At 44.0% G+C, this 144,179-nt stretch overlaps 5 protein-coding genes and 1 long non-coding RNA gene across 8 annotated transcripts; 4 read left to right on the forward strand and 2 right to left on the reverse strand.

The window, feature by feature from the left end:
• The first annotated feature begins 5,740 nt into the window (after positions 1–5,740).
• LOC139385703 (signal-induced proliferation-associated 1-like protein 3) lies at positions 5,741–47,414 on the forward strand. Of its 2 annotated transcripts, none has more exons than XM_071130979.1 (21): positions 5,741–7,314; positions 8,825–8,955; positions 12,555–12,743; positions 12,926–13,100; positions 13,536–13,639; positions 18,859–19,016; positions 19,112–19,694; positions 20,077–20,175; positions 20,266–20,441; positions 23,446–23,691; positions 30,392–30,568; positions 37,640–37,764; positions 40,517–40,629; positions 40,732–41,183; positions 43,637–43,870; positions 43,982–44,144; positions 44,236–44,419; positions 44,738–44,887; positions 45,168–45,294; positions 45,839–45,920; positions 46,467–47,414. In XM_071130979.1, the coding sequence occupies exons 1-21, from the start codon at positions 5,856–5,858 to the stop codon at positions 46,608–46,610; spliced, it is 5,271 nt and encodes a 1,756-aa protein (XP_070987080.1). In that variant the 5' UTR covers positions 5,741–5,855; the 3' UTR covers positions 46,611–47,414. The 2 variants fall into 2 exon arrangements, with proteins under 2 accessions (XP_070987080.1, XP_070987079.1); XM_071130978.1 differs by having other exon boundaries at positions 44,738–44,893; positions 46,467–46,831.
• A 9,469-nt stretch (positions 47,415–56,883) lies between these two features.
• Positions 56,884–62,390, forward strand: LOC139385975 (glutaminyl-peptide cyclotransferase-like a). Of its 2 annotated transcripts, none has more exons than XM_071131292.1 (7): positions 56,884–57,788; positions 57,980–58,126; positions 58,288–58,581; positions 59,273–59,434; positions 59,500–59,599; positions 59,692–59,808; positions 61,204–62,390. In XM_071131292.1, the coding sequence occupies exons 1-7, from the start codon at positions 57,576–57,578 to the stop codon at positions 61,347–61,349; spliced, it is 1,179 nt and encodes a 392-aa protein (XP_070987393.1). In that variant the 5' UTR covers positions 56,884–57,575; the 3' UTR covers positions 61,350–62,390. The 2 variants fall into 2 exon arrangements, with proteins under 2 accessions (XP_070987393.1, XP_070987394.1); XM_071131293.1 differs by having other exon boundaries at positions 56,922–57,788; positions 60,091–62,388.
• Positions 62,391–62,557: 167 nt separating this feature from the next.
• LOC139385976 (homeobox protein six1a-like) lies at positions 62,558–63,932 on the reverse strand. Its single transcript, XM_071131294.1, has 3 exons — positions 63,528–63,932; positions 62,930–63,093; positions 62,558–62,729 (listed from the first exon to the last, which is right to left on the reverse strand). The coding sequence occupies exons 1-3, from the start codon at positions 63,930–63,932 to the stop codon at positions 62,558–62,560; spliced, it is 741 nt and encodes a 246-aa protein (XP_070987395.1).
• Positions 63,933–64,374: 442 nt separating this feature from the next.
• On the reverse strand, positions 64,375–74,822 carry LOC139385957 (homeobox protein SIX5-like). Its single transcript, XM_071131272.1, has 3 exons — positions 74,113–74,822; positions 71,316–72,772; positions 64,375–69,075 (listed from the first exon to the last, which is right to left on the reverse strand). The coding sequence occupies exons 1-3, from the start codon at positions 74,802–74,804 to the stop codon at positions 68,384–68,386; spliced, it is 2,841 nt and encodes a 946-aa protein (XP_070987373.1). The 5' UTR covers positions 74,805–74,822; the 3' UTR covers positions 64,375–68,383.
• A 4,885-nt stretch (positions 74,823–79,707) lies between these two features.
• On the forward strand, positions 79,708–84,762 carry LOC139385958 (uncharacterized). Its single transcript, XR_011628994.1, has 4 exons — positions 79,708–80,213; positions 80,354–80,500; positions 82,636–82,709; positions 82,888–84,762. It is a non-coding gene; the product is annotated as an uncharacterized lncRNA (long non-coding RNA).
• Positions 84,763–85,498: 736 nt separating this feature from the next.
• Positions 85,499–103,059, forward strand: LOC139385466 (putative lipid scramblase CLPTM1). Its single transcript, XM_071130523.1, has 15 exons — positions 85,499–85,642; positions 91,575–91,702; positions 92,867–92,987; positions 93,291–93,449; positions 93,518–93,635; positions 93,725–93,810; positions 93,914–94,034; positions 94,220–94,464; positions 94,638–94,731; positions 94,876–95,003; positions 95,150–95,212; positions 95,296–95,391; positions 95,495–95,630; positions 96,002–96,169; positions 102,061–103,059. The coding sequence occupies exons 1-15, from the start codon at positions 85,499–85,501 to the stop codon at positions 102,294–102,296; spliced, it is 2,043 nt and encodes a 680-aa protein (XP_070986624.1). The 3' UTR covers positions 102,297–103,059.
• The last annotated feature ends 41,120 nt before the right edge of the window (positions 103,060–144,179 follow it).

Raw genomic sequence — 144,179 nt, forward strand, 5'->3', positions numbered from 1 at the left:
CATAGTTGTGTGGCTGTGTTAGTCCGTCTGTCCTCCCTCCAGCTTTTGCGTGGTAGTTTTGGCCCAGTTCTACTGTGTCTGTCGGCCTTGACTCTGTGTTTTGGACACCCAGAGACATGACAGAACTCCCACTCGCTCCTGATGGCCGTCCAGCTGAATAAAGGGCCTTTTCTCAGGGTGCTGCAGCTGGAGCCTATCTGGGATTGGGACTGATAGCGTATCGCGGCCGCCGCGCCGAATAAGGAAAGACTTTGTGCCGTAGCAGCGGGATCAGAACAGGACCCTTGGAATCGCCTGTATTTCCCCAAAACATAAGACATTATACATTTGTGAGGTCATCTGGTTCTCAGCTGATTTAAAAAAAAATATATCAATATAAAAAAAAAATCTCGCTGTGAATGAGTTTTGTACATGGTGTGTGTATATGTGTGTACTACGGTCGTATGCCAAAAGTGAATCACAGAGGATTGTGCTGAGCGTACACAAGTGTCATTCACTCTCTGCCTTGTGAGATCGCTCAACGTTATAATAGAATGATGAATAGAAACTCTGTGGAAAGGATTTACGATCCTCACAAAACATCCCTTTCCGCGTACCAGTAGCTAACATCATTAAACGATGTCAGACTGAGAAATGGCCTGGATCATACGTTTACTGGAGACAGATGTCGGGGATGGGAATGAGAACAGGGATTGACGGATCATAAGCCTGAGTGGAGAGAGACAGAAACCGATAGGGATGGAGCGATGAAAGAGAGGAGAGCGCGTTTGAGCGGGAGAAGAGACGGAATAAAACGGAGATGGATTAGCCTAGGTAGAGGGACACATATAAAAAGAGAGCGAGTTAAAACATTAGAGCGAGAGTTTGAGCGGAGAAGAGAAGACCCTGAATAAAGTAGTGGTAGATTAGGAGTCTAGGGAGGCTTTTTATAGCGCCGATGTGGTGGTGAAGCCTGATTCTTTGTGACTGTCACATTAAGGCGAGTCCTTGTGGTTCAGGGAACACGTTCCTGCTCTCTTCCTCCCAGTCTCAACTCCTCGCTCTCTCCCACTTTACGTCCTCTCCCCCTCTCTCCTCAATTTTCTTTTCACCCTTCTCTTCCTTAGCTGAGTATGAAGTAGCCTAGTTGTGTGCATCCTCGTCTGTTTCTCTCTGAAGACGACATGGCGAGGGAAGGTGAGAATGGACAGAAGGAGGGGGTAGAGTAGGGTTGGGCGATGTTACGATAGTATCTGATATCGAAGATGATTGAGAGCCATCGTCGATGGTGACGACGACATGGTGTGACAGACTACGTATAGGCTATTTCAACTTGACTGTTACCGGGCAGTAAAGAGCTGACCGGGTAACCCACAGCAGGGCCATGCCAAGTGGCCTATTCCTTTGCTATAGCCTGCATAACATATTATCAATAAATGTGTTGTAAACACATTTACAGAATGCAGGAGAACAATGCAGAGAGTTGAGATTTTCACCAAAGCAGCGCAAAATGTCCAGAGAAATATTTTTCTCTCTCTCAATTTAGGATGATCTATTCTAAGCCATTTAGCCCAAGCCTATTTTATTTTTTATAGCAGACACTCCGGGGTCTTAATTATTTTAAGACACTTTTTTTTCTTCTCTCCATTTGATATAAATATGACTTTAGTTTTTATGCATTTTCTCCTGCCAATCTAACCTAACCACTGCTTGGTATGGCAACTGCACCGCCCTCGATCGCATGGCGCTGCAAATTTTTATTTAATTTAATTTTTTTAACCTTTATTTAACCAGGCAAGTCAGTTAAGAACAAAGTCTTATTTTCAATTAAGGCCTAGGGACACTGGGTTAACTGCCTGTTCAGGGGCAGAACGACAGATTTGTACCTTGTCAGCTCGGGGGTTTGAACTTGCAACCTTCCGGTTACTAGTCCAACGCTCTAACCACTAGGCTACCCTGCCGCAATGACCCTTCTATTTTATTGTTGCACTGTTAATTCACACTCACTCTATGTACACTCTACACACTCACCCACAAGCACTCACTCACACTGACACGCCAACACACATGCTCACACACTCAAAGCACACACATTCATACTGATTCTACACACACGCACACACATATACAATTATTATATATGCTGCTGCTACTCTGTTTATCATATATCCATCCTGACGCATAGTCACTTTACCCCTACAAATATCTAAACCTACCACTCCAGTATCCCTGCATTTTGTAAATATGGTATTGGCACTGACCCTGGAACTGAATGTATTCATACCCCGTGACTTATTCAACATTCTGTTACGGCTTGGATTACATATTTGTTTCTCACCCATCTACACACCCCATAATGACAAAGTGAAAACCTGTTTTTTGAAATGTTTGCACATTTATTGACAAAGAAATACAGACATCTAATTTACGTAAGTATTCACACCACTGAGTCAATACTTTTGTAGAAGTACTTTTGGCAGCGATTACAGCTGTGAGTCTTTCTGGGTAAGTCTCTAAGAGTTTTCCACATCTGGATTGTGCAACATTTGCCCATTATTCTTCTCAAAATTCTTAAAAATCTGTCAAGTTTGTTTTTGATCCTTGCTAGACAACCATTTTCAGGTCTTGCCATAGATTGTCAAGTAAATTTAACTCGACGGTAACTCGGCCACTCAGGAACATTCACCGTCTTCATGGTAAGCAACTCAAGTGTAGATTCGGATTGTGTTTTAGGTTATTGTCCTGCTGAAAGGTGAATTCATAGGGCTGGGCTGTTATTGTGGCCGTATTACTGCCACACCGGCAGTCCAATTCCAAGTGGCCTCTCATCCATGCAAATGTTTTCGGAAATCATACACTTCGAGAGCCCATGAACTCGTGTTGCAATTGAGTGAGAACAGAGTTTTGATGGCCTCTATTAAAAATAGGAGGATACCATCAGTGTTCTATAGGCTAGGCCTACTATATTTAACAACTTTTCTAATATTAAGCACATTGCTTCAGTTTACAACAGGCGTATAGCCTACCTGGCTGGCATGAAAATGGACCACGGGAAAAGCGTCCTCCATTCACTATATAACTGTATAGATGACATGTATTTTTTCCCCCTATGCCCCTGTTTCAATACAGGTGCATGATAATGGTCCATTCAGCAACCATCAGTCATGTGTTCCAGGTGCATGTTGTGTTAGCTAATCCAAGTTTATCATTTTAAAAGGCTAATTGATCATTAGAAAACCCTTTTGCAATTATGTTAGCACAGCTGAAAACTGTTCTGATTTAAGAAGCAATAAAACTGGCCTTCTTTAGACTAGTTGGGTGTCTGGAGCATCATCATTTGTGGGTTCGATTACAGGCTCAAATTGGCCTGAAACAAAGTACTTTCTTCTGAAACGCGTCTGTCTATTCTTGTTCTGAGAAATGAAGGCTATTTAGAAATTATTTAGAAATTATTTAGAAATTTAGAAATTATTATTTATATAGAAATTGCCAAGAAACTGAAGATCTCGTACAACGCTGTGCACTACTCACTTTACAGAACAGTGCAAACTGGCTCTAGCCAGAATAGAAAGAGGAGCGGGAGGCCCCAGTGCACAACTGACCGCGTTTGCGGTCACTTGAACCCTACTTAGCTGAGATGCCTGTGACGGGCATTGGCTAATAATAATTATTTGAGAGAGCCATGTGAGTGAGAGGTGCTTCCGAGCACGGCAGCTCGGCAGGGAGAAGGGAATTATAATTATTTTATTCAGCCCAAGGGCACAAGGCCACTTTGGCTGCAAAAAGGCATGGATTTTTGTAGGTGGCATTACGGCCACGCAAGGGGGATGCTGTTGGGAAATTCGAGGCCTGGTGAGAATATTATCAAGTGCTTGTTAAATTGTGAAGGAGAGACTGATGAAGTGTGTGCAGCCTGCACAAGAGAAAACAAAGCAACTTTTTTCAAATCATCATTATTCGCATAATGAAGCCTTAGAATGTATTAATAATCAAAAGATATAGCCCAATGTTTGTATCACAACTAAAGTTGCATAAATAACTCACATAGCATATAGGTGGACCTGTTTCTTTGTTAACTGCTCAACACAGAATAGCTGCATGTGCGCACTCCCTTGGAAATTGTTTGGAGAAAATATCCTTTCTATTTTATTCAGCTATGTTCAATTGTATTCTTCAAACTCTAAAATAATTTTGCTACGGAATTCTAAGCTAATCTTGTCTGCTAAATGAACTAGTGTAGCCCACAGCCATATGGCATAGCCATATCAGGGCCTAACATAAAGACAACTCTGAGTATGATATTCTGTTCTTTGGAGAAAGACTACTTTTTCTTCATATCATGTTTCTTTAGACCTGTCTAAAATGGATAATGGAATTATTGTCCTGGTGTAGGGTATATTAAATTGATTTATTACATTTTTAATATGTATATTTACCAAAGTTCTGCATCAGTGGCTTGTAGGCTATGCGTGGAAGCCTAGAGAACATGTTTGTTAATTAACGGTCAATTACCATGAGACCGGCAGTTATTCGCTGGACAATCACCGGCCGACAAAATGTCATGGCCGCCACAGCCCTAGGAAGGACCCCTGTATCTTTGTAGCGACTGGGTGTACTGATACCCCCATCCAAAGTGTAATGAATCATTTCACTATGCTCAAAGGGACATTCAATGTCTGACCTTCTTTGGGAGGCATTGGAAAACCTCCCTGGTCTTTGTAGTGGAATCTGCGTTTGAAATTCACTGCTCGACTGAGGGACCTTACAGATAATTGTATGTGTGGAGTCCATGTTAAGCATTATTACTGCACACAGCGAGTCCATGCAACTTATTATGTGACTTCTTTACTCTAGGCTTGCCATAACAAAGGGTTTGAGTACTTATTGACACAAGATTTTTCGGCTTTTCATTTTTATTAATTTGTAAAAATGTTAACATAATTCCACTTTGACGTTATGGGTTATTGTGTGTGTGTGTAGGCCAGTGACAACAAAATTAAATTGTAATCCATTTTAAATTCAGGCAGTAATACAACAAAATGTGGGAAAAGTCAAGGGGTGTGAATACTTTCTGAAGGCAGTGTAAATGTATCATCCCCCCCGGACAAAGTACCAGCTGATAGAAGGAGCAAAGTGAGGAAACATACTGCTGTCAGTTATATTAGCTGAATGATTACACTGCAGCAGCAACCTGTGTGTGTGAACATCCAGTCAGATTATATATGTTCTTTATGATCAACAAGTGCTGTTTAGCTAGGATTTTAAATGGCCTAGTGCTTTCAGCATGGCTTTATGATGCAGGAGTTTGATTTGGTGTTAAGGGAATTGATAGTGCGTGTGTATTTCTGCTGAATAGGACACTAGTATGATGATAAACCAGGCATTCTGAAGATCGGTCTCAACAGGAGAAATCCTCTGTCAAACCCCCTCGCCTCTCTTTCTTAATCTCTCTCTCTCTCACATTCTAGTACAGATGAGTTGCTGTAGTCATCGTTTTCGTGGTGTCATTTCATTGAGTAGGAGGGGTGAATCTTGGCCAGTGTATGTTAGTGTTTGGGCGTGCATGTTCAAAAACAGTGTATGCCATGTGTGCATGTTGTTTTATTGTGGTCGTCAGCATATCAATGTGTGTTTTGTCTTCTCCCCAGATCTGCCCAGAGCCTGAGAGAAGAGAGACGGCCTACTGTGTAACTGGGCCTATGACCAGCAGTGTCCCACCCTCCCATTGAAAGCGATGTGTGTGGGAGGTGGAGGCCGCAGCATCAGCAGAGTGTGTGTGGGGCTCCTCTCCCTCTCCCCTACTCCCCACTCTGGCCTGGGATGCCAGCTCCCTGCCCCCCTGCCTGCTGTCCTGCCCTGAGCTCTCCTGGGGCGCCATGAACACCTACAGAGATCGAGGGGTCACCTGCACCTCCTCAGACCTGCTGGAGAGGGGCGGAGGGGGAGGGCCTGGGTCCCTCCTCACACAACATCCCGCCTTCCACCTCACCCCCAACGGCCACCCTGCCCCCTCCTCTGACCCAGCCACCCAATCACGTGTCTCCGTTCCCAAGATGGGCGTCCGCGCCCGTATTGCTGAGTGGCCGCCGCGCCATGCGCAATCGAGGGAGTCGCTCCTGGAGAACGGGCAAGGCGGTAATCACCATGTAGACGACCCCTTCACGACGACCACATCTTTCCCCATCTCGGAGGTCGGGCTGGTGAGGGGAGGAGTGGCTCGTTTACCAAGGCGACGCACGAAGGACGTGGAGTTCCGTGGTGGGTACGGAGGTGAAAGAGAGTCTCCCTCAGGCCTGCGTGCCTTCCCCCCATTACGGCAGCGGTCCAACAGCGAGGTGACTCTGAGCGAGCAGGATGAGAACGAGGTGGAAGGTCGTGGAGGTGCTAATCTGTTCCGGGAGTACGGCAGCACCTCCTCCATCGACGTGCAGGGCATCCCCGAGCAGAGCTTCTTTGACATGCTCAGCCAGTTCCACCAGGAGAGGCCCGACCAGCGCAGCACTGCCCCCGGACGCCTGGGGGAGCTACTGTACACCAACTCACCTCCCTCGGCACCCCTCCCCACGGGCCACTCCCCCACGCCCACATCCCGGGGGGAGGATGGAGGGATGGGGCGGTCAGAGAACAGGGTGAGGAAGAAGAGCGGGGGGACAGAGTCGTCTCTGGGGACGTCCTCTCTGTTCCGGAAGCTCCGCAGCTCCAGCAGAGGGGAGCTGGACAGAGGGGAGGCGTGGGAGGAAGGGGGAGGCCGTAACTCTACAGATACACCCTACAAACCCTGGGTGTGCCCCAAGAGCTTTGTCCACTACGACGCCCAGAGCATCCTGTTTGACCTCAATGAGGCGGCTGCTCAGCGCGCCTACGTAGCCAAGCGGAGGAACACTGCCACCGGTGCATCGGCGGCCTCAGTCTCCCTGGCTGTGTCACGGTCCTCAACTCTGAGTGGGTTGGACGCTACCTACTCCAGCGTTGAGGACCTGACGCTAGACCTCGACCCCAGCGCGCCCACACCCTCCCTGGGCATGGACCCTCTGGACGCCCCCCCCGGTGGCCCCAACTCCAGTCCGCTCCTCCTCAGTTGCCCCCACTTCCACAACGAGACTGGGGGCCACGGGGAGCGCAACGTCAGCTTTCTGAGCTCCTCGGCCGAGCGGGGAGGGGAGGGGGGCGCTGGTGACCTGGCGAGGGGCAGCCTTCGGCGTAGCAACGCCAGTGTGTCGGTGGTGGAGGTACCCATAGAGCAGCAAGTCACCAGAATGGACAGGCTGAAACTCTGTAGCATCGAGCACGTGGACTTGGGGGCACGCTACTACCGAGACTACTTCCACGGGAAAGGTAACAACTCATCTGATCTTGCCTACCAATCCTGCCTAACTACTTTTACTATAACTATTCACAAAAGTCTAGCGTATCACTAGTGTTTCCACTGGCGGTAGGTACTCTCTCCTCCTCCATCCAGCTGTCCCTGTACGGGCAGCCAACCTGGCAGCGATCCCAGAGGATAACATGTCTCTTGTCTGTTGGCAAACTGAGTTTGTAGCTCAGAGAAGAATTAGCTTAATCCCTCACACACGTTTTCCTTTCTGCCCCTGCACATTAATCCTGACACTGGTCCCCCCATCCTACAGAATGTGTGTGTGTGTGTGTGTGTGTGTGTGTGTGTGTGTGTGTGTGTGTGTGTGTGTGTGTGCACGCTCCCAGAATTCCCTCTCTAGACCCTGGAAAAATAGATAGCTACCCCAAGGACTAAATCATCTGGTAAGAGCCTAATTAGAGACAGATGTTGTCAGGGTTTGTGACGCTTGCAACCACCGAGATGAAGGTTACCGCTCCAAAAATACTACTGCCTGTCCCCCTGAACGCTGCGTGGAACGTGAGACTGCTCCAGAGCAGTAACTGCGATGCCCTGCGTGCATGTCAAAAAGCCTCACCCAGAAAGCTGACATTTTAGACTGCAAGACCAAGCTGGAATGCTAAACAGTGCTGAGCCTCTTCAATTATGCATGGACGAAACAAGTTTGAAAACGTACAGTTCTTTCACTAGTTTCTTCCTCCTCCACTCACAAGTAGGAGAAGTCGCTCACAGTTTGTGGAGTAAGCTGTTACTGTATCATGTGGAAATTGTTTACAGACTTTTTAGTCCAGGAATGCGTCTTATCAGAGATTTCCACTTATTCATCAAACTTTAGATAAGCAGATAGGCTACTCAGTCTTCAGTCTGTCACACACTTATAATAAAATGTAATAAAATGTCCTGTGGAATGTTCTGTTTATGGAACTAACCTTTCTGGCCACGATAGGCCTATACCACTCAAAGCAATAAGGCTAGTATGTCAAAGCAAGCGATTGTATCGCCGTGGCTTAAATAACAAATATAATTGAGTTTAGTCATTTTGTAGATTCCTATTGTGTTCTCTACCTCTGAAGGTTACTCAAGCACGTGACTTCCCCTGGAAGAGTAGAATCTGTACCGAGCAAAGCCGTGCTCGCCGCGCCACAGGCTCGGCTGTGCAATCTTTGTCTGTCATTTGAAGCGCTAATCGATGTCCTCGGGTTCCTTGATGAGCTGATTAATTCAACGTACAATTGAAAATGTATTGAAACCACATGCATACAAGCAGTGCTGTTATCGCACTCTTCAGCGGAGCATATCTCTTCTCTTTCCCTCCTCCGCTCTTGAGCCTGTTCTCTCACTCTCTCCTTTCACTCTCAACCCCCTACTTTCCCTCCTCCATTTTTCCATGTCCAAAGGCTGTTATTACAATGATCAATACACGTGTTCAACAGTACCAAAGGCATGTTCAGACATGTTGTGAACGCACTCTGTCCCTGTGTGTCACTGCAGAGCACTCAAACTACTTTGGCACGGACGACAAGCTGGGTCCGGTGGCTGTGAGTATCCGCAGGGAGAAACTGGACGACACTAAAGACCTGAAGGACCAGTACCAGTACCGCGTCATCGCCAGAACCAGTGAGGTACTAACACCCAACCCACCTCCCACTGCCTGCCTACGCACAGCTAGAGGGAACACTGAGTAGGGTGAATACTGATGATGCCATGATATGTTTGTTTGAATAGGCAGAGTGTGTGTGTGTGGGAGTTTTGCCGATTTTTTTGTACGCTGTTATTTATGCCTGGACTGGACCTCAGTGAGTCCCCGCGGCCCATGTTGGCTCCACATACACTACCTTCTCGCTCCACACCTTCCCCTCGCTCCATTTACCTTCCCTTCTCCCTCCAATCTCTCCATTCTCTACCAGTGGAACTTTCCACCTGACTAGGCCCTGCTTAGAACAGCCAAGCCAAACAATGCCCTGGTCCGCTGGTAGGCCTCCCTCCACTAATACCCCAGCTAGTTATACAGTGGGGCAAAAAAGTATTTAGTCAGCCACCAATTGTGCAAGTTCTCCCACTTAAAAAGATGAGAGAGGCCTGTAATTTTCATCATAGGTACACTTCAACTATGACTGACAAAATGAGAAGAAAAAATCCAGAAAATCACATTGTAGGATTTTTAATGAATTTATTTGCAAATTATGGTGGAAAATAAGTATTTGGTCAATAACAAAAGTTTATCTCAATACTTTGTTATATACCCTTTGTTGGCAATGACAGAGGTCAAACGTTTTCTGTAAGTCTTCACAAGGTTTTCACACACTGTTGCTGGTATTTTGGCCCATTCCTCCATGTAGATCTCCTCTAGAGCAGTGATGTTTTGGGGCTGTTGCTGGGCAACACGGACTTTCAACTCCCTCCAAAGATTTTCTATGGGGTTGAGATCTGGAGACTGGCTAGGCCACTCCAGGACCTTGAAATGCTTCTTACGAAGCCACTCCTTCGTTGCCCGGGCGGTGTGTTTGGGATCATTGTCATGCTGAAAGACCCAGCCACGTTTCATCTTCAATGCCCTTGCTGATGGAAGGAGGTTTTCACTCAAAATCTCACAATACATGGCCCCATTCATTATTTTCTTAACATGGATCAGTCGTCCTGGTCCCTTTGCAGAAAAACAGCCCCAAAGCATGATGTTTCCACCCCCATGCTTCACAGTAGGTATGGTGTTCTTTTGATGCAACTCAGCATTCTTTGTCCTCCAAACACGACGAGTTGAGTTTTTACCAAAAAGTTCTATTTTGGTTTCATCTGACCATATGACATTCTCCCAATCTTCTTCTGGATCATCCAAATGCTCTCTAGCAAACTTCAGACGGGCCTGGACATGTACTGGCTTAAGCAGGGGGACACGTCAGGCACTGCAGGATTTGAGTCCCTGGCGGCGTAGTGTGTTACTGATGGTAGGCTTTGTTACTTTGGTCCCAGCTCTCTGCAGGTCATTCACTAGGTCCCCCCGTGTGGTTCTGGGATTTTTGCTAAACATTCTTGTGATCATTTTGACCCCACGGGGTGAGATATTGCGTGGAGCCCCAGATCGAGGGAGATTATCAGTGGTTTTGTATGTCTTCCATTTCCTAATAATTGCTCCCACAGTTGATTTCTTCAAACCAAGCTGCTTACCTATTGCAGATTCAGTCTTTGTAGGTGACCAAATAATTATTTTCCACCTTAATTTGCAAATAAATTCATAAAAAATCCTACAATGTGATTTTCTGGATTTTTTCTCTCATTTTGTCTGTCATAGTTGAAGTGTGTCTATGATGAAAATGACAGGCCTCTCATCTTTTTAAGTGGGAGAACTTGCACAATTGGTGGCTGAATAAATACTTTTTTGTCCCACTGTATGTCAAACCTCCTCATTCAAGCAAAGATGTAGCCTGACGACTCAAACTGAATTATTCCGTTGCTCTGTTGTTCGCTACATACTTTTAGTCTGAGACTGCCGTCGTTTGAAGTAGTTTGTGGTGAAGAGGGACGTTGTACAAAACAAAGTAATCAGCGATTTGGATCGTCTCTAACCAATCAAGAGTATCAAAGCCAATGACACCTTTTCAAACCTCCGCTGTACCCATGGCTGTTCTGGCTCTGGCCCAACCCATCGGTTTTTGGACCAATCATACACGCCCTGAATGTGTTCCCATTCGGCGAAGGGTCGTGGAGGTACTCCGATCCAGACTCATTGTGGAGAAGAAACAAACGTTCGTTGGAGTGTCGTAGTGTTTGGCCGGAGAGAGGAGTCTGGGTAGCCAGGCAAGCAAAGATGTGCTCTGATTGGATCATCACCCCTCCAGCCCTGGGACAGGGCATTCTCTATGATTGGCCCAATCACCCGTCTAGCTTTTCCGAAGTCCTCTTTAGTAGGTTATAAACAGAAGTGGGCACTTTCTCCTTGGGCAGAGTTTTTGCGCTCCCATTAATGTACTAGGGCACCACCAGAAGCACTGAAATATTTACGTGGAAAACCCCATAAGCAATCCAGGCCACGATTTCTTTAGGGCACTCAAGGGTCCACATATACCTGGCACTACCTTTCCTGCACACACAGGTTCTCTCGTACTCTGCGACTGATTTGAAAGATTGACTTCCACTGCACAAATAGCGAGCCTAACAGACTTGGGTGTACATAGAGTTTCTGCTTGCACCCTGTCTAATACATGTGCTTCCCAATAGTGACCGGTGAGTCCTGTGGCCGTGCCCCTCTGGTTGGCTGCTGCCCTCCCTCGTGTTGTTTTTAGCTGGATTACATGGCTGCCTGGCCTCATCACCTTAGCCCCTATGGAACAATGGGCCGCTCCGCCGCCTGTGTCTACAGTGCTCAGCTCACACAGACACTCAACTCAGGCCTGCCCTTGGTTCCCACAGAGAGAGAGCGAGAGAATGCTCACTACCCCTCCCTCCCTTCTCCCATACTCTCTAATTGAAGTCTGAACGATGCTGACACAGCATGCTGTAACCACACGATACACACTCAGTCACACACACACACACACACACACACACACACACACACACACACACACATTCTTACACATAAGCCACAAATGCCCCAGATTGGCGCAGTCAGTCACTGCTGGACGCCAACATAGGGTTTCCCACCCTGCCTCTCAGGGGGAGAGATGGATTGGAGGTACTTGTTAGAGGTCACCGGGGGAAACACGGTATGAATAGTTAGACTGCAAGTTATTGGCAACTATTGTCTCTGCATCTGATAAAATGACTTATGGAGTCCATTGACAAGAGGAGCTCTATATTGTGCCGGAAGGCAATCTGAATAGCTGGAATTTAACCTGCACTGTCTAGGGGTTTCTTTTCCGCCACGCCAAACCCTTGATTTCGTTAAGGTGAAGCACTCTCTCGCCCCGTCTAGTTCCTCAGCACTGTGTTGCAGTTTTAATGAAGCACGGTGCCGCGGTCTCTGAGTACCTTGAATAACGTATAGCTCTCTCAGCGCCTGAGATTATTATAGCCCCGCTGTCTGGAAACACCCCGAGTACAGATTGCAGATATCTGTCCTATTTCTCAATGTCTCAAAAAAAACCAAAAAACATTTAAACTCCCCGGCGACATAGATGTGAGAATGTTCTCTTCAAGTTATTGGACAATAAAGTACATTTCATCTCCTTTGTGTGTTTTTATTTTTTTTTACATCTCTAATGAGTTCAATGTCCTCTGTGTGTAGCTGGTGACGCTGCGGGGGTCCATCCTGGAGGATGCTGTGACCTCCACGGGCAGGCACGGCACGGTGCGGGGTCTCCCCCTGAAGGAGGTGCTGGAGCAGGTGGTCCCGGAGCTCAGTGTGTCCTGTCTGCGCCTGGCTCTCAGCACAACCAAGGTCACCGAGCAGCTCCTCAAACTGGACGAACAGGGGGTGAGTCTAGCGGGGTCACGGTCTCGAGTTCTATGATATCTCCGTGCATCTGTCTCTGTCTTACATCACCTCTGATATCACCACCTACAGTCATAAACACCAGATGGGAATGTCTCTGTTTGAGCCAGGGGCTGGCGTCCGCGTGTGAATGCGGCCTAATATTTGTTTCTTCTCCGGTGTAGCTGAGTCAGAAGCACAAGGTGGGAGTGCTGCTGTGTCGGGCAGGGCAGAGCACCGAAGAGGAGATGTATAACAACGAAGAGGCCACGCCCGCCTTCTCGGCCTTCATGGACCTGCTAGGGGAGCAGGTGTGCCTCCGAGGCTTCACCAACTACGCCGCCCAGCTGGACACCAAGAGTACGTGTCCGCGTGTGTCGGTGTGTGAGGGGGGTGCGTAGTAGGGCGCTGGTTCGCCTGTGACTGCGCGTGCCTAATGTCAGAACAGAGTTTTCTGCATGCCTTCCTGACCTTGCAGTCATAGAATGATCGACTGAAGGGTGTGAACACTGAGGGAAATGAGTGATTCCTGTCAAATGGTGCATGAATATAAAAACAGTGTTGCTACATAACTGCCTAATGAAGCAAAAACCTTTAGAAAAAAAGAGTTATGTGGTTTCCTAAAATACTATTGTAATTCTCTACGGACTACGGCTTTTGATGTGGCGCTCTCTTTCCATTGTGTTCCTTCACTTGTGGAGTTCATGTCTTGGTGCTGAACTGGGACTGGATAACGGAATATTAACCCTGTGTTTGCTTGTGCGTGTGTTTGTTTCTCTCTCGGTTTCCCCCCAGCTGACTCGACGGGCACCCACTCCCTGTACACCACCTACCAGGGCTATGAGGTCATGTTCCACGTGTCCACCATGCTGCCCTACATGCCCAACAACCCCCAGCAGGTGAGACCAACACACACACAGCACGGTCTACCACAGCCCACCCCAGACACCTTCATGCCTACAAGATAGGATTCATCCTGCCTCTTCAACTACCCTTCTATCTAGTAGTTTTGTCTGGTCAATCCCACAGGTGTAGTTACAAAGGCTCAGGCACTCTTCCAGACTCCTAAAGGGTACTCTGCCTCTAGTGTGGCCATTGTCACGGTCTCACTAATCCTTTGGACGTCCGTCCGAGTGTCACCATCGAGCATCATGCATCTCAGATTCAGAAGACACATGGCGGACGAAGGGTTAAATATTTTGTGTAATGTGGTTTGTTGTAGCGCTGTTCTATAGTTTGTCTGGCTCGGACATGGACAATTGCAGCTGCTCATGAAATGGAACTTCTCTCTTGCCCCGCTCCCTCGCTTCTCTTTTAGAGTGTTGTTCCTCTTCCATTCTGTGTGTCTGCAGTATTTTTATGGAGCCTTTGTTCTCTTTGAATGGGCTTTTCAGTCCTCTCTCTCATAACTGGTTCAAAGCTGGGTGGGGCTCAGTCTCTAGGTTTTGAAAGACTATTTTTCCTTTTCTGCTTTTAAATAACTCTGCCTTCCTACATATCCCTCAGGGCGTTGTGGTAACGGTGTGTCTGGGTGAACTGTGTCAGTTGTTAAGCTCGGCATTTTTGTGTGTGCGCGCGTGTGTGTTTAAATCGTTGGCTCAAGTGTTTGCATGAGAACTTAATGTGGGTGAATGCACAAGGTCATATAAACCCCACGAGTGTACTTATGTTGGTAATGTGCTGCTAAAAGTATTTATGTTCCTTGAATACATGCCAACTGTACAGTCACTGATGCTAGCACATACTTTTGGTCATGTAGTGTATGTGGACACCTACTCGTCGACCATCTCATTCCAAAATAATGGGCATTAATATGGAATTGGTCCCCCCCTTTGCTGCTGTAATAGCCTCCACACTTCTGGGAAGGTTTTCCAATATACAGTGCCTTGCGAAAGTATTCGGCCCCCTTGAAATTTGCGACCTTTTGCCACATTTCAGGCTTCAAACATAAAGATATAAAACTGTATTTTTTTGTGAAGAATCAACAACAAGTGGGACACAATCATGAAGTGGAACGACATTTATTGAATATTTCAAACTTTTTTAACAAATCAAAAACTGAAAAATTGGGCGTGCAAAATTATTCAGCCCCCTTAAGTTAATACTTTGTAGCGCCACCTTTTGCTGCGATTACAGCTGTAAGTCGCTTGGGGTATATCTATCAGTTTTGCACATCGAGAGACTGACATTTTTTCCCATTCCTCCTTGCAAAACAGCTCGAGCTCAGTGAGGTTGGATGGAGAGCTGTGAACAGCAGTTTTCAGTTCTTTCCACAGATTCTCGATTGGATTCAGGTCTGGACTTTGACTTGGCCATTCTAACACCTGGATATGTTTATTTTTGAACCATTCCATTGTAGATTTTGCTTTCTGTTTTGGATCATTGTCTTGTTGGAAGACAAATCTCCGTCCCAGTCTCAGGTCTTTTGCAGACTCCATCAGGTTTTCTTCCAGAATGGTCCTGTATTTGGCTCCATCCATCTTCCCATCAATTTTAACCATCTTCCCTGTCCCTGCTGAAGAAAAGCAGGCCCAAACCATGATGCTGCCACCACCATGTTTGACAGTGGGGATGGTGTGTTCAGCTGTGTTGCTTTTACGCCAAACATAACGTTTTGCATTGTTGCCAAAAAGTTCAATTTTGGTTTCATCTGACCAGAGCACCTTCTTCCACATGTTTGGTGTGTCTCCCAGGTGGCTTGTGGCAAACTTTAAACAACACTTTTTATGGATATCTTTAAGAAATGGCTTTCTTCTTGCCACTCTTCCATAAAGGCCAGATTTGTGCAATATATGACTGATTGTTGTCCTATGGACAGAGTCTCCCACCTCAGCTGTAGATCTCTGCAGTTCATCCAGTGATCATGGGCCTCTTGGCTGCATCTCTGATCAGTCTTCTCCTTGTATGAGCTGAAAGTTTAGAGGGACGGCCAGGTCTTGGTAGATTTGCAGTGGTCTGATACTCCTTCCATTTCAATATTATCGCTTGCACAGTGCTCCTTGGGATGTTTAAAGCTTGGGAAATCTTTTTGTATCCAAATACGGCTTTAAACTTCTTCACAACAGTATCTCGGACCTGCCTGGTGTGTTCCTTGTTCTTCATGATGCTCTCTGCGCTTTTGACGGACCTCTGAGACTATCACAGTGCAGGTGCATTTATTCGGAGACTTGATTACACACAGGTGGATTGTATTTATCATCATTAGTCATTTAGGTCAACATTGGATCATTCAGAGATCCTCACTGAACTTCTGGAGAGTTTGCTGCACTGAAAGTAAAGGGGCTGAATCATTTTGCACGCCCAATTTTTCAGTTTTTGATTTGTTAAAAAAGTTTTAAATATCCAATAAATGTCGTTCCACTTCATGATTGTGTCCCACTTGTTGTTGATTCTTCACAAAAAAATACAGTTTTATATCTTTATGTTTGAAGCCTGAAATGTGGCAAAAGGTCGCAAAGTTCAAGGGGGCCGAATACTTTCGCAAGGCACTGTATGTTGTAACATTGCTGCAGGGACTTGCTTCCATTCAGCCACGAGCATTAGTGAGGTCACTGATGTTGTGCGATTAGGCCTGGCTCGCAGTCGGCGTTCCAATTCATCCCAAAGGTGTTCGGTGGGGTTGAGGTCAGGGCTCTGTGCAGGACCAGTCAAGTCCTTCCACACCGATCTCCACAAACCATTTCTGTATGGACCTCGCTTTGTGCATGGGGGCATTGTCATGCTGAAACAGGAAAGGGCCTTCCCCAAACTGTTGCCACAACGTTGGAAGCACAGAATTGTCTAGAATGACATTGTATGCTGTAGCATTAAGATTTCCCTCCACTGGAACTTAGGGGCCTATACCGAACCATGAAAAACAGCCCCACACTATTATTCCTCCTCCACCAAACTTTACAGTTGGCACTATGCATTGAGGCAGGTAGGGTTCTCATGGCATCCGCCAAACCCAAATTAGTCCGTCGGACTGCCAGATGGTGAAGCGTGATTCGTCCCTCCAGAGAATGGCGGCGAGCTTTACACCACTCCAGCCGACTCTTGGCATTGCGCATGGTATTGTTGCATAGGCTTGTGTGCGGCTGCTCAGCCATGGAAACCCATTTCATGAAGCTCCCGACGAACAGTTATTGTGCTGACGTTGCTTCCAGAGGCAGCTTGGAACTCGGTAGTGAGTGTTGCAACCGAGGACAGACTATTTTTTTATGCGCTTTGCGCTTCAGCACTCGGTGGTCCTGTTCTGTGAGCTTGTCTGGCCTACCACTTCGCGGCTGAGCCGTTGCTGCTCCTTGACGTTTCCCACTTCTCTATAACAGCACTTGACTGGGGCAGCTCTAGCAGGGCAGACATTTGACCAACTGACTTGTTGGAAAGCTGGCATCCTATGACGATGCCACGTTGAAAGCCACTGAGCTCTTCGGTAAGGCCATTCTACTGCCAGTGTTTGTCTATGGAGATAGCATGGCTTAGTGCTCGGTTTTATACACCTGTCAGCAACGGGTGTGGCTGAAATAGCCAAATTCACAAATTTGAAGGGGTGTTCCACAAACTTTTGTGTATATATAGTGTAAGCTTGCTAATGCATACAACTGTTGCTAAAAGTATGCAAACAGCAGCCTATGTATGTGAATGGGTAGGTTATGAAAACTCTGTTTAAGCTATAGCAACAGAGATTCCAAGGCTATCACTGTTAATGAAAATTGGTTCTCAGTTGACCAACCTGGTTAATTAAATAACAAGTTCGATGAATAAAATATGAACTGTGTGTGAATGGGTTACGCCAAAGACGGTTTCAGTGTGAAGATGGGCAGAAACTGCTTCTACAATCGAAAACCCCGGTCACACTTGAAGGCAACGTCATGGCGACATTAGCTAGCGTAGCTCATGCGCAAAAAAACGCCATCGGGTCGGACAGTCATGTCGTGCCGAACTGCGCATGTGCAGACATTCAAACGAAAGCCACTCCTTCGATATAAAGTTTAGTTTTTTGATATATATTTTTTTATGTGCGTGTCAGTTTGTCACTTTCACGAGGTTGTAGTAATGACAGGTTCAGCAACTTAAGACATTGGCTCAAATCTAGGTTTTGCCTTAAGGACACATTTTTCACTTCTCTGTCTGCCAAACCCCCTGTCTGGTGTGTCAAGTCTGCTTCCAGATGCATTCCCAGAAGTATCGCGACGTTGGGCCTCTGGGTTTGAAAACTCTGTGGTTACGCTATATGTGTGCGTGTCCCTGACTTTGAACTACTTTTATGTGAGTGTGTAAACGGCACAAAGGGAGAGAGTAGATGAATATTCAGCACACTGACTCCATCCAGAGGCTCAAAGGCGACAGCGCCAACATTTTTACTTCTGCCACGCAACCTCTAGGTGTCAGTGTTGATCACCAGTAAACCCTCACTCTGAGGGAGGGAAAGGAGAGAGGGAGATCTGCTAAGGCAGTCGATTATAGAGTAATGTTATGTGCCAGAGAAAGGAGGAGAGTCAAAAAGAGAGAGCCGAAGAGGTGACTGTGACTAAGAGAGGACATGGAGAGGAGAGCAGGCCCTCCGGTACATCCGGACCGCAGGGGCCTCTGTCAGTTGTCCAGCCCCAGGCAGAACTGGTGTCTCAGGCATACAGAGCTCCAGCAGCACCTTGTAGGGTGTGTTTAGGCTCTATGCTGTCTTGTGTAATTGACACTTTCACACTGCTGCAGAGAGAGAGGGTGGGCAAGCACCGGAATGGACACGGTATGTATTCTGTCACTGTGTGACTGACATTCACACATACTCAATCGAATGTAGCATTACATGAAGATCTGCTTGTTGGCCTCAGCAGTTCTCTCACTGCTCACTGCCTATATCTGTATCCCAATCTCAGACCTACATCCGCGTAGACTGGGACCAATCTGTCTCTCTCCCGCTCGCTCTCTCCCGTGTGCCAATTCTGGCTCACTCATGTTAATTTGTGCTCGGTGTCTCCCCCGCTCACTCTCCTCCCCTCCCTCTGCTTCTGTTTGTCTCTCCCCCTGCCAACTCTGTGTCCTTACCTCCACCCTCGCTCGCACTCCTTTCTGTCTCCCTCTTTCACACGTTCCTTTTTGCTCTCTCTCACCCCCCCCTCTCCTTTTTCTCCCTCAGCTCCTGAGGAAGAGGCACATAGGGAACGACATCGTCACAGTAATCTTCCAGGAGCCGGGAGCGCTGCCCTTCACCCCTCAGAACGTCCGCTCCCATTTCCAGCACGTGTTCGTCATCGTCCGCGTGCACAACCCCTGCTCCGACGACACCTGCTACAGGTAGGGGGGAGAGGGCACCAACTCTCACCATGGTATCCATTATGCTGTTGTTATTGGTCGGTTGTTGATGGTTGTTTTTTCTCCTCTCTCTTCAGTGTGGCTGTGACGCGTATGAATGACGTACCTTCCTTCGGCCCGCCCATCCCCAGCGGGGTGACGTTCCGCGGCCCTGAAGCCTTCCGCAACTTCCTCTTGGCCAAGGTCATCAATGCAGAGAGCGCCGCGCACAAGTCTGAGAAGTTCCACACCATGGCCACGCGCACGCGACAGGAGTACCTCAGAGACTTAGCCGAGAACTGTGTGAGCAGTACGCCGCTCGACTCCGCGGGCAAACTCAACAACCTCATCTCGCTGGCGTCGAAGAAGAGAGAGCGGGCGCGGGCGAGAGAGGGGGCAGAGTTGGGAGCGGCCGGGGCGGTGGCGTGGAGGGTGCTGGCCCAGGACTTCAGTGGCGGCGGGACGGAGATCTCCTGCGCTCTGGGCGTGTCGGCAGAGTACATCCTCCTGGCAGACTGCAACACCAAGGAAGTGGTGTTCAACTGCTTCTGCGCCGACGTGATCGGCTGGACGCCGGAGAGGCTGGCGCTGAAGATCTTCTACGGGAGAGGAGACCACATCGCCGTCCGAGTCCCCGAGGGCTTTGCTCAGGACATCAGGGAGGTGGTGCAGAGGTTAAAGGTGAGCGGGCAGAGGTCACAGAGCTGGGGAAGTTAACCAGGGGTATGGTGGCAGAGAAGAATATGAGGCAGGGAAGAGTTTAACTGGATTTTTTTGTGTGGAAGAAATAGCCTGGGTACCACCTCTCTACCTTGTTGCGTAAGACAATTAAAAGTTTTGCTGAAACCCACAGGCACCCAGGCTAAGATGACTGTGATTCTTGTCAAGAGGAGGTTCAACACTCATACTGAAACTAAACATCTATGAAAATAGCATGTTTGGCTGTTGTTGTGTGGCAGTATAATTATGTATTTAATGATGCATTTAAAACCACCAGCCTTTTGAAGCCCTTTTATTTGCTGAAAGCCCCTAAGCTCTTCCCCCTCCCTCCCTCTATCCCCAGGCGCTGACGGTGGGCTGTGAGACGGCGGATATGACTCTGAGGAGGAACGGGCTGGGACAGCTGGGGTTCCACGTCAGTCTGGACGGCACCGTGGCTGAGGTACTTTCCCCATACTTTCTAAAACACGTTTTTCAGTAAACGCATGTAAAAATCCGACGTAAAATTGTATTGAAAGTACGATTATTTTAGGTGGAGGAGTACGGCTTCGCCTGGCAGGCAGGGCTGAGGCAGGGCAGCCGGCTGGTGGAAATCTGCAAGGTTGCCGCGGTAACCCTGACACACGAGCAGATGATCGACCTACTGAGGACGTCTGTCACCGTTAAAGTGGTGATCATCCCGCCCTACGAGGAGGGAGGGCCCCGCAGGTCAGTGTGTGCGCGTTTGTGTGTGTGTATGTGAAAATGAATGCGCTTGTGTGTTTGCTGTCAAAGCATCATCCTGCCTCTAAGGATGTGTTGTAGAGAGAGAAGACGCACACACAGCAACACACACACAGCTGAGAGATGCTGGCCAGACGTCTCTGTTCTGAGGAGAGTTTTGAGTGGGTGTGTGTGAAAGGGAGAGAGGCGAGAGGCACATGGTGTGGGCTTGGTGAAAGAGGAGAGGGAAAGAGAGAGAGACGGATAGAAAGAGGCAACAATAGAATGAATCGTGTCCTTTCAAGCTTTCTTATTCCCCGTCTCTCGTTCTGTCCGTCAAGGCCTGTGTTTTTCCCTCAGCCTCTCTCTCTCTCTCTCGCTATCTCCCCTTCACCCATCTCCGTTCCTCTCAACCTTTCATCTGAGTGTGGGCCTTGAGTACAGTGGGATAATGAGGCTCTATTAAATACTGTGGGTTTGAATGTTACTGAGATGAATACGCACTGACTACACACAGTGTGACTAGTCTCTACTCGATTTCTAGCCCAGCTTGGCGGTGTCCCAAATGGCACTCTTTTCCCTATTTAGTGCGCTGCTTTTGAACAGGGCCCCCCCCCCCCCCCCCCCCCGAGTGTGCTGCTCCGTAGTCGGTCACAAGTAGCAGGATGTCTGTTCTTGATTGAGTTGGGGGATGCTAAATACAGTAATTGTGCTGCCGGGGCTGTGTGATTGCACCGTCGTTGGATTTCTTTAATGTGTAAGGCAGTTTAATTGCATGACTTAAACCCCTTTGATACACACACACACATGCTTACTCCTCCACACACACTACGTAATTAGTCTTGTATTTCACTCTTTCTGTTCCGCCCTCTCTCTTTCACCCCCCCCCCCCCCCCTCTCGATCACACTCGTTTGCTATAGTGATCCGGGACAACAGATTGCATGAGATTAAGGCCCGGAATCTGCAGAAAGAGGGCAAATAAATAAATAAAGAGGCGATAAATTAAAAATGTGTGCTCCATGCTAATGAAAAGGGTAGAAAAGGAGGGAGAGCGGTAGTGTGTGTACAGTAGGCTAGCCGGCATTGAATGGGAAGACGTGTCTGAACACCTCTCAGGTGGGAGAAGCCAAGTGGGAGGGAGAGAAGGAACTGGCTTCACGTTCTCCTCTTTCTCTCCCCCTCCCTGTGTGTGTGTGTGTGTGTGAGAGAGAGCTCCCCAGCTGTCAGGCCGGCCATTGCGATGGAGCCGTCTCTGGAAGTGGGCACTGGTGTTCTCTCTCTCTCGAAGGTTGGTACTCTGGTATGTGTGCATCGCGCGTGTTCTTATCCAGTGTCTGTGTGTGTGTGAGGGTTGTTTTCGTGGCTTGACATTGGCAGTCGTATTCGTGCGTTTGTGTGGGATCTAGGTTTTTCCTTCCAAGGTTGGTTAGTACACTCACTGGTATATGTATGAGTGTGATAGTGAGACCATCATTCTACTCATGCAATGTCTCCTGGTATCTTTCATACCGACAGTGCATGTGATGTTGCGTGGTCCCCTCTGTGTGTGTGTGTGTGTGTGCTCTGTTTACCTTAGCCTGCAGTGGTAGTAGTGGTGTGTTTGTTTTCTAAAGCAGTCTTGGGCTTAGTGTGGCCAGGCCAGTGTGATTGAGCTTAATCCAGGTCAAATAGTACGGGACAGATCACACGGACACATACAGACACACACTGGACAATCTGCCCAGCTATCCTTTGATTCTTTGTTCCTGCACTCCTCTTCTTGTCCGTTACCTAGGCTATATTCAGATGTTCTGTCACTTTCTCCACTTCTCATCTCTTTTCCTTGTCCTCTAATTTATTCATTTTTCATTTTCTTCCCTTTACCTCCCCCTTTCTTTCTCCTCTCTTCTGTCTCTCCTCTCCTCGTCTCGATCTTCCCTCTCTTCCTTTCACTAGTCTGTCCCTCTCCTCCTCTCTCCTCTCCCGCACACGGTCTGGTGTCTGAGGCAGCCTTTGCTGTGGCGCTGCGTGGTGCCTCTTCAACCTCCAATAATAGACTTTACCATGAAATAGTGATGAAGGACGAAAGATGCATGTGCCGTTTCTGCTCAAGGCTTCAGTGAGGATGTTGAGAGGGTGAGTCTGTCGCGCAGGTGCCCTGGTTAAAAAAGGGATATATTGCTATTGAGCCCCCCCCCCCACTGAAACTGATGTTGGTCATTATTGTCTCATTATTGCGTCATTGTGTTCCTTTTGGGTTTGCTCGAGGTTTTCAATGTGCACCTCATTGTATGTGGTAGTGCAGTGACTACTCGAAAGGTCCAGGTCATGACTGTTATCGGGGGGAAGTTGAAGAAAAGCCTGATATCTCCACGGGATCTCATGAAAGTATTTAACTAGAGCGGACTCGGCTTAGGCGGCCATTTCCACATGCCTTGCGTGTATAAAGTCAATGCAAGTTGACACATCTGGGCTCCGTACACGCGAATAAAAGGCTGACGGAGAGAATCGTTATGATATTAGGGGTTTATCTTATTGTGTTCCTGCCCAAATGAAAACTTGAGCAACATCTGGGTGACTAAAAAGGTCAGGGCTTGGATTCTATCTGTACGCGTGCTCATAGACACACTCATACACTTGACCGATGCCTCACAGTAGGGGATAAGTCGTCCCCCCCACCCCTTTCCCATCCTGAGCTATCAAGGGAGCTCATTAGTTCTTGTGTGTGAGCTGTTGGAGGGGGATGCTGAAGGGAATATGCTGAGGGAGAGTATGGAGGAGTTCAGGGTTTTCACCTGCTCAGTTTAAGTTCAGCTTGAGTTCGACTGCAGCTCCTGTGAGCGAGGTGGACCTCTTATCTGAGTGCTGTAGTTGTGTGTGTGTGTGTGTGTGCGCGCACAAGTCCGTGCGTAGCCACTGCTATTTTGTAAGCAGCTATGACATCTTTCCAGTCGTTGTCTGGTGTTAGTGTGTCGTCTTGCAATCCAACTGCAGTAGTACTGACTCGCCATTCCCCCTCTCTGTCTATAGGGGCTGTACAGAGGAGTATGAGATGAAGACCATGGAGCAGAAGCCAGAGTCTGAGCCCGTGGCAGCAGGCTACCGGCCCTCCCCTCGCACCCCTGTCTTGCGCTGGGACAGCCCCGCCGGCCTGCACAGTGCCCCCACCCCTCAGCGTTGGACCCCTATGGGCCCCCCACCACCCCAACCCCGCTCACACAAAGCCATGGTCATGCCCATCCCATACAGGGAGGCCCAGCATCTCTCCAACAAGAGGTGAGACACTGGCGTGTGTTTGTGTGTGTGATTGTTTGCCTTGGGCTTAGACACTGGTGTAGTTGTCCTTGTTTGCTTCAGCTTCTTGAGTGGGTGATCCTCTGCTAATGACCTGCTGTCATTCTCATAAATGCTTCGACAATGAGGTTATTCTTATAAAAATGTAAAGCAGGACGAAACAGCATGATTTGGAAATGTAACCCATACAATGGTCCTTTTTGGAGGAAGGATTGTTTATGTATTTTACATTTATCTAAAAGCATATTTGAAAAATAATTAATCAAAGATGGCATTTTTATGACATTTTGGGCTGCCCAGGCCTCTTAAGACTCCACAAATGTTTTCATCTGTAGGTGCTACAAAGCAAAAATGTGTGTTATGAAGCTTTACAGCTTGCTCTTTAACATGAGTAGTATTTTAATTTCTACATAAAAAAAAATAGATATACAGTTGAGGTCGGAAGTTTACACCTTAGCCAAAAACTTGACATTTAATCCGAGTAAAAATTCCTCGTCTTTGGTCAGTTAGGATCACCACTTTATTTTAAGAATGTGAAAATGTCAGAGAATTATTTATTTCAGCTTTTATTTCTTTCATCACATTCCCAGTGGGTCAGAAGTTTACATACACTCAATTAGTATTTGGTAGCATTGCCTTTAAATTGTTTAACTTGGGTCAAACGTTTCAGGTAGCCTTCCACAAGCTTCCCACAATAAATTGGGTGAATTTTGGCCTATTCCTCCTGACAGAGCTGGTATAACTGAGTCAGGTTTGTAGGCCTCCTTGCTTGTCACACACTCTTTTTCAGTTTTGCCCACAAATTTTATATGGGATTGAGGTCAGGGCTTTGTGGTGGCCTCTCCAATACCTTGACTTTGTTGTCCTTAAGCCATTTGCCACAACTTTGGAAGTATGCTTGGGGTCATTGTCCATTTGGAAGACCCATTTGCGACCAAGCTTTAACTTCCTGACTGATGTCTTGAGATGTTGCTTCAATATATCCACACATTTTCCTCCCTCATGATGCCATCTATTTTGTGAAGTGCACCAGTCCCTCCTGCAGTAAAGCACCCCACAACATGATGCTGCCTCCCCTGTGCCTTGCGATTGGAATGGTGTTCTTCGGCTTGCAAGCCTCCCCCTTTTTCCTCCAAACATACCGATGGTCATTATGGCCAAACAGTTCTATTTTTGTTTCATCAGACCAGAGGACTTTTCTCCAAAAAGTACGATCTTTGTCCCCATGTGCAGTTGCAAACTATTGTCAGGCATTTTTATGGCGGTTTTGGAGCAGTGGCTTCTTCCTTGCTGAGTTGTCTTACAGGTTATATGACTCGTTTTACTGTGAATATAGATATTTTTGTGCCTGTTTCCTCCAGGATCTTCACAAGGTCCTTTGCTGTTGTTCTGGGATTGATTTGCACTTTTCGCACCAAAGTACGTTCATCTCTAGGAGGCAGAACGCGTCTCCTTCCTGAACGGCATGACGGCTGTGTGGTCCCATGGTGTTTATACTTGCGTACTATTGTTTGTACAGATGAACGTGGTACCTTCAGGCGTTTGGAAATTGCTCCCAAGGATGAACAAGTCTTGTGGAGGTCTACATTTTATTTTCTGAGGTCTTGGCTGATTTCTTTCACAGTAAAGTTCTGACCCACTGGAATTTTGTTACAGTGAAATAATCTGTCTGTAAAGAATTGTTGGGAAAATGACTGGTGTCGTGAAGAAAGTAGATGTCCTAACCGACTTGCCAAAACTATAGTTTGTTAACAAGAAATTTGTGGAGTGCTTGAAAAACAAGTTTTAATGACTTTAACCTAAGTGTATGTAAACTTCCGACTTCAACTGTATATACAGTACTAGCCAGATGTTTGGACACAGCTACTCATTCAAGTGTTTTTCTTTATTTTTACTATTTTCTACTTTGTAGAATAATTGTGAAGACATCAAAACTAGGAAATAACACATATGGAATCCTGTAAACAGAAAAGTGTTTGAGATTCTTCAAAGTAGCCACCCTTTGCCTTGATGACAGCTTTGCACAATCTTGGCATTCTCTCAACCAGTTTCATGAGGTTGTCACCTGGAATGCATTTCAATTAACAGGTGTGCCTTGTTAATAGTTAATTTGTGGAATTTCCTTCTTAATGCATTTGAGCCAATCAGTTGTGTTGTGATAAGGTAAGGGTGGTATACAGATTTTTTTTTAAATTAATTTTAAAAAGACCAAGTCCGTATTATGGTAAGAACAGCCCATTACTTTAGAGAACAACAAGAACAGCCCATTACATTCTACCATTACTTTAAGACGTGAAGTTGAGTCAATCTGGAAAATGTCAAGAACCTCACATTTTTTCAAGTGCAGTCGCAAAAACCATCATGCGCTATGATGAATCTGGCTCTAATGAGGACCGCCACAGGAAAGGAAGACCCAGAGCTACCTCTGCTGCAGAGGATAAGTTCATTAGTTACCAGCCTCAGAAATTGCAGCCCAAATAAATGCTTCATAGAGTTCAAGTAACAGACACATCTCAACATCAACTGTTCAGAGGAGAATGAATCAGGCCTTCATAGTCAAATTGCTGCAAGGAAACTACTAAAGGAGACCAATAAAAATAAGACTTGCTTGGGCCAAGAAACACGAGCAATGGACATTAGACCGGTGGAATATGTCCTTTGGTCTGATGAGTCCAAATTGGAGACTTTTGGTTCCAACCGCTGTGTCTTGGTGAGATGCGGTGTGGGTGAATGGATGATCTCCGCATGTGTATTTCCCACCGTAAAGCATGGAGGAGGAGGTGTTAAGGTGTGGGGGTGCTTTGCTGGTGACACTGTCTGTGATTTATTTAGAAATCAAGGCACACTTAACCAGCATGGCTACCATAGCATTCTGCAGCAATACACCATTCCATCTGGTTTGAGCTTAGTGGGACTATCATTTGTTTTCCTACAAAACAATGACCCAACACACCTCCAGGCTGTCTAAGAGCTATTTTACCAAGAAGGAGAGTGATGTAGTGCTGCATCAGGTGACCTGGCCTCCACAATCGCCTGACCTCAACCAAATTGAGATGGTTTGGGTTGAGTCGAACCACAGAGTGAAGGAAAAGCAGCCAACAAGTGCTCAGCATATGTGGGAACTCCTTCAAGACTGTTGGAAAAGCATTCCAGGTGAAGCTGGTTGAGAGAATGCCAAGAGTGTGCAAAGGGTGGCTATTTGAAGAATCCCGACGATTAAATGTGTTTTGATGTAACAATTGTTTGGTTACTGCATGATTCCATATGTGTTATTTCATAGTTTTGATGTCTTATGTCTATTATTATTCTACAAAGAAAAACCCTTGAATGAGAAGGTGTTCTAAAACCTTTGACCGGTAGTGTATATACACAAATATTTTGTGGATTTGGCAAATGTTTCAATATGTTGTTGAACATGATATACTCTATGGGCATGTCAAAGTTTCAGAGTGGGATCTCTGCTAGTTTGAAAGTTATGGCCTGTTTTATAGGCAATGTAACCAATAACAGCCCTTTTACTTGTGTCATCGCACATCCTGCAAATCACCAGCAGAGGGCGACCATTTTGAATCCATTTTCACGTTCGCCGTGTTGCTAATGCTTACAGATAGGATCATAACTCTGAAAGTAACAGAGATCCCAGTCTGGAACTTTGATATGCCCATAAACCAGGGCTCTTAAAGTGAGAACAGTTTGCTGTGTGACTGGGAGTTATATTTTGGGAGCACTGTGGAACTATGTAAAAAAAAATCTCCCAGATAATAATTGTTGTAATGATAAGGCTTCGAAGTATCGTTGTTTCCAAGTTCCCTAGAGAAATCATTGAGTGCCGATTCGTTAGTGTCATGGTTGCGCCATTACTACAGCGAAAACAGCTTGCCTCGACTAGCCCAACCAGGTCAAGAGCTCTTACCCATATTACCGTCACAGCATTTTTATCTTCCTATATAGAGGATTGCCGCATTTTACATTCATAAAGTGTGTCTTGGGCCATTCTAAAACAACTTGCTCATGGACATTCTTAAACTATCCCAAATTCAATGGAATTGCAACCCTCTGCATGCACAGTGCATTCTTCCATCACATGTACAGCTGATTCTCAAAATCTTTCACACTAATGAGATAATATTGAGCCCACACTACACTGTCTGAGCCAAGGACTACATGCTTTCTGGTAAGTTTTGTTTACAATACTGGGTGGGGTGAATATATTTTATGACATACATGATTTGTTGTTAACTAGTAAATAGTAGCCTACAGCAAAGTGTGTTTAAATCATTTCTAACTTAACAATTTCTGCAAGTTTGGCTACCATGTGGGTTTTAGCTTGCTTGAGCCTGCTAACTAAAGAGTGTTAATTCACTTGTTTCCATAAACAGTTATCTTACAAAGGAGTTGTTTAATCTAACTGCTTAACTATTTATCTGTACATGGAATTGTATTTTAAATTTTTGTACTAATTTGTTTTCAATCTTTACAGGAAAATGCCATGGGCACTATCTGATGTGTGGAGACATTGCACTGCAGCTAATGTAGAAGGAAAAGCTGCAAATACTGTGTATTTGTGTAGAATATGTGAAGAATGCAACAAAGATGCAGAATCATCTGGCCAAGTGCATAAAGTTCCCTCAGCACTCACAACAAGCAACCTCTGACAAAGATCCCTCTACTTCTATTTGAGGTGAAGAGGATGAATCAGGCACCTTATCAATAGCAACAGCTCATGGTCCTCCTGGAATCAGAAGTTTTTTTTGACTCAAGAGGAGGAACGAGAGAGAAATGCTGATGAATGTCTTGCTTGAGATGTGTATGCAACTGGTTCACCTCTAATGCTCACAGGCAATGTGTATTGTAAGAGATTTCTGAATGTTCTTCGCCCAGCATACACCACTCCAACCAGACATGCTTTATCTACTCATTTGCTGGATGCAGAGTTCAACTGAGTTCAAGTGAAGGTCAAGCAAATCATTGAGAAAGCAGACTGTATTTCAGTCATCTCTGATGGGTGGTTGAATGTTTGTGGGCAAGGAATAATTAACTACATCATCTCCACCCCTCAACCAGTATTCTACAAGAGCACAGACACAAGAGACAACAGACACACCGGTCTCTACATTGAAGATGAGCTGAAGGCAGTCATCAATGACCTTGGACCACAGAAGGTATTTGCACTGGTGACAGACAATATTGCGAACATGAATGCTGCTTGGTCTACACCCATTGGCTGTGCTGCTCAAGCATTGAATCAGCTCCTCAAGGACATCATGGCACTGAAGACAATGGATACACTCTACAAGAGAGCCAAGGAAATGGTTAGGTATGTGAAGGGTCATCAAGTTATAGCAGCAATCTACCTCACCAAGCAAAGTGAGAAGAATAAGAGCACCGCATTGAAGCTGCCCAGCAACACCCTTTGGGGTGGTGTCATCATGTTTGACAGTCTTCTGGAGGGGAAGGAGTCTCTCCAAGAAATGGCCATATCACAGTCTGCCGATATGGATAGCCCCATCAAGAGGATCCTCCTGGATGATGTATTTTGGGAGAGACTGGTAAGCAGCCTGAAACTCCTGAAACCTATAGCAGTAGCCATTGCACGAATTGAAGGAGACAATGCCATCCTGTCTGATGTTCAGACTCTGCTTGCAGATGTAAGAGAATAAATCCGTACTGCCCTGCCCACTTCACTGTTGCTCCAAACAGAGGAAACTGTAGTTCTGAAATACATCAAAAACCGTGAAGACTTCTGCCTGAAGCCCATTGGACCCCAAGAGCATCCTGTCTGGTGCAGAGATCAACAAGGCCTATGGTGTCATCACTACCGTGTCTCGCCACCTTGGCCTGGATGAGGGCAAGGTTCTTGGCAGTCTGACGAAGTACACTTCCAAGCAAGGGCTTTGGGATGGAGATGCAATATGGCAGTTATGCCAACATATCTCATCAGCCACCTGGTGGAAGGGACTTTGTGGGTCTGAGGCGCTTTCCCCTGTTGCCTCCATCACCCTCCAAATCCCACCAACATCAGCTGCCTCAGAGCGCAACTGGTCCTTGTTTGGGAACACACAGACCAAAGCACGCAACAGGCTGACCAATACAAGGGTTAAAAAATTGGTGGCCATCCCCAGTCAAATTTGAGTTTTTTTGAGCCTGACAACGGGTTATCCTCAACAAGGTTGGAAAGTGACAGTGAAGATAAGCCTGCAGTCTGATGTTCAAGAGGTGGACATTGAGGAGGTCCAGGGAGAAAACATGGAAGCCTGAGAGAAAGACAACCACAGCTTTAGTTTCTAGACTATCATTTTACAGATGTATGTTGATAACATTTTTGGGAGATTCGATGGATCATTGGGGATCATTCCCTTTTTGTTGTTCAGTGAAATCACCCCATGTGAAGTCAACTCATTTAATTAAAGTTCAATTCGTAACTAAATTGTTTTTTACATTTCTTTTGGAAGGATTTAATCATTTGCAATTATGTCTAACTTATGATAAGGTAAAAGTTTTCTGTCTCCATATGAAATGGTAAATATATCCAATTCAAAAAACATCTACATTTAAATGGTATTAATATTAATTCCCATATATTCCCGTTAATTCCCACGGAAAGTTTCCACCTCTGAATATACCCCAAAATGTGCAACCCTACTTGTGATTAATCTTTGCTGTCCCGCTGTGCTCCCTGCAGGCCGGTGAGCTTTCCTGAGAACCACTACAGCCTGTCCCCAGCGGGGGGCGACAGAGTGCTGCCCTACAGGAACCCCTCAGCCAGCTTCTCCTCCCCCTCTGGCTTGGGGGGCATGGCGGCCCTGGGGGGACCCATACTCAGCGGGCCCTTCGTACGCTACAAACCTTCACCTGACAGGTCAGTCAGCGGAAGTGTTAGTGTCTTTGTGTGGTGAGGTGGGTTAGTGTCTTTGTGTGGTGAGGTGGGTTAGTGTCTTTGTGTGGCGAGGTGGGTTAGTGTCTTTGTGTGGCGAGGTGGGTTAGTGTCTTTGTGTGGCGAGGTGGGTTGGTGTCTTTGTGTGGCGAGGTGGGTTGGTGTCTTTGTGTGGCGAGGTGGGTTGGTGTCTTTGTGTGGCGAGGTGGGTTGGTGTCTTTGTGTGGCGAGGTGGGTTGGTGTCTTTGTGTGGCGAAGTGGGTTGGTGTCTTTGTGTGGCGAGGTGGGTTGGTGTCTTTGTGTGGCGAGGTGGGTTGGTGTCTTTGTGTGGCGAGGTGGGTTGGTGTCTTTGTGTGGCAAGGTGGGTTGGTGTCTTTGTGTGGTGGGTGTATCTCTATGTTTGTATGCATTGACGTATCATTGAGGTTTTCATTTGTTTGTATTGGAGGAGAATGTCACTCCTCCCTGTTCCCTGGCATTTCCTTTGTATGATACTTGACAGGCTTTTTGCGCTTGTTGCTTGGATTGGTAGCTAACTTGCTGCAGACCTGTGACTGATTTAGTTTAATGCTTTGAGAAGCTGACTGTCGATTTGTAAGTAACTGAGACATTTATGAACACACTTGGATTATGACTTGATATTGTGTGGTTTTGTGTGTGTGGTGATTTAGTTCCTCTGGTTTGGTAGGATGTAACATGTTTGAAATAAGCTCCACCGGGGAGCATAGCAACAACAGAAACTGTGAAATGTTCTTAAACGTATTTGTGTGTGTGTGTGTGTTAGGGCTGTCCCGACAAAAAAACAAACATTTTGGTCAACAGAGAGTCATCTGTTCTTTTGACCAATCGATGGGTTAAACATTTTAAACGTATAATTTCCCGTATATAGACACCCTGTGCGTTTGAATAAAATATTTGCACTGAGCTTGTCTGATGCTTTAAGCACACTGGTTGATTAAGTAATTACGACAGACAAATGACTCGAGGGAGCACGATGGCCATGCTGTGTAAAAAAAATAAATGTTTTTTTTTAATGATAGCGATTGCCTGTGTTTGACGGGTGCACGTTGTCTCTCTCTCCTCCCTGCTGCAGCGAAAACGCACCACAGCTCAGCAAGTGTTTATTGCGCTGTCCATGCTGGAGCTGCAACATCATGTCCAGCCATTTAGTTTCTTACAGTGTAAACGACACAAAATAAATGCTAAGTAATACCATTGTCTGTTCTGAGTTATTTTTTAATGCCTTTATTACAGTGTAGGTAAGATTTAAAATCAGACAAATTTGTGAAATTGCTTTATCCAACATTTTGCGGTTGTGTGGGGCTTGGTGCTCATGGAATCAGTTGGCTACTTAACAGGCAATAGAAGCAGGATCGGTCTTATTTCTGTAGATGTATACTGTGCCTTCGGAAAGTATTCAGACCCCTTGACTGTTTCCACATTTTGCTACATTACAGCCTTATATTAAAATGGAATAAATAAATAAATCCTCAATCTACACACAATACCCCATAATGACAAAGCGAAAACAAGTTTATACATTTTTGCAAATTTATACAAATTAAGAAACATACCTTATTTACATAAGTATTTAGACCCTTTGCTATGAGACACGAAATTGAGCTCAGGTGCATACTGTTTCCATTGATCATCCTTGGGATGTTTCTACAACTTGATTGGAGTCCAACTGTAAATTCTATAGATTGGACATGAATTGGAAAGGCACGCACCTGTCTATATAAGGTCCCACAGTTGACAGTGCATGCCGGAGAAAAAAACAAGTCACGAGGTCAAAGGAATTGTGCATAGAGCTCCGAGACAGGATCGTGTCAAGGCACAGATCTGGGGAAGGGTACCAAAAAATGTCTACGGCATTGAAGGTCCCTAAGAACACAGTGGCCTCCATCATTCTTAAATTGAAGAAGTTTGGAACCACCAAGACTTTTCTTAGAGCTGGCCGCCCGTCCAAACTGAGCAATTGGGGGAGAAGGGTCTTCGTCAGGGAGGTGACCCAAGAACCCGATGGTCATTCTGACATGGCTCCAGAGTTCCTCTGTGGAGATGAGAACCTTTCAGAAGGACAACCATCTCTACAGCACCCCACCAATCTGGCCTTTATGGACAGACAGAAGCCAGTCCTCATTAAAAGGCACATGACCTCCCGCTTGGAGTTTGCCAAAAGGCACCTAAAGACTCTCAGGCCATGAGAAACAAGATTCTCTGGTCTGATGAAACCAAGATTCAACTCTTTGGCCTGAATGTCAAGCGTCATATCTGGAGGAAACCTGGCACCATCCCTACGGTGAAGCATGGTGGTAGCAGCATCACCAGGGACTGGGAGACTAGTCAGGATCGAGGCAAAATGAACGGAGCAAAGTACAGCAAGATCCTTGACGAAAACCTGCTCCAGAGTGCTCAGGACCTCAGACTGCAGCAAGGTTCACCTTCCAACAGGACAACAACCCTAAGCACAGAGCCAAGACAACGCAGGAGTGGCTTCGGGACAAGTCTCTGAATGTCCTTGAGTGGCCCAGCCAGAGCCCGGACTTGATCCCGATCGAACACCTCTGGAGAGACCTGAAAATAGCTGTTCAGCAACGCTCCCCATCCAACCTGACAGAGCATGACAAGATCTGCACGAAAGGATGGGAGAAACTCCCCAAATATAGGTGTGCCAAGCTTGTATTGTCATACCCAAGAAGACTCAAGGCTGTAATTGCTGCCAAAGGTGCTTCAACAAAGTCCCGAGTAAAGGGTCTGAATTCTTATGTAAATGTGAATGTAAATGTTTTAAAAAATGTTTATACATTTGCCCCCAAAAAATCTAAACCTGTTTTTACCTTGTCATTCCAGGGTATTGTGTGGATTGATGAGGGGGGGGGGGAACAATTGATTTAATTTAAGAATAAGGCTGTAAAATAACAATGTGGAAAATGTTAAGTGGTCTGAATACTTATCGAATGCACTGTATGTATCATTTATAAAGCCAGCCACATTTAACAGTGAGGCTATTGATTATAGACCGAATTAAGTTGGTTTCCTCTCTCCTCAAGTTTCTTAGACAATAAAGGCAAGGGCTGTTTCCTCGTCTTCTCACTCCACTGCTGCCTCCGCCTCATTACTCTCAACACCTAGTTGCTGGTTAACTTTGCTATTATGCACATCTCAACATGGGGAAAGGTGGCAATTAAATGGTGCACTGAAGATTGTTTCAGAACCGCGGACTGGAACCACTATCCAACGCGAGAGAAAGCGCATTTGTTATAAAATTATATTACACTTAATAGTATTACACCATTTTTTTTTTGCATAATATAACCATATACAAATTCAGTATCACGTCTTAGAGCAGTGGTCGTCGACTGGTCGATCTTCAAGGCATTCGTAGTCGAAAACCAAACATTTCTGTAGAAAAGCCAATGATAAATTTGATTTTGTGTTGCGCTGTTGGTGGTAGGTGCACTTGATTCAGAAGACCTGCACACTGGGTAAACAAAGTGGTCCAATTTTGAACTACACTGCTCAAAAAAATAAAGGGAACACTTAAACAACACAATGTAACTCCAAGTCAATCACACTTCTGTGAAATCAAACTGTCCACTTAGGAAGCAACACTGATTGACAATACATTTCACATGCTGCTGTGCAAATGGAATAGACAACAGGTGGAAATTATAGGCAATTAGCAAGACACCCCCAATAAAGGAGTGGTTCTGCAGGTGGTGACCACAGACCACTTCTCAGTTCCTATGCTTCCTGGCTGATGTTTTGGTCACTTTTTAATGCTGGCGGTGCTTTCACTCTAGTGGTAGCATGAGACGGAGTCTACAACCCACACAAGTGGCTCAGGTAGTGCAGCTCATCCAGGATGGCACATCAATGCGAGCTGTGGCAAGAAGGTTTGCTGTGTCTGTCAGCGTAGTGTCCAGAGCATGGAGGCGCTACCAGGAGACAGGCCAGGACATCAGGAGACGTGAAGGAGGCCGTAGGAGGGCAACAACCCAGCAGCAGGACCGCTACCTCCGCCTTTGTGCAAGGAGGAGCACTGCCAGAGCCCTGCAAAATGACCTCCAGCAGGCCACAAATGTGCATGTGTCTGCTCAAACGGTCAGAAACAGACTCCATGAGGGTGGTATGAGGGCCCAACGTCCACAGGTGGGGGTTGTGCTTACAGCCCAACACCGTGCAGGACGTTTGGCATTTGCCAGAGAACACCAAGATTGGCAAATTTGCCACTGGCGCCCTGTGCTCTTCACAGATGAAAGCAGGTTCACACTGAGCTCGTGACAGAGTCTGGATATGCCGTGGAGAACGTTCTGCTGCCTGCAACATCCTCCAGCATGACCGGTTTGGTGGTGGGTCAGTCATGGTGTGGGGTGGCATTTCTTTGAGGGGCCGCACAGCCCTCCATGTGCTCGCCAGAGGTAGCCTGACTGCCATTAGGTACCGAGATGAGATCCTCAGACTCCTTGTGAGACCATATGCTGGTACGGTTGGCCCTGGATTCCTCCTAATGCAAGACGATGCTAGACCTCATGTGGCTGGAGTGTGTCAGCAGTTCCTGCAAGAGGAAGGCATTGATGCTATGGACTGGCCCGCCCGTTCCCCAGACCTGAATCCAATTGAGCACATCTGGGACATCATGTCTCGCTCCATCCACCAACAGACTGTCCAGGAGTTGGCGGATGCTTTAGTCCATGTCTGGGAGGAGACCACCTCATCAGGAGCATGCCCAGGCATTGTAGGGAGGTCATACAGGCACGTGGAGGCCACACACACTACTGAGCCTCATTTTGACTTGTTTTAAGGACATTTCATCAAAGTTGGATCAGCCTGTAGTGTGGTTTTCCACTCTAATTTTGAGTTTTACTCCAAATCCAGACCTCCGTGGGTTGATAAATTTGATTTCCATTGATAATTTTTGTGTGATTTTGTTGTCAGCACATTTAACTTTGTAAAGAAAAAAGTATATATTAAGAATATTTCATTCATTCAGATCTAGGATGTGTTATTTTAGTGTTCCCTTCATTTATTTGAGCAGTGTATTTCACTTGTCTGAAAAGACAAACTCCCCCTATCTGGCGGACTGGGAGATCTGTGGCTAAATCGAGTGCGCCTACTGCACTTGCCTACAGAGCATCCACGACCCCGGCCACAGCAAAGTTTGATACTAGCCTACGTAAGATTTAATAACTTTTAAAACCATAACCACAGAGAGACTGTCAAAGAATACAGGAGAAATCTGCTGTTTTTATGAGTGAGTTAATGTTCAAGTTTTTATTCAGCCCTGTCAACTGTTTATATTCAACACTATTAGAAAACATAAAACGCTCTTCTGTGTTTCCATTCGCGCTGCCGCAGCAATGAAAAGAGTAGAGGTGTATCGATAGCCCTGCGTTTTTATTATTATTATTATTAGCAGCAGCTCGTCGTATATATTTTTGGAGGAATATTTCACTTTCGCTGGTCATAGGAATGCGGTGCGACTCGAGTTTAGCCATCAGACGGAAGACAGTGTCTCCTGCGCTGAGACTAATGCCATGTTCAAAACAACTGGGAACTCAGAAAAGCTCCGACTTCAGTGCATTCAAAACAACTGGGAGCTTGGGGAAAAATCATTTTGAGCGGTCATCCAACTTTGATGTCTTTGAAGATCACTAACGTCATGATTTGACCTAGTTCCCAATTGTCTGGAATGCACCATGACCATCATGTGCAAGTACCATCAGTCCAGTAAAATAAAAATAAAAGGCTAAATATTTAAATGTATGCGCTGCATGGCCTTGCAAGTGCTACACCAACTGCTATATTTTGTTATCAAGCTTGAGTTTTGAAATATAATATGGTCTGAGAATAACAGTATTGGAAGGCCAGGCATATAGCCAATATGCTGTGATCATGTATTAGGCCTACTGCACAAACCTCATTCCTACAGAACAGTTTTTATTAGGTTATTGTAACATTTTTTAAGTCATGTTTTAAAAAATGATCTGAGCGGTAGCTCTCCACTTGCTTTTTGACTGCAAAAGTGAACTTGACGGAGAAAAGGTTGGTGACCACGGTCTTAGTGATGGACTGTGCCATCCCTGTGGCCTCACCAATGGATTAGTCCACTGAGACAGGCGTGTATCACACAGATGTCTTGTGCTCCTCAAATAAAAAAACGATCAATCAGTCGACTAAATGGGTTCAGCCCTAGTGTGTGTGTGTGCTGTACACTTTTTTGTCCACCTGTATGTTCATCCTAGTCTGTGTGTAACCTTGCGTGCGTGAGTTAGGCCTGGGCGGTTTGGCCAAAATATCATATCCCAATATTTGTACATTTTTGGACCAGACTTGGGCAGTATACCGTATATACAGGTGTGTTTTGAAGTACAGAGGGGGATTTTCTATTTTCATTTTATTCAACAACAGAAAATGTAATTGAGCCATTCATATGGTAACTTTGTTTACAAAGAGCATGTGGAGAAAACGTGTCGATAAACTGTTGAAAAGCACAAGAGAAGTGAACAAATTATACTTAAAATTCACTACAAATGTTTGCCAGACAAATATCTTATAAGTTAACTATTTAAGATGTGCCAAATATATTGTCTCCAGCTATGGATTTGGTTAGCTTACTTGGTAGCTATAACGTTCGGTTGCAATATCAAGCTTCTTGGTTACAGCAAAGACGATCAATCCCCTTCTGGATCAAGTGGGAGTAGCCTTTTGAGATAGTTCTATAAATTCCATGACCTTGGTTGTCTGTCCTTGCTTATGCCTTGTTTGTATTTAGCTAGCGTCCACTATGGGAATTCGCTAGGACTCTGTTAACCTTTTTTTTTTTTACATAAAAACATTATTTGCAGGAGGAGACGGAGAGATGACTCAAGTAGAAAACAGAGTAAACTATAAAACCAGAAACCCGCTGTAGTGGCGTCTTCCATTTAACAAACCAAACATTGAAATAACGCTGTAAAAGGCTAAGTACAAACCCAAACCAGCCCGTGCATCAATAACGGTGTATAGTAAAATATCGTTTGTGTCAAATTTCTGTTCCTCTTATCTGTGTAGGTACGGTTCAGCCCAGCGTCCCCTGCTGGCCTACGAACCTCATCTCAGTCTGGACATCACCTCTAGTGGAGAGTCCTCCTCGGGCTTCACAAGCCAGGAAAGCACTATGGAGCGCTGCAAGACAGGTACACAAACACACACATGTATGTAGACAAACATACAGGACACACACACACACATACACTGCTCAAAAAAATAAAGGGAACACTAAAATAACACATCCTAGATCTGAATGAATGAAATATTCTTATTAAATAGTTTTTTCTTTACATAGTTGAATGTGCTGACAACAAAATCACACAAAAATGATCAATGGTAATCAAATGTATCAACCCATGGAGGTCTGGATTTGGAGTGACACTCAAAATTAAAGTGGAAAACCACACTACAGGCTGATCCAACTTTGTTGTAATGTCCTTAAAACAAGTCAAAATTAGGCTCAGTAGTGTGTGTGGCCTCCACGTGCCTGTATAATCTCCCTACAATGCCTGGGCATGCTCCTGATGAGGTGTCGGATGGTCTCCTCCCAGACATGGACTAAAGCATCCGCCAACTCCTGGACAGTCTGTGGTGCAACGTGGCGTTGGTGGATGGAGCGAGACATGATGTCCCAGATGTGCTCAATTGGATTCAGGTCTGGGGAACGGGCGGGCCAGTCCATAGCATCAATGCCTTTCTCTTGCAGGAACTGCTGACACACTCCAGCCACATGAGGTCTAGCATTGTCTGGCATTAGGTGGAACCCAGGGCCAACCGCACCAGCATATGGTCTCGCAAGGGGTCTGAGGATCTCATCTCGGTACCTAATGGCAGTCAGGCTACCTCTGGCGAGCAAATGGAGGGCTGTGCGGCCCCCCAAAGAAATGCCACCCCACACCATGACTGACCCACCGCCAAACCGGTCATGCTGGAGGATGTTGCAGGCAGCAGAACGTTCTCCACTGCGTCTTCAGACTGTCACGTCTGTCACATGTGCTCAGTGTGAACCTTCTTTCATCTGTGAAGAGCACAGGGTGCCAGTGGCAAATTTTCCAATCTTGGTGTTCTCTGGCAAATGCCAAACGTCCTGCACGGTGTTGGGCTGTAAGCACAACCCCCACCTGTGGACGTCGGGCCTTCATACCACCCTCATGGAGTCTGTTTCTGACCGTTTGAGCAGACACATGCGCATTTGTGGCCTGCTGGAGGTAATTTTGCAGGGCTCTGGCAGTGCTCCTTCTGCTCCTCCTTGCACAAAGGCAGAGGTAGCGGTCCTGCTGCTGGGTTGTTGCCCTCCTCCACGTCTCCTGATGTACTGGCCTGTCTCCTGGTAGCACCTCCATGCTCTGGACACGCTGACAGACACAGCAAACCTTCTTGCCACAGCTCGCATTGATGTGCCATCCTGGATGAGCTGCACTACCTGAGCCACTTGTGTGGGTTGTAGACTCCGTCTCATGCTACCACTAGAGTGAAAGCACTTCCAGCATTCAAAAGTGACCAAAACATCAGCCAGGAAGCATAGGAACTGAGAAGTGGTCTGTGGTCATCACCTGCAGAACCACTCCTTTATTGAGGGTGTCTTGCTAATTGCCTATAATTTCCACCTGTTGTCTATTCCATTTGCATAACAGCATGCGAAATGTATTGTCAATCAGTGTTGCTTCCTAAGTGGACAGTTTGATTTCACAGAAGTGTGATTGACTTGGAGTTACATTGTGTTGTTTAAGTGTTCCCTTTATTTTTTTGAGCAGTATATATATACACTCCTCTATATGTGTGTGTGTGTTTATACACTGCTCAACAAAAAAAAAACGCCATAAAAAAGCCAGACTGCAGTTTGCAACTGCACATGGGGACAAAGATCGTACTTTTTGGAAAAATGTCCTCTGGTCTGATGAAACAAAAATAGAACTGTTTTGCCATAATGACCATCGTTATGTTTGAAGGAAAAAGGAGGAGGATTGCAAGCCGAAGAACACCATCCCAACTGTGAAGCACAGGGGTGGCAGCATTATGTTGTGGGGTGCCTTGCTGCAGGAGGGCCTGGTGCACTTCACAAAATAGATGGCATCATGGGGAAGGAAAATTACGTGGATATATTGAAGCAACATCTCGAGATCAATTAGGAAGTTGAAGCTTGGTTGCCAATGGGTCTTCCAAATGGACAATGACCCCAAGCATACTTCCAAAGTTGTGGCAAAATGGCTTAAGGACAACATAAAGCCCTGACCTCAATCCTATAGAAGATTTGTGGGCAGAACTGAAAAAGCGTGTGCGAGCAAGGAGGCTTACAAACCTGACTCAGTTACACCAGCTCTGTCAGGAGGAATGGGCCACAATTCACCCAACTTATTGTGGGAAGCTTGTGGAAGGCTACCCGAAATGTTTGACCCAAGTTAAACAATTTAAAGGCAATGGTACCAAATACTAATTGAGTGTATGTAAACTTTTGACCCACTGGGAATGTGATGAAATAAATAAAAGCTGAAATAAATAATTCTCTCTACCATTATTCTGACATTTCACATTCTTAAAATAAAGTGGTGATCCTAACTGACCTAAGACAGGGAATTTTTACTAGGATTAAAATGTCAGGAATTGTGAAAAAACGGAGTTTAAATGTATGTGTATGTAAACTTCCGACTTAAACTGTACATATGCGTACACACAGAAATAAAGAGTCCGGATTAAAGACAGTCAATTGGAGTGTCTCCAAATCGAACTGAGTTCTCCATCCATCACCAGAAAAGGGTCTTGAATTCTGACTACCTCAATACACTGTGTATTACCTGTGACCAGACACACAGTATATGGCCTACATACCACACCTGTCACTACATTAGGCCTGTGATGAGTAATGTGTAATGGTTTGTGTGTGTGTGTTTTTCTGCCCAGAGCCCCTATGGCATGTCCCAACTTCATCATCTCGGGGTCCAGGAAGAGGGGGGCAGAGGAAACCCACCCGACAGGACGTCCCAGGGAAAGACTCCCCCAACAGACACTCAAAGGTCAGATATAACTGTCATCTTTTATTTAGAGAGATTTTCTGCCTGTTGCTTTTCTGTGTATCTACTGTCTCTTTCTCTCTCACCTCATCCCGCTCTCTGTAGGGTGAGACCCAGTACTCCAGCCACTCCAGCAGTAACACTCTCTCCAGTAACGCGTCCAGCAGCCACAGTGACGAGCGCTGGTTCGACGGGGCCGGGGGGGAGAGAGGAGGCCCGGGGGGGTCCCGGGGTTACCTAGGTGAACGGGCCGAACCTGACCCCGACCCCCTCAGTAAGGGCGGCTCCAGTGACAGCGGCATCGACGCCCCCACCCTCTACAACACCAAGCCTGGCGCACGCCACGGAAACCAGTCCAGCCAATCACAGAAGCCCCTGCACTGTTCAGCAACCTATAATAGCGGGCTGCAGGAGCTCTCTGAGGCGAGGGGCAACGTCGTTGAGGGGCGGAGACTGCAGTCATCGCCTGTATTACCTGCCAATCAGAACAAAGGATACCGCACACGCACCTTCCCTCCTGGATCCAACGTGGAGAAGCCAGACTCATTAAAACCCAGGTAGGAGAGACACAAAAACACACACACTGCGCATAGCGCTTATACACTCAAACTCAGGTTGGCTTTTAGTAGTGGAAAGAGAGTGGAAAGGGGAGGAGAAAGAACTGTATGCTTTCTCCACACAGGCATCCCACCCCTCATGCTGAACATGCCAAAACACACAATGGTTTAATCCCTATGGGGGGCATGTATGGGTCAGATGTATCACCCCTGCCCTACATATATGTGGACACATATTTAGAGAGTCCAGCTACTCCTATAGGGGATTAAAGGATTGGGGGTTTAAACCCCCCAGTCTATCCCCAGTCACTCAGGGAACAGGACAGGACACTGGCATTCTGACACACAGAGGCACCCAACACGTAACATACAAGGTATGTAGTCTAAACTGTGGTACAGGAGCTTAGGAAATGGGGACAGAGACGTGTGAGTGGTGAGATGGATGGGTGGAGGTATGGCGAGATTGTGGGTTGGAGGGACATTTTGTTGATGGTGGGTTGGAGGGACATTTTGTTGATGGTGGGTTGGAGGGACATTTTGTTGATGGTGGGTTGGAGGGACATTTTGTTGATGGTGGGTTGGAGGGACATTTTGTTGATGGTGGGTTGGAGGGACATTTTGTTGATGGTGGGTTGGAGGGACATTTTGTTGATGGTGGGTTGGAGGGACATTTTGTAGATGGTGGGTTGGAGGGACATTTTGTTGATGGTGGGTTGGAGGGACATTTTGTTGATGGTGGGTTGGAGGGACATTTTGTTGATGGTGGGTTGGAGGGACATTTTGTTGATGGTGGGTTGGAGGGACATTTTGTTGATGGTGGGTTGGAGGGACATTTTGTTGATGGTGGGTTGGAGGGACATTTTGTTGATGGTGGGTTGGAGGGACATTTTGTTGATGGTGGGTTGGAGGGACATTTTGTTGATGGTGGGTTGGAGGGACATTTTGTTGATGGTGGGTTGGAGGGACATTTTGTTGATGGTGGGTTGGAGGGACATTTTGTTGATGGTGGGTTGGAGGGACATTTTGTTGATGGTGGGTTGGAGGGACATTTTGTTGATGGTGGGTTGGAGGGACATTTTGTTGATGGTGGGTTGGAGGGACATTTTGTTGATGGTGGGTTGGAGGGACATTTTGTAGATTGTGGGTTGGTTGGAGGGACATTTTGTAGATTGTGGGTTGGTTGGATGGACATTTTGTAGATTGTGGGTGGGTTGGATGGACATTTTGTAGATTGTGGGTGGGTTGGAGGGACATTTTGTAGATTGTGGGTTGGTTGGATGGACATTTTGTAGATTGTGGGTTGGTTGGATGGACATTTTGTAGATTGTGGGTTGGTTGGAGGGACATTTTGTAGATTGTGGGTTGGTTGGAGGGACATTTTGTAGATTGTGGGTTGGAGGGACATTTTGTAGATTGTGGGTTGGTTGGAGGGACATTTTGTAGATTGTGGGTTGGTTGGAGGGACATTTTGTAGATTGGGTTGGTTGGATGGACATTTTGTAGATTGTGGGTTGGTTGGAGGGACATTTTGTAGATTGTGGGTTGGAGGGACATTTTGTAGATTGTGGGTTGGTTGGAGGGACATTTTGTAGATTGTGGGTTGGTTGGAGGGACATTTTGTAGATTGTGGGTTGGTTGGAGGGACATTTTGTAGATTGTGGGTTGGTTGGATGGACATTTTGTAGATTGTGGGTTGGTTGGAGGGACATTTTGTAGATTGTGGGTTGGTTGGAGGGACATTTTGTAGATTGTGGGTTGGAGGGACATTTTGTAGATTGTGGGTGGGTTGGATGGACATTTTGTAGATTGTGGGTTGGAGGGACATTTTGTAGATTGTGGGTTGGTTGGAGGGACATTTTGTAGATTGTGGGTTGGTTGGAGGGACATTTTGTAGATTGTGGGTTGGTTGGAGGGACATTTTGTAGATTGTGGGTTGGATGGACATTTTGTAGATTGTGGGTTGGTTGGAGGGACATTTTGTAGATTGTGGGTTGGTTGGAGGGACATTTTGTAGATTGTGGGTTGGTTGGATGGACATTTTGTAGATTGTGGGTGGGTTGGATGGACATTTTGTAGATTGTGGGTTGGTTGGATGGACATTTTGTAGATGGTTGGTTTGCTCGAGTGATTGGGTGGATGGTGTGCATGGATGGCTGTGATGGCTGGTCAGGGATAATCACTGATTATGCTGTGGGTTGAGGTGCCTTTTTTTGTTGTTGGTGGAATTTAGTTGGGAGACAAAGGGGATTTGAGAGGTGAATTCCACCAGCAGCTGTTCTGCATGACGTGTGGCTTGTTGTCTGTTATGGATCTCACCCTGAATCGATCCGTCAATTCAAGCATGTGTGTATCTCCTAAACCTATGCACCATTGATATTGACTTTGTTATGCATGTAAATAGATGGAGATCGATTTATGGATTGGAGCGTGTGTCTGTTTGTGTGTCGTCACAGGGCCTGCTACACACCCCAGGGTTACAAGACCCCTGCAGCAGAGAAATCGCGACCGGTCCGAGCCGCCACGGTCACGCCCAACTCTGCTCTACTCAGCTCCACCCCTCTCTCTAGCTCCGCCCCCAAGGCCTTATGCAGCAAGAACAGGCTGGGCCCCTGGCAACCAGATGACAACGCCCCCTCCCCTTCAAACATACCCACTACCTACTGCTCTGACAGCAACAGCAGCAAGAAGTAAGTGTGTGTGCACCACCAGCACAAAAGTCAAGCATCACGCCACTGTGTTAAGCCATGTGATAAGTTGTTGCTGTATTTAACCTATATTCCTGCTCTGTGTGTGTTCAGGCAGGTGGACGTGAATTCTAAGAACGTGTTCGGACAGCCCCGTCTCAGAGCGTCGCTAAGGGACCTGCGGTCTCCACGGAGATCCCACAAGAGCACCGTCGAGGACGACCTGAAGAAACTCATCATCATGGACAGCCCTGGCGAGATACCACAAAGAGACATGGTGAAGGACACACACAGTACAAACACACAGTACATGTACACACACACAAACATACTACCCCACAACTAACCTCCCTCCCTTCTCTTTTCAGTCTCCTCGGCGCACTCTTCAGCGCACGTTCTCAGACGAGTCTCTGTGCAGCGGGCGCAGGGATGCCAGCTATGCCAGCACTGCCCCCCTGTTTGACCAGGGCACTCCCAGCGACCTGCTGTTCACCTCCACCCTGCCCACCCGGCGCCACGCACACTCTGCCAGCCACATGCCCAACAAAAAGGGTGAGTGGGGCCACAGCTTGATGTCGTTACCTTCTCACTTCCCTGTATCCGTACCTAATTATGGTATGTCAAGAACGCACAGAGCTCAGTTATAGTTATACAAGGAATCATTTATGTGCTACTTTTAAAGGAGTAGTCCACTCAAAAATGATATTTTGGCGTTTCTTTAACCAGTCCACTGTTCACACTGTCCCAAAATGTTTTGCATGTCAGCTGTCAAGTTTTAAAGATGCAAAGTATCATGCGACGTCGTCATGAATGCTAATCTGCTAAGTCTTTAGTTAATTTGACCTCCTTGCTCTCCTCCCGGCTGGCCAGTCCCTATGTCTGCGTCGGAGCTGTCATTGAAAGAGGTGAGGGATAAGGTTCCCCCCCTGAGGAGGCTGGACCCGGGGCTCATACCCCTGCCTGACACTGCCTGTGGCCTGGAGTGGGCCAGCCTGGTCAACGCTGCCAAGGCCTACGAGGGTGAGTGTGAGTATTCTGTGTGTGTGTGTTCAGATATCTGGTCCCCTGCCACCACAAACCCTCTCACAGCAGCTCCAGCGGGCAGGGACCAACTAAGACATGATCCTGGGCCTCAGTTATAGCCCCTAGCCCAGCTGGGCTGCTCCTTGACGGGCTTGACTGGGTGAAATCTCCCTGGAGACCTTGCGAAGATGGGGGATTGGGGGGGACAGCCTTTGTTGTTTGGTAGCTGACTGCGAAGGGGGAAATGCAGTCTTGTAACTGTGTGTGTGTGTTACAGTGCAAAGGGCAGTGTCTCTATTCTCGCTCACCGAGCCTCAAGTTGGGGTTCCAGACATGCGGCCGATCATCAGTCCAGTCCAGTTCCAAACACCTCAGACTCCACGCACTACCCCCACCTTCAGCGGGTAAGTCTCCGATTCACACACCAGCTCAAACAATCGCGGTCTGTAGCCGCCACAATCATGGCGGTTACAGCAGATGGGAATCGTTTTGGTCTATTTGACACCGATACTCCAGATCCTAAACACAGTATTTGAGTGTATAAAAGCACTGGCTACACTTGGACTTCCCATTTTTCCTTTTGTCAGGTCAACCTCACCGGTCACATGTAGAGAGCTGTACTGGCAGTGCCATCCTGTGGTTAGATGTGGTAATTACACATGGATCAAACATGTTACCAAGGATCTCTGAACACCTGCTGTAGGGAACAAACAGTGGAGTGTTTGAGTTAAAGCAGTCTGGGCCTGTTCAGCTTGTGTTGTCTCAGGGCATGACTACAACCAGCCTGTCACTGAAACTGCCTCTTGTTTACCAAACTAACACGCTGCGTTGTACGGTCCTTATAAACTCTGTTGTTCTGTTGAACACACCTTGTTAAACCCGTCTGCCCTGCCTGCTACTTATTAACCCGTTAGACAGTGTGAGTTAAATGTCTTTGTGTTTTTTCAGGGATGAGGTACCCAACGACCTCTCGGGACGGCTGTACAGCCTAGAGGTGATGCTGAAGCGGCTCAACACTGACCTGGAGAAGGTACCGTTTACACCAGAGAGACATTTAGACTATATGCTCATTTAAATGGCTGTACCACTGACACAGCAAGAATTTAATCTGGTAATAAATAAACAGCCTCCCGAGTGGCACAGCGGTCTAAGGCAGTGCTAGAGGCGTTACTACAGACCCGGGTTAATTCCCGGGCTGTGCCTCAACCAGCCGTGGCCTGGAGTCCCATAGGACGGCGCACAATTGGACCAGCGTCGTCCTAGTTAGGGGAGGGTTTGGCCGGGGTGGCTTTACTTGGCTCATCGAACTCTAGCGACTCCTTGTGGCGGGCTGGGTTGGTGCACATTGGTGCGGGTGTCAAGGAGCGCGATTAGGTGGGTCATGTTTTCAGAGGACACATGACTCCACCTTTGCCTCTCCCGAGCCCGAGCCCGTTGGGGAGTTGCAGCGATGAGACAAGATCGAAAATGGGGAGAAAAGAAAATACCAATACAAAAGAAAGATCAAGATAATTAACACTTTCTTCCCTTTCTCTTTCTGTCTCTCCCCCACATTCCCTCCCTCTCTGTCTCTCAGGAGAAGAAGGACAAAGTGCACCTGTTGGCTGAGATGGCTAACCTGCGGCAGAATAACCAGCGGCTCCAGGAAGAGAGCCACTCGGCCAGTGAGCAACTCCGCAAGTTCAGCCTGCTCTTCACCGACCCCCCGCAGAGGAAGTGAGCTCACACGAACACAGGAAGTGACCTCGGAGCGAGAGTGCGAGAGCATCCGCAGAGAGAACTTGTGACCTAAGCCAGAGAATGATGGAGAGGAGGGAAGAGGTTAGGGTAAAGGTGATTTTAGTGGAACAACAGTCACAGTGAGTTTCATGCTGTTGGGATTGAGTGGGGAATGGATTTGTTAGTGGGTCTGGTTAGGCACTGTGGAATACATGGGCAATAGAAAATAGAAGTTAGTGTGTGAAATGATGTACAAGAAAATAAGAGAGGGAAGGAACACCCCCCCCCTACATTCTCACGTTCTTTCCCTCGCCTGCTGCTTCTGTCACATTCCAACCACACCATCTCCCTCCTGCCTCTCCTAGAGGGGTAGGATGGTAGGGGAGAAGAGGAGCACTACTTCTCCACCACTGACCTGCTCTGGGGAGAGAGACCTGTCGTTATGCCGCCACAGAGAGACCAGAAACCATGCCTCGCTCTGGGCTGGATGGACATAGGGACTGCAGAGAACCAATGGATCCCCGTTGGCTCATCTGAAACCAAATTGCCTAGACAGAAGAGCCTGCAAGTAGACACGCCTATTATTATTTTTTACTCTAAAAGAGTCCCAACACAGCACAAGCTGACTCTCCCTTAGCCTGTGCACCCAGAGTGAATCCCTCTGTCCCTGCTTGTAGGTTTTTATTTTTGTACACTCCTGCGTCAGAGAAAAGCCAATAAAGAGGAGAGATGTTATGAACCTTAGAACACTAGATCACCCAGAGAGGCCTAATACTGTTCCTGAAGCGAATCAGCCAAAAACAAACACGAGCTCTGGCTCAAAAAAGAGAGAGAGAGACTACAACTCCCAGAATGCTCTGGGATACGTGTGTTTATAAAAGATGTGGTACTGTAGTTTTGCCCGTGTGGTTCAACATATAGTTTGAACACATGCATATTGTACTGATACACTTTGTTGAGTGTGTGTGTGTGTGTGTGAGGTTGGCACGGGGCATTTCAGTCATGAGCACGCTGTGTTATGACCGCTACGCTAGTGAGATGAGACATCTTGTTCGTTCAGAGACAGAATATAGTGTCATAAACTCAATGATAGTATCTCATCTCAGTTTTTTTGGGTTAACGGTCAATGTTTTTTTAGAATTATCATATTTTGTGGTTTATGTTTTGTTTACCAACTGCTAGTACACACATCTGTATGCATTTAGAAAATACATAGAAATGATCTCTTAAACACTGTAGCACCTGTGTCGTGGTACAATAGCTGTGTGTGTTTGCTAGAATGAAGGGGTATTATACATACTGTTTTGCTAACAGTCCTCGTGTCTGCAGAGTCAAACTGAACAATTTATACACAACTGTGAGACCTAGCTAAATAACTTAAGTAACTTATCCTGTGGTGATGGGTCTGTGAAACGTGTGGCCATTTCGAAAACAAACAAACAATGTCCATACGACAGGAATACACTAAACTAAATCGACACCTACGCTTGGTTATATTCTGTATAGAAACTATTTTTCTTACCGATGTGTGTCCATTGTTTGTGATGAATGTGGGATAAATGGAGGGCAGCATGGAGCTGGCAGAACCAACGGTGTGGGTTCCAATTCTCGTTTGGACCACATCCATTTACTAAAATTCTGAAAATGTCTGCTGAAGGACCATACGACTATTTTGGTTCCGTTAAATGTAACCCCCGAGCACAGTTAAGTCGTCGTAGACCCCCTTTTCAGGAACCTCCCCTGCCCTGCCTCAACTGGAATCCTGTCTTCCCTTCACTACTCTCAGGACCCTTCACAGACATCCCCTTTTACAGACTGTACTATTTATTTGTATTTATTGTTTTGTGTGTGGACATGTACCTATATGGTGTAAACCCTTTGTGGCTGGATCGGTGGACATTCACATGCATATGGCACAAAACATACAAAACAAACTACACAACCCTGCCCTCACTCTTTCAGAAACATCTGTACATTTACGAGAGACATGACGTTGAGATAAGAGCAACATGTACAGTACATTCGGAAAGTATTCAAACCTCTTTACTTTTTCCAGATTTTGTTATGTTCCAGCCTTGCTCTAAAATGTATTTTAATTATTTTTTTCCCACTCATCAATCTACACACAATACCCCATAATGACAGAGCGAAAACAGGTTTTTAGAAATTGTTGCAAATTTATTTACTTAAGTATTCAGACCCTTTTCTTTGAGACTTAATTGAGCTCAGGTGCATCCTGTTTCCATTGATCATCCTTGAGATGTTTCTACAACTTGATTGGAGTCCACCTGTGGTAAATTCAATTGTTTGGACATGATTTGGAAAGGCACACACCTGTCGATATAAGGTCCCACAGTTGACAGTGCATGTTAGAGCAAAAACCAAGCCATGAGATCGAAGGAATTGTCCGTAGAGCTCCGAGACAGGATTGTGTCGAGGCACAGCTCTGGGGAAGGGTACCAAAAAATGTCAGCAGTATTGAAGGTCCCCTAGAACACAGTGGCCTACCTTCTTAAATGGAAGAAGTTTGGAACCACCAAGACTTCCTAGAGCTGGCCGCAAAGCCAAACTGAGCAATCGGGGGAGAAGGGCCTTGCTCAGGGAGGTGACCAAGAACCCGATGGTCATTCTGACATGGCTCCAGAGTTCCTGTGTGGAGATGGGAGAATCTTCCAGAAGGACAACCATCTCTGCAGCACTCCACCAATCAGGCCTTTATGGTAGAGTGGCCAGACGGAAGCCACTCCTCAGTAAAAGCCACATGACAGCCTGGCACCATCCCTACGGTGAAGCATGGTGGTGGCAGCATCATGCTGTGGATATGTTTTTCAACAGCAGGGAGACTCGTCAGGATAGAGAGAGAGAGATGAATGGAGCAAAGAACAGCGAGATCTTTAAAAGCCATCTCCAGAGCCAGGACTTTGAACCCCGCTCAAACATTGCGAGTGACCTGAAAATAGCTGTGCAGCGACGCTCCCCATCCAACCTGACAGAGTTTGAGACCATCTGCAGAGAAGAATGGGAGTAACTCCTCAAATACAGGTGTGCCAAGCTTGTAGCGTCATTCCCAAGAAGACTTGAGGTAATAATCGCTGCCAAAGGTGCTTCAACAAAGTACTGAGTAAAGGGTCTGAATACGTATGCAAATGTGATATTTTTTATAAATGTGAAAATTGTGGGGGTATTGTGTGTAGAGTCATGAGGAGAGAAAACAATTGACTCCATCTTAGAATAAGGCTGTAACGTAACAAAGTGGAAAAAGTCAAGGGGTCTGAATACTTTCCGAATGCACTGTACAGACATCTGTCCTCATTTCTCTGTGTACTGTAAGCTGCCTCATCCTCCTCCAGCCAGTTATATCATCTTGGACATACCAAGAGCAACTCAAACATAACCCTACACACTCATGTTATCACTGAAGCTCAGCAAATGTGCTGTGATGTTGATATCTGCAATGTCTTAATCTTTATTTTGTTTATTTGTGTGTGGAGGGGTATGGGTGTTTTTAAGGATTTAGTTTGGCTGTATTTGATTTCAAGAAAACTGTAGTTAAATACAGTACCAGTCAAAAGTTTGGACAGACCTACTAATTCAAGTGTTTTTATTTTTGCTATTTTCTACATTGTAGAATAAATAGTGAAGACATCAAAACTATGAAATGACACATGGAATCATGTAGTAACCAAAAAAAGTGTTAGCCATATCAAATATATTTGAGATTCTTCAAAGTAGCCACCCTTTGCCTTGATGACAGCTTTGTATCCATCAACCAGCTTCATGAGGTAGTTACCTGGAATGATTTTCCTTCACTCTGCAGTCCAACTCATCCCAAACCATCTCAATTGGGTTGAGGTCGGGTTATTGTGGAGGCCAGGTCATCTGATGCAGCACTCCATCACTCTCCTTCTTGGTCAAATAGCCCTTACACAGCCTGGAGGTGTGCTGGGTAATTGTCCTGTTGAAAAACAAATGATAGTCAGATGTAAACCAGATGGCATGGCGTATCGCTACAGAATGCAGTTTTGGATTTATCAGACCAAAGGACAGATTTCTCGTGTTTTTTGGCCCAAGCAAGTCTCTTATTATTCGTGTCCTTTAGTAGTGGTTTCTTTGCAGCAATTTGACCATGAAGGCATGATTCACGCAGTCTCCTCGAACCGTTGATGTTGAGATGTGTTTGTACCTCACAGATTTCAAGTAACAATCTGAGGTGCAGTTAATTGACGATTTATGAGGTGCAGTTAGAGGTGCAACTTATCTGTGGCGGTCCTCATGAGAGCCAGTTTCATCATAGCGCTTGATGGTTCTTGAGACTCCACTTGAAGAAACTTTAGAAGTTCTTGAAATGTTCTGAATTGACTGACCTTCATGTCTTAAAGTCATGATGGACTGTCGTTTCTCTTTGCTTATTTGAGCTGTTCTTGCCATAACATGGATTTGGTCTTTTACCACATAGGGCTATCTTCTGTGTACCCCCTTACCTTGTCACAACACAACTGATTGTCTGAAATGCATTAAGAAGGAAATAAATTCCACATATGAACTTTTAACAAGGCACACCTGTTAATTGAAATGCATTCCAGGAGATTATTTCATTGTTTTGTTGTCTCCACTATTATTCTACAATGTAGAAAATAGTAAAAAAAATATAAAGAAAACCCTTGAATGAGTAGGTGTGTCCAAACTTGTACTGTACATGTTGAACATAGCTCGGTGCATCAATGTTGCATGTGCACAAATCACAAATGGTAACATCGAAACTTGGTAAATGGATCAATTGTATGATTTTTTTTTTAAATTTTTTAGATGTTTAATATTTGTCTAATTTATTTTTGGAACATATTGGCCACTTTTGCGAAATAAAATACAAAATAGTGGAATTAAGAGGGTACTTTGTTTTTATTTCTGTATATGCTGTTAGATTTTAAATCTTTGTATAGAGCTGATTTGTATGATTTACATAGTTTTTCTTACTTTGTTGGTGCATTCTGCATGAGGCAGGAGTGCTTTATGCATTGACGAAAACTTACGGTTGAACATTGTTTTTCTTGGGGATGTTGTATCAATGACTGTACATTTTAAAAGTGTAAATTGTTTTCATTATTTTATAAGAACATATATTAAAAATATTTCATAATGATAGAATCTGTATTTTTTTATTATTTTTGGCCATGGTATTTTAACTAGGCAAGTCAGTTAAGAACATTCTTATTTACAATGACGGCCTACCAAAAGGCCTCCTACAGGGACTGGGATGAAAAAATATAGGACAAAACACACATCGACAAGAGACACCATAACACTACATAAAGACAGACCTAAGACGACAACATAGCATGGCAGCAACACATGAAAACACAGCATGGTAGCAAGACAACATAGTACAAACATTATTGCGCACAGACAACAAAAAGGGCAAGAAGGTAAAGACAACAATACATCACGTGAAGCAGCCACAACTGTTAGTAAGAGTGTCCATGATTGAGTCTTTGACGTAAGAGATTGAGATAAAACTGTCCAGTTTGAGTGTTTGCAGCTCATTCCAGTCGCTAGCTGCAGCAAACTGAAAAGAGGAGCGACCCAGGGATGTGTGCGCTTTGGTGACCTTTAACAGAACGTAACTGGTAGAACGGGTGTTGTATGTGGAAGATGAGGGCTGCAGTAGATATCTCAGATAGGGGGGAGTGAGGCCTAAGAGGGTTTTATAAATAAGCATCAACCAGTGGGTCTTTTGACAGGTATACAGAGATGACCAGTTTACAGAGTAGTATAGAGTGCAGTGATGTGCCCTATAAGGAGCATTGGTGGCAAATCTGATGGCCGAATGGTAAAGAACATCTAGCTGCTCGAGGGCACCCTTACCGGTCAATCTATAAATTGTCTCCGTAGTCTAGCATGGGTATGATGGTCATCTGAATCAGTGTTAGTTTGACAGCTGGTGTGAAAGAGGAGAGATTACGATAGAAGAAACCAAGTCTAGATTTAACCTTAGCCTGCAGCTGTGATATGTGCTGAGAGAAGGACAGTGTACCATCTAGCCATACTCCCAAGTACTTGTATGAGGTACCTCAAGCTCTAAACCCTCAGAGGTAGTAATCGCATCTGTGTGGAAAGGGGCATTCTTCTTACCAAACTACATGACCTCTGTTTTGGAGGTGATCAGAACAAGGTTAAGGGCAGAGAAAGCTTGTTGGACACTAAGAAACCTTTGTTGTAGAGTGTTTAACACCAACGTAGTATAAGACTATCATCTGCATATAAATGGATGAAAGAGCTTCCTACTGCTTGAGCTATGTTGTAAATTGAGAAGAGCGTGGGACCTAGGAATGAGCCTTGGGGTACTCCTTTGGTGACAGGCAGTGACTGAGACAGTAGATGTTCTGACTTTATACACTGCTCTCTTTGAGAGAGGTAGTTAGCACACCTGGCCAAAGACCCCTCAGAGACATCAATACTCATAAGCCGGTCCACAAGAATGGAATGGTCTACCGTATCAAAAGCACAACACTGCTTAGAATCAAGGGAATTTGTGATGTCATTTAGGACCTTTTAAGGTTGCAGTGACAGATTCATAACCTGAGCGGAAACCAGATTGCCAAGAAAGTCAGTCAGTTGATTATTGACAAGTTTTTCAAACACTTTTGATAAACAGGGCAAAATAGAAATTAGCCTACAATAGTTAGGATCAGCCTGATCCTTTAAATAAAGGATGCTCTGTGGCTGCCCTCCAAGCAATGGGAACCTCCCCAGAGAGGTTAAAAAGGTCAGAGATAGGGCCTCCCGGGTGGCACAGTGGTCTAGGGCACTGCATTGCAGCGCTAGCTGTGCCACCAGAGACTCTGTTCGCGCCCAGGCTCTGTCGAAAAAAAACAAAACAAGCATCTATAGATTGGTGATGATCGGGGCAGCAACCTTAAAGAAGAAACATTGGGGTCAAGTTTAAAGAGCTCCTTTAGCACCTCGGACTCAGTGACCGCCTGCAGGGAGAAACTTTGTAGTGGGGCAGAGGAAAAAGAGGGAGGGGCATCGGGGATAGTGGCATTAGAAGGGGTGGGAGATGAGGAAATGTTGAACGGGCAAGGAGGTATGGCGGAGTCAAATAGGAATCCTGACAATGCAGTGGTGATTAAAGAGTTCAGCCATGTGCTCCTTGTCAGTAACAACCGCATCATCAATATTAAGGGACATGGGTAGCTGTGAGGAGGAGGGTTTATTCCAGGTCTTTAACCATTTCCAGAACTTTTTGGGGTTAGACCCACAGAGAGAACTGCTCCTTAAAGTAACTAACTTTGGCCTTCCGGATAGCCTGAGTGCACTTATTGCTCATTTGCCTGAACCAGAGCCAGTCAGCCTGAGTATGCGCGTGCCGAGCCTTTCGCCAAATGATATTCTTGAGGTGGAGTAAGTCTGCCAGATCACGGTCCAACCAGGGGCTAAATCTGTTTTTAATTATCCTTTTCTTTATGGGGGCGTATTTGTTAACAATACCAATGAAAATATTAAAAAAGAAGGTCCAAGCTTCTTCGACAGAGGGAATCAAGCTGATTATATACCAATTTACAGAGGCCAGGTCATGAAGGAAGGCTTGCTCAGAGTTTTTTAGCAAGCATCTATGACAAATCAGGACAGGATGTTTCACTGAGGAGCCATTATGAACACGGGCTGTAAAACAGTCATCACTTAGGTCATTATAGAAAACAACAGACTGATACCTGTCAGGATTATTTGTAAGGATAACATCAAGGAGAGTAGCCTTTTCTTGGGGTTTGGAGTCATATCTTGAGGGATTGGTAATAATCTGAGAAAGATTTAGGGAGTCCCATTGCTTTAGGACTTGGTCAGGTGGTTTAAGCATGTCCCAGTTTAGGTCACCTGGCAGGACAAATTCAGACTTAGTGTAAGGGGCCAGGAGAGAGCTTAGGGCATTTAGGGTAAAGGCCGGTGCTGATAGTGGCCGATAACACCCAGCAACAGTCAACAAAGAGTTATTTGAAAGTTTAATGCGTAAAACCAGCAAATCGAATTGTTTGGGGACAGACTTGGTGGAGACAACCGAGCACTGAAGGTGATCCTTGGTAAAGATTGCCACTCCACCACCTTTGGAAGATCTCTCTTGTCGAAAAAAGGTTATAACCAGAAAGGTTAACATCAGTATTCAAAACACTCTTTCTTAACCACTTCTCTGTAATGACCAACACATCTGGATTGGAGCTGTGAACCCACACTTTCAATTGATACATTTTAGGTAAAAAGCTTCTAGTGTTAACGTTCAGAAATCAGTGAAGCAGATATCAGAGCACAAATCAGAATTGGGTAGCAACAGTAGATGGGCCAGCGTGTACTGTACATGTACATTTCCAGATCAATCAGCAGTAATACAATCAAGGCACGGCAGAGGACAGGGAGAGCTCTTCAGTGTTGATTTATAACATTTGAATGTGCATTAGATGACAAGATCATATTGTACAGCAATTTCATCAAGTAACATGACTACAAAGCCGGGGAGAGTTGGTTAGAATAGGATGGGAGGCCAAGAGTCCATGTAACCAAAGTCCTGAGTGTGGGAACAAACAGTCTGTCCCATGGTTGGGTAAACAAGCAAGTTCATGGTCAACAATGCATACAGGAGTCATAAGGCAAATAGCATAAAGCACAAGAGAAAAATATAACGAATTGGGGCTAGCCATTGTAAATTCATAGTCTCTTGCCCCAACAGTGCGTTTGTGCTGCATTTTTAAAATGCATTTCTTATTTCACCTTTATTTAACCAGGTAGGCAAGTTAAGGAACAAGTTCTCCTTTCCAACTGTGACCTGGCCAAGATAAAGCAAAGCAGTTCGACACATATAACAACACAGAGTTACACATGGAGTAAAACAAAAATACAGTCAATAATACAGTAGAAAAATAAGTCTATATACAATGTGAGCAAATGAGGTGAGATAAGGGAGGTAAAGGCAAAAAAAGGCCATGGTGGCTAAGTAAATACAATATAGCAATTAAAACACTGGAATGGTAGATTTGACAGTAGATGAGTTTGCAAAGTAGAAATACTGGGGTGCAAAGGAGCTAAATTAATAAATACAGTAGGGGAAGAGGTAGTTGTTTGGGCTATTTATAGATGGGCTATGTACAGGTGCAGGCACTGTGATAGACTGCATCCAATTTGTTGAGTAGGGTGTTGGAGGCTATTTTGTAAATGACATCGCCGAAGTCGAGGATCGGCTTCGGCGATCTAGATTTAACTTTGGATTGGAGATATTTTATGTGAGTCTGGAAGGAGAGTTTACAGTCTAACCAGACACCTAGGTATTTGTAGTTGTCCACATATTCTAAGTCAGAGTAGTGATGCTGGACAGGCAGGCAGGTGCAGGCAGCGATCGGTTGAAGAGCATGCATTTAGTTTTACTTGTATTTAAGAGCAGTTGGAGGCCACGGAAGGATAGTTGTATGGCATTGAAGCTCGTCTGGAGGGTTGTTAACACAGTGTCCAAAGAAGGGCCAGAAGTATACAGAATGGTGTCATCTGCGTAGAGGTGGATGAGAGACTCACCAGCAGCAAGAGCGGCATCATTGATGTATACAGAGAAGAGAGTCGGCCCAAGAATTGAACCCTGTGGCATCCCCATAGAGACTGCCAGAGGCCTGAACAACAGGCCCTCAGATTTGACACACTGAACTCTGTCGGAGAAGTAGTTGGTGAACCAGGCGAGGCAATCATTTGAGAAACCAAGGCTGTTGAGTCTGCCGATGATAATGTGGTGATTGACAGAGTCAATTTAACTATTTGATGACATGAACAGGTTTTGTTTGTACTTGTGCATGTGACCTGAGGCATACAATGCATCTGCTGAATCCTCAAATGAAACCCTGAATGGAACCAAATGGAACAGTAATGTCATTGGATAGAAGTGGCAACAACGTAATGGCACGTTCCTCTGGCTCAGACACTGCATGCATCAACCAATGGTCATCGACCTTCAGATTGCTCTAACATATGAACAAAACTATAAACGCAACATGCAACAATTTCAAAGATTTTACTGAGTTAAAGTTCATATGAGGAAATCAGTCAATTGAAATAAATGCATTAGGCCCTAATCTATGAATTTCACATGACTTGGAATACAGATATGCATCTGTTGGTCACAGATACCTTAACAAATATTTCTGTTGAGTAGTTAGCTAGCTGATGCGTTAAATACCTATAGATGCTTAGTAAGAGAGCTGTCAGACGGGGACTGCGCCTTTAAAATAAGCCCTTGCCTCGTCACTGTCAACGAAAACCCGGAAATCAGGCACCAAAAAAAAGCAAGTTGTGTTGCGTTATCAGTGGATTCGATTACTTCAGTTGGGTGAGAAGCTGCAGAAGTTACAAACCACGTTAGTTGCTGCATCTACCTATTGAAAATAAAAGCCGAAATCAGGTGTAAGACATTTGAGGACAACGGATTTCTAGATAAGGAAGAGTAGCCTAACCATCGATAGATTCATGATATCGATAAATGTTCAACTCCAATGAAGCAAGCCTAAGGATGACACTAGACTGATCGGATACCGAGGATAGATCATAACAGGCCTCATTGAAAGATGGGTTTGGCATGTAGAAGTACATGTTACCATGAAAGAGTAGAGTATAATTTGTATAAATGCCAAGGGGGGCTTAGGGTAGCCTAGATACTATTATTTAGGAGTCGAGGTGGGGCGTTGCAAATACAAGCTATAACAATACTATTATAAAATAAATGAGCAACGTCTGGTGCAATACTTTGAAAACTTCAAAATAAGACGCTAAGCTGAATTGCGGACTCTATCTAATCACATAATAGGTGGTTTCACTGTAAGTTCAGTTCGGGGACTGACACGTAGCTGTAGATCGGGCCAACAGGGACCGAGCAGCTGCCGTGAGTTTCAGTTATAGAGATACGGGTCTTTTTCGTTCTAACCGCGTTTTAGAAAGCTTTGTTATGTCGAGAACTAGTCGACGGTACAAGCCTTTGCAGGCGAATAACGGTGCTCTCCCTGGTTGCAACTCGGTTCGGATGCCCCGTGCTCGGGTACTGGTCTTCTGTCTCTTGGGTGTGCTGACTCTTGCTATGGTGTTGGGCTTATATTTGTCCAACGAAACAAGCAGCAACCGCAACAACAGAATCCCCGTCGTAGATTTGGCAAAAGACCGGGTAAGGAACTAAACTCAATCAATTACTGTACCATTTACAGTTGCGGTAGTGATTGTTGTTCAAGTACAGTTGGCACACAGAATGGTGTCACTGAGGGCTTCAGTGATTTGAGGTTTGTTGTGTGTTCTATTCCATGAGGTCATCTCTTGCTCTCTCTCTCTACCACCCACCCACTCATTCCTCTGCTCCAGTTATCCCATAAGGCCAGTAAGTCTTCTCCATCCCAGGTGCGACGGCTGGTGTCCCAGGTAGACGGATCACGCCTGTGGGAGACTCACCTTAGGCCCATCCTCATTGAGAGACTCCCAGGAACCCTGGGCAGCCAGGCTGTACGCCAAGTGAGTGGGTCAGGTGGACTAGGTGACAATAATAATAATAATGATGATGCATTTATATGGTTTCTCACAGCACTTTCATGTAGGAAAGAGTATATCATTTCTAGTTAAAGATCAAACGAAATGCCTCGAGTTCACACCCTTTTCTCATTTCTTTATATCAGCACATCTCCTCCACCTTGTCCTCCCTCTCCGCTGGCTGGACAGTAGAACTCGACTCTTTCCTGTCGCCAACGCCTCGGGGTCAGGTCACTTTCTCCAACATCGTTGCGACCCTTGACCCCGGGGCCCCTCGCAGGCTGCTGCTGACCTGCCACTATGACTCCAAGGTCCTACCCCCGGACCCACGGGTCCCGGAGAGGGTGTTCCTGGGGGCCAGCGACTCAGCAGTGCCCTGTGCCATGATCCTGGAGCTGGCTTCTGCCTTGGACGCCCAGCTCAAAGCTCTCAATCAGCAGGTACCATGTCCATCAATTTATTTTTCCCGGGACTGCATTTTAGATCTATTTATCAGTTTAGTCTGTATAAGAGATTTTGAGATAAACAGTAAAATGTTCAAGCAGACCTGTCCCAAGTTGGCAGCAAACAAAATGCAGGAGCACAATGTGTTATCAGGCATTGTGGTCACAACCACACGTCTGATTTCCCCGCTTAGAATATATATATTTTTTTAGGCCAGCAGGCAGTTTACTCAGATAAACAGAATAAAATACTGCAATGGAAAGAACAGAGAACTGGTGAGGGAGACAGAGTGAGGTGAGATGCTGAGTAGTTGGGTTTCTCTCCCTACTCTCTATCCCCTCCTCTCTCTCTCTCTCTGCAGTGTAGAATATAAAAGTGCTGACTGTAGCCTTGCAGAGAGCAGCCCTGTTTTTAGCAGCAGACTCCATCCTCTGTTTAGCAGTGTCCCCCCCCCCCAGAGACTAACTTTGGTAGTCAGAAATACACACAACCACACACAGCCGAACTGCGACATCACTGCAGCCTCACACAAAAGAAAATAAACTGCAAGAGTGACGTTGTTGGGAATTGAGATGTGATGAAATGACATTGCCTTGGCCTTTACTTGGCACAGAGCAGAACATTCTCACCCCTGTCTCTATCTAATGCAATTAAACCCTACCTGCTCCCACTGTCTCTGTGCTGTAGGCATCTGCTGTAACCCTCCAGCTAGTGTTTTTTGACGGAGAGGAGTCGTTTGAGGAGTGGACAGCCACAGACTCTCTCTATGGATCAAGGCACCTGGCAGAGCGCATGGCACACACACCCCACCCACTAGGCTCCACACACACCAACCTGCTGCAGGCTGTGGTAAGACACCTTTGTGTGCACATTAAAATATGGCATCCACTCACTCTCACCTCCGTCCATTTTAGGATCTCTTTGTTCTACTGGACCTGCTTGGTGGTCCAGACCCTTTGATTGTAAATCACTTTGACAACACTGCCCGCTGGTTTGACCGTCTCATCGCTGCAGGTAACATACACACCCCAGGGAGGGTCAGTTCCCTTATTGACGTTGTCTTTCTGCACTCTGTGCTTTAACTCTCCTCCATCCATCCCTCTCAGAGAAGAGGCTGCACAGGCAGGGTCTGTTGACCTCTCACCCCTCTGAGCAGACCTACTTCAGGAAGGACGTGTACCTGGGCCCTGTGCAGGACGACCACATTCCCTTCCTACATAAAGGTGGGAGGGTATGCTCATATACAGCAGACAAACTGACATACAGTCGTGGCCAAACTTTTTGAGGATGAAACAAAAATATTAATTTTCAAAGTCTGCTGCCTCAGTTTGTATGATGGTCAATTTGCATATACTCTAGAATTTTGTATAGAGTGATCAGATTAATTGCAAAGTCCCTCTTTGCCATGCAAATGAACTGAATCCCCCAAAAGAACATTTCCACTGCATTTCAGTCCTGCCACAAAAGGACCAGCTGACATGTCAGTGATTCTCTCGTTAACACAGGTGAGAGTGTTGACGAGGACAAGGCTGGAGATTACTCTGCCATGCTTATTGAGTTCGAATAACAGACTGGAAGCTTCAAAAGGAGAGCGGTGCTTGGAATCATTGTTCTTCCTCTCAACCATGGTTACCTGCAAGGAAACACGTACCGCCATCATTGCTTTGCACAAAAAGGGCTTCACAGGCAAGGATATTGCTGCCAGTAAGATTGCACCTAAATCAACCATTTATCGGATCATCAAGAACTTCAAGAAGAGCGGTTCAATTGTTGTGAAGAAGGCTTCAGGTCGCCCAATATTTTTTATTTTTCTGATGAATCCCCTTTCCGATTGTTTGGGGCATCTGGAAAAAAGCTTGTCAGGAGAAGACAAGGTGAGCGCTACCATCAGTCCTGTGTCATGCCAACAGTAAAGCGTCCTGAGACCATTCATGTGTGGGGTTGCTTCTCAGCCAAGGAGGTGGGCTCACTCATAATTTTGCCTAAGAACACAGCCATGAATAAAGAATGGTACCAACACATCCTCTGAGAGCAACTTCTCCCAACCATCCAGGGACAGTTTGGTGACGAACAATGCCTTTTCCAGCATGAATGGAGCACCTTGCCATAAGGCAAAAGTGATAACAAATTGGCTCGGGGAACAAAACATTGATATTTTGGGTCCATGGCCAGAACTCCCCATACCTTAATCCCATTGAGAACTTGTGGTCAATCCTCAAGAGGCGGGTGGACAAACAAAAACCCACAAATTCTGACAAACGCCAAGCATTGATTATGCAAGAATGGACTGCCATCAGTCAGGATGTGGCCCAGAAGTTAATTAACAGCATGCCAGGGCGGATTGCAGAAGTCTTGGAAAAAGGGTCAACACTGCAAATATTGACTCTTTGCAACAACTTCATGTAATTGTCAATCCTTTGACACTTATGAAATGCTTGTAATTATACATCTGACAAAAATATCTAAAGACAATGAAGCAAACTTTGTGGAAATAAATGTGTCACTCAACTTTTGGCCACGACTGTACTATCACAACAATTCGTCGCCTCGGCTGATGGGATTTTGTCTTAAGAAATCATTTAAATCCTGCAATTCTTCTTTCTTTCACACCAACTCAGGTGTTCCTGTGCTTCATGTCATTGCCACCCCCTTCCCCCCATTCTGGCACACGCTGGATGACACGGAGGAGAACATGCACCGACCCACAGTGGAAAATCTCACCAAGATCCTGGCTGTGTTCCTGGCCGAGTACCTGGGCTTTTAACCACACCTGGACCCACCATTGGACTGGTCCCATAACCCGAGAACCAACAGATTACATGGGACACCTTTTTAACCACAGTGTAGGAAATACAGACAGGGGTTTGGGGCAGTTTTGCCCTGACGTTGCAAAAGACTAGGAGAGATAATGTTCCTCTGTCACTGGACAGGTTCTATCCACTGAAACCAACACTCATAGACACATTGATCTGAGAGCAGAACTACCATCAAGTGACCCTGCTGGATGTTGGCAGCTTGTATCACAGAAAAACCTTGATAAATAACTGGAAGAGGCCTTTGTGGATTTTAATATTCTCATCGCCTCTTTTTTTTAAGTCTTAAGGTAGCACTGCTAACCTAATCTTTTCTTTATGCTATATGGTCCTCTGTTGTGATTTTCCAACACTCAGTGAATATCAGACTGTAGACTTGATTTCATGCCATAAGCTCGTTGAGCTGACATTGACGGTTGTATTCAGAGCATGGCAGTGACCGAAAACTTGAACATAACAATGAATGACATTGAAATGGTTGTCCCATCACTGGATATCTTCTGTATGCATTACCTCTCCCCAAGAGGTTTCCGGCCCAGGCTTGGTTTAGCATGTCATCTGTCTCACATCTTACCAGAGTGCTGATTTCAAAAACGGCTTCAATCGGAGAAGGTGCTGGGCGAAAATAAGCTGGATAAGAACACAGCTGAATCAAAAGCGTCAGTCCGAATCTAAATAGGCCGGATTGCCTCTGCGGGAGGCAGGCAGCTTGCGTGCACACACTGGATGATGTTGTTTAAGCTCAGTGAATAGGAATCATCTCACACCCGTCCCTATGGGACATACAGTGGGAGAGGCTGTGTGCTTGTTCTGGCTGTACTAACATTTGGCTGTGGTATCTCTCAGCTGCAACCTGGGTTGTGTTCAGGAAGCATGATATGGGAGCACATTTTTTTTCAAACCATATTGTTTATTCCCAAATGCTTCAAGTGCTTGTCAATGATTAGGTCTGATGACACATTTGTGTTTTCAATTAAACTATTTAAAAAATGTTTTGCTTTTGACTTTGATTTAACACAACCTACAGTTTTCGGTACAGGGTATCATGAAACTACGCTACTCAAAAGATTGAATGGCTTACATACATTTCTGGCAGGACAAGTGAATCGTGCCTATGAAGTGAGCCGACTATACATGATGGCTCAGGTAGTGAAGAGATTCAGAGTTGTCCCCCACCCATATGGCTCAGAAGTGGGGGCTGTGAACAGGAGAAGAGGGGACTGGGGCTGCCTGGAGGTGAACGTCCATTGTCAGGGAAGGGGTAGGCCTTTGGGTATGCTGCTCCTGGGGTTCTGTTGGAGCCAAGAGGTGGTCCACAACCTTTCTGTTCCCTAAGAGGAGAGAGAGAGAGAGAGAGCACGTCAGTTCCCTGGTTGTGCCAGAAGAGGGCAGTGGTAGTCCACTGCAAAGCTGTCAGCTAAATGAGAAATCATGTAGTCCTCAATAAAAATGAAAGGAGGGATGAACATTTAGAAACTCCTTTAGAACTATTTCTCATGAAATGTATTAGAAGGAGAAAGTTAAGACTCACCCGGTAGTACCGTGAGCTGCTCGGTCTCGTTGCCGTCTGTTCTTGAACAAGCTGCTCACCTGGGTGGCGGTGAGACCGGTGGCGGCCGCAAGCGCTCGTTTCTCACGTGGTGAAGGGTAGGGTTTACAGTAATACCACTCCCACAGCACACTCCGGGATTTCTCCTGTAAAGAGAAACATTAACCTCGGATTTCTGAAACAAGTAGGTTAATGATTTAAAGTTCATGGTAGCAGTAAGAGGCCTCTGCTCCTCATCTCCTTCCCTTCATCTGCACTGATATGAGGGACGTTACAGCCATCATATTGCTTTGACTGGTCCTGTGAAGACAGGTGTTCAGGGCATTTGAAGCAGACGGAGTGTAACACACTTTAGGCTTAATATCCAGGTAGAAAGTCCCTTTTGTCTTGACATACCCCATCTTGACACCACAAGGGCTAAACTCAGATGCAACACCTAATGTATTACAGACAGCTTAATTATCGACCAGGTCCCAGGGACATTTCGTTTTACAAGAAGCAAAAATGCTGAGGCAGTATAATGATTAAATATAGTATTAATATCTGCTCAAACAAACCTAGCAGATTTCATTCACTGTACCTTGAAGCAGTAGCTGGTCTCCTCTCCATCCCAGATGGTTCTTGGCAGAGGAAACTTACGGCGTATGCGGTACTTCCCCACAGCCCCAAGGGGGCGCCCTCTCTGACACTCGGCCTCCAGGTAGTGTGCCCTCAGCCAGAGCTGCTGCAGCAGGGGGTGGCTGCGATTGGAGAAATGGAAGCTCTCCAGGAGGGCGTAGAGGTCCGAGAAGCGCCCTAGATGGAAGGCCACGGCAGCCCGCGCCTTCAGGATGCTCTCCAGACCCCCCGGGCAAGAGGAGGTAGAGGGGGGAAGAGTGTAGAGGAAGTCAGTCAAGCGCTCCATGCGTCCGCTCTGCAGAAGGACCTCGCACATACACGCCACCTGTTCTACCGAGAAGACCATCGCCATGGAGATGGAGCCCATGCACACCAAGAGGTCAAAAGGTTAGTTGGCTTACCTCTGACCTTTCACAACTCTCTCAGTGAAGGGAAATGTTTTAGAGAGAGCTGCTGTTGGGTGAAGTCTGTGTGAACGTGTGTATATATATATATATATATCCTTATCCATACCCGGTCCCGCCCTGGCAATGTTGAACTCACAGGTAACCTGAGAGCATGGGGGTTACAAAAACAGTCACACACACCAGATTGTACTCAGTTGTGTACCCATTCATCCAGATAGAAAGCATGATTGTGTTGTTCAAACAAGAGTATTTAAATCTAATTTACAAACCAAATTGCACTTCTAAAATGTGATTTGGTAGTGTAAGCACTCAATAGTTTGATCCCTTGACCCCTACGAATCTCACATGGAGATTTAAATAGAGAAGCGTTCACATTTACAAAATTCACCCAAAACAAATGTATTCTAAATGTAGTTTATTAGAATCACAATAAAACTGTATATAAAAAATAAAATAACTTTAAGTACAAAACCAACCTCTCAAAAGAGGACAAAAGACATTTAAAAAAAATCTAAGTCCCTTTACTCGCTATTAAAAAGTACATTACAAAAATTCATATCTTTGGATAACTCAGCTGAAGGTTGTGTGTGTGTGTGTGTAGGAGATTGTGCACAAACAGCCTTTGGAGCACCACACACTAAAAGAGAAAAACCACTACATGTAGAGAAGGGTTGGGCTCATGGATAAACAAAACACACACACTCCTTTAGTGTCCAACTCATGCACAGTATCGTATACAAAAACCGCTCCGAACCAACAAAAAAAGTCCAAACACAAATAAAAAACAACTTGCAACATTCCTTTGGCACGTGAATGCTACAGGTATTAACATCCTATTCAGATTGTACGTGTATAATATAATTTGAGAAGTGGTGATGTCATCATTATCTACAGTAGTGGCCAAAAGTTGAGAATTACACAAATATTAATTTTCAAAGTCTGCTGACTCAGTTTGTATGATGGCAATTTGCATATACTCCAGAATGTTATGATGAGTGATCAGATGAATTGCAATTAATTGCAAAGTCCCTATTTGCCATGCAAATTAATGGAATCCTCCCAAAATAACATTTCCACTGCATTTCAGCCCTGCCACAAAAGGACCAGTTGACATCATGTCGGTGATTCTCTCGTTAACACAGGTGTGAGTGTTGACAAGGCTGGAGATCGCTCTGTCATGCTGATTGAGTTCGAATAAGACTGGAAGCTTCAAATGGAAGGTGGTGCTTGGAATCATTGTTCTTCCTCTGTCAATCATTGTTACCTGCAAGGCAACATGTGGTGTCATCATTGCTTTGCACAAAAAGGGCTTCACAGGGAAGGATATTGCTGCCAGTAAGATTGCACCTAAATCAACCATTTATCGGATCATCAAGAACTTCAAGAAGAGTGGTTCAATTGTTGTGAAGAAGGCTTCAGGGCACCAAAGAAAGTCCAGCAAGCGCCAGGACCGTCTCCTAAAGTTGATTCAGCTGCGGGATCGGGGTACCACCAGTACAGAGCTTGCTCAAAAATGGCAGCAGGCAGGTGTGAGTGCATCTGCACGCACAGTGAGGCGAAGACTTTGAGGATGGCCTGGTGTCAAGAAGGGCAGCAAAGAAGCCACTTCTCTTCAGGAAAAACATCAGGGACAGACTGATATTCTGCAAAAGGTACAGGGATTGGACTGCTGAGGACTGGGGTAAAGTCATTTTTTCTGATGAATCCCCTTTACAATTGTTTGGGGTGTCTGGAAAAAAGCTTGTCCGGAGAAGACAAGGTGAGCGCTACCATCAGTCCTGTGTCATGCCAACAGTAAAGCATCCTGAGACCATTCATGTGTGGGGTTGCTTCTCAGCCAAGGAGGTGGGCTCACTCACAATTTGCCTAAGAACACAGCCATGAAAAAAGAATGGTACCAACACATCCTCTGAGAGCAACTTCTCCCAACCATCCAGGGACAGTTTGGTGACGAACAATGCCTTTTCCAGCATGATAGTTATCACTTTTGCCTTATGGCAAGGTGCTCCAAGTGGCTCGGGGAACAAAACATTGATATTTTGGGTCCATGACCAGGAAACTCCCCAGACCTTAATCCCATTGAGAACTTGTGGTCAATCCTCAAGAGGCAGGTGGACAAACAAAAACCCAAATTCTGACAAATGCCAAGCATTGATTATACAAGAATGAGCTGCCATCAGTCAGGATGTGGCCCAGAAGTTAATTGACAGCCTGCCAGGACAGATTGCAGAGGTCTTGAAAAAGAACAGTCAACACTGCAAATATTGACTCTTTGCATCAACTGCATGTAATTGTCAATAAAAGCCTTTGACACTTATGAAATGCTTGTAATTATACTTCAGTATTCCACAGTAACATCTGACAAAAATACCTAAGACACTGAAGCAGCAAACCTGGTGAAAATTAATATTTGTGTCATTCTCTCAACTTTTGGCCACGACTGTACACATTATTCTGAGACTGTACAACCAGCCAGCCCCTGGGAAGGTCCAATGATGCCTTTTCCTTTGTCCAATTTCCTCATGGACGGCTCGTTTTTTCATTCAAAGCTACTACTAGAAAATGATTGATACATGCTTTAAATACACAAGAAACAAAAACATACAGTTGGGAGTGACACTGAAGAGTAGTGTTGTTGTACCGTTGGCCAGAGAACTAATTACTATCTGTGCTGTGGTTATGGAGAGATGGTGAGTATTTTAAAGTTTATGGCGAGAACATCTGCACCACGTCTCGCTGGATAGCATTCCATTCTAGGAGTCCTGTCGCCTGCTCTCAGGGCTTCATGACTCACTGTTGCCGATATCAGGATAGACAGAGGCTGTTTAAAACTTAACCAGCTGATTCAACCTATCCCGTCCCCTTCAGAACAGTGAGCGCAATTAGTCAAGAACAGAGCAAAGGCAGCAGGTTTTCAGAATAGAATTTGTCTATCGCCAAAGACGTAAAACATGACAAGGACGAAAATGTGCAAAACGTACAGTGAGGAGGGAGATCTCAACGGTTATTATGTCATGGTAGGCGTTAAGTCACGCTAAACGAGCAACTGCCGCGCAACAGAGTACTAGATTACGTTTCTCTGGAGTTCAAGAGGGTTAAGGGTTATCACAAAACTCACATTCAACCTCAATGTGGGAAGTAGCTTGTATCAATGGTGCTTACATTTTGTGAAGAGTAGAACACATTCTTCACTTTGAAGATAAAAGGCAAGAAAACTGGCCCGCCAACCTCAGCAACTGGATAATAAGGCACTTACTAGGTCTAGATCAAACCCATACAAGTAATATAAGAACACAATATTTTTTTGTCATTCATAGACGCAATATACAATGTAGTGTACGATTGTGGCGCATTCAACTGGAAATATCCAACAATGTGATCAGGCGTTTCGTAGTGCACGCGCATGAGATTTCATAGTGTATAAAAAGGCTGTCTTTAATAAAAGCTTGGTCTATCCCAATTAGACTTGCTTACATACTGCTTGTAATACATGTCATATCTGTGTCACATGGTCATATTTACATGAGGAACATGCATTGATTGCATAGAGTAAAAAAAAAAACAAACAAAGAAATCTCAGGGGACTCCCATTTCCTCCTACATACCTCAGATGCGATAGCGCTTAGCATTTATACCAAAATGTAGTTAAATGATGAGCCGGCGTCCTTGATGCGGTGACACTGGTGACCAGTTTTGACAGAGAGGGGTACACAGTCCATCTCAAAGCTAGAAGTCCGGGGTCTCTGGTGCCACTGTCAGTCCACTCTCTGTAGCCTTCACCGAGGCCAAACCGTGCAATACTCGGCAGCACTCAAAACTACACCAACACTAGAGTGAGCAGCCAGCCATGCAGAACCACCAACTCAACAGGACTGAACGCTCGTCTGTGTCTGCATTTGACTGTGTTTAGAGACTTAAGACGGAGCCTGGCCGTGGCATACTGCTCAACCAACACCACATATAAAACCCAAGGCATTCATTCCCTTGTAGTACAAATAGTCTTGGCTGAAACGCACGTCTGTGCACAAAAGTAGCAGAATGTCCTTACAAATAAACGTTGTGCTCTGACTGGACACAGGAAGGGCTCTGGGCTTATGGAAGGCAGATGAGTGCTTAAATTGTGGAGACTAAGCAGTGGACAGTTGAGTAACACAAATCAGGGAATAGGCTAGCCTGTATGAAAGGCCATCCTCCAGGTCATTCCGCGTTGCATACAATCAGCCTATCCCATGACGGTTTATCCAAAGGATCATCGGCAGAGGATTTATTTAGTCAAAGCACCTTTCTCTTACGAGTCAAAGCCTGTCCACTCCTCAATGCAAACCTAGCCAGGGGAGCACTGAGGTCAGACAAAGAAAACCTTCCAGATTGTTCTGTAACAGTTTGTGGTGGTGTGGGCTGGGGGACAGGATTACAGCCCCAACCCATCATCCACAGGGACTGATTGTAGCTGGGTGAGGATCTTGGGGTCTCCATCCATCTCCACTGGGTCCCCCAACGGCGACCCCCTGTCCACATCCTGTTCTGGAGAGGTGCTGCCTAGTAGCAGGGCCTCGCCTCCAGGTAGGTCCAGCAGAGGCGGGTCCTCGGGCAGATCTCCCTTCCCACGGACGTCAAACATAGTCAGGCTGGCAGAGGTGGAGAGGGGGACAGGGCTCCAGGTGGTGTGGGAGAGCTGAGTGGTGGGGGTCACTCCACTGCACATGGGGCTGAGGGAGAGCATGCTCTCTGGGGTGAGGGCATTGGGAGGAGTGTGAGTGGCAGAGAGGTCCAGGGTGTGTGGGGAGGTGGTGGAGTGGGGCTGGTTGGTGGGGACACCCATCTCAGGAGTGCAGTAGAGCGGAGAGGAGTTGATGAAGCAGAGGGGGGATGTCTGGAGGGTGTTGGACGTTGGGACGGAGGTGGAGACTGGGAGGAGGGTAGGTGTAGGTTGGATTACAGGGTTGAGGGTGAGTCCAGGGCCTACTCCGTTGGTGTGGTGGTTAGAAGCCTCAGGGACGGGTTTCATGGGCAGGCTGCCGAACTGGATGCCAGCTGGGATAGTTAGGATCAGCTTGCCATTCTGGTAACTCAGGATGGGGCTTCCACCATAGAGGAGATTCCCTACAGGACAGAGGAGAGGTGGAAGTGGAGGAATTAGTAGGGAAGTAGTAGTGGGAAATATGTTAGCATTTCATCAACCAACAATGACATAGCTATATTTTCCCTAAAAAGCAAATGACTCAATAATGTCAGACACTCGGAGAAGACTGACTGCCAATAGCACAGTAGGAGGCCATTCTCTTGCTAGAACAAAAAGACACCTCTTGTTGCGTACCGACGAACTTGACGTTCTTCACGACTTGAATCTGAGACGATCAGAGAGCACGAACCCCCTGTAGGGAAGCCAAAAAGACAACTCTGGGTAGCTGCAGTTCAACATGGCAACCGGAGTATGGGCGAGTGGATGTGTGGTAAGAGAATCAGCTAATTGGGCAGATTAAAGACCATTTCGCGTGGCTGATTGGGCTGCACGACGAGTCGATAACCCACCAGTGCACCGGTGTTGTATGGACATGCCAGCCAACCTGAGACCTGCCCATGATACCACGGTCGCGTCACCGGCGGTAGCTAACGTGGCCACTTTTTTCCCCTTCCATGATCTTATTTTAATTAGGATAGTAACCTACACATGGTATAACTAATATTGATAACCATCTAGATGTCACCTTGAAACATGCACATACAGTCCAGATCAGGGATATTCAACTCTTACCCTATGAGATCTGGAGCCTGATGGTTTTCTGTTCTACCTGATAATTAATTGCACACACCTGATGTCCCAGGTCTAAAATCAGTCCCTGGTTAGAGGGGAGCAATGAAAACATGCAGTGGAACTGGCTTCGAGGTCCAGGGACCTAGGTAATGGGGAGGGCATAAACAGCAACAACACCGGGACGCAGTGCCCTTTGCTCCCGTTTGACAAGCATTACTGTCCGGCAATGGCGTGGGAAGTAGCTCCCTAGTATCAGGTTGACAGTCACAGTAAGCACGCGCATACAACGCATGAAGCAACAGTACACCCATCACCAGTACTTTAAAAAACTAAATAAACAAATCGTCAGGTAGAATTGATATACAATTAATGTAGAACTGCCAGTGAAATACTACTCAGATTCATCCTCTAGCTTCAAAATAGAAGTCCATACTCTCGCGATAGCGTAGCTCAATCTACAGTAGTTGTGGGGTAAGGAACAGAAGTAAAAAAATAAAATAAACACCACTGATCAAAAAACCGTCTAACCTATAGCAGAGCACTTCACACACCCACTACTTTCCTTAACACACCCACACTCGCCATATTAGGATGCAGCTCCCACCTTCTCCGAAAAAGGAGGATCAACAGAAGACAAGGAAAAAAGGCACCTTTTCCTGGTGACATCAATCCCACGTTAGCTTGCTAACTGAGCCAGGCAGTCACACAACACTTCATATGAAACACATTGGGTGGTAAAGTGCAGCACAATACACATAACACTAGCTGCTTTACCAAGCTAGCTATCTAGCTAGCACTTTATCATGACTCTCAGTTCCATTACACAGCTGCATGGCTCTGTACAAAACTGCTATAGTAAATGTACTGTATCATTTTGATTTGAAGGACTCTTTCTCGCTGATGAAATGTAAGGGTCATATGTTTCAAAAAGCCATATTGCAAGCGATGATTATTGACATTTCTAAACCTTAAAACACAGTGCCCGGGATTGTAGTTCAAAGTATTCGTAGGCGAAGCAAATGGCTGACAACTAAGGAGAAGCCAGAATGCTGCCTAGAGTTTGAACTAGCCATCTAGCAAGATGATGAATAAATCACTTCATTCACTCTCCACTATCCCATACTGCCAGTGCCAGTTCCATTTCTAGCTAACATTAGCTAAACAGTTAGGATAACCATTTGCCAGTTAGCACAACAAAGCCAGCTAGCTAGCTACTGCACTGATTGTTGACAGCTAACCGTCAGCTACTTCATTCAAAAACAAATCCATGTTGATTTAATGACCTATAATGTTGCTAGCTACTTAAGTTATCTAGTTGTTGTTACTAGCCAGATGGCCACATGGGCTTACTACAAATTCTAGCTAGCTAGCAATAACATTAGCACACCTTGATAGTTTGCTAACATTAGTTATCAAGCAAAAGCCAAACAAAGCTCAAAAAAGCTACTGCCACCTTGTGGCCTGGAGTATTTTAACAATCTGATCAGCGGTTGATCGGTATGATGTGAACAACAAAAAGTTGAATGCCGACAGTACCTAAGTACCAATCGGCAGTCAGTCTTCTCAGTGTGTCCAAGTCCTAAGTTACCTGGCGAGGCGGAGGGGAGCTGAATGACCCCGGAGTTGAGGAGCTGGACACCAGGAGCCATGCTGGTCGGGGGGACTACAGTCTGGAGGGGTCCCAGCTGGTTTATCCTGAAGGGCCCCTGAGTCATCCCACCTCCAGGGGCCGAGGTTAGGATCTGGAAGGCTCCACCAGATCCAGATAGAGAAGGGGTGGACGGGCCCACCTGAGGGAAGGAGAGTTGTCCTGTGGAGGAGACAGGCACCAGCTGGGGCAGGGAGAGGGGAACCAACTGGCCTGGGATTGTCTCTTTGGACTGAGAGATGATCTGGTGAGGGCCTAGTGGGGACTGGATCTGGGTCAGAGTGGGGATGGTAGCTGAGGTCTGTTCACCCAGCTGGAGTGTGAGTCCCTGGGGGAGCTGTCCGTTGGGGAGCTGGGAAAGGGAGAGGATGGTGGTTCCCTCTCCCAACGTAGAGGAACTAGTATGATGCTGGGGGAGGGGTTGGGCGAGGCGGGGGGCGATGTTCAGAGTCTGGTGGGCCTGGAACTGGGAGAGGGTGCCCTGGGGGAGAGAGGAGGTGAGGGGGGACACAGGGATTAACTGGGAACACTGGGACACCTGGCCTCCAGGTGTGTGTTGGACCAGTTGGGATACGGGGACACCCTGGATGGAGGGCACCACCTGAGGCAGGGAGAATACCTGTGGGGTGGAGTAGCTGTAGGAGGACACCACCTGGCAGATGGAGCTGGAGGGGGTGAGCTGAGAACCAGCCGTGGCAAACACCACATACTCCCCCTGCTGGCTGGGGAGGCCCACTACAGGGCTGGAGATGACCACACCCGGAGAGGACATAGAGACCGGAAGGGTGAGGGTGTCGGAGAGGCAGCCATTTTGAGTCAGAACCAGGGAGGAAAGGGAGGTGGGGGAGAATGTTGAGGGGGAAGACAAGGAGGAAGGAGAGACTGTCTGGATGTCCTCAGCTTTGAGAACCATCCCCTCTGGGACATTGATGAAGTCCAGGGTGGGGATGGTTGAGGGGTTCGTCAGGCTTACATTGTCCGTCTTAAGATCCTCTGTCAGAGGGAGGGAGATGGCAGAGCTGGGCTGGGCCTCCATGGCCATAACCCCCTGGCCCTCAAGACCCATATCCTCACTGCTCTTGGATATGACCTGCGCTCCATTGAAGAGCAGAGGTGAGTTAGCCGATATGGGGCTGAGGGTAACCGTGTGACCATCGCTCAGGGTCAGCCCGTTGATGATTACGCCACCCCCTGCCCCGGAGATCAGGGAGCCCCCGTTGATGAGTAAGGGGTGGGAGGCGGTGAGGAACCCACCTGCCCCGTTGAGGAAGAGCTGGCCTCCAGTGCTGCAGGGGGTGCCAGAGAGGGAGATGGAGGCTGTGGAGCCCACAATGTCCTCTGGTTTGTCTGAGATGTCATCACCCTCATCGTCTGTGCTGTGGTTACCATCGGACTCACTGAGAAAACACAGGGGAGGAGCAGAGGAGAAAGATAGGGTGAGTGAACCGTGGGGTGAGTGAGACAATGAACAGAGACAGCATATGGAAGAAGGGGGAGTAGGCAAGGATTGCATGATAGATGGCATGGAAAAAGAGGAGAAAGGGATTTGAATGTTACAACATATGGTAGGTCAATAACAGTCAGTGAATCTCCTTTGATCCTATGGTTTACACAGTATGTGATGTGTATGTCCTCAACTATCCTGGTGCACTAAAGCAGTACGGTTAACACAGTCCCCCAGCCGCCCACTGCCCATAGAGTAGATAAAGACAGGACTGCATGGGGGATGATTGGCATTCTTTTAAAAAAATGTTTTTATCTACACACACACCTTCCTCTCTACACATAAGGGAATAAAGTACATCAACAACTGACACATTGACAACCCAATTTCCTGTGTAGCTGTGTTGCATTTAAGCTGCCAACTTCCCTGGCCAAAGCGAGTGTACTGTAGCCTGTAGTCCTGCAGTAAAATAAAACAACGTTTTTGGGGTTTAAAATGTGCACAGGAGAGCTGAAGACATTTGAAAGGTTTTAGATATATTTCCTCCTTTTGTTTCCCAGCATCAACACCATTTCCTCTATGTTCGCTCCCGCTCCCCCAGCGGTGCAGAGCATCGGCAGCGCGCCGAGGTCCGTCGGGAGACTTTGCGGTGCAGGATTTCAGGAAACTTGAGCCACAATGGGCGCCCGGATCTCACATTTCACAACAAAGCAACATGCTCTTGCTCCCAATCGTGCTCTCTAAGACATGTGTGGCGTTATCACTGTCAAAGAGTTCATGCGCAGATTGATGTAGTTACTGCAGGGATTGATGGAATTTGACTAAAATATGCTGAACATTAACCGTAGTTGAGATCAACCGCACAGTCGAGCCCATTCTTTAGAAAAGTCTGCATTACATAGAACATGTTTGGAACACTAAAATAATATTGCCGCTGACAGATCCATTTAGGTAAGAATTGGTTACCACGTTAGGCTACTTTCTAGCGCTCACTCCTACTCATATGAGCAGGAGAATCTCGGTGAACATTGTTTATGAGTCAAATAAAATCAAATATTAGAACAGCGTGTGTGTGTGCGGTGTACAGCAGTATAGGCTATATTAACTCCCATAGTCTGCCTGCCCCTAACAATAAACAACTATGCAAATGACACTACATACAAACGTTTTATTTTAAGAGGAACCATTTTGACATTGATCTTTGACATGCAATCGTGTATGAAACGTTGTTTCAAATAAAGGTTTTCATTGGGTACGTGGTAACAAGATGTATAAAAAGAATGCATAGCCTACCTTTTGCTGTTGGTACCGGACGGGGTTCGGTCTCTCTGCCGTCGGTTCTTGAACCAATTGCTAACTTGCGTGAGGGAGAGTCCAGTCACTTTGGCCAAGTTTTTCTTCTCGTCTGGAGTGGGATACCTGTTGCCTTTGTAACACTCTTTCAGTGCATTGCGAGACTTCTCTTTGAAACAATACACAGTCTCCTCTCCATCCCAGATTGTTTTCGGCAGGGGAAACTTCTTCCGAAGCCGATACTTGTCCACGGCGCCCAGGCTACGACCTCGGGACCTCTCCGCCTCCTTGTAGCGCGCCTGCAAGTAGAGGTCCTGCAGGAACCCATGGTTGCTGGGGTGGAAGTCGTGGCTTTCCAATATTGCGTACAGCTCCTTGAATTCTTCCCGGTGGAAAGCGACCAGTGCCTGGGCCTTGAGCAGCGTCTCGTTGCCACGTAGCAGCTCGGCCGAAGGAGGGATGGTTGATAGGAATCTCCACAGGCGATCCACATTGCCCGCCTGTAGAAGGGCTTCGCACAGACATGCTACTTGATCTGTCGAAAAGCTGAGCGCCGAGTTCTGGAAAGTTTTGAGCAATTGTTCTGAAACTTCATCCGGATCCGTCTCCTCTTTTACCAGAGCGGCCTCTTGGGTAGACTCCTCCGTGCTATTCTCGGATTGTTCTGCAGACTCCAAAGACAAGGAAGCCATTTTTAGTTTGAACTTTTTTCTTTTAGTTCCTCCTCCCTCCCCTGCACGCTCTCTCTCTCTCTTCTATTCTCCGTGGACGAGTGTCTGCCACAGCTACACGCGTCACACACGCCCCTAACCTCGTCAATCTCCCATTCGAAGATTCATTATAGCACTGCCTGTTCAATACCTTTTTTATTAGGCTACTGGTAGATAAATGTTATTGCTTAATTCAAGATTGAACATTCACATTATTTTGTTGACAATCTGATGTTGTTATCAGATTGTACTAAATAGGCCTACAGCCTTCTTTTTTTCTTCAGCAAACACTTTTCAGCCTGTCTACTGAGGATCAGGATTTGCTAGGGCCAGGCGATGTGGTGGGTAAGTATTTCAGATGAGCTGAATGCTGACAGCTGTGGTATATTTAAGCAAATAGGCAAGGGGGGGTGTGGTATATGGGAAATATCCCACTGCTAAGGGCTGTGTCCAGGCAAGACTTATTGCTTCACATCTACAGTGCATTCGGAAAGTATTCAGACCCCTCCACTTTTCCCACATTTTGTTACGTTACAGCCTTATTCTAAAAGGTCAATATTTTTTCCCCTCATCAATCTACACACAATACTCCATAATGACAAAATGAAAAAATGTTTTTTGAAATGTTAGCAATGTGTATATAAAAAAACAAAACAGAAATAGCTTATTTACATAAGATTTCAGACCCTTTGCTTTGAGACTCGAAATTGAGCTCAGGTGCAGTGGCTACCCATCATTCAGGGCAGGTGGGGCTCTGTTTTTACCATAAAAAAAAAATATATAAATTAAATAATTTCTTGTAAAAAATAAAAAAAATTGTGTTGCCTGTTTGCATGTTATTTTGGCATTAATACGTGTCACATATCAGTTTGCAAACAATGTAATGAAAAATATATACAGTTGAAGTCAGAAGTTTACATACACTTATGTTGGAGTTGTTAAGACTTGTTTTTCAACCAATCCACAAATTTCTTGTTAACAAACTATAGTTTTGGCAAGTCAGTTAGGACATCTACTTGTGCATGACACGAGTAATTCTTCCAACATTTGTTAATAGACAGATTATTTCACTTATAATTTACCATATCACAATTCCAGTGGGTCAGAAGTTTACATACACTAAGTTGACTGTGCCGATTAACAGCTTGGAAAATTCCAGAAAATGGTGTAATGGCTTTAGAAGCTTCTGATAGGCTAATTGACATCATCCGAGTCAATTGGAGGTGTTCCTGTGGATGTATTTCAAGGCCTACCTTCAAACTCAGTGCTTGATATCATGGGAAAATCAAAATAAATCAGCCAAGACCTCAGAAAAAAATTGTAGACCTCCACAAGTCTGGTTCATCCTTGGGAGCAATTTCCAAATGCCTGAAGGTACCATGTTGATCTGTACAAACAATAGTACGCAAGTATAAACACCATGGGACCACTCAGCCGTCATACCGCTCAGGAAGGAGTCTCCTAGAGATTAACATACTTTGGTGTGAAAAGTGCAAATCAATCCCAGAACAACAGCAAAGGACCTTGTGAAGATGCTGGAGGAAACTGGTACAAAAGTATCTATAGCCACAGTAAAACGAGTCCTATATCGATATAACCTGAAAGGCCGCTCAGCAAGGAATAAGCCACTGCTCCATAACCACCATAAAAAAGCCAGACTACAGTTTGCAACTGCACATGGGGACAAAGATCGTACTTTTTGGAGAAATGTCCTCTGGTCTGATGTAACAAAAATAGAACTGTTTGGCAATAATGACCATCGTTATGTTTGGAGGAAAAAGGTGGAGGCTTGTAAGCCAAAGAACGCCATCCCAACCGTGAAGCACAGGGGTGGCAGCATCATGTTGTGGGGGTGCTTTACTGCAGGAGGGACTGGTGCACTTCACAAAATAGATGGTGTCATGAGGGATGAAAATTATGTGGATATATTGAAGCAACATCTCAAGACATCAGTTAATGGGTCTTCCAAATGGACAATGACCCCAAGCATACTTCCAAAGTTATGGAAAAATGGCTTAAGGACAACAAAGTCAAGGTATTGGAGTGGCCATCACAAGCCCCTGACCTCAATCCTATAGAACATTTGTGGGCAGAACTGAAAAAGCATGTGCGAGCAAGGAGTCCTACAAACCTGACTCAGTTACACCAGCTCTGTCAGGAGGAATGGGCCACAATTCACCCAACTTATTGTGGGAAGCTTGTGGAAGGCTACCCACAACATTTGACCCAAGTTAAACAATTTAAAGGCAATGCTACGAAATACTAATTGAGTGTATGTAAACTTCTGACCCACTGGGAATGCGATGAAAGAAATAAAAACTGAAAAAAATCAGTCTCTCTACTATTATTCTGACATTTCACATTCTTAAAATAAAGTTGTGATCCTAACTGACCTAAGACAGGGAATTTGACTCTGATTAAATTTTGAAAAACTGAGTTTAAATGTATTTGGCTAAGGTGTATGTAAACTTCTGACTTCAACTGTATATAATTGAGTTAATAAAGCCTCCATACAAACATGCTTTCTTGAGTAGGGCAGCTCCAAAATCCAGGGTCTATTTTCACCTCTGAATCTCACCTACTGTTCTGACTTGGTGGTGCACATCCAGACTATAACCTGTTTTAGAGAAATGTAATCATAGAATATTGTAAAAGCTTTCGTTGTCTGCTTATATGCCCCATTTGTATATCCTACGGTTCTGACTTGGTATACAGGGAGAACACTGTAAGAACGGCCCATGTTCTGCCGCTGTACATTTCAAAAGTGGTGAACAAATAAGTATATTGACTACGTCTGTCCTAGCTCGCTCATTAATGTCTTAATCGAAATTACGGATTGCTTCTTATCTGCTTGTCGTCCCCTTATGCCATAGTTTGTACATCTCAATTGTCAGTAGAAACCACATTTGTTTAAGCAATTCAGTCATATCAGTTTTTTTAAAGGCAGTAAATGAGGCTAAATTAACTGTTTCGCTGCCAGACAAGGCTTCGCTGATTCCCAGATGTAGCAGTGGCAAGGTGTAGAGACTGCTGTTAAGACTCTGCTGTGTTGGGACAGCTTTATGTAGGCAGCCAAGACAACGCAGGAGTGGAGTCTCTGAATGTCCTTGAGTGGCCCAGCCAGAGCCCGGACTTGAACCCGATCGAACATCTCTGGAGAGACCTGAAAATAGCTGTGCAGCGACACTCCCCATCCAACCTGACAGAGCTTGAGAGGATCTGCAGAGAAGGATGGCAGAAACCCCCCAAATACAGGTGTGCCATGCTTGCAGTGTCATACCCAAGGAGACTCGCTGCCAAAGGTGCTTCAAGAAGGTACTGAATAAAGGGTCTGAATACTTATATAAATGTGACATTTCAGAATTGTATTTTTACTTTGTCATTATGGGGTATTGTGTGCAGTAAACAAAACAATTTAATCAATTTTAGAATAAGGCTATAACGTACCAAAATGTGGAAAAAGTGAAGGAGTCTGAATACTTTCCAAATGCACTGTAGATGTGTCCATTTGTTTACTGATCTCAAAGTCTGTTGATTTCACATGAACAGTTGATTGAGCAGGATCAGCTCTTGCCATCTCTAAGATAGTTCTACTGGTGAACTCGGCCCTGCACCACCTCTGTCTGTGTTCTGTTTGTTCTTTCTTTGCTGTGTGTTTAGACTTTGGATGGTTGATAGTTGTCTCTCCAGTTCCTCAGCGGGCATCTGAATGGGCACCTGGTGTTGTTTCTTTATGCAAATACTCTCAGTGCAACACACACGCATACACACCATGATGTGAATGTTTTAGAGTTAAAATATGCAGAATTGTTATGTTCATTGAAAAGTACCCATCATTCTGACAGTGGGGTTGGCTCAAGAGCTAGTTTGTCTAAATAGAAGAATATCAGACAATGTGCGCATTTGTGACTTTTACGAGTTCCCCGGAGAATGAAGAGTGTGACCAGGTGAGAGAGATGGTATGTGTGTGTGTGTGTGTGTGTGAGAGAGAGAGAGAGAGAGAGAGAGAGAGCTGTGACCTACTGTGAACAGCAGCACGTACACCTGGATGTGCAGACAGACAGAGTGTAATGAGGCAAGGCCAAACACCCCATCTCAGCTTGAAACAGGAATGTCAACTTTTCATCTGGGGGTGGGGGTAGTGGGGAAGCTGTCTGTCTTCTGGCTGCACCCCATACTCCTTTCTGTGATCTTTTATTTTCTTCTCTCAGTCCTAAATTCTAATTTGATGCACAGATGTTATTTTATGTTCCTGTCTGATCCATTTATTTCCCATTCATAAATCAATGAGTAGATATTGGAGTAGACAACCATTATATGTCAAAGGCAAGGCCTGGTAATAACTTTTCAAAGGTAACCATGTGTCTCTTTCTCCCTGTGATTAATATGTCACAGAGCAGTGAGCACCTTAGCATGGAAGGACAATTTTATCTCATTCCACACTTGACAAAATGAAAATAAATGTGTTTTTTTAAATTAAATCAACAGACTAACTTTAAAATCATTCAATGCGCTAATAAAAAATGCTCTTATCACAATTGAACATTGTTTGTAACAATGTATATAGCTAACGTTGCATGACTTTGTTACAAAAGTAACAATATGGGCTTTATACCATGGTTTAATGGCGCGACTACGTGGATACAGTTGGTACTTCCATAATTTGGGTGTGGCACTTTCACCAAAACCCCGTTTTAATTCCAACATTGACGATTGGTTACTAATCATGAAAGTCCCCCTCCGTCAACATCATTGGCACCCAAAATGCATTTCTTTCTGTTACGACGTCTTAGAAATGTGCTACCCAATTGGTCAACCTAGATACCCACACGACATTTTAACGACATGACTGGTTCACTGTGTTTGTGGGCGGGTATAAACTTCCAGAACTGGGCGTAGCAGGATCTGTGACGTCGTTGAGGGAAACAAAACAACCACCCGGTTCACTGAGATAATACAGCACATGGTACCTGAATTGATTTAATCAAAAAACACCCACTGAACTGATAGTAGAAATTTGTTTACAGAGATCGCCAAGAAAAGCGCAAAAGAACATGTAAATATTTGTGAGGGACCAAGCTGGAACTGGAAGGACTCACGTTAGCTAAGTTTGTGTAACTTGCTGAGTGCGTGCTACTAACGTTGCTATTTCAAAACTTTAACTAGTTGTGTGCTATTTAATCGGGTAACAATGCTAACTAGCTGTTGTATTTGATGTGAAGTGGTCTTTGTTGCCTGAGTAAATTAAACGCCGGCGAAACTAAAGCTTGAAAATGGACAATGGCGTGACTGATCACCAATCCCACGGTGTCGGTGCGTTTGACCTGTACCATAATTTCGTTCGAGGGGAATAAACGATACAATAGGGGAAACACCATCGCCAAATTCAAGGTAGCTAAATTATGTTGGTCATGTCTAATTGGTCTTCGTGCCTCTGAAACGTAATAATGTATTGCCCCTCTTCCTGCTGTCATTGCAGCACAGCCTGTGGCAATGTGATGCAGTTTCTCACAGTCTACGTTTTCCTCCAGGGTAAATTGGAGATGGTTGTGGGTACCCCGGCCTCCAGTAATGAACTGCAACTTTTCTTCACCACCACCGACAAATTCATGCAGAAGCTGGAAGACAACCAGGCCCTGCTAGGTTCCTACCCTGTGCATGATGACTGCAAAATTAATGTATGTACTTCTGTGTTCTGAAACACTGCTCACATGACACCCACAGGGTATGTCCCCTGTTTAGTATTGTTCACACTGGAGTAAGTTGGGACCTACTGTTGAATCTGTTGATAGGGTCTCTTAACCCTAGGGGTTCCCAAACTTTTTCACTCTGGGCTCCCTTTCCAACATTGGGGAACATCCCGCGCACGCCACACCTATTTCTATGGGCACAAGCGCGGTTCATGGCACACTGTTCACACCCCTCTTATTGGTGGAAAGAATTTTGCAGGTTTTAAGCTCATTTCCTGCTATTTTACACATTTTGTCATATGGTGCAAATATTAATTTGCTGTTTTTCTTTTGCAGTTCTATACATTTTGCCACGTCTGTATTTGAGTGACAAAAAAATTATCCATCGACTCTGCCGTGGAGCATGCTTTTGCGGCACAGTCGATGGCATGCCACACCTCGGGCTAGAAGGTCGAGGGTCCGAGGTCCGGTGTCAGAAGTGATCACACTTTCATCCACGACAGTGCATGTGCTTGGCCGGTGAGCGTGTTCCTGTAAGACGTAGAGTCGCAAGCTAGCGCGAGGACTCGCTCCTTGAAAGGGGGGAGTAGTGTAACGACCCTGGGTTTATAAGCGTGGAAATCGACTCTGCCGTGGAGCATGCTTTTGCGGCACAGTCGATGGCACGCCGGACCTCAGGCTCGAAGGTTCGAGACCTAATCCCTGCTGTTTCATTACAGTACGTTTAAAGCCAGGCTGAGACCCCTGTGCCTAACCCTGCTGACCCCTTACGCCCTCCACAAGCGATTTCAACACTCACATGATTGCTGACCACAGCATGGTTGGGTATAATTTGTGGAACGTTCCGGAATCTGTTCAAAAAACTTTGTAAAGTACAAAGTTGCCAACAAACAACGCATGCAAAGTAGCTGAAATAGGCATCAACTCACCACATACACTACCGTTCAAAAGTTTGGGGTCACTTAGAAATGTCCTTGTTTATGAAAGAAAAGGAAAAACATTTTGTCCATTAAAATAACATCAAATTCATCAGAAATACAGTGTAGACATTGTTAATGTTGTAAATGACTATTGTAGTTTGAAACAGCTGATTTAATAGATATAATAATAATAATAATAATAATAATTGATGGAATATCTACATAGGCGTACAGAGGCCCATTATCAGCAAGAGCCAGTTTGCGCTGTTTTGTGAAGGGAGTAGTACACGGCGTTGTACGAGATCTTCAGTTTCTTGGCAATTTCTCGCATGGAATAGCCTTCATTTCTCAGAACAAGAATAGACTGAGTTTCAGAAAAAAGGTCTTTGTTTCTGGCCATTTTGAGCCTGTACTCAAACCCACAAATGCTGATGCTCCAGATACTCAACTAGTCTAAATAAGACCAGTTTTATAGCTTCTTTAATCAGTACAATAGTTTTCAGCTGTGCTAACATAACTGCAAAAGGGTTTTCTAATGATCAATTAGCCTTTTAAAATGATCAACTTTAAAAGGCAGGGTAGCCTAGTGGTTAGAGCGTTGGACTAGTAACTGGAAGGTTGCAAGTTCAAATCCCCGAGCTGACAAGGTACAAATCTGTCGTTCTGCCCCTGAACAGGCAGTTAACCCACTGTTCCTAGGCCGTCATTGAAAATAAGAATTTGTTCTTAACTGACTTGCCTAGTTAAATAAAGGTAAAATAAATAAAAAAATTAGCTAACACAACGTGCCACATGAGTGAAAGTTGCTGATAATGGGCCTCTGTACGCCTTTGTAGATTTTCCATTAAAAAAATCAGCCTTTTCCAACTACAATAGTCATTAACAATGTCTACACTGTATTTCTGATTTTAAAATATATATATATATTTTAATGGACAAAAAATGTACTTTTCTTTCAAAAACAAGAATTTCTAAGTGACCCCAAACCTGAACGGTAGTGTATGTTCTTGAGAGATTTCTGTATTTCATTTTAAATAAGTTTGAAAAAATGTCTAAACAGGTTTTCACTTTTTCCATTATGGGGTATATGGTTGAATATTTTTAATCAATGTTTTCGGGCTGTAACAAAACAACATGTGGAATAAGTCAAGCGGTATGAATACTTAAGGCACTCCTTCCAACAACTTATTTTCTGTCTTGCAGGTATAGTAGATTTCAAGCCAGGTCATTGGGTGGGAGTGAAGTATAACGAGCCTCTTGGGAAACATGCCGGGCAGGTGAGGGCAATGGACGTAATTTTGTGACGTCATCACATGGTGTCTGAAATGTTCACTGTTTAGAGGTACCTTACATCTTGACTTGTCTTTCTGGTAATAAACCTGTGGGGAGGTGCAGACCTGGTTAATTTCTCTGTCATAAATGTACTTGATGTCTCCACTCTCTCTTTCCTTACAGTGTGAAGGAGAAGTGATACTTTGAACGTGAGAACAAGTACGTTGCGTTTGTCAGGCCCCGCACAAAGACTGTGGGGCACTTCCCAGAGGAAGACTTTCATCTGGACGAGATGTAGGACTGTGATGCTGTCACCCTGTCAAAGGGTGTGGGCAGATGGGTTCAACATAGACCTCCAGTCTGATTACGAACCCGGGGCGAGGGACAGTGTCATTGCGATGAATAACTTTATTTTGTTTTGTGCTGGTCAGGGAGGTATGGGTTGGACTATAGAGAGCTGCAACTGGGGAAGGAGGCAGTATCACCTAGGACCGACTCTAGCGTATGACATCTCTTGTGGCACAGCGGTCTAAGGCACTGCATCTCCGTGCTAGAGACGTCGTGACAGACGTCCCTAGCAAAAAAAAGAAAAGTGGAATTTACTGTATATTGAATGAGGAGAGATGAGAAAAGCACAATGTTTTTGCATTATTACAAATACATTGTCGCTGTATTTAAGTATTTAATGTAAATGTCCTTTTATTCGGTGGATGTAGAAAGCAAGCGTTTCTAAATTGATGTCCTCAGAATTTTGAGTTGAACCTGAATTGCCCATCACATCCTAGATTCTATATGAATAATAGGCAGTCATAAAAATCACAACAATGTTCATCAAATGTCAATTATCATCCCAAGCCAGGGTTCTATCAAACGTTCTCAAATAAATCCCATGCTTTTGAATGCAAGAATTCAAGCAACAACAAAATATCTATTTGTTCTACTGACTAGTGGCAAAATGTTCAGTTTATTTGAATATCTGTTAGTTCATTGTTTATTGTACCATAGAAGCTGTTTGTTTTTGTGTGTCGTGTCCCTGTTTTAGATTCTGGAAACTTACACTGCTTTTAACACCCTACCACAACCGCAAGGCATCACTGGGGGCAAACTACCTGCCCTCCAGGACACCTACAGCACCCAATGTCACAGGAAGGCCAAAAAGATAATCAAGGACAACAACCACCCGAGCCACTGCCTGTTCACCCCGCCACCATCCAGAAGGCAAGGTCAGTACAGGTGCATCAGCTGGGACCGACTGGGGAAAAACAGCTATCTCAAGGCCATCACAGACTGTTAAACAACCAACACAGAGAGGCTGCTGCCTACATACAGACTTGAAATCATTGGCCACTTTAATAAATGGATCACTAGTTACTTTAATAATGCCACTTTAATCATGTTTATATCTTACATACTCTTCTCATATGTATATACTGTATTTTATACAATGTATTGCATCTTGCCTGTGCCGCGTGGTCATTGCTCATCCATATATTTATACGTACATATTCTTATTCCATCCCTTTAGATTTGTGTGTATTAGGTAATTATTTTGGATTTGTTATATATTACTGCACTGTCGGAACTAGAAGCACAAGCATTTCGTTACACTTGCATTAACATCTGCTAACCATGTGTATGTGACCAATAAGATTTGATTAGAATGTCGAAACATCAGTTGTGCACATTGACAGCGTACAGTTCAAACCGGCTGCCCAGGTGGTGACAATGCACTTTTCATGTAGATATCACGTCTTGTCTGAGCTTCATTGTACTAATCCTCATCGCCACTTCTAACAGTTTGACTCATGAACGCATGTGATCTGTCATTTGTTGTGTCACTCCTGGTTGAGTGAGTTTCAGAAGAGAAAATGTGGATACAAAAGCAATTGATTCATTCGTTCCTTTTTTATTGAATTGTATTTCTCCCAAGATGTTGTCAGTAACTAACATGCCCAGAGTTGGCAAATCTTGTACATCTGTTTTTATGAAATCTCAAAGGTGTTGATGTGCCAAAGTGTAATGGTATCTTATGCATAATAAAACGTAGTATTACCAGCAGATGTGGTGATCAATGTGTATTTGACCGATTCTTACTCGAATTCACCATTAGCAGGACAGAAATAAAGTAGCTCATGCATGGTGAAAAGAGATGACTAAGAGATCTATAGTCTAGGCAGGGGTTAAAGACGATGGTCATCACACTTATCCTGAAACTGTCAGGTTGCAGTGGGACACTGCACAGGAAACTGGACAGTGAACCCCTGACAGGGAAGGAATATGGTCAGTGGTGGAAAAAATATACTCAATTGTCATACTTTAGTGAAGGTAAAGATAACTTTAATAGAAAATGGGCGAAAGTCACCCAGTAAAATACTTGGGTAAAAGTATTTGGTTTGAAATGTAAGAAAGTATAAATCATTTCAAAAACAGATGGCACAATGTTCTTGTTTTTATTTATGGAAGCCAGGGACACACACATACATAATTTACATTTGTGTTTAGTGAGTCCGTGAATTGGACCATTTTCCTGTACTTTTGGTTGTCAGGAAAATGTATCGTGTAAAACTTTTTTTAGGAATGTCGTGAAGTAAATGTAAACGTTGGCAAAAAATATAAATGGTAAGGTACAGACTCCGAAAAACGTCGTTACAGTATTAAGTAAAACATACTTTAAAGTACTAAAGTATAAGATCACTGAGTTACAATAGGCACAAATACAGTAAGCACAGCATACAGTAAAGAGAATGTGGCAGATATAACACGCCGCGGTCTCTATTGTTTAGACCAACAGGGGATGACTTGCTTCTTTGCAAAAAACATCACGTTGACGTACCAATCTGAACTCACGCGAGGACTGCGATTTCATTGCCAGTGTGCGACAGAGACAGTGAAGATGGCGTCGCAGGAGACCGAAGCTTCTCCGCAAACCAACGGCGAGGTAAAATGAATGAAATTGTATGACTGTCCTTAATTTGTGACTACTAATAGCGGCATATGGTTAACTCGAGAGGAGTGAGTGGCACTGCAGATATTGTTATTGAATTGTGATTATTTCACACGAGCCTCTGACGTTGTCAATGCCGGTCGGTTTAAAAACGACCCCCTGCCTTTCACGATGCGTTTATTACTGCATCTTGTAAGGTAGCTGTTATTTTCTGATAAACTAACATTAGAACTGTTGACAAACCTATTTCTAAATAAAATAATGAGGTCGGTACTTGGGGAAACAGATACACGTCATGACAGTATTGGGTTAGCCGGCTTTAAATTAGTTAACGTTAGCTAGTTATTATTAGCTGGCTAACTAGTTAGCTACAAGTGGCTAGCTAGACTGACTATGCTATTTGGTCGGCGTATGTAGCTATTTCACGTTAGCAGCAAAAGGCACAATCCTAGTCGAACGGCTTTCTTCAATGAACTAACGTTATTCCTTGATTGACTAGACTAGTCTGCTGCCTATCATTATTGATTGACTGGGTGCGAAACGAATCACCGCCCGTCACTGAGAATATATCGAACATCGATGTGATTTAAATATTGCAAGTAGGGATGTGCTTTCTAGATTTGCTGTAGTTAACTAGTTATGGATGTTACATCTTGTTATTAACTAACAAGCATATCCGACCTGCTTATTTACAACTGCACTTGGGTCAGACAGGCCACCTGTGTAGATTAAGAGACAGCGGAGCTGGCGCAAAGTATGGGTTGAAAACCCACTGTACCACAATCCAGGGATGAGAAATGTGTTGAATTATCCCATTATACACCGAGAAGATTGAACGACAAATAGTTTTTCCTAAACTGGTCTCAAAGCGTTTAGTATTATTCTGTATGTAAATCCGATACGCTCCATTTAGTATGATATGTTACCACGTATGGTATGTATTAATTTGTGGATGTCTTTCACCCATTTCGCATGATATGTTAAGAATTTGCTCGATTTACAGTATGTTATGAAATCTAGCTAGTCGGCTAGGCTAGGCGGCTAACGTCGGCTGGGGGTAGGGTTAAGTTGTTAAAGTTGCAATTAGCTAAAATGCTCAAGCTGTCCATGATGACAACTTGTTAGACATTCTTCTTATATTCCCATCCATCCACCCCGACCAACCACCCGTTTAATTGTTTCCTTAACATATCATATTAATTTGAGTGTCCCAGATTTACTGGGGAACTCAGGCTGTTTTTGGAAAACTGCACTTTTCATCCTTACGGTAGGTAGCAGAAGCCACATTAGCCATTTTGGAATTGCAGTTTCAGACAATCAGCTCTTGTTCAACGGAGTTGCCTTTCCATAATGGCTGCTGTGGCTATCCCTGGCTATCTTATCCTTGAAACGCCGGCTAAACTAGACAGGAAGCCTGTCTGACCCAAGTTCAGCTGTAAGCAAGAGGGTCGGATCTGCTGGTTAGTTGTTAGCTAACTATCTAGCCACTTCATGTCCAAGCTCCATGGGTTCCTTTTGCAAATTTGAGGAACATTTACCTGTGTGACAATTTTGGTTTAGGCAGAGGAAAAATGTGTACTATTTTACACCTGACATAGTTGGTCTTAGGTAGAAAAACATGTTTTGCTGGTAAATCAATTATCTTTTCTTATAGTGATCATGGAAACTGCACATTTTTGGTTAAAATGTTCTACTGTCGACAGAACAAAATACTCCAGACATGGGCAAATTTGTTGTTGTCTAACCACATTTCCATCTACAGTTTTTATGTGAGTAAAATCATGACAGCTGTAATGTAAAGTTTTGGTACAATTTTATGAATGCCGACAGGCTAGGGATGTTAACCATTAATTGGTTAGCAGCCGAAAATACATTTGTCCGGTAATGCTTATCGGTCTATAGGGGCATTTGCATAATTGAGTGGAATTAAATTGGTGCGTATGTATTTTAAATTTTGTCATGCATCTTTTTTTATCACACATGCACAGCATACGGAGGCTAGTTTGCGAAGCGGAGTAGCCGATCACCTGTCACACACAGTGCAGGAGAATAGCTCCTCAAAAAGCCTCTGCTGAAGTGAAATGTGCTTTGGTAAGCACAGTAATTGCTCAACAAATAACAAATAAATGAGCGTACAGCCGTACATTTCTTTGAAACCTTAATGTTTTACTTTGAGTCATGTCTTGCCTTGCTTCAAAGTAGCCTTGCGAAAATCCATTCATAGAAATGTGGGGGCAAATATTTTATAAAGACTTCCTCATGCCATTAATGAAAATGGCTCCCCTGTTCAATTGGTTTTCATATCAACTTTCTTTTGTTGTCCAGAAGCCAAAGGCACAATCCTAGTCCTGTTAGAAACTCATCCTAGTTGTTGCTATTAGATTCCCTGTCTTTCTAAGTTTCTAATGGAGATTTTCATCAAATCTAATTTTATTGGTCACGTGCACATGTTTAGCAGATGGTATTGTGGGTGTAGTGAAATGCTTGTGTTGCTAGCTCCAACAGTGCAGTAATATCTAACAATTTCACAATATACACACATTTAAAGGAATGAGGTTAAGAATATAGCAATATTTGGATGAGCAATATCGGAGCGGCATAGACTAAAATACAGTAGAATAGAATGCAGTATATACATATGAGATGAGTAATGCAAAATTTGTAAACATTTATTAAAGTGACTTGTTCCTGTTATTAAAGTGGCCGGTGATTTCAAGTCTATGTATATAGGGCAGCAGCCTCTAAGGTGCAGGGTTGAGTAACCAGATGGTAGCTGGCTAGTGATGGCTATTTAAGTCTGATGGCCTGAAGATAAAAGTTGTTTTTCAGTCTCTCGGTCCCAGCTTTGATGCACCAGTACTGACCTCGCCTTCTGGATGCTAGTGTGGTGAACAGGCAGTGGCTCGGGTGGTTGTTGTCCTTGATGATCTTTTTGGCCTTCCTTTGACATCGGGTGCTGTAGGTGTCCTGGAGGGCAGGTAGTTTGGCCCCGGTGATGCATTGGGCAGACCGCACCACCTTCTGGAGAGACCTGCGGTTGAGGGCGGTGTAGTTGCCATACCAGGCGGTGATGCTCTCAATTGTGCATCTGTAAAAGTTTGAGGGTTTTAGTTGTTAAGCCAAATTTTGGAGCTGTTGCACTGTCTGTCTGGATGGACCATTTCAGTTTGTCAGTGAAGTGTGCGCTGAGGAACTTGAATCTTTCCACCTTCTCCACTGTGGTCCCGTCGATGTGGATATGGGGGTGCTTTCTCTGCTGTTTCCTTAAGTCCATGATCAGCTCCTTTGTTTTGTTGACGTTGGATGAGATGTTATATTCCTGGGCCCACACCTCCATGGAAGGCTGTCTAGTCATTGTTGGTAATCAGGCCTACCACTGTTGTGTCGTCTGCAAACTTGATGATTGAGTTGGAGGCGTGTGTGGCCTCGCAGTCATGGGTGAACAAGGGGTACAGGAGGGAGCTGAACACACCCTTGTGGGGCCCCTGTGTTGAGGATCAGCGAAGTGGAGGTGATGTTTCCTAACTTCCTAAGTTCAGGACCCAGTTGCACAGTGCGGGGTTCAGACCCATGGCCCCAAGCTTAGTGATGAGCTTGGAGGGTACTATGGTGTTGAAGGCTGAGCTATAGTCAATTAACAATATTCTTACATAGGTATTCCTCTTGTCCAGATGGGATAGGGCAGTGCGATGGCGATTGCATCATCTGTAGATCTATTGGGGCGATAAGCAATTTGAAGTGGATCTAGGGTGTCAGGTAAGGTAGAGGTGATATGATCCTTGACTAGTCTCTCAAAGCACTTCATGATGACAGAAGTGGGTGCTACTGGTCGATTGTCATTTGGTTAAGTTACCTTTGTTCCTGTACCCAAGAAAGCAATGGTGGACATTTTGACGTTTGTGGGGACAGCAGACCGTGATAGGGAGAGATTGAATATGTCCAGCCAGCTGGTCTGTGCATGCTCTGAGGACACGGCTAGGGATTTCTGGGCCGGCTGCCTTGCGAGGGTACAGGAATAATTAGACTTATGGATGCCACCCGAAATAATAAATGTTTTCTTTTCGAGATGATAGTTTCCGGATTCGACCATATTAATGACCTAAGGCTTGTATTTCTGTGTGTTATTATGTTATAATTAAGTCTATTTGATAAAGCAGTCTGACTGAGCGATGGTAGGCACCAGCATACAAGCATTCATTCAAACAGCAATTTAGTGCGTTTTGCCAGCAGCTCTTCGCTGGGCTTCAAGCATTGCGCTGTTTATGACTTCAAGCCTATCAACTCCTGAGATTATGCTGGTGTAACTGATGTGAAATGGCTAGCTAGTTAGCGGGGTGTGCGCTAATAGCGTTTCAAACGTCACTCGCTCTGAGACTTGGAGTGGTTGTTCCCCTTGCTCTGCAAGGGCCGCGGCTTTTGTGGAGCGATGGGTAACGATGCTTCGAGGGTGTCGATGTGTTCCTGGTTCGATCCCAGGTAGGGACGAGGAGAGGGACAGAAGCTATACTGTTACACTGGCAATACTAAAGTGCCTATAAGAACATCCCAATAGTCAAAGGTATATGAAATACAAATCGTACAGAGAGAAATAGTCCTATAATTCCTATAATAACTACAACCTAAAACTTCTTACCTGGGAATATTGAAGACTCATGTTAAAAGGAACCACCAGCCTTTATATGTTCTCATGTTCTGAGCAAGGAACTTAAATGTTAGCTTTCGTACATGGCACATATTGCACTTTTACTTTCTTCTCCAACACTTTGTTTTTGCATTATTTAAACCAAATTGAACATGTTTCATTATTTATTTGAGGCTAAATTTATTTTATTGATGTGATTTATATTAAGTTAAAATAAGTGTTCATTCAGTATTGTTGTAATTGTCATTATTACAAATCAAATAAAAAAAAATTGGCCGATTTAATCGGTATCTGCTTTGTTTTGGTCCTCCAATAATCGGTATCGGCGTTGAAAAATCATAATTGGTCGACCTCAAATCCCTACAACAGACCATTTCTTCGGGCAATTTGTTCGTTCAATATTGTGGAATCTTTTTGTGTCAGTAAAAAATGTTTTATGCAATAAATGGAGGTGGATATCAAAGTAAACTTTGATATCGCGTGAGTCATGGGATGATATGTGGTCGTCCCACTACGACTCGGAAAACCATGCATTTTATTCAGCTACAGATTAAATCAATTGATGACTTCACAGGGTGGTGAAAGTGCAAGGTGATAAGCTTGATGCTCCTTTTCAATAAATATTGAGGGTCTTATTCTGTTGATGCTTGGCTGCCGTTTTGATATTTTGAAATCTTGCTCTTTTGTCCATAATAATCTCATTATGTAGGCTATACACACAATACCAGATTGGGCACATTCTCTATATAACACAACATTTAGAGTTGAAAACGTACATGTAAATTAAACAGTCATTTGCACCATGTTATCACGCACAGACTTTTATCCAAAACTAGTCCGTTTGATGGAAACGTCTCTGGTGGGAAAATGTACATATTTTGTTTAGGCAAAGTTTAGAATATTCGCATGAACATGTGTCACCTAGCTAGTGAAATGGATGATGTGTTTAAAAAAACACTCTCCTTTATCAGTAAACTGTTGTCTAGAGGGCATCCACCAAGACAAGATTGGGCAAGTTTGCTATTGATAGCAACAGTTTTTTTGTGACAACCAATGGAAATGCTATGGAATTCCATTGAACTTCTGTTTTTTTATTCAGTACATGGAAACTTATGCTGAAAATGTGCTATTTATTTGCACTATGATATGTCATCAGGCACAGCTTTTCATCCGTAACAAGCCAGTTTGATGGAAAAAACCTGTATCTTTTTAGTCTATAATTAGCTAGTGGAAGGAAACCTATTTTAGGATTCCCTGATTGATCTATTGTGTGTGTGTGTGTAGGTGAGCAGCAATGGAGCTGTTGCAGCCGTGGATGGCCAGGCTGTACAGACTGCTACTGGGGACCCTGCACCGCAACAGCCGGCTCCACCACCCAATGCATGGTCGGTCATAAAAGGAGTCCTCTTCAGGTGGGTCAGAGATGTGTACACACACACAGATATGAATAGACAATAGACAGCCCCTGTTTACTTGAATGTGGGATGTGTTTTTAAGTAGTAGGGTTGATGGTAAGGCTATCCTCTAATGGGGCCTGAGCCATGCCATTCACCTAGAGTGGTCTGCTAGTTTAGGTCTGTTAGAATCAGGGTGGAGCTCAGTCCCATTACAGCTCTACCGACCCGCAGTCAATTAATTTACAGTGCCTAATAGATTCAAATGCAGGCTTTGTATTGTGGTGTCATATCAGGGGATTGTTGCCAGAGACACATTGCACTCATTAGAGAGAAACCAGTTCACACTTCAAGACACAGGGTTTAAAGTGATAGGGAGGCAACCTTGGTTGTTGATACAATGACTAAAGACCTTCATTCAAGTCATGCACACCAGCAGCATTTAATTAAATGAATCTCGGAGGTGTCTTAAAGGTGTGATTTTGTTTTAACTTTCAGTGTTTGCTAGATGATGATGATAAATGTTCTCAACCTATTGGAATCACTCTATACTCTGCTGGTCTTCTCATGAGTGGAGACAGAAACAGAGTGCTGGGGCCAGCGAGGGATTAGAACGACATGAAGGTGCATTAATGAGTGCCAGGAGAGTTGGCTCCTATCATAGAAGCAGTACGGTGTGAGAGTTTCATACTGTTGCAACACATTCCCCTAGAGTATTTCAGTCAACTGATTACTTGAAGCTCAAAACAAGATGTCAAACTTGGAAGAAGCCCCCGTTGTTGTGAGCCTGACAGTGGTAGCTCGATGGGATACGAGACCATCAGATTAGGCAACAAGGTTCAATCCTTTCCAATGTCTGATGCTAAATATATATATATAAAACAACCGCTTCTCTTTATCTCAACCCTTTTGTTTCAGACACACACACTTACTTTACGGTAGATGCTAAGTGGGATCGTTGGTACTACCCTAACATTAACCCTTACCTTAACTGGTTTAAGTTTAAACTTCAATGGGGTGATGTCAGTTGGGTGGTCTCAATCGTAGAAGTATAATTATGTTTCTATGATCCCAAGCATCCCACTTAGTAAAATGTGTAGTGTAAAGGGATTTTTCAAAATGTTGAATTGGTTTCAATTAGACAAAGCTGACCTTCTCTTCCCTTGTCCTCGTCCTCTGCAGGATCTTCGTCATCTGGGCCATCAGCAGCTGGTTCCGCAGGTCCTCTACACCAGACCCTAGTACCCCAGCAGGGGCACCGCATTTACCCAGCCGAAACCTTTTCCCCAAGGAAAGCCTCATGGTACGCCAACCTTTTCGCACCGTTCTGCATAAGCAATTAACCCCAGGTCATGTGACTATTGACTTCCTGGTTGACCTTTGGTCTGTGCCTGCTGGTCATTGTAGGTTCTCTGGATGAACAGCTGGTGTCCGTTGACGAGCTTGGTCCTGGCTTGCTTGTTGACTTGCGCTTAGTAATTTAGTGCACACTGCCGGACAAAAGCTGTGCCAGAGCAAACAACCACCCAAAGTAGTACCATATGGGCAAATCAATAAGAGAACATGAAGGAAATAAATGTTAACCTGTTTTTCCTTCTGTCCTCAGGACCTGTATGTGTACATCTCCCAGGATGAGGTCTTCTCTGACTTCAACGACACACAGTCCCTGTTCTGGTTCCATAGAGACCTGGTCTACGGAGACTGGAACACTGGAGACGAGGGGGACGGCTGCTATGAGCACTCACTGGACCTGGACATCCAAGAGGTGAGAGGGGAAGACTGGGGAGGGAGAGGTAAGAGTAGGATTTTCTAATCTCTCTCTCTGATCCACAGAAGGTGCAAATGAATGGTTCCCTCTACATCCACGTGTATTTCACAAAGACCGGATTCCACCCAGACCCCAAACGCAAGAGCCAGTATCGTCGGCTAGCAACAGTCCATGCCACGCGGAGTAAGTAACTGACCTCCCCCCACTCTGGTGCATGCATGACCTTTTTAAACTAGTGTGTAAGTGGTTTGACTCCTCTTTGACTCTTTCAGTGCTGAACAAGTTCAAACGCAGGAAGTTCGTGAAGACTAAGAACCTGCTGACGGGGGAGACCGAGACCGACCCGGAGATGATCAAGGTCAGCTGTGTTTACCATGATTCATAGACCTCATTCCTTTTCAGTCCGTAGACCCAGTCCACACAGTATTGACTGACTGACGTTCCTCTTTCCTCTCCCCCAGCGAGCGGAGAGCCACGGCCCAGTGGAGATCATCTCCCACTGGCACCCCAACCTCACCATCAACATGGTGGACGACCATACAGCCTGGGTCAAGGGCTCGGTCCCCCCTCCACTGGACCAACGTAAGCTCTATACCCACCTATTCTCACGCTTCTCAGTGGGTTATACCAGAGCATGTACTAGGAGAGTTGAGATCTACTGCTTCTTTACAGAAATCTAACTAAAGGTGAAATACCTTTTAGTTATTACTCTATTCTGGCTGTCTCATTTTCTCAACCCATTATTTTTACCCTTCCCAACCCTACAGATGTGAAGTTTGACGCGGTGAGCGGCGACTACTATCCTATCGTCTACTTCAATGACTACTGGAACCTGCAGAAAGACTACTACCCCATCAATGAGAGCCTGCAGTCGCTGCCTCTGCGCCTGTCCTACTGCCCGCTGTCCCTGTGGCGCTGGCAGCTCTACGCTGCCCAGAACGCCCGCTCACCATGGAACTTCCTGCCAGAGGACACCTACGAGCAGTCTGACGAGGACCAGGACTCTGTCAAGGTCAGGGGTTAGAGGTCATAGGCCGGGGCAGGGTGTAAATAGAGAAGGAGATATAGATCTTGGTTTTGCTTTTGCTCCAATGTAGCACATCTTAGAATCAGACTGGTCCCGGAGTCTAGACTCCATGTTGTTTCCCTGGTAACAGTTGCTAAGGAACTGTGTTGTCTCTGTAGGTGGCCCTGCTGGAAACCAATCCGTACCTCCTGGGCGTGACCATCGTGGTCTCCATCGTACACAGCATCTTCGAGTTCCTGGCATTTAAGAATGGTGAGCTCGCCGTGCCTCTGTTCCCACAGCTTAACTGCCTATTAGAAGACCACTTTTGGATTATGTGTTCTACAGTGTGGTAGAATGTTGTTTCTATACTCGTGTGTGTGTGTGTGTGTGTGTGTGTGTGTGTGTGTGTGTCAGACATCCAGTTCTGGAACAGCAGGCAGTCTATGGAGGGTCTCTCTGTGCGCTCCATCATCTTTGGGGTGTTCCAGTCCCTGGTGGTGCTGCTCTACATCCTGGACAATGAGACCAACTTCGTGGTACAGGTCAGTGGGTTTTTCATTTATTCTCAAAAAGGATTAATGTAATGTCACTCATCACGGCAGGCTCTGTACGCATGTCATTCATGACCATTGTACTATAGCAGAGTGGTCCCTTTACTAATCCCCATCTCGTGTCCCATAACATCCAGGTCAGCGTGTTCATCGGCCTGCTCATCGACTTCTGGAAGATCACCAAGGTCATGGACGTCAAGGTGAGATGGACGACGGGTATTTCAATGCGTTTGGTTGCACAAATGAATCCATGTTTGCTCATCCGGATGTGTCTTCTCCCCAGTTGGACAGAGAAAACAAATTGTTCGGGATCCTCCCACGCTTATCAATAAAAGACAAGTCAACGTACGTGCAGTCCTCCACCAAAGTCTTCGACGACGTAAGGAAACGCGTCAACACGGCACCACCATTCTTTTCATTTACCGCTCGCATGGACAATCTTGCACTGCTGGTTTTTGTCCTGTCCTCTTCCCTCTGTGCAGATGGCCTTCAAGTACCTGTCATGGCTGCTCTACCCTCTGTTCGGGTGCTATGCCGTCTACAGTGTGTTGTACCAAGAGCACAAAGGCTGGTACTCATTCGTACTGGGCATGCTCTATGGCTTCTTGTTAACCTTTGGTGAGTCACTGGTGGTCATTGTTCAGAAGCGTGATATAGTTTGCCTGATTTTTATCTGTAATGGGACTGAGCTCCACCCTGGTCTTGGAAAATCATCCTTTCCTCTCTCGTTTTCTATGCTGTGATGATCACATCGCTAAATATCTGTTGCGCAGTCCAGGACAAGTGGCAGTCTATGCCGTCTTAATCCTCATTTACATAGTCTAATCCTTATTGACAGTCTGTCCTAGCAGCCAGTCTAGATTTATTGATAGTCTGTCCTTGTCATTCTCTCCTAAATGACTTTAAAAAATGTTTTTTATTAATTGACATTCTGAGCGATATGCTACCCTAAATGACATGTTGTCGTGTCTGCTTTGTGATTGGCTCAGGTTTCATCACGATGACGCCACAGCTGTTCATCAACTATAAGATGAAGTCCGTGGCCCACCTCCCATGGAGGATGCTCACCTACAAGGCACTGAACACCTTCATCGACGACCTGTTCGCCTTTGTCATCAAGATGCCCATGATGTACAGGATAGGATGTCTCCGAGACGGTGCGTTATTACTCACTGCCCTCCAAACACACATATTTCATACACTTATTAGTACAGCCCATTCTGGTTCTTAACAATGACTATCCCGTTGATTATATAAAAAAATAAAAAAAACGAGTTCCCTTAGGTGTTTTAACGGTACACGCATTCCTACCGAACTGTTTGGTATGGGGACCGCTGTTCGGGCCGCACCGTGGGCCCAAAAGAATGGATTTAAAAAATGATGTACAAAATCAAAACACTAAGCCTGTAGGGAAAGGGGGATACCTAGTCAGTTGTACAACTCACTGCATTCAACTGAAATGTGTGTACCGCATTTAACCCAACCCCTCTGAATCAGAGAGGTGCAGGGAGGGGCTGCCTTCATCGACATTCACGTCATTGGCTGTAGGCTATGCATACTCGGCGTTGTATGCCTCTTGAGTACACCGGCGCTGAAAAAATAATAATTTGGGCTGTTCTGTTAAAACGACTACAGTGGTTCATCATTTAAGAAGTTTCATTATAGTGAGCGGTATGCTGGGACACGTGTCAGTGAGTCGCAGTGTTGGCCGTTAATGCTCGTTAATGCTCATTTGAACCATTTGAGCATATCTACACCGTTTAGTCTTTTTATCATTCTTTTATTAACGAAAACACAAAAGATGCTGATGAACAAATACTGTATACTACTTTCTATTGGATATACAGTATATACTGTACATCATGCCCTATTTTAAGGTGGCTATGATTATGTGGATTATAATACATTTACATTTTGTAGGTTGATGCATTTTCATTAGGGAAAATCAGGTCTCTGATATTGAGTTAGACATTTCAAACTTCAGTCTTGTCAGGTGAACTTATCTTTTGGTCTGATAATTTCGTTCAAGCATTTTATTTATAAAAACAAGTTAAAAAGGAGCCTAGAATAATTAAACAAGAAATGAACTGCAACATGTTGGCTAAAGCAATTGCAATCACGGTGGAATGCGACTGTTTTTAATCCGGGCTGTACTATTGTATTTGTTGTGTTTTCAAATGGTCTGAATTTAAGTTAATGAATTCCCTGCTACCAATCGCCAGATATCTTAATTCTTATTAGCCAATGCCCATCACGTGATCGGTGTCCTTCTCACAGGCATCGAAGCGTTCAGTGAGGCCACAAGACAGAGGGATTCATCGGATCGCGTCCTTATTTAATTTGGAGGCTCATATTGAAAATGTTAGCTCTGTCCGCATGTACTTTTCGTCAGCCAACAGCATGAGTAGGCCTAACGAACAGCAAAAAAACACTAGCGTATGTCAATCTATAGTAGAAATGTTGACCTCTATTGATCAGCTTGGCCTTTCTGTGCGAGAGAAATATTCCAAACATACTCTGGGACAGTTGTGGGACGCAATAGATCCCAAATGAATACAACCACTGTACATGCATTATTATTATTTTTTTTTAAACATTTACAAGCAACGAGGCTGATGCAACAGATCCCAATGTTTGCTTAAAATGTTGCTAAACTATTTCTTCACAGAAGTCCAGCAATGCGCAAACTGCAGTAGCCTATAAGCACAAATGTTCCAAACTGCAGTAGCCTATAAGCACAAATGTTCCAAACTGCAGTAGGCTATAAGCACAAATGTTCCAAACTGCAGTAGCCTATAAGCACAAATGTTCCAAACTGCAGTAGCCTATAAGCACAAATGTTCCAAACTGCAGTTGGCGGGAAAACACCCTTCTGAAAAGTGCACCGCAAATATGACAGGTGTGAAAATATCCTTCAGAAATAGGGAAGACACAAAGACTCATCAACAAACATGGGTTGTTTAATATTAGAACACTTGTCTTTGGCTGCTAGACAACAAAAGAAAGTTGAGAACATAAGATAAATAAATACTGACTTCAATTGCATATGAGGAAGTGTTTATAAAAGAATCCCCTTAACATTCCTATGGTCAGAACGTGGTAAGATATGTCTCATAAAATGACAAACGACTGTTTTAAACAATTATGTTTATGGTTAAATAGTCTAAAGCTGTGTTCGAATACCCATACTAATATACTACATACTAAACTCAGCAAAAAAAGAAACGTCCCTTTTCAGGACCCTGTCTTTCAAAGATCATTTGTAAAAATCCACATTTCTTCATTGTAAAGGGTTTAAACACGGTTTCTCATGCTTGTTCAATGAACCATAAACAATTCATGTTTGTGGAACGGTCGTTAAGACACTAACAGCTTACAGACGGTAGGCAATTAAGGTCACAGTTGTGAAAACTTAGGACACTAAAGAGGCCTTTCTACTGACTCTGAAAAACACCAAAAGAAAGATGCCCAGGGTCCCTGCTCATCTGTGTGAATGGGGCCTTAGGCATGCGGACTGCAGATGTGGCCTGGGCAAAAAATTGCAATGTCCGTACTGTGAGGCGCCTAAGAGAGCGCTACAGGAAGACAGGACGGGCAGCTGATTGTCCTCGCAGTGGCAGACGACGTGTAGCAACACCTAAACAGGATTGGTACTTCCAAACATCACACCTGCGGGACAGGTACAGGATGGCAACAATAACTGCCTGAGTTACACCAGGAACGCACAATCCCTCCATCAGTGCTCAGACTGTCCGCAACAGGCTGAGAGAGGCTGGACTCAGGGCTTGTAGGCCTGTTGTAAGGCAGGTCCTCACCAGACATCACCGGCAACAACGTCGCCTATGGGCACAAACCCACCGTCGCTGGACCAGACGGGACTGGCAAAAAGTGCTCTTTGCGTTTTGTCTCGGCATCCGGGAAATTTTGGCATACTAACTATATCCATACTATGACCAATAAACATACTATATATACTCAATTCACGTCACATAGTGCAGTCGTATGATTATTGGAAGACTGCTCCGATGGCAAGGTGGGTGTTGCAGTGTGCAACAGGCACTAGCCTTTCTCTATCAGAACAAAAGGTGACTCAAGTATTTTGACAGAATCAAGCCATTCGACAATAATGTTCCTACATTATATTTGTCAAACATGACTGGCGTTTAGCCTATTGTGGCAGACCAAGGGGTTTGGTCAAGACGTTTACACAGATCAGACACGGACAGAGTAAGATTAGCTCGGTTTCAAGGGTGTTTATTTCAATAATAAATCAAAAGAAAAGGATAGGTCTCCCCCATGAGACCCTTTCCAGAATACCGTCTTCTGGGCTCCGGGTCTTGCTGTATCCTGTCGGGCACAAAAACTGAACTCCCTCCTTTTACCTCAGTCTTTTACCTCAGTCTCCAACTATACGCAAGTCACCTTTCTTCCCCCAGTCCCTTTCTCTGTGTGCTGCCCTTCTGGCAGCTTTATGGAACTCGTACAGCTGGTGAGCAATCAGCCAACCACATTCAGCCCCAATTAGTCCTGGCTGGAGAGCCCGTCGAGACCTGGCACATCCAGCAGAGGGAGCCATCGCCTCGTGGTGCCTCGACGAGTCTCCGAGTGGTGGCTGACCTGCTGTACGCCACCCTATATATATGTAATTAAAAGTCTCATTAAAGTTTGGCTACATTCTCAGGCGCCTTATGTCAGCAACGGTCTGGAGAGGTTGTAGCCAATAAGCATAGGCTATCACCTACACTTTAACATGTACGCTAATTATTTATGTACATTTACAAACACTTGTGTCTTCAGTGGATAATCACAAAGTGAATGGACAAGTTTATATAGGGCAGGGGTGCTCAACTCTTACCCTACGAGGTTCTGAGCCTGCTGGTTTTCTGTTCTACCTGATAATTAATTAATTGCACACACCTGGTGTTCCAGGTTCAAAATCAGTCCCTGATTTAGAGGGGAACAATGAAAAAATGCAGTGGAACTGGCTCCGAGGCCCAGATTTGGGATTGGGGGATCTAGGCCATGGGGACGACAATTAGGGATAACTCTCTTCAGCTGGTGGTGCTCACGAGAGATGTGTGGTAGACCATACAGATTGGTGCTCAATGTTTCCACCTAGTGATGGAATACAGAAGTGGAACCAGTAAAAACAATTGGAAAACTTGGAAAGCTTTTTTCATCTACAGTAGGTGAAAGTGATATACAACCATTAGTATATAATTCATGTTTAATATGTTAGGGCTGCTTATGAGGTGTCGACAACTAGGTGGAACTCATGTGACTGGAGAGGCTTCACGCATTGCAAGTTACGGTATTAAAACTAAACAGGACGTACTCTTAGGCCTACAGCTCAATGGTGGTTATACAATGATACTATACTAAGCTTACTAATGATAATGACATTACTTATTATAGTGATGATCATAATAATTGTAATAATAACAATAAGGAGGTGGGGGGGGGGGGGAGGAGGGTAGAGGAGCGAGAGCTGCTTGCAGATTGACAAACGACATGTTGGCTTACAACATTATTTTTCTGCATGTTTTGGAACAGTGTACACAACACTATATAAATAAGTAATACCAGAGAGTCGTCTTACAAAAAAAGCCTTTATTACAGCATAGCAAAGATTAAAAACAGACATTTGTGATATTGCTTTAGCCGACCTTTTTGCAGTTATTTGAGGCTTGGTGCTTGGCAACAAAAGCAGCATATGTCTTATTCCTGTTGATTTACACTACATGACCAAGTATGTGGACACCTGCTCATCAAACATCTCATTCCAAAATCATGGGTATTACTATGGTGTTGGTTTCCCCCCCCCCCCCCTTTGCTGCTATAACAGCCTCCACTCTTCTGGGAAGGCTTTCCACTAGATGTTGGAACATTGCTGCTAGTTCTTGCTTCCATTCAGCCATGAGCATTAGTGAGGTCGGGCAACTGATGTTGGGCGATTAGACCAAGCTTGCAATCGGCTTTCCAATTAATCCCGAAGGTGTTTGATGGAGCTGAGGTCAGGGCTCTGTGCAAGCCAGTCAAGTTCTTCCACACCGCTCTCGACAAAGCATTTCTGTATGGACCTCGCTTTGTGCTTGGGAGCAATGTGCAACAGGTCTGAAGGACATTCCTGCAGTCAGCATGCCAATTGCACACTCCCTCAACTTGTGGTGTGACAAAACTTCACATTTTTAGTGGCCTTTTGTCCCCAGCACAAGGTGCACCTGTGTAATGATCATACTGTTTAATCAGCTTCTTGATATGCCACACCTGTAAGGTGGATGGATTATCTTGACCAAGGAGAAATGCTCACTAATACGGATGTAAACACACTAGTCCAACATTTTTGATAAATAAGCTTTTTGTATGTATGGAACATTTTCATGGATCTTTTATTTAAACTCGTGAAACATGGGACCAATTACTCTACATTTTGAGGTTTATATTTTTATTCAGTGTAATTAAGTGTTTCCTGTATCCTCAATTTTCGCCACTGCACATATCAACATATAGAGAAAGTTGACAATTCAATGGCGCACTGAAGGATATCCAGCCAACTTGACACACACTGTGGGAAGCATCGGCGTCAACATGGGCCAGCATCTCTGTGGAACGCTTTCGACACCTTGTAGAGTTCATGCCCCGACGAATTAAGGCTGTTCTGAGGGCAAAAGGTGGGGTGCAACTCAGTATTAGGAAGGTGTCCTTAATGTTTTGTGCACTCAGTGCGCAATGTCCGAGCCATGTTTTACATATTGACATCACATGCATGTTGCACTTTATTTTAGTGTTGAGTAACTGTTTTACTTTATGAAAATGCAACATGCTGGTACTTGTGACAGTGCTCTCTTCAGGCTTTATATGACTCATGATCATACATGGAATCAGGAATACCAACACAATTGTTACTACAGTAATTGTTAGCGTTTAATTTTCCTGCTGTACTGAAACCGAACCGTGACCCCCGAAACAGCAATATGTACCAAACTGTGGGTTTTGGTGAACGTTACACCCCTAGTTCCCCTGTAATAACTCTGTTTCCCTCCCACAGACGTAGTATTCTTTGTCTACCTGTATCAGCGCTGGATCTACAGGGTGGATCCAAACCGGATGAACGAATTTGGCACCAGCGGAGCGGAACCCACTGGAGTGGACCCTAACAAGGACAGCACAGCGCAGGGGGAGGTCGCAGCCACTGGGGAGGTCGCAGCCACTGGGGAGGTCGCAGCCACTGGGGAGGTCGCAGCCATAACAGAAAAGGCAAAGGATGAGAAGAAGAACGATTAACCACGACCAACTTATCCGCCTTTCTCGCCCTCGCTCCTGGGGTGAAGAGGACCTGTGGAAACCAGGCAGAGTGAAATGTCATTTGCCAGAGAAAAGAAGTCATTGTATTCTGTCATGGACACCGCTACAAATTTCAGTCTAACTCTCCCTCTTTGTGTGGGGGATCTGCAGCGAATCGTAATTAATGTGGACTTCCTATTTTATTTTTTTTTATTTTTAGTTCAAGTGAAGTAAAACAAATGTGATGTACTGTATTCTTTATATTTTGGGTAACAGTAATGATTTGGAGGCCAGGTTGTGAATGTTGGAGGCCCAGTTGAGGGTGGATAGTTGCAGTACATATCTCAGAATTTTCAGATCTTTGCGCCGTCTGTGGATTTCTTGTGATTTCTTAAAAAAAAAAAAAAAATCATTCCATGTGTGAACGCAATGTATCATGGTGGGGAAATTGGTGAGTTGTGCTGGAGGAATCTGGAAGGGTCCAGATCCAAGTGTGACGTGAAGGGAACCAAGATGCACAACCTGTCCAACACTACCCGCGAAAGACAGTCTACCCTCCATTTGAAACAAATGGTCGATGTTCCGAACTTGAACAACAACAAGAAACAGCCTTGTAGGTATTAATAGAAATATATTAATTATGATGGCTTGATTTCTGTTTTTCAGTCACTTGAATTTATTTTGTATGTTCTGAAACTACAGAATCTCGGGTTGTAATGTTAATAATACTGATGTCAAAGTGTCTAGTAATAGCGGATTTAAGTATTTTTGCCTGGACTTATGATTTTTCAATTGTTCTACTACATTCACACTCCAAGCAGGACTACCTTGACACACACTTGAGTCGACAAAACATTAAGGACACCTAAGACATTAACGCCCTCAGAATAGCCTCAATTCGTCTGGGCATGGATACTACAAGGTGTCGAAAGCATTCAACAGGGGTGCTGGCCAATGCTGACTCCAATGCATCCCGCAGGTGTCAAGTTGGCTGGATGTCCTTTGGGTTGTGGACCATTCTTGATACAGACGGAAAACTGTTGAGCGTGGAAAAACCCAGCAGCGTTGCAGTTCTTGACACAAACTGGTGCGGCTGGCACCTGCTACCATAACCCGTACAAAGGCACATATCTTTTGTCTTGCCCCTTCACCTTTTGAATGGCACACATGCGCAATCCATGGCAAGGCTTTTTAAAGGTTATCAAAATGTCATGCCAGGGTAAACCTACGCTATACATCAGCCCTTTTTCGCCCCAATTTTGATCTTGTCTCATCGCTGCAACTCCCCAACTGGCTCGGTAGTCATGCGTCCTCCGAAATAAGGCCCACCAAACCGCACTTAACACCTGCACCAATGTGTTGGAGGAAACACTGTTCAACTGACGACCAGCGTCAGCCTGCAGGCGCCCGGCCCACCACAAGGAGTCGCTTGAGTAAAACCCCCCACCCTGCCAAACTAGAGGTCGACCGATAATTAGAGGCATAGTGGATTAATTAGGGGCCGATTTCAAGTTTTCATAACAATCGGTAATCTGCCTTTTTGGACACCGATTATGGCCGATTACATTGCAATCCACGAGGAGACTGCGTGGAAGGCTGACCACCTGTTACGCGAGTGCAGCGTCAAAAGGACCTGTGGCTGCAAGGAGCCAAGGTAAGTTGCTAGCTAGCATTAAACTTATATTATGAAAAACAATCAATCTTAACATAATTACTAGTTAACTACACATGGTTGATAATATTACTAGGTTAACTAGCTTGTCCTGCGTTGCATATAATCAATGCGGTGCCTATTAATTCATCATTGAATCACAGCCTACTTAAATCACCCGTTTGGTGAAGTTTAACAAAAGCGCATTTGCAAGAAAAGCACAATCGTTGCACAAATGTACCTAACCATAAACATCAATGCCTTAAAATCAATAAACAGAAGTATATATTTTTTAAACCTGCATATTTAGTTAAAAGAAATGCATGTTAGCAGGCAATATTAAGTAGAGAAATTGTCACTTCTCGCGTTCAGTGCAAGCAGAGTCGAGGTATATGCAGCAGTTTGGGCCGCCTGGCTCGTTGCGAACTGTGTGAAGTCCATAAATAATTTGCCCGAATTTTACATAATTATGACATAACATTGAAGGTTGTGCAATGTAACATCAATATTTAGACTTAGAGTTGCTACCCGTTCGATAAAATACGGAACGGTTCCGCATTTCACTGAAATAATAATTATTTTTTTATCGAAATGCTAAGTTTCCGTATTTGACCATATTAATGACTTAAGGCTCGTATTTCTGTGTGTTTATATTATAATTAAGTCTATGATTTGATAGCGCAGTCTGACTGAGCGGTGGTAGGCAACAGCAGGCTCGTAAGCATTCATTCAAACAGCAATTTCCCAGCAGCTCTTAGCAATGCTTGAATCACAGCTCTGTTTGACTTCAAGGCTATCAACTCCCGAGATTAGGCTGCCAATACAATAAGAACATCCTTGACTATTGTCAAAGGTATATGAAATTCAAATGGTATAGAGAGAAATAGTCGACGCGTCATAATTCCTATAATAATGACAACCTAAAACGTCTTAACTGGGAATATTGAAGACTCATGTTAAAAGGAACCAACAGCTTTCATATGTTCTCATGTTCTGAGCAAGGAACTTAAACGTAAACTTTTTTACATGGCACATATTGCACTTTTATTATTATTTAAACGAAATTGAACATGTTTCATTATTTATTTGAGACTAAATTGATTTTATTTGTGTTAAAATAAGTGTTAATTACGTATAAAATCGGGAAATTAATCGGTATCAGCTTTTTTTGGGCCCTCCAATAATCGGTATCGGTGTTGAAAAATCATAATCGGTCGACCTGTAGGCCAAACCCTCACCTAACCCGGACAACTCTGGGCTAATTGTGCACCGTCCTGTGGGACTCCCGGTCACGGACGGTTGTGACGCAGCCTGGGATCTAACCCGGGTCTGTAGTGATGCCTCAAGCACTGCTATGCAGTGCCTTAGACCGCTGCGCCACTCGGGAGTCCACACAACCCTTATTTTAAGTGTTCCTAAAATCCTCTATGGGAACAATGAATGGTGGAAAAACAATTGGAACAATTTCCCCGCCAGGTTTTATGGGTGTTATGGCTCAAAATGTGGTACTCTATTTATAAAAAAATAAAAAAATCATTAACCTAGTACCATTGCCCCTTTAATCTCCAGGCAATAAATATGCAGGGCCACTGTCTTTGGTAAACAGCTGAGGGATGGGGCTGGAGAAATGTAACCACTCAAATTCAGAGACAGGGCTATGGATGCAGACTCCATGAGCTTAAAATGGTTTTAACCATGTTTTGAGGCTATACAGAGTTTGGTTACAAGTACATTGTTCACAGCTTAAAACACGCTTATTTTGGGTTCTGATGGTGTATGACAGTTAAACTAAACCCATGAGACTAATTATATTCTTCAAGAATCAATGGGTATATAAACTTAGCAAAAAAAGAACTGTCCTTTTTTCAGGACCTTGTCTTTCCAAGATAATTTGTAAAAATCCAAAATAACTTCACCGATCTTCATTGTAAAGGGTTTAAACACTGTTTCCCATGCTTGTTCAATGAACCATAAACATTAATGAACATGCACCTGTGGAATGGTCGTTAAGACACTAACAGCTTACAGACGGTAGGTCCCTGCCCTTTCCTGCCTAGCAGGACAAGGTCACAGTTATGAAAACTTAGGACACTAAAGAGGCCTTTCTACTGACTCTGAAAAACACCAAAAGAAAGATGCCCAGTGTCCCTGCTCATCTAAGTGAACGTGCCTTTGGCATTCTGCAAGGAGGCATGAGGACTGCATATGTGGCCAGGGCAATAAATTGCAATGTCCGTACTGTGAAACGCCTAAGACGGCACTACAGGGAGACAGCTGATTGTCCTTGCAGTGGCAGACAACATGTAACAACACCTGCACGGGATCAGTACGTCCGAACATCACACCTGCGGGACAGGTACAGGATGGCAACAACAACTGCCCGAGTTACACCAGGAACACACAATCCCTGCTCAGACTGTCCTTAATAGGCTGAGAGAGGCTGGACTGAGGGCTTGTAGGCCTGTTGTAAGGCAGACATCACTGGCAACAAAGTTGCCTATGGGCACAAACCCACCGTCACTGGACCAGACAGGACTGTGTGTTACAGGGAAGACGACATCCTCCCTTATGTGGTACCCTTTCTGCAGGCTCATCCTGACATGACCCTCCAGCATGACAATGCCACCAGCCATACTGCTTGTTCTGTGCATGATTTCCTGCAAGACAGGAATGTAGGTGTTCTGCCATGGCCAGCGAAGAGCCCGGATCTCAATCCCATTGAGCACATCTGGAACCTGTTGGATCGGAGGGTGAGGGCTAGGGCCATTCCCCCCCCAGAAATGTATAGGAACTTGCAGGTGCCTTGGTGGAAGAGTGGGGTAACATCTCACAGCAAGAACTGGCAAATCTGGTGCAGTCCATGAGGAGGAGATGCACTGCAGTACTCAATGCAGCTGGTGGCCACACCAGATACTGACTGTTACTTTTGATTTTGACCCCCCCTTTGTTCAGGGACACATTAATACATTTTCTGTTAGTCACATGTCTGTGGAACTTGTTCAGTTTGTCTCAGTTGTTGAATCTTGTTCAGTTCATACAAATATTTACATATGTTAAGTTTGCTGAAAATAAACAAGGTTGACAGTGAGAGGATGTTTCTTTTTAATTTATTCATAATTAAGTTTAGTTTATTTATAATTAAGTTAAACATACAAAAAGGATGCACCAATTACAGATTGCAACAAATCATGTAGTCAGTCTTTTGTGATAATATTACAGAAAACCCCTACCCAGACAGACAAAATATAACTTATCCTGAGATATGGCTCACTAGAGATCATAAAGATGCTAGTTTTAAGCTTATCGTCAGTTAACATAGACACTCCACTGTCCCTAGCAGAACTGGACACACACACACACACACACGCTTCTGATCAGCGTTGTGAAGCCACTCTGCAGTGTCAAAACGAAAGTATACTGAACAAAAATAAAAATGCAATAATTAAATATTTTACTGAGTTACAGTTCATATAAGGAAATAGAAGTAAGTCAATTGAAATGAATTCATTAATCTATGGATTTCACAAGACTGGGCCAGGGTGCAGCCATGGGTGGGCCTGGGAGGGCATAGACCCACCCACTAGGGAGCCAGTCCAAATCAATCAGATTGAGTTTTTTTTTACAGGCAGAAATATTCCTCAGCACCTGATTCCGCAGGTGGAGAAGCCAGATGTGGAAGTCATGGGCTGGCGTGGTTACATGTGGTCTGCGGTTGTGAGGCCTGTTGGACGCACTACCAATATCTCTAAAACGATGTTCGAGGCAGCACATGGTAGAGAAATTACCATAAAATTATCTGGCAACCGCTCTGGTGGTCATTCCTGCAGTCAGCATACCAATTGCACAAAACATCTGTGGCATTGTGCTGTGAGATAAAACTGCACATTTTAAAGTGGCCTTTTATTGTCCCCAGCACAAGGTGCACCTGTGTAATGACCATGCTGTTTAATCAGTTGTGGGAAAAGTACTCAATAGTCATACTTGAGTAAAAGTAAAGATACCTTATTAGAAAATGACTCCAGTGAAAGTCATCCAATAAAATACTACTTGAGTAAAAGTCTAAAAGTATGTGGTTTTAAATATAAAGTAAATGTGTTTTCTAAAATATTCTTAAGTATTAAAAGTTAAAGTATCAATCATTTCAAAATCCTTATATTAAAGAAACCAGATGGAACCATTTTCTTGTTTTTAATTTTATTTACAGATAGCCAGGGGCATACTCCAACACTCAGACATCATTTACAAACTAAGCATGTGTTTTTAGTGAGTCCGTCAGATCAGAGGCAGTAGATATGACCAGGGATGTTCTTTGATAAGTGTTTGAATAGGTCCATTTCCCTGTGCTGCTAAGCATTACACATGTAACGAGTACTTTTGGGTGTCAGGGAAAATGTATGGAGTAAAAAGTACATTATTTTCTTTCGGAATTTAGTGAAGTAGTCAAAAAAAGAAATAGTAAAGTACAGATATCCCAAAAAACGACTGAAGTAGTACTTTAAAGTGTTTTTACTTTAGTACTTTACACCACTGTGTTTAATCAGTTTATTGATATGCCACATTTGTCAGGTGATGAGATGATCTTGGCAAAGTAGAAATGCTTACTAATTGGGATGTAAACACATACAGTGCCTTGCGAAAGCACAAAATTTGAGAGAAATACGTTTTTTGTGTGTATGGAAAATGTCTGGGATTTATTTTAGCACATGAAACAGGACCAACACTTCTTTTTTTTCTTCAGTGTAGTTTAAAGTGCTTCCCACTGTTCTGGTTTAAGGTCAAAGTATTGAGTAATGTTTCATTTCATTCTATGCTTTAAACTTCATTCTAAACTTTAAACTTCATTCTAAACTTTAAACTTCAGTGTAACTCAGGACTGGGAATCAAGTTTGGATTGTATCCTGTTCCCACTGACCTGGAATCACGTTCTTGGTGGTGGTGTGTGGTTCAGGCCTTGGGTGCAGGACCCCGGTGCAGCAAGACCACAGGGATGAGTTGGGGTAGCAGTGCCCACAGCAGGTGAAGCCTGGCTGGGTAGGATATAGCAGGTCTAGCCCTGGGGCAGAGCAGCAGGTCTGGGTGGAGCCGGCCTCCATCAGAACACTCCCACAGCACTGGGTATCCTCTGTGAGCCTGCCCTGAACCTGCAGGTCGTACAGAGTCCCTGCACAGCACTTCATCTTGCACCTGCCGGGGTTGTGTAGCCCTTCCCTGCCTAGCAGGACATGTTTCCCAACCTGTTGTGTCTGTGCAGAGAGAAAACATTTGACCTCCCAATAGAAAGAGAGCTGTCATGTTGGGTGAACTCAGAGTCATATTGTACAGATTATTTATCATTTAATGGATTTTACCCATTATACTTGAATGGATATAGCACTCAAGGAAATGTAATCTGGAGAGTCTAGCTATAAGAATGATTAGTTTTAGCCCATTGATTGCTTGAATCAACATATTGAGGGCTGAAGAGAGATTACCAACTGCAGTACTCAAGAGGGGAGGCCATCCATTTAGCTAATCAATTAATTTGATATCCTTTTTTTTGGTTAGGGCAGTTTATTCAAATGTTTACTTTCGGTCGGCGTCTTGAAGCCACTGTACATCATTCAGTGAATCCCAAACAGTGGTGTAAAGTAGTTAAGTAGTACTTTCAAGTATTTTTACATAAGTAGTTTTTGGGGGGTATCTGTACTTTACCAATTATATTTATGACAATTGGGTACTTTTTCAACCACTGATCCCAAACTAGCCCCTCAATCCTACCAACTCGCTCGGAGGTGGCCTCCGTTGTCACGTGTTGCTGATGAAACTCAGAGGGTGACTTCAAGAGTGGCGAGAGGATCAATAAACCCCTCAACTTCAGGCCACACCCATGACTTGAATGAAGCAATTCATTTTCCACATTTAAATAATAGAACAAGCATGAAATGCAAATGAACTAATTCCCCTATTTGTTTTTACACTATCTTCACTTCAGTAACAGTTAAACATTTCATTTGGGATGTATTTGGTTTCATGTGTCATGCCTCAATCAGACACAAACATAATAAACAGGGCTCATAATTAGACACGCCTCTTCTTTTGTACGAAAACTCCAAACATAACGCAGTCCATGTTGGGATGCCACTTGGCTCTGGAGCTGGCAGCCTTGCTGGCTCGGTCGAAGTGGCTATACGAGTCTAATTCGCCCCATACACCCTCGATAATGTTCACTCCCTCCGCATATGGCTGAGGTGTATGTGAACGCGCAAATGGAGGTGTGAGGATAAGGGAATGATTTTAGAATCAGCCACAGAGTCAAAACTAAAGTACATTCAAGTGTGTCAGTCTCAACAGCACTGTTCTCACAAACTTCCTGCTTATTTCAGTCATTAATGAACAACGTTTACTGGGAACATACAGTTGAAGTCATAAGTTTACATACACTTAGGTTGGAGTCATTAAAACTCCACAAATTTCTTGTTAACAAACTATAGTTTTGGCAAGTCGGTTAGGACATCTACTTTGTGGATGACACAAGTAATTTTTCCAACAATTGTTTACAGACAGATTATTTCACTGTATCACAATTCCGGTGGGTCAGAAGTTTACATACACTAAGTTGACTGTAACTTTAAACAGCTTGGAAAATTCCAGAAAATTATGGTCATGGCTTTAGAAGCTTCTGATAGGCTAATTGACATCATTTGAGTCAATTGGAGGTGTAACTGTGGATGTATTTGAAGGCCTACCTTCAAACTCAGTGCCTCTTTGCTTGACATTATGGGAAAATCAAAAGAAATCAGCCAAGACCTCAGAAAAAAAATTGTAGACCTGTACAATTCTGGTTCATCCTTGGGAGCAATTTCCAAGAAGGTACCACGTTCATCTGTACAAACAATAGTATGCAAGTATTAACACCATGGGACCACTCAGCCGTCATACCGCTCGTACTTTGGTGTGAAAAGTGCAAATCAATTCCAGAGCTACAACAAAGGACCTTGTGAAGATGATGGAGGAAACAGGTACCAAAGTATCTATATCCACAGTAAAACGAGTCCTATATCGACATAACCTGAAAGGCTGCTCAGCAAGGAAGAAGCCACTTCTCCAAAACCACCATGAAAAAGCCAGACTACAGTTTGCAACTGCACATGGGGACAAAGATCATACTTTTTGGAGAAATGTCCTCTGGTTTGATGAAACAAAAATAGAACTGTTTGGCCATAATTACCATAGTTATGTTTGGAGGAAAAACGGGTATGCTTGCAACCCGAAGAACACCATCCCAAACGTGAAGCACAGGGGTGGCAGCATCATGTGACGGTGCTTTGCTGCAGAAGGGACTGGTGCCCTTCACAAAATAGATGGCATCATGAGGAAAGAAAATGATGTGGTTATATTGAAGCAACATCTCAAGACATCAGTCAGGAAGTTAAAGCTTGGTAGCAAATGGGTCTTTCAATTGGACAATGACCCCAAGCATACATCCAAAATTGTGGCAAAATGGCTTAAGGACAACAAAGTCAAGGTATTGGAGTGGCCATCACAAAGCCCAGACCTCAATCCCATAGAAAATTTGTGGGCAGAACTGAAAAAGCGTGTGCGAGCAAGGAGGCAGACAAACTTTACTCAGTTACATGAGCTCTGTCAGGAGGAATGGGCCAAAATTCACCCAACTTATTGTGGGAAGCTTGTGGAAGGCTACCTGAAACGTTTGACCCAAGTAAAACAATTTAAAGGCAACGCTACCAAATACTAATTGAGTGTATGTAAACTTCTGACCCACTGGGAATGTGATGAAATAAATAAACGCTGAAATAAATCATTCCCTCTACTATTATTCTGACATTTCACATTCTTAAAATAAAGTGGTGATCCTAACTGATCTAAGACAAGGAATTTTTACCAGGATTAAAAGGCAAGAATTGTGAAAAACTTGAGTAAATGTATTTGGCTAAGGTGTATGTAAACTTCTGACTTCAACTGTACATTAGTAAGATTCCACAAATCCCAAACCAGAATCAACCAGCCTCCTCCTGGAGTCACACACGAGGCCAAGCACAAGTCACACAGCATAACAAAAACAGCTACCCACTGTCTGACCCCTTTCCTGGAGACGCAAAAGCAGACATCCCTGGCTTAATGCCTCTGACTGGAAAAAGTGGAAGTAAGTACAGAACTGTAGGGGACTCTTAGACCTTTGGCTGCAGTGGAAGACGGCATTTTGAAATATGTCTGTGGTAGTCTGTGACCACCCACAGAATTCTCCCACATCCTGAGGTATTGGAAATGTTATTTTGAATCACAATTAAATCCATCTGTGTCTCGCACACCCAGTCTCAGACAGTGGATTGGAAAATACTTTCCATAGTTATAGTACAAACACTCACACACATTTCAAGACATTGCATCAACAAGATGGATACAGTCTGCTGAATATGAAGTGATCTAATTATTCTCCCTTAGGCACTCTGAACTGTGCTTACAGACAGTGATAACCTCACGTCTTTGTCATAAACTACCTTCAGTTTCCACCCTAGAACGCAACTCACTTGTGTCCGCTGCGGCAGATTTCATCCTGAGGGCCATATGTCTCCTCTCCATAGTGACAGGTAGCCTAGTGGTTAGAGCATTGGACTAGTAACTGAAAGGTTGCTAGATCGAATCCCCGAGCTGACAAGGTAAAAATTTGTCATTCTGTCCCCGAACAAGGCAGTTAACTGACTGTTCCTAGGCTGTCATTGAAAATAAGAATTTGTTCTTAACTGACATGCCTAGTTAAATAAAGATAAATAAATAGCAGTGTTTGACTGGATTGTTGATATGAATGAGTGATCCACACGTCATGGGATGGCAGAAAGAAGTGGCCACCTGGGGAGCACTGGTGCCCATCCTCCACCACACTGTGCAAGGTCTGGTTACACCATAGCACCCCATGGTCCTCTATACCATACGGCAGGGTTCCCTAAACTGGTGGCCCGTGGGCTGAATTTGGCCTCCGGGTGGTTTTATTTGGCCCCCATGTTTTGTTTTCATTGTTGGACATTGAAGAACACCAGGATATCAGCCCCTAGTGATTTTCATCTGGGATATCTGTTCCCAAGTATTTCCACGCATAATAGAGAGACAAATAATTATATACAAAAGGATTTTTATGTTTTAATCAAATATTATATCTGTTTGGGCTTCTTGCAGCCAATTTGCAGTCTACAAATGATTTGCAATTATGTTCTGGCCCCCCGACCATCCGCTCAAGAACAAAATCAGCCCGCGGTTGAATCTAGTTGATGATCCTTGCCATACGGAGTTGTAGCGCGGCACTGGGAGAGAGACACACGCCAGTCAGCAGGGTGTCAGCACACATACAGCATGAATAACAGACAGACAACTTTTCACAAACCTTAGCATGCACATACACAAAATGTATACCCAATTACACAAGAAAGTTCACATGCTAGAAAAAAAGAGTCTAACTTTCTTACCTGTGCACACATCCTCTACCAACAGAGTGCCAAGCGATAGAAAAGACACCGAAAGAGAGCTCTAGTTGTCCTTTGTCTGACGCACACTCACACAAAAGAGGAGCTCCTCCATTGTTAACTGGTTGCAGGGTGGGGCTTACAGTACTAAATGTGCAGCTGAAAATGACAATATAGCTGAAGGAAAGCAAACACCACTATAAATAGCCATTGTTACTGGTAAACCACAGGGCAGATTTTCTCCCGGATAGACTTTTGCAGCTCAAGCAGCACTCTAGACAATTGGCCTTGAGTATAGGACACCCACTTCTAGTGTTGTGTTCGAGACCACCTAAAGTGAGACAGATTCAAGACCAAGTCCGGAGAGAATCCAGTCCGAGTCAAGACCAAGACCGGAGGGGGGACAAGACTGAGTCAAGACCGAGACTAGGAGGGGGACGGAGAAGTCAGAGACCGAGACCAGAAAAATTAGATTCCAATTCAAGACCATGACTGTAATTTTTCCGTCACCATAATAAGAGTTCAAACTGTCCAGAATTTCTGTGTTCATATTCCAGAAGAACATATGGATTCTTTCGTCATTCTGAATGGTGAAAAATGCTTGTTGTGGGCAAATAGAGCCACTCTACAAATTTTTACTAACCCAAACATAATGGGGAACAATGAGGGCCTTCTACGCTTTCAGAGAAAGGCTAAGGATTTATAAAATAATACAAACAACAATAATATTATTATTTTCAATTATGTTCTGATTTAATCTCTTCAATTTTCGTTAGAAAGGAAAAGGTTAACGCTGAAGAAGAAAAATGATCCAGAAAAAATGATCCCATCAGGATATTTCTTTGGTGGGCTCTGGGGAGATAAATCTAGCTAGCTATGTCAGCCATTGTCTAGGCCATCAGAAGCTTGATATTAGGCATCTGCCATTCAATTGTATTAGGGACATTTTTCGGTGGAATCAAACAATCACATTGACTTTTAATGGTTAACAGGTTGAAGTTAGGACAGGTCACTGTGCAATAGCGACCAGTAGTTTTCTCACAGTCTAGCTAGCTACAGTTGAAGTCGGAAGTTTAAATACAGTTGACGGACTGGTGCACTTCACAAAATAGATGACATCATGAGGTAGGAAAATTATGTGGATATATTGCAGCAACATCTCAGGAAGTTGAAGCTTTTTTGCAAATGGGTCTTCCAGATGGACATTGACCCCAAGCATACTTCCAATGTTGTGGCAAAATGGCTTAAGGACAACAAAGTCAAGGTATTGGAGTGGCCATCACAAAGCTCTGACCTCAATCCTGTAGAAGATTTGTGGGCAGAACTGAAAAAGCATGTGCGAGCAAGGAGGCAGACATACCCGACTCAATTACACCAGTTCTGTCAGGAGGAATGGGCCAAAATTCACCCAACTTATTGTGGGAAGCTTCTGGAAGGCTACCCGAAATGTTTGACCCAAGTAAAACAATTTAAAGGCAATGCTACCAAATACTACTTGAGTGTATGTAAACTTCTGACCCACTGGGAATGTGATGAAAGAATGAAATGCTGAAATAAATAATTCTCTCTACTATTATGCTGACATTTCACATTCTTAAAATAAAGTGGTGATCCTAACTGACCTAAGACAGGGAAGTTTTACTTGGATTAAATGTCAGGAAATGTGAAAAACTGAGTTTAAATGTATTTGGCTAAGGTGTATGTAAACGTCCGACTTCAACTGTATATATTCCATAAGAAATCTGCCGTTTCCAGCTACAATAGTCATTTACAACATTAACAATGTCTACACTGTATTTCTGATCAATGCGATGTTGTTTTAAATGGACCAAAAAAAAAGTGGTCTTTTCTTTCATCGGCATTTCTGAAATGTCTATGTGTTCTGGGACCCCCGTCTCTGGGAGGCTCGGATCGTTGAAGAGTCGGTGCATAGATGCACATGGAGTGGTGTGGGTGTGAATACCTGGGTATAATTTTATATCGGGAAAATAATGAACACCCCCAAACCATTTCTGTGTGAGCTGAGTTTTTCAGATCTATAACGTTACCTAGAGGTTCTGTCAACCACCGCCCATCGTAACAGCACCCGGAGATGTGCTCCTCTCGGGCTGCTGCGCTGTGGTCCTTGCTGCCATGTGGACATTAATAACTATTTATGACGTTATATAGGGATTCTGTATGGAGATATGGAAGAAGTGAGTATTATTCCCGAATATGCCGTTAAATAGAACAACTAGTGTGAATATCTAAACCCCTGTATGAATAGAAAACACTAGTCTAATGGAGGAATTGGTGAAGAAAAGTATACTGGGTTACTAGTGAGGATAAAGTAACAATGGAAAAAAATGATAATACTGTACTACTTACACACCCACACGTCGACGTAGGTAAGTTGTGAAAAAGAGTATTCTGAGAAATGTTCAGAGTGGTCCCTTTATGGATCATTTGAGGTATGATGAGGTTAAACATTGTCAGGACTTGACTTACCCCTAACCAATAAAACGATAAATAGAACCAATGAATGTTGAACATGATTGTCTGTTAACTAAACGTAAGGCTATGTGATGTATTACCCTGTCTTATTTTGGTAAACCGGTGCAGACGTCCTTGTGCTGAGACCAAGAGTGACTTTGGAAGAAGCCCCCCAAGACTGCTAAAGAACACACACATGCGGTACACAGTGTTGTTGTTGTCCCTTTACTTTTTTTTTTTTTTACAAAACATAAGCAGTTTTTGGGACTGTTTTTTTTCCTCCCTTCACCTAACAGTTGCTTGCCCATCAAAACTACACCTAAACAAGAAACAAAAACCATTTCCACACATATAATAAATAAATGAAATGTATGCCATTGAGAATACTCTGATGGGTGACAATATTATCCATTGTGAAGTTGTGGCTGAAAATGCTGAAGCGCAGCGTGTAATTTCGGTCTCAAGGAGCCAGGAAACAGAGCCCATGTTCTGTTTCAGTTTTCTTAACAAAAAATAGACGTTTTTTTTTTTTTATCATACTTTCAAATCGCATACAGCCCAGATGTTTTGATTTTTATAGACCATCAAAAAGAAGAGACTTCTAATGCATCTACATTTGCCAAACAACTATTGATAATTTGTGTAAGGGCTCTGTTTTCACTTTTTTTTAAAGCCGCCACGGTGCGCACTCGCCACACTCAGGAATAGCCTAGCTTGTAAAAACTAAATTTGTTTGAATTCAAAGTTTGTGTTCACGTGTTTACATGCTAATGAAATAAAAGGGTATTTGACGGCAAAAGTCAACATGGCTTATTATTCGTCTGAAAAAGTAAAAATACACTGTTACTTAAAAGGAAAATAATATGACTGGTAAATACCTAGAATATTTCTGTGTGGTGAAGGGAGTAGAGGGAGAAGTAAATAGGGTTACAGTCTCAGCCAAGCATACCACCATGGACTCTCAGGGGTTTGAATGTGTATCATACAACTCTGGAGCTGTGGACATGACATCAGGTTGACCATGGGGGACAATCTCGTTCTTTCAGGGGCAGATCAGGTGACTGTTCCAGATCTCCTTTGTAGCGTCCAATTAATCCTGTAGAGGTGGAAATAATTATGAGGTGTCATGAACATATCAAGCCCTTCAAGTGCCAGAATAAAGAAGAAATATAGGTCTATTTCACCATAATGTGGAACTACTAAGTAGCCTCTCCTACATGTTTTTCAAAGCCCTTGTCCACGTTCAGAACTTTGTGTATTAGGCTTCGTGGCCTGCCATGGGAGAAGCCCCATGAATGCCAAGATGTGCCCAGTAAAACAGCAGACACATATTGATTCAGGACCATGAACAGTGGCACAAATCAGCGGCAAGTAAACATAGGCGGGCTAGCTATGTGATTTCAGCGCCCCCAGTTGTTGGACAGCGACGAATCAAACACAATTTTATTGGTTGTGACACCTCCTCGTCGAACATCTTATTCCAGAATTATGGGCATTAATATGGAGTTCGTCCCCCCTTTCCCTCTTCTGGGTAGGCTTTCCACTAGATGTTGGAACATTAGCCACAAGAACATTAGTGAGGTTAGCCACTGATGTTGGGTGATTAGGCCTGGCTCGCAGTCGGCGTACCAATTCATCCTCAAGATGTTCGATGGGGTTGACGTCAGGGCTCAGTGCAGACCAGTTCTTCCACACCGATCTCGACAAACCATCATTTTTTATCGCCCCATGGACCTCCTGGGTCGCGGACGGCTGCGACAGAGCCTGGGCTCGAACCCAGAGTCGCTGGTGGCACAGCTAGCACTGTGATGCACTGCGCCACCCGGGAGGCCAACAAACCATTTCTGTATGGACCTCGCAATGTGCATCGGGGCATTGTCATGCTGAAACAGGAAAGGGACAAACTGTTTCCACAAAGTTGGAAGCACAGAATCGTCTAGTACGTCGTTGTAGGCTGTAGCGTTAAGATTTCCCTTTACTAAGGGGCCTAGCCCAAACCATGAAAAATCGCAACAGACAACAACATTCCTACTCCACCAGACTTTACAACTGACACTATGCATTGGGGCAGATAGCGTTTTCCTGGCATCCGCCAAACCCAGATTCGTCCATCGGACTGCCAGATGGTTAGGCGTGATTCATCACTCCAGAGAACGCGTTTCCACTGCTCCAGAGTCCAATGGCGGTGAGCTTTACACCACTCCAGCCGATGCTTGGCATTGTGCATGGTGATCTTAGGCTTGTGTGCTAGGCCATGGCAATCCATTTCATGAAGATCCTGACGAACAGCTCTTGTGCAGACGTTGCTTCCAGAGGCAGTTTGGAACTCTGTAGTGAATGTTGGACAGATATCATTTTTTGATGGGCTTCAGCACTCGGCGGTCCCTTTTGTGAGCTTGTGTGGCCTACCACTTCCTGGCTGAGCCATTGTTGCACCTAGACGTTTCCACTTTACAATAACAGCACTTACAGTTGGCTTGTTGGGGTTGGCATTGCTAGTGTGTTGGCATGTGGAAGGCCTCATAGGCGAGAGACTGATAGGTTTCCTATGATATTGTTACAATTCCCCTGAACTTTACAATTATTACAACTACTGCTCCAGATCTTTTGGTTTCCGCTACAGGCCATACAGAATAAACTCATAGGCCCATGGCCGGCCTGCTCATTAGGCAGATTGAGCTCAATTGACCAAGACGCACCTCTAACAACAACACATTAAACATCACATAATTCCGCCCCAAAACAATGCCAATTTCTCTCAACCAGTGGCATAAAAGAGTATTAGATGAGCTTTGATGCCGGCCTGTATCTGGACTCTGTACCCGCCTGCCTGGCCACGAGCCTGTCTGCCACTCCGCACCTCCTGGACTTTGATCTGGTTTTGAGGAAAAAAACATTTATTGACCACGGCATGGTGTCATTTCCTGTTTTCAGTGCTAGGCCTCCGTCTAATTTCTTTGGCTGCATCTCCTGTCTCAAATCTCCATACTTTTCCAGAAGCGTTCACTAGTACACTTCCTCGCATGGATTTAAACTCTCTCTTTGCCAATGCTTACACCATTCATATAACCAGGAACAAATATCCAACGTGGGTACTTAGACTCCTGTTGTGATATGCCGACATTTTAAAATGCATATGAGGGGTACTACTTTGGGCAGAGCAACATATGATTTGGCCTACAATGACCAAAAAAGGTTGAGAGCCACTGGACTAGGCAAGTATTAGATGGTACATTATAACAATTCCAACAATAAACCATTAGCCAAGATGCCCAAAATATTCCCGTCCCATGCTTGTTGAAGCCCAAAGATGTGTCATCACTTGTCTCTGGAGGCATTTCAGACTACTTAATGTCCATGCGACGCACAACTTCCCACACATTAACTACCTTTTAGATTAGTAAGAAAATAATTGAGTGTAAGCAAAGTAACTCCACTAGTCATGCGCCATGATTCAACTAGAAAAGGAAAAGGGGGATACCTAGTCAGTTGTACAACTGAATACATCCAACTGAAATGTGTCTTCCGCATTTAACCTCTAAATCAGAGGTGTGGGGGGCTGCCTTAAATCGACATCCACGCTATCGGCGCCCGGGGAACAGTGGGCAAACTGCCTTGCTCAGGGGCAGAACGACACATTTATTTACCTTGTCGGCTTGGGGATTCGGTTACTGGCCCAACACTCCTACCCGCCAGTACAGTAGATAATTATGTGTCCTATATATCAGATCCTTTAAATGTAATTAATATTATGTCTTCATTTAGAATAAATCAAAAACTTGTTTTTCACAGAGGCCATCTTTTATAAGAAAAAGAGCCACGCTGGTTTACAGAGACCTGACTAGAGGCATGATAGTGCCTACACCCCTGCCATCAACTTGGATCGGTGAGAAAGTTGCTCTGTTCAGTTCTGTTCAACTTAATTTACCAGGATAGTCCACTCAGTAACAAGTGTCACTACTCTCTAGGGAGTACTGGGAGAATAGAGGCAGAAGTTGTGCCCTGCTGCAGTGATGCACCTCTTCAACCAGCATTAAAAAAAAGGAAGGCAGCGGATGTTGAGGCCTGGAAGGGGTTGAGGGAGCTGTGTGTACATGGTCAACATACTGGAATGTCATCCACCCAACGCCATCTGCAGTGTGTGAGTTTTGGAGGAGGCTGAGCTGTGGGGATTGTGGCTCAGATACATATTTCTGTGCCACCTGTGCTGTGAGAAAAACACAACACTCCCAACATAGTCCATCAGTTGGAGTTATGAAAGGTAAAGTATGTCAACAAACCTGTAAACTTCCGGCTTAAAAAAAACGTGCTTCCCCAGTCAAAAACTGAACATACAGTTCAGTTTCTATAAAAGTTACCTTACCGCTGCAGGGAACTGTAAATGTGACAACATCTGTAGTTTAAATTGTGCATCGCCCCACGGACCTCCCGGTCGCGGCCGGCTGCAACAGGGCCTTGAGCCCAGAATCTATGGTGGCACAGCTAGCACTGCGATGCAGTGCCTTAGACCACTGCACCACCCGGGAGGCCCCTGCTGTGAGATGTTACCCCACTCTTCCAGCAAAGGCACCTGCAAGATCCTGGACATTTCTGGAGGGAATGGCCCTAGCCCTCACCCTCCGATCCAACAGGTCCCAAACCTGCTCAATGGGATTGAGGTCCGGGCTCTTCGCTGGCCACGGCAGAACACTGACATTCCTGTATTGCAGGAAATCACACACAGAACGAGCAGCATGGCTGGTGGCATTGTCATGCTGGAAGGGTCATGTCAGGATGAGCCTGCAGGAAGGGTACCACATGAGGGAGGATGTCGTCTTCCCTGTAACGCATAGCGTTGAGATAGCCTGCAATGACAACAAGCTCAGTCCGATGATGCTGTGACACACCACCCCAGACCATGACAGACCCTCCACCTCCAAATCGATCCTGCTCCAGAGTACAGGCCTCGGTGTAACGCTCATTCCTTCGACGGTAAACGCGAATCCGACCATCACCCCTGGCGAGACAAAACCACGACTCGTCAGTGAAGAGCACTTTTTGCCAGTCCTGTCTGGTCCAGCGACGGTGGGTTTGTGCCCATAGGCGACGTTGTTGCCGGTGATGTCTGGTGAGGACCTGCCTTACAACAGGCCTACAAGCCCTCAGTCCAGCCTCTCTCAGCCTATTGCGGACAGTCTGAGCACTGATGGAGGGATTGTGCGTTCCTGGTGTAACTCGGGCAGTTGTTGCCATCCTGTACCTGTCCCGCAGGTGTGATGTAGCGATCCTGTGCAGGTGTTGTTAAACGTGGTCTGCCACTGCGAGGACGATCAGCTGTCCGTCCTGTCTCCCTGTAGCACATTGCAAATTATTGGTCTTTTGGTGTTTTTCAGTCAGTAGAAAGGCCTCTTTAGTGTCCTAAGTTTTCACAACTGTGACCTTAATTGCCTACCGTCTGTAAGCTGTTATTTTCTTAAAGACCGTTCTACAGGTGCATGTTCATTAATTGTTCATGGTTCATTGAACAAGCATGGGAAACTGTTTAAACCCTTTACAATGAAGATCTGTGAAGTAATTTGAATTTTTACAAATTATCTTTGAAAGACAGGGTCCTGAAAAAGGGACATTTCTTTTTTTGCTGAGTTTACAACAACTTTGTGTCTGCCTGTCTGTCTTAGTCAGGGCAGTTCATCTCATGTGTTCTGGTGGGCCTACGATGGGAGTGGAGGAGACAGGATGACCATGACTGTCTAAGCCAGTACAACCGTCTTCTGACTGTTGTTGACGTTAGAGGTAGGCCTTATATCAAAATTGGAAACTAAGACATCTGGCTCCTTTACCATCTTACAAACTGAACCAGAGCATCAAGTGGAGCAGCACCATGCTCAGAGACAGTTTCTTCCACTAAGCCATAAGACTGTTAATGAAAACTGAACTGACTCTTTGCTGCTATGGCAACTACTGTACTGTACTTAATATACTGTAATTATCTACTTATGTATTTGCACAAATGACAACCTTGATTCTGATTTCATTTGATCTAGTTTACCATAACCCTCTGTCGTTATGATGAAAATATGGAGTCATTTCAAAAGTTCTTAAGAAACATGTATCTCCCCGGCATCGGATGTCATTTTCAGCAATGCAATCTAAGAAACGGAATGTCCTGTTTCAGGACGAGCCCATGAACATCTAGCTGCAGTTTTGCAGCTGTCCACTGGAACCTGTCACCCTGACCCGCCACAGACTCTGGCCTGCCCCCTCCCATCTGCCGCAAGTTCAGGGGACCTCCTTCGCCAGCTTGCAGCCCTGCAGCTGGAATGTGGGGTGACTTTGAGGGGGACCACCTTGGCTTTCCAGAAATCCAAAGCATGCTGGAAGGTAGCTGTTGTATTATGAATTGGAAATCAAACCACACGTGTTTTTTACTATGCGGATATGTTTTTGTCCCCCCTTCCATCTCCAGACAGTTGAGCTCTGCATGGAGCTCCCAAATGAGTGATCTGAGGAGTTCAAACACTGGCAGTTTGAACGAGAAACGGAGGGAAGTTGACAGGAAGTTGGCACCACTGACCTCGGATGAAACAAAGTGTATCGTCTGTCCACAGGCATGTCAATGATAACAATTAAGGAACAACTAGAAAGTCTCAGTAAGCTAGGATTCTTCTTTGCATTCAGTGTTGCTCATTTATAAAAGGGGAAATATATCCCACCTCAATTGTCTTATCATTGCCTTGCCAAACAGTTGTAATGTTATGCGGCAATACCATTGCAAGCCTCTAAAAAACCCAACCCCTCGGCCAAGTTGTGGTAGGCGGAAATGGGTAAACTACAGGATTGCTAGACAGGGCAAAGTTTTGTGGGTGTCTATGCCACCCAGGCTGCTAAGGTTGCCATGAAGGCCTGTCTGGATCTACAGCACGCTGGATAACGGTGCTCTGGTAAAACTAGGTGCACCAATCATCTTCTTAGTAGACACTAACGATTACAGATACATTCATGAAGAACCTACAGCTTAAATGACCGATGCACCTTATACCACCCACCACTGCGACCTGTATGCTCTAGTCGGCTGGCCCTCGCTACATATTCGTCGCCAGACCCACTGGCTCCAGGTCATCTACAAGTCCATGCTAGGTAAAGCTCCGCCTTATCTCAGTTCACTGGTCACGATGGCAACACCCACCCGTAACACGCGCTCCAGCAGGTGTATCTCACTGATCATCCCTAAAGCCAACACCTCATTTGGCCGCCTTTCGTTCCAGTTCTCTGCTGCCTGTGACTGGAACGAATTGCAAAAATCGCTGAAGTTGGAGACTTTTATCTCCCTCACCAACTTCAAACATCTGCTATCTGAGCAGCTAACTGATCGCTGCAGCTGTACATAGTCTATCGGTAAATAGCCCACCCATTTTTACCTACCTCATCCCCATACTGTTTTTATTTATTTACTTTTCTGCTCTTTTGCACACCAATATCTCTACCTGTACATGACCATCTGATCATTTATCACTCCAGTGTTAATCTGCAAAATTGTAATTATTCGCCTACCTCCTCATGCCTTTTGCACACAATGTATATAGACTCTCTTTTTTTTCTACTGTGTTATTGACTTGTTAATTGTTTACTCCATGTGTAACTCTGTGTTGTCTGTTCACACTGCTATGCTTTATCTTGGCCAGGTCGCAGTTGCAAATGAGAACTTGTTCTCAACTAGCCTACCTGGTTAAATAAAGGTGAAATAAAAAATAAAAAAATAAAACACTTTTTTTTTTATTAAAAAAACAATTCATTGTGGCTAAGTAGTAATGGTGTTCATTGCAACTGCAAGGACGTCTGTGTATGACTGGGAGAAAAGACAAAGACAAAATACAGGTAGACTTATTGGCTACATACACAGTACACATTGAAAAAATAACATCAAAACATATGTTTTTAATAGTGTCTGTACTGAAACACCTCATCCATTACGTAGTGTGGTAAATTAGTTTACACACATTTGCCGAATTTCTAATTCTGAACTGACTCTTTCTACCCCAGCAAAGATTCTGGTCATTGACTACAATTACTCTTATCATGCAGTACACATTTGACGTGCAAAATCAGGTGCAGTGCCCTGTTGTTTATCTGGAACTGAGTATTGAACTAATAAGCCAAGCATCATTGATAACATACAAATACACTGAGTTTACAAAACATTAGCAACACCATCCTAATATTAAGTTGCAGCCTCAATTCGTCAGGGCATGGACTCTAGAAGGTGTCGAAAGCATTCCACAGGGATGCTAGCCCATATTGACTCATATGCTTCCCACAGTTGTGTCAAGTTGGCTGGATGTCCCTTGGGTGGTGGACCATTCTTGACATACACAGGAAACTGTTGAGCGTGAAAAATCCAGCAGCGTTGCAGTTCTTGACACAAATCGGTGCGCCTGGCACTTTCCACCATAAGGCTTAGAAATCCTTCTGTAACCTCTCTTCCTCCTCTTCATCTACACTGATTGAAGTGGATTTAATAAGTTATTTCAATGAGGGATCATAGCTTTCACCTGGACAGTCTCATGGAAAGAGCAGGTGCCCTTAATGTTTTGTATTACTTAGTGTACATGCATTTATTATTTCCAACCTCTGGGGAATTAGACACCTCAGCCCAAGCTCCAGTTAAAGGCCCAGGCCCATCTCCAGCTCTAGGTCCAGCACTACCCCCAGCTGCAAATATATATTCTAAAACGCTCCATCTTTTCCTAATCAGCGGACACATTGGCCCAGAAAAAAAACAACAAGTGGTGGATGGCCATATAAAGCAAAGTCCACCGTTGACCTTTTAGTGAGAGCAGTGGCCACAATGGGTATCTGTTTAAAGGGAATGCCCTTTAAAGTAATGGGTCAAGACACTGCCTGTACTGTACATGTCAACGTTGTTCATCTCAATGACGAAGACAAACATTCTGCATTGAAACATTGTAGAGAGCATCATCATCAAATCAAATGTCAGCCCCTGTATCAAGAACTCTGCCTGTGAGTTTTAGTGCTTACATTTTCTTGCTGAAAAGCAGTCAGGACTGTTGTTTAATTGTTGAATCACAGATATACAGTACATTTTAAGTTATTTCAAATAAAACGATACATACTATACTTCGTGAGTAAGGCTTGTACTCCTTGCACCCTAGCCTTGTCAAACTCTTAAACTTTGACTCTGAAGCTGCAGGTTTGCCTAGATGTAACAGTAAGAGGCGCAGTACTGTATGTGTGTGTGTGTTTAAAGGCATTATAGATGTATAGGATCTTCATTTGAGTCTGTTTTTCTACAACAGGAAAATAATCCTGCAGTAACAGGAAATGTGAATTGTTATGTGGATTATAATACATTGACATTTTTGTCAGGGGTCTAAACATTTTTCGCAAGGGAAAATCAAGTCTGAAATTTAAAGGGGAATTTAAACTTCAGAAGCCTTTCCAAACCTCAATTTCCTGCATTGCAGAAAAGCTGTTCTGCAACATAGTGATCCAATTAAGATCATACATCTGTATACCTGAGGTTAAGTGTTACCAAAGTAATTTTAAAAATATGTGTACCAGAAATGTGTACAGAAAACTCGGTGATCAGGCCATCAAATTTCTTTCCCTTCCCAGATAAGGGGTCCTCTGGGTTGGGGACAAGGAATGCTGTGTCAACCCACATACAGTGCCTTGCGAAAGTTTTCGGCCCCCTTGAACTTTGCAACCTTTTGCCACATTTCAGGCTTCAAACATAAAGATATAAAACTGTATATGTTTTGTGAAGAATCAACAACAAGTGGGACACAATCATGAAGTGGAACGACATTTATTGGATATTTCAAACTTTTTTAACAAATCAAAAACTGAAAAATTGGGCGTGCAAAATTATTCAGCCCCTTTACTTTCAGTGCAGCAAACTCTCTCCAGAAGTTCAGTGAGGATCTCTGAATGATCCAATGTTGACCTAAATGACTAATGATGATAAATACAATCCACCTGTGTGTAATCAAGTCTCCGTATAAATGCACCTGCACTGTGATAGTCTCAGAGGTCCGTTAAAAGCGCAGAGAGCATCATGAAGAACAAGGAACACACCAGGCAGGTCCGAGATACTGTTGTGAAGAAGTTTAAAGCCGGATTTGGATACAAAAAGATTTCCCAAGCTTTAAACATCCCAAGGAGCACTATGCAAGCCATAATATTGAAATGGAAGGAGTATCAGACCACTGCAAATCTACCAAGACCTGGCCGTCCCTCTAAACTTTCAGCTCATACAAGGAGAAGACTGATCAGAGATGCAGCCAAGAGGCCCATGATCACTCTGGATGAACTGCAGAGATCTACAGCTGAGGTGGGAGACTCTGTCCATAGGACAACAATCAGTCGTATATTGCACAAATCTGGCCTTTATGGAAGAGTGGCAAGAAGAAAGCCATTTCTTAAAGATATCCATAAAAAGTGTTGTTTAAAGTTTGCCACAAGCCACCTGGGAGACACACCAAACATGTGGAAGAAGGTGCTCTGGTCAGATGAAACCAAAATTGAACTTTTTGGCAACAATGCAAAACGTTATGTTTGGCGTAAAAGCAACACAGCTGAACACACCATCCCCACTGTCAAACATGGTGGTGGCAGCATCATGGTTTGGGCCTGCTTTTCTTCAGCAGGGACAGGGAAGATGGTTAAAATTGATGGGAAGATGGATGGAGCCAAATACAGGACCATTCAGGAAGAAAACCTGATGGAGTCTGCAAAAGACCTGAGGCTGGGAAGGATATTTGTCTTCCAACAAGACAATGATCCAAAACATAAAGCAAAATCTACAATGGAATGGTTCAAAAATAAACATATCCAGGTGTTAGAATGACCAAGTCAAAGTCCAGACCTGAATCCAATCGAGAATCTGTGGAAAGAACTGAAAACTGCTGTTCACAAATGCTCTCCATCCAACCTCACTGAGCTCGAGCTGTTTTGCAAGGAGGAATGGGAAAAAAATTCAGTCTCTCGATGTGCAAAACTGATAGAGACATACCCCAAGCGACTTACAGCTGTAATCGCAGCAAAAGGTGGCGCTACAAAGTATTAACTTAAGGGGGCTGAATAATTTTGCACGCCCAATTTTTCAGTTTTTGATTTGTTAAAAAAGTTTGAAATATCCAATAAATGTCGTTCCACTTCATGATTGTGTCCCACTTGTTGTTGATTCTTCACAAAAAAATACAGTTTTATATCTTTATGTTTGAAGCCTGAAATATGGCAAAAGGTCGCAAAGTTCAAGGGGGCTGAATACTTTCGCAAGGCACTGTACCTTCCAACTCGATGACCTAACAAGTATGTACAAATTAGATGTAAAAAATACAATACCTAACAATGCTTATAGGAAAAGAGTTGTCAAAGACTCAAATCCTTCCATAAGAAAAAATCCTGCTCTCTCTCTCTTACATCTGCATCTCAAATCTAACTCCAACTATCAAATTAAAAAAAGTAACGTAAGCAAATGTTTCAGAATTTCATGACTTACTATTGTGACCCTATATATTGCCACTATTGATTTTAACCAGCTTAAATAATCTGACTATTTAATGGCTTCAGGTTCCCCTTCAACTTCTGACGTGTCTGTAGCTTGTCTGCCTCCTCACTGTAATGGGCTTTTGTGGCAGGTGGTAATGCCTGCCATTTGCCATGTGTACCTGCCATAACTCCAGACATACAACAGAAAACGTGACAATGTCAGTCACATTGTTTTATCTGATCTATTCTATCAAGGCATTACAACAACAACACGTTTACTGGTTGAAACAAAGTAGAAATGTGTGTCAGATGGAGTCAGTAGACTTTAGAATATGTCGTTGGACCCATACAGTTCTGAAGAGGAACCCCCTCTGATCATTCATCTCAAAATAATAATAATTAACCTACATCAAAGACACACCTATTGAGAAATGCCTATAGTCCACAATACTTGAATGCCCGCCTTGTTCTTGTAATTGCAAATCGGTAATTAAAGCCAAACCTGCACGAACCGTTTGCTTTAAGGTGGCCCCTCATTAACAGGCAATTAAAGCCAAACCTGCACGAACCGTTTGCTTTAAGGTGGCCCCTCATTAACAGGCAATTAAAGCCAAACCTGCACGAACCGTTTGCTTTAAGGTGGCCCCTCATTAACAGGCAATTAAAGCCAAACCTGCACAAACCTTTTGATTTAAGGTGGCCCCTCATTAACAGGTAATTAAAGCCAAACCTGCGCAAACCTTTTGCTTTAATTCTTAAAGCTCCCCTGAATTATTTCAACATTTTGATAAAAATCGCGCAACATTTCAACGTCCTGCTACTCATGCCAGGAATATAGTATATGCATATGATTAGTATGTGTGGATAGAAAACACTCTGAAGTTTCTAAAACTGATTAAATAATGTCTGTGACTATAACAGAACGTGAACAGCAAGCGAAATCCCAAGAAAAACCTGGTCACAAAAACCACAGAAAAGTATTCATCCGCCAGTCTCTGAATTGTTTATTGCAAGCAAAAATATATAACGGTGAGCTTGCAGTTCCTACAACTTCCACACGATGTCGCCAATACTGCAATTTTCGTTGACAAAAATCCTTTGTGTAATGAGAAGTAGATCCTTCCTTTCGTCCAGTACACAGGAAGAGACTTTTGGAAGAGAGAGAAAGGACAACGTTTTCTTGAGTAGCTGCTATTGAATACAGATCGCCCAGTGATCAATTTGATCGATTATTAACGTTTACAAATACCTAAAGCGTTTTGGAAAGCAGTTTTTTCCTGGATCAGCCTGGCTTCATAAATTTACATTTTGGGCATACATGGACGGATTTAATCGGGAAAAAGACCCAATTGTGATGTTTATGGAACATATAGGAGTGCCAACAAAGAATCTCATCAAAGGTAATGAATGTTTTATATTTCTGCGTTTTGTGTAGCGCCGGCTACGCTAATTATTTTGTTTTACGTCCCCTTCAGGTATTTTGGGGTGTTGCATGCTATCAGATAATAGCTTCTCATGCTTTTGCCTAAAAGCATTTAAAAAATCTGACATGTTGGCTAGATTCACAACGAGTGTAGCTTTAATTCAGTACCCTGCATGTGTGTTTTAATGAAAGTTTGAGTTTTATCGAATACTATTAGCATTTGGCATTGCACACTTCCATTTCCTGTTGCCTAGGTGGGACGCTAGCGTCTCATATGGCTCTAAGGGTGGCCCCTCATAAACAGGTAATTAAAGCCAAACCTTTTGCTTTAAAGTGGCCCCTCATAATCAGGTTGTAAGCTGACGCATTACATGTGTAGAGCTTAGCTTTTTTGTTTTTTTTTATTGATTGAGTGACAGCTTGACTCTGGGTCAGTTTTTCTTTCATTCCCTAACCAATTCTAGAGGAAACAATAGGAAGACAACACAGTAGTAAAAAGACTACAGAATCACATTTTCAAATCAGAGTAATTGCACATAAAAAAGGAGCCTTTATATACTATGAATGATCTGTATTGTGTCACAGCCAGAGGGGAAGTGAGGGGTGTTTTGAATCTGGGTTCTACCAGTCAATACGAAACTATAGGCAAAAAACACACGGCTACTGGAAAAAGTTGAAATAACATAAGAATCAACATTATTATCACAACAGCAGAGGACGGGATCCAGGATTTGCATGTTACGTTTTTCAGGAATTTGATGGAGGGAATCCAATAGACAGACAACAATTGATGAATGAATACTTAATTGTTCTGTTAGGTTCTAATTTGAAGAGTAAATGACTCCACGGACACTAGGAAAGCCTAACCAAGTTTAATTCTTCCCAAAGGGTGAATACAGCTGCGTTCAGACAAAACTTTTCTACCACCACAAATATATATACTCCAATGTAGAGACTCCTTCTCTCCAATCCTTACATCTGTTATGGTCCGACAGGAAGACAAACCATTTTTTCTCCCTTAAGGGAAACTGACCTGACCTCAACTCCCTTGAGGCCTAAATCCAAAGATCTCCACCTGTCTCCCCCAACACATTCCAAAGCCATCTGGCTCCTACAGATAACCATTAACTTCTGATGTAAAAACTAGTCTCTTTCACTCCTTATTTACTATGCTTCTAAGTATAACAATGTTTCAAGTTTAACCCAGAATCTAACAGTTCCATAGCGGCATTTGTTTGGGAATAATCGCACACATCACAGGACATTCAAAACTTCACTTAAATACAACATATCACAGGACATACTTCACAAGACAAAGTCAGACAGACAAATAGATAGAGGTATACTGTAGGTGGTGGGTTACAGTTTAGTCTTCCTGTATTTCGGAACCTGATGCTGGTTGATATGAAGAACTTGTGTGCCCTGTTTGTTCTACAGAGTGGGGTTTTGAACCTTCGACCTGACAGCAGCAGTTAGTACTGGTCACATAGTGGGTGTGTCGTAGTAAAATTGTCTGGATTTATGCATGGTTCTTGATTTGTAGCGTGATAGGATGCTTTGAAACTGCCGAACCATACCACCCAAGGAAGTAGAAGGTTCCTTGGTGGTATGGTACGGGGGTCCTCTTCAAATATAATATTCAACCATGTTTGTGCACATTATACTTTGAGAATTTAACATTTCTATAAAATGATTAAGAACTAGGAATTACAAAAAAAACATTCCACCAGGGGGCACTGAATTTCAGTTTGGTTCATAAAAAATCTAACTGGAATGGCTTCAAATATCAACTCCTCATCTTTACCACATGCTAACAACGTGCAATATTCAACCGCGTTTGTGCACTGTATACTTTAATATACACATTTATGGGTGATTCTGCAACTACAGGCACTTATGTCATCGGGGCACATTTTTTTACCATTTTATTTCAAACTATTATTTTATTCTTTATGTTAAGTTCACACTACAATCACCCCAGACTTTAACACCTCTCGATCAAAGATTTTAGCTACCTTTCAGATGCATTTTATACCTTAATTTCACTGTTTTGCCCGTGACCCAGACATTTGAGCTTCTCTGTTTTTTTTATGAGAAAACATTATATAATTAATGTTATCTACTAGAGAAAGAGTTAATGAAATCTATATTATTGTGAGTATGCTCTTAATATACACTACCGTTCAAAAGTTTGGGGTCACTTAGAAATGTCCTTGTTTTTAAAAGAAAAGCACATTTTCTGTCCATTAAAATAACATCAAATTGATCAGAAATACAGTGTAGACATTTAATGTTGTAAATGACAATTGTAGCTGGAAACGGCAGATTTTTAATGGAATATCTACATAGGCGTACAGAGGCCTATTATCAGCAACCATCACTCCTGTATTCCAATGGCACGTTGTGTTAGATAATCCAAATTTATAATTTTAAAATTATAATTGATCATTAGAAAAGCCTTTTACAATTATGTTAGCATAGCTGAAAACTGTTGTTCTGATTAAAAACGCAATAAAACTGGACTTCTTTAGACTAGTTGAGTATCTGGAGGATCAGCATTTGTGGGTTCGATTACAGGCTCAAAATGGCCAGAAACAAATAACTTTTTTTCTGAAACTCGTCAGTCTATTCTTGTTCTGAGAAATGAAGGCTATACCATGCGAGAAATTGCCAAGAAACTGAAGATCTCGTACAACGCTGTGTACTACTCCCGTCACAGAACAGCACAAACGGACTCTAACCAGAATAGAAAGAGGAGTGGGAGGCCCCGGTGCACAACTGAGCAAGAGGACAAGTACATTAAAGTGTCTAGTTTGAGAAAGATGCCTCACAAGTCCTGTTGACATTGAGCCTTTCATCTCCTCATTGTTTTTTTTTTTAGGAGCATATACCCTCATGGGTGATTGAAAGATTAACTGAGGTCCCCACTCCAGTCGGTTGTGGTAATGCACCTTAAAGTTGGTTGCCAACTGCCACATAAAGTCCAAAGAAGAAGAAGCCTGAAGGAGGAGAGATTAATAGAAACAAACTCTGTTAACCGTTTATATCAACAGCAAGCTATCTAGCTAAATTGCCATAAATGTTGAATGCTTTGCGACCGGCCCCCAAATGTAATATAATTGTTTCAGAGTTCATTTTAATATTTCAACCTGCTTGTCCTGATGGCGTCTGGTGTGGGGTGACAAATCAACAAGAGCGCAAGTGGATTTTGTATTCATTTGGGGATAAGTCGAAAAAGCATTCAACATTCATGGCAATTTAGCTAGCCAGCTTGCGGTTGCTATTTCATTTGTCCAGCGATATAAACATTGGGTTGTTATTTTACCTGAAATGCACATGGTCCTCTACTCCGACAATTAATAAATCAAATAAAACGGTCAACCGGGTTAGTTTCTAATCATCTCTCTCTCCTCCAGGCTTCTTCTTTGGAATTCGGCATAGACCACTGGGTCACTCGGGTGGCCCCTTTATCAGAAGTTTAAGAGGGAACATTCAGAGATAAAAAAGTTTCCTATGAATTATTCATAATATCTCCTTTTTTGGGTTGTCAGGCCAACAGTCCAGGATAGGAACACATGCCTCTGCAAAACCCACGCCAACCTCCAGTTCATGGCGGACAAACTACAGTGTCACAAGGTGAACAGCTGCAGCAACGTTGAGAACCTTATTGAGTCTTTGTGCTGTGAGAACCTGACATAAAAAGTGCTTGTACAGAGAGTGCTCCCTTTGCCAAGCAAAAGAGCGTAAAACATTGCACTTTGATGCTGGTGAGCAGACATGGTTGAGTGGGAAAACAAAGTTGATGAAAGCGATAAGATAAACAAAAGTGAGAAACATGGAGAAGTTCACGGTACATTTGACAGGAAAAAGGGAGTGTGTCACATTTGCAGATTCTAGTGGACCTCTCCAAAGGATTGAAAGAGAAGTTGGGTAAACATCTGTCTAACATTCAACACCAATACTCCAAACAGAGAATTAAAAGAGAATCTGGGGAAAAAGGAGGTAATCGCGCATATTGACTTAGCAGAGTAAAATACACCAGTGAAATCTAGGCAATTCACTTTGTTGATTCTCACAAGCAGGTGACCCTCCACACTTGTGTTGGATATACCACTAATGATAAGGTTTCACTTTGCTCTTTGACCTCTTCTATGCGGCATGACCCCTCTGGTATCTGGCCCATCTCTCAAAAACACCAGCCTACTTCCTTGAGCTCTCTCCAAAGGCTACTGCTGTACACTTTGTGAGTGATGGGCCTTCAACCCAGTATAGGTCTAAAAAATAATTTCTCTCTCTCTCCACCCTTACCTTCCAGAAAGTCACATGGAATTTCCTAGTAGCCAGACACAGAAAAGGCCCAGCTGATGAGTAGGAGCAGCTCTGAAACAAAGAGCGGCTGGAACTGTGGCACAAGGCAAGCACCTCCCAACTGGAATAACTGTATTTGAGGAACTGTCAAAAGATCAGTCAACTATCAAGCTCTTATATATGTCTCAGAGGAGACGGATACTCGGTTGCTTCTGTTACATCACTGCAGCGGTTTCAACCCACAGATTGTGACCCTGGTTGGAAAAAAACAGGCAGACCAAGATGGATTGATTGCAACGTGGTGTAGTGTAATCAGGATGTTTACCCTGGAATCATCAAGACGTGCGTGCAGTGGTGCTCGTGAAAGCCATGAGGGGGGGGCAATGTGAGACAACATCATATGATACAGACCACAGCATGTGGTTGGACTATTCCCCGAGGCCCATCCAGTGACCAAAAGGCACATGGGTCTGGATGCCTTGTTCTAGGAGGAACTTAGCTCTCTTTCTAAGCCTTAGATACTCACTATACAGTATATACAAAGCAGGACATAAAATCAAACATTAAATAGAACATGTGCATCTCTCAATGAACTCTTCCCTCAATATATAGGCGTGACATGAGGTCAGACCCAGCAGCAGAGAACCAGACGAGGAATCGGTGGTATAGGGTAAATACTTTACTAGGAAACGGTTAAACAGAAGGTACAAATTAACACTGGGGGGGGGGAAATAAACACCAGGACTTGAAAACGTACTCAGGAGACAAGCGCAAATGAATCAAGCTTCTGCAAAGGGTAACAGAAACACACCTCTTACAAGGGAATCATAATTAGTATTAGAAAACACCTTTGCGTCATCGTCTCTAGGGCTGTCTCTGACGCCCTCTGGTGACAAGTGGAAGCATGACAATAGGTGCTAGACGTTCTAGTTGTTGCATCTAAGTGCAGTCAATGACAAAACATGGTTCTCATGTTGAAAAGATGCTAGTTCCAGTGGTTTGAAATCTTTGTCTTATATTAATTAAATGTGTAACATTTCCACCACAACCCATAGGTAAATTAGTATATGATGTATAAATTACATTGATTGATTTGTTTTAGATAGGGAAATCATATGGTTGTTATCATAATCTCACAAGTTTGGTTGGAAATAACATATTTATCATGATAAATATATGTTTTCAGCTGTGGCCAATGCAAGTTTATACATTCAGGTGTTGTGCTGAATTATTAATATTAGGAAAACCTTCATCACTTAAAATAATATTTAAAAACGTTAATGTACAAATGTATAAGAAATGTGTTCAATAAAATTATTTTAAACTAAAATGGATGTTTAATGACGTGATGGAAATGACATTTGTCTTTGGCTGTCCGGGAAAAAATACAAGAATATATACAATCCTGAATAGTACGATCACAGCTATTATCAGATATTGTCTTAGACAAATCAAATACAATTATAATACCGGTAAAATTGTGTATCAATACGTTTTAACTTCTGAAAGTGCCCGAAGTTGTAGAATCACCTTTATGACATGAGTAACAATTTGGCGGAAATTAACAAAATAGTTAGTTGAAATTGTTAATGCAGTAATTTTCACTTTACATTTTCACCATCTGCAACTGTAAAAGCAGGTCCCAGACAAAACAAATGACTCATACAACATATTATTGACTGAGATTGGGTCATACTATGGTATGTTGGGGAAAGCTAGCCAACTGGATATTGTTGTCAGGGGTGGTACTTGTAGGTGTGGCTGAAATAGACTACTTATCTCTGTGCATCTTAGTTTTTCATCTATGAATGAGACTGCTTTATTGAAAGAGTCACCATGACAATTCCACTTCTGATGTTTGGTACGTGACCATCCCTTTCAAACTCTGCACATTCGCTAGAATTTGGGTAGAACCTCTAGACTTCCTTTCTTTAACATTTGCTTTTTGAATTTGTACAGTTTTGCTGACTCTACCCTGCTACAATGCTCATGGTAAGTGGAAAGCACTATCTTCTCTTGCGTCTGCTTGTATGATGGAAATGGGGCCAGCTGTTGAGAGGTGTGGGCTACTACTCTGCCTCTCAGATTGATGTGTGTACAGTATACAGCAGAGATAGTATTGTAATATGGGCTACTACTCTGCCTCTCAGATTGATGTGTGTACAGTATACAGCAGAGATAGTATTGTAATATGGGCTACTACTCTGCCTCTCAGATTGATGTGTGTACAGTATACAGCAGAGATAGTATTGTAATATGGGCTACTACTCTGCCTCTCAGATTGATGTGTGTACAGTATACAGCAGAGATAGTATTGTAATGTGGGCTACTACTCTGCCTCTCAGATTGATGTATGTACAGTATACAGCAGAGATAGTATTGCAATGTGGGCTCCTCTTCGGTTACGATAAGCCACAGTGGAACTTGTGAATTATTGTTTATTGGGGGTGTTGGGCCTGAGAATTTATGCATCATCAGGGACGAATTCATTTCTTCCCGGTACGGGACCTTTTTTATGGGCCTAATCATAGAATGACATATAGAATCCCAAGTATTTATGCGTCCGCTCATGGACGGCGTGTTTCAAGTTTTTCAATGTTCAACGTAATATCAAGTATTCCAACCACCTTTGCGTTTGAAGACGTATGTAAGAGCCTACTACTCTCGATGTGATCAGTTTATATACCGTTGAAGTCGGAAGTTTACATACACTTAGGTTGGAGTCATTAAAAATCGTTTTTCAACCACTCTACAAATTTTGTGTTAACAAACTATAGTTTTGGGAATTTGGTTAGGACATCTACTTTGTGCATGACACAAGTACTATGTCCAACAATTGTTTACAGACACATTGTTTCACTTATAATTAAGTTTAAATGTATTTGGCTGAGGTGTATGTAAACTTACGACTTCACCTGTATGTATACAGTCTCCTACTGTTCTGTACTTAATTTCCCTGGCCAGGGATGTCTGCTTTTGGGTCTCCAGGAAAGGAGTCAGACAGTGGGTAGCTGTTTTTATTATGCTGTGTGACTTGTGCTTGGCCTCGGTGTCTGACTCTAGGAAGAGGCTGGTTGATTCTGGTTTGGGATTTGAGGAATGTGACTAATGTACAGTTGAAGTCAGAAGTTTACATACACCTTAGCCAAATACATTTAAACTCGGTTTTTCACAATTCCTGACATTTAATCATAGTAAAAATTCCCTGTCTTAGGTCATTTAGGATCACCACTTTATTTTAAGAATGTGAAATGTCAGAATAGTAGTAGAGAGAATTATTTATTTCAGCTTTGATTTCTTTCATCACATTCACAGTGAGTCAGAGGTTTACATACACTCAATTAGAATTTGTTAGCATTGCCATTAAATTGTTTAACTTAGGTCAAGCATTTTGGGTAGCCTTCCAGAAGCTAACCGACTTGCCAAAACTATTTTTTATTAACAAGAACTTTGTGGAGTGGTTGAAAAACTAGTTTTAATGACACCAACCTAAGTGTATGTAAACGTCTTGACTTCAACTGTGTGTGTGTATGTATGTATGTATATATACAGTGTCTTGCGAAAGTATTCGGCCCCCATGAACTTTGCGACCTTTTGCCACATTTCAGGCTTCAAACATAAAGATATAAAACTGTATTTTTTTGTGAAGAATCAACAACAAGTGGGACACAATCATGAAGTGGAACGACATTTATTGGATATTTCAAACTTTTTTAACAAATCAAAAACTGAAAAATTGGGCGTGCAAAATTATTCCGCCCCCTTAAGTTAATACTTTGTAGCGCCACCTTTTGCTGCGATTACAGCTGTAAGTTGCTTGGGGTATGTCTCTATCAGTTTTGCACATCGAGAGACTGAAATTTTTTCCCATTCCTCCTTGCAAAACAGCTCGAGCTCAGTGAGGTTGGATGGAGAGCATTTGTGAACAGCAGTTTTCAGTTCTTTCCACAGATTCTCGATTGGATTCAGGTCTGGACTTTGACTTGGTCATTCTAACACCTGGATATGTTTATTTTTTAACCATTCCATTGTAGATTTTGCTTTATGTTTTGGATCATTGTCTTGTTGGAAGACAAATCTCCGTCCCAGTCTCAGGTCTTTTGCAGACTCCATCAGGTTTTCTTCCAGAATGGTCCTGTATTTGGCTCCATCCATCTTCCCATCAATTTTAACCATCTTCCCTGTCCCTGCTGAAGAAAAGCAGGCCCAAACCATGATGCTGCCACCACCATGTTTGACAGTGGGGATGGTGTGTTCAGGGTGATGAGCTGTGTTGCTTTTACGCCAAACATAACGTTTTGCATTGTTGCCAAAAAGTTCGATTTTGGTTTCATCTGACCAGAGCACCTTCTTCCACATGTTTGGTGTGTCTCCCAGGTGGCTTGTGGCAAACTTTAAGCGACACTTTTTATGGATATCTTTAAGAAATGGCTTTCTTCTTGCCACTCTTCCATAAAGGCCAGATTTGTGCAATATACGACTGATTGTTGTCCTATGGACAGAGTCTCCCACCTCAGCTGTAGATCTCTGCAGTTCATCCAGAGTGATCGTGGGCCTCTTGGCTGCATCTCTGATCAGTCTTCTCCTTGTATGAGCTGAAAGTTTAGAGGGACGGCCAGGTCTTGGTAGATTTGCAGTGGTCTGATACTCCTTCCATTTCAATATTATCGCTTGCACAGTGCTCCTTGGGATGTTTAAAGCTTGGGAAATCTTTTTGTATCCAAATCCGGCTTTAAACTTCTTCACAACAGTATCTCGGACCTGCCTGGTGTGTTCCTTGTTCTTCATGATGCTCTCTGCGCTTTTAACGGACCTCTGAGACTATCACAGTGCAGGTGCATTTATACGGAGACTTGATTACACACAGGTGGATTGTATTTATCATCATTAGTCATTTAGGTCAATATTGGATCATTCAGAGATCCTCACTGAACTTCTGGAGAGAGTTTGCTGCACTGAAAGTAAAGGGGCTGAATAATTTTGCACGCCCAATTTTTCAGTTTTTGATTTGTTAAAAAAGTTTGAAATATCCAATAAATGTCGTTCCACTTCATGATTGTGTCCCACTTGTTGTTGATTCTTCACAAAAAAATACAGTTTTATATCTTTATGTTTGAAGCCTGAAATGTGGCAAAAGGTCGCAAAGTTCAAGGGGGCCGAATACTTTCGCAAGGCACTGTATATACACTGCTCAAAAAAATAAAGGGAACACTAAAATAACACATCCTAGACCTGAATGAATGAAATATTCTTATTAAATACTTTTTTCTTTACATAGTTGAATGTGCTGACAACAAAATCACACAAAAATATCAATGGAAATCAAATGTATCAACCCATGGAGGTCTGGATTTGGAGTCACACTCAAAATTAAAGTGGAAAACCACACTACAGGCTGATCCAACTTTGATGAAATGTCCTTAAAACAAGTCAAAATGAGGCTCAGTAGTGTGTGTGGCCTCCACGTGCCTGTATGACCTCCCTACAACGCCTGGACATGCTCCTGATGAGGTGGCGGATGGTCTCCTGAGGGATCTCCTCCCAGACTAAGGAATCCGCCAACTCCTGGACAGTCTGTGGGGCAACGTGGCGTTGGTGGATGGAGCGAGACATGATATCCCAGATGTGCTCAATTGGATTCAGGTCTGGGGAACGGGCGGTCCATAGCATCAATGCCTTCCTCTTGCAGGAACTGCTGACACACTCCAGCCACATGAGGTCTAGCATTGTCTTGTATTAGGAGGAACCCAGGGCCAACCGCACCAGCATATGGTCTCACAAGGGGTCTGAGGATCTCATCTCGGTACTTAATGGCAGTCAGGCTACCTCTGGCGAGCACATGGAGGGCTGTGCGGCCCCCCAAAGAAATGCCACCCCTCACCATGATAGACCCACCGCCAAACCGGTCATGCTGGAGGATGTTGCAGGCAGCAGAACGTTCTCCACGGCGTCTCCAGACTGTCACGTCTGACACATGTGTTCAATGTGAACCTGCTTTCATCGGTGAAGAGCCTAGGGCGCCAGTGGTGAATTTGCCAATCTTGGTGTTCTCTGGCAAATAAAAAAATATTCCATTTGCACAAAAGCATGTGACATTTATTGTCAATCAGTGTTGCTTCCTAAGTGGACAGTTTGATTTCACAGAAGTGTGATTGACTTGGAGTTACATTGTGTTGTTTAAGTGTTCCTTTTATTTGTTTGAGCAGTGTATTATTTCTTTGCACAGGAAGAATGCCCTTTTATAAACACATTTCATTCAATTCTACTGCACGTTATATGATTGGAGACAGAATATATTTTGTTAATAGGTCAAAAATTAGAGTAGCCTAATCTGCTGACACGGACAAACAGATCAATAAAAAAAAGAAATTCCAATACGCTAACAAATCTCTGTGGCCAAATCATGCTTTCTGGTCTAGAAGCCTATTAGGGATATGTGCAATCTATACTGAACAAAAATATAAAACGCAACATGAAATGTTGGTCCCCAGCTGAAATAAAATACTTCAGAAATGTTCCATACGCACATAAGGCTTATTTCTCTAAAACTAGTTTTAATGACACCTAAGTGTATGTAAACGTCTTGGCATGCTGATTGCAGGAATGTCCACCAGAGCTGTTGCCAGATAATTTAATGTTAATTTCACTACCATAAGCCACCTCCAATGTCGTTTTTAAAGAATTTGGCAGTACATCCAACCGGCCTCACAATCACAGACCATGTGTAACCACGCCAGCCCAGGACCTCCACATCCCGCTTCTTCACCTGCGGGATAATTTGAGAAGCCAGCCAGACAGCTGATGAAACTGGGTTTGCACAACTGAAGAATTTCTGTACAAGCTGTCAGAGACAGTCTCAGGGAAACTCATCTGCATGCTCTTCTTTTTTTTTACATTTATCCTTTATCTAGGCAAGAACAAATTCTTATTTACAATGATGGCCTACCCCAACCAAATTCGGACGGCATTGTGCACCGCCCTATGGGACTCCCAATCAAGGCCGGATGTGATACAGCCTGGAATTGAACCAGGGACTGTAGTGACGCCTCTTGCACTGAGATGCAGTGCCTTAGACCGCTGCGCCACTTGGGAACCTCACAGGGCAGATGGCAGACAGCGTGTATGGCATCGTGTGGGTGAATGGTTTGCTAATATCAGCATTGTGGAACAGAGTGCCCATGGTGGTGGGGATATGGTATGGGCAGGCATAAGCTACGAACAACGAACACAGTTGCATTTTATCGATGGCAATTTGAATGCACAGACATTCTGTGACGAGATCCTGAGGCCCATTCATCCACCACCATCACCTCATGTTTCAGCATGATAATGCACAGCCTCATGTTGCAAGAATCTGTACACAATTCCGTGAAGCAAAAAATTTCCCAGTTCTTCCATGGCCTGCATACTCACCAGACATGTCACCTATTGAGCACAGTTGGGATGCTCTGGATCGACGTGTGCGACAGCGTGTTCAAGTTCCCGCCAATATCGAGCAACTTCGCACAGCCGTTGAAGAGGAGTGGGAAAACATTCCACAGGCCACAAACAACAGCATGATCAATTCTATGCGAAGGAGATATGTTGCGCTGCATGAGGCAAATGGTGGTCACACCAGATACGGACGGGTTTTCTGATCCACGCCCATACCCTTTTTAAAAAAGTAATACCAACAGATGCATGTGTGAAATCCACAGATTAGGGCCTAATTTATGTATTTGAATTGACTACATTTCCTTATACTAACTGTAACTCAGTAAAAATCTTTGAAACTGTTGCATGTTGTGTTTTATATTTTTGTTCAGTGTAGATAAGTCAGTGAAATTAGTTGTCATCATTACTGGATCAGCATAGCCTTCTAGGGCACACTACTGGCTAGAGGTCAATCGATTAAATCGGAATGGCCGATTAATTAGGGACGATTTCAAGTTTTCATAACAATCGGTAATCATTTTTGGACACCGATCATGGCCGATTACATTGCACTCCACAAGGAGACTGCGTGGCAGGCTGACTACCTGTTATGCAGTGCAGCAAGGAGCCAAGGTAAGGTGCTAGCTAGCATTAAACTTATATAGTAAAAAACAATCAACCTTAACATAATCACTAGTTAACACATGGTTGATGATATTACTCATTTATCTAGCTTGTCCTGCGTTGCATATATATAATTGATGCGGTGCCAAACGGGTGATTTAACAAGCACATTCGCGAAAAAAGCACTGTCTTTGCACCAATGTGTACCTAACCATAAACATCCATGCCTTTCTTAAAATCAATACATAAGTATATATTTTTAAACCTGCATATTTAGTTAATATTGCTGGCTAACATGAATTTCTTTTAACTAGGAAAATTGTGTCACTGCTCTTGCGTTCTGTGCAAGCAGAGTCAGGGTATATGCAGAAGTTTGGGCCGCCTGGCTTGTTGCGAAATGTGTGAAGACCATTTCTTCCTAACAAAGACCGTAATCAATTTGCCAGAATTGTACATAATTATGACATAACATTAAAGGTTGTGCAATGTAACAGCAATATTTAGACTTATGGATGCCACCTGTTAGATAAAATACAGAACGGTTCCGTATTTCACTGAAAGAATAAACGTTTTGTTTTTGAAATTATAGTTCCCATTTTTGACCATATTAATGACCTAAGGCTTGCAATTTCTGTGTGTTATATTATAATTAAGTCTATGATATGATAGAGCAGTCTGACTGAGCGATGGTATGCAACAGCAGGCTCGTAAGCATTAATTCAAACAGCACTTTCCTGCATTTGCCAGCAGCTCTTTGCTGTGCTTCAAGCATTGCGCTGTTTATGACTTCAAGCCTATCAACTCGCGAGATTAGGCTGGCAATACTAAAGAAACCTATTAGAACATCCAATAGTCAAAGGTATATGAAATGCAAATGGTATAGAGAGAAAAAGTCCTATAAATACTATATTAACTACCACCTAAAACCTCTTTCCTTGGAATATTGAAGTCTCATGTTAAAAGGAACCACCAACTTTCACATGTTCTGAGCAAGGAACTTAAACGTTAGCTTTTTTACATGCACGCACATATTGCACTTTTACTTTCTTCTCCAACACTTTGTTTTTGCATTATTTAAAACAAATTGAACATGTTTCACTATTTATTTGAGACTAAATTGATGTTTATTGATGTTAAGTTAAAATAAGTGTTGTTGTAATTGTCATTATTACAAATATGTATGTATACTTTTTTATTTTTTTATAATTGCTCGATTAATCGGTATCAGCTTTTTTTTGGCCCTCCAATAAATCGGTATTGAAACATCATAATTGGTCGACCTCTACTATTGGCTGTGTAGCTTATAGAGTGATGGGGATATTAAGACTGATTTTAACGTTTTTGAATTCAAATGACTTATATGGAGCTGCAGAGACCTTTAGGAAGTGCTAACTGGAGCTATAGATACCGTTGCTTCCTGACAATACCTTATTCAACTTCAGTCACTGTATCGGCAGTTGTAAAATGCGATTTTAAACAATACATTTTGCATTGCTTTATTTTTTTACTGTAAAGCGATTTACAGTTCCAATATTTTCTTTGCGAGCGTTTTGCAAATACCACACTTAGATTAATAATTATTCCTCATGACCTGAGAGAGAGCTTTTCACAGAATACGTTACCAGTGCTTTGTCTTGATGTTTCACAGGGCAAGTCAATCCTTTAGGAGTTCCAGTCTCTGCCCATGCTGGGAAGTTCTACGACACGTCAGTATAGCAAGTACCCTTATTATCTGTGCTCTGGGTAGAAGTTGCCCTAGGGCTCAAATCTTAAGCGGGGATATGAAAAACTGACCTGATAGTGTTTAGGGGCAAATTCATCCTACCTTTAATTAAGGTGGCAGCATGATGTGACTGTATGTATGAGCATTGTGACTCCATTCTTTGTCTAGTATATATGCTGCACATAGATATAGAAAATGCACTCTAGACATGAAGATTAAACCCTGCCTTTCAGGTCTCCCAGAGATCACCTCTGCAGCAAGAGGAAATATGACGTTCTAGATTACACTTGCTGTGAGAAAGTACTACATGAAGGGGTGGGGTTGTCCTGCTGTGGAAACAGGGCCTTCAACCTCATCCAGGCTTCTTGTTGTAAAGGTGAGAGAGGAGACATGACTTTCTAGCAGTATCCCACTGTATCTATTCACTCAAATCTGGTAACTGGGTTGAAAACATTCTCAGCATCTCCCAAGTTTGAATTGGTATTTTGTGTGTTTATCTGTGATTCAACCGATGCAGGTCAGCTGACTCTTAATGTGAGCCAGCTGGTGTCAGATTGCTGTGGGTGTCAGGCCTATGACCCACTCAACCAACTGTGCTGTGACTCTCAGATCCTAACCAGGACCCAACCCCATTCCAAGTGTTGTGGAAAAGGTCAGTGGCGTCAGGTCTTGAGGCCTTTTCTGTCATCACTGGGAAGAATAACACAACTACATCAAAAGGCATACAAATAGGTGGTGTCATAGTGTGCATCTTAGACTTGGCTCACCCCATTGAGGTCTGTCTAGTCCGAAAGCTTTTTGGGAGATATTTCCCAATTCTCTCATGCCGAGTCATTGTGACAACCTAATTTCCCACCTGCACCCAGAGCTCGCACTAGGTACTTAAATTCGACACACTGAAATTGAAGTAGGAAAAGCATGAAAAAAATCGGGACATTCAAGTTAGTACTTGAAAGGTAATTTCATTAAAATTAGAAAACAGAATGATCAAATAGGTTGATATGACAAATGTGGTCTTGCGAATTAATTTCCAGACAGACAACCCAGTTTTATTTCCTCACATGTTCCGTGGTCTGGTAGCGCACAGTTGGCCCAACGTCATCCTGGTTTGGTCGCCATTGTAAATAAGAATTTGTTCTTAACTGACTTGCCTAGTTAAATAAAGGTTTAAAAAAAATGGAAAGGAAATACAAAAAGAGAGGAAGCATTGAAGCAAGCGGGGAGAGAGGTTAGTAGTACAGTGGTTCCCAAACTTGGGGTCCGGGACCCATGTGGGGTCTCCTAAAATTTAACTAGGGTCCCCTGAGAGAATCTTTAATCTTAA

The sequence above is a fragment of the Oncorhynchus clarkii genome, chromosome 27, assembly GCF_045791955.1.
Source record: "Oncorhynchus clarkii lewisi isolate Uvic-CL-2024 chromosome 27, UVic_Ocla_1.0, whole genome shotgun sequence".
NCBI lineage: Eukaryota > Metazoa > Chordata > Actinopteri > Salmoniformes > Salmonidae > Oncorhynchus > Oncorhynchus clarkii.

Bases quoted from the DNA above. Each gene is read 5' to 3' on its own strand.
- LOC139385703 (XM_071130978.1), top strand. From the start codon at position 5,856: ATGAACACCTACAGAGATCGAGGGGTCACCTGCACCTCCTCAGACCTG. The intron at 13,640-18,858 runs GTGAGACCAACA...TTTCTCCCTCAG, and splicing joins TGCCCAACAACCCCCAGCAG to CTCCTGAGGAAGAGGCACAT. The intron at 44,145-44,235 runs GTGAAGGACACA...TTCTCTTTTCAG, and splicing joins AGATACCACAAAGAGACATG to TCTCCTCGGCGCACTCTTCA.
- LOC139385975 (XM_071131292.1), top strand. From the start codon at position 57,576: ATGTCGAGAACTAGTCGACGGTACAAGCCTTTGCAGGCGAATAACGGT. The intron at 57,789-57,979 runs GTAAGGAACTAA...CCTCTGCTCCAG, and splicing joins TAGATTTGGCAAAAGACCGG to TTATCCCATAAGGCCAGTAA. The intron at 58,582-59,272 runs GTACCATGTCCA...TCTGTGCTGTAG, and splicing joins TCAAAGCTCTCAATCAGCAG to GCATCTGCTGTAACCCTCCA.
- LOC139385976 (XM_071131294.1), bottom strand. From the start codon at position 63,932: ATGGGCTCCATCTCCATGGCGATGGTCTTCTCGGTAGAACAGGTGGCG. The intron at 63,094-63,527 runs GTACAGTGAATG...TTCTCTTTACAG, and splicing joins AGACCAGCTACTGCTTCAAG to GAGAAATCCCGGAGTGTGCT. The intron at 62,730-62,929 runs GTGAGTCTTAAC...CTCTCCTCTTAG, and splicing joins GCAGCTCACGGTACTACCGG to GGAACAGAAAGGTTGTGGAC.
- LOC139385957 (XM_071131272.1), bottom strand. From the start codon at position 74,804: ATGGCTTCCTTGTCTTTGGAGTCTGCAGAACAATCCGAGAATAGCACG. The intron at 72,773-74,112 runs GTAGGCTATGCA...GTGTTTTCTCAG, and splicing joins TCCGGTACCAACAGCAAAAG to TGAGTCCGATGGTAACCACA. The intron at 69,076-71,315 runs GTAACTTAGGAC...TCTGTCCTGTAG, and splicing joins GCTCCCCTCCGCCTCGCCAG to GGAATCTCCTCTATGGTGGA.
- LOC139385466 (XM_071130523.1), top strand. From the start codon at position 85,499: ATGACTTGCTTCTTTGCAAAAAACATCACGTTGACGTACCAATCTGAA. The intron at 85,643-91,574 runs GTAAAATGAATG...GTGTGTGTGTAG, and splicing joins CTCCGCAAACCAACGGCGAG to GTGAGCAGCAATGGAGCTGT. The intron at 95,213-95,295 runs GTGAGATGGACG...TCTTCTCCCCAG, and splicing joins CCAAGGTCATGGACGTCAAG to TTGGACAGAGAAAACAAATT.